The sequence below is a fragment of the Lynx canadensis genome, chromosome D4 (genome assembly GCF_007474595.2).
Source record: "Lynx canadensis isolate LIC74 chromosome D4, mLynCan4.pri.v2, whole genome shotgun sequence".
Taxonomy (NCBI): Eukaryota; Metazoa; Chordata; class Mammalia; order Carnivora; family Felidae; genus Lynx; species Lynx canadensis.
Window position 1 is genome coordinate 10,255,143 of NC_044315.2, and position 144,179 is coordinate 10,399,321.

The 144,179-nt window shown below is 46.8% G+C and overlaps 1 protein-coding gene across 3 annotated transcripts; it reads right to left on the reverse strand.

Moving 5' to 3' along the window:
* Nucleotides 1-16,814: 16,814 nt before the first annotated feature.
* KANK1 (KN motif and ankyrin repeat domains 1) lies at nt 16,815-83,798 on the reverse strand. Of its 3 annotated transcripts, none has more exons than XM_030293250.2 (11): nt 83,683-83,798; nt 45,651-48,317; nt 31,431-31,628; nt 30,670-30,778; nt 29,247-29,489; nt 27,775-27,862; nt 24,546-24,765; nt 21,793-21,935; nt 20,811-21,011; nt 18,425-18,523; nt 16,815-17,838 (listed from the first exon to the last, which is right to left on the reverse strand). In XM_030293250.2, exons 1-11 carry the CDS (start codon nt 83,717-83,719, stop codon nt 17,776-17,778), a joined length of 4,068 nt encoding a protein of 1,355 aa, XP_030149110.1. In that variant the 5' UTR covers nt 83,720-83,798; the 3' UTR covers nt 16,815-17,775. The 3 variants fall into 3 exon arrangements, with proteins under 3 accessions (XP_030149110.1, XP_030149113.1, XP_032451437.1); XM_030293253.1 differs by lacking the exon at nt 83,683-83,798 and adding an exon at nt 50,573-50,645; XM_032595546.1 differs by lacking the exon at nt 29,247-29,489.
* Between the last annotated feature and the right edge of the window lie 60,381 nt (nt 83,799-144,179).

The window sequence follows — 144,179 nt, forward strand, 5'->3', positions numbered from 1 at the left end:
ACCTGGTTCAGACTCTCTTGTGTGCAGTAAGCACCCTCCGGAATGTCAATCCAGTTGACACGGACCAACCCCTTCCTGGTCTTCCTTAACCCACAAGCAGACCCTTGGCCGGATGTCTGGACGAGGGACGGGCTGAAACCCAGCTAGGCCAATTGGTTTTGTATCTTTAGGAATTTGCAATGGGATTTCCTGCCCTTCATCTCACTGGGTCCCTCAGAAGAGGGACTTAAGTTGGACAGATGGACCCATCTTCTTCCCAGGTTTGTTCCGTCTGCCGTTCTACTCATTCTTTCATCTGTTCAGGAAGCATTCGTTGTTGTGTGATTTGCAGGCACTTTACCCCATTTCACTTAATCTGTGCAACAGCATCGCACCCATTTGGCATTCTAGAAGTTCAGTGGCCACGAGTCTGAAGGCAGGCGTTATTACCACCCGCATTCTACGGGTGCATAAGCGAAGTCTCACAAAGGTAAAATAACTTGCTCACAGTGCCAGGTGTAAAGGGGGAGACCGGGAGCCTAGGTGAGGTGTGGTTCCAGAGTTCCTGCACTTTCCCCCTGGAGCCTTGAAGGTACTTGCCAAGTCCCATGGAGCGGGCTCGGGCTGGGGTTGGGTGTCTGGTGACGGACAGGAGGGAGAACTCCACCCTTCTCAGACCACACTGGGGACAGTGCAGTATCCAGATGGAGACACAAGGTGGCAGAGAGCCATAGGACACGCAGCTCCCCAGGCCAGGGCTGGGACTGGTTCTTGCTTCTGCGTTCACGCATTCTTTTACATTAAGGAAAGGATATGTGCAACTATTCCATATATACCCAAACTATAAATGTTTCATAATTCACTACAAGAAATAGAGGGAGAATCATAGAAGGAAAAACAAACGTAGGGAGAAAAAAAAAAAAAACAACCACCAGTAGTGACAGGTATCAGCATTGTAACAGGCAAAGATTCACTTAAAATTGCTTTTTTTTTTAAAAAATATGGTTGTTTAGATGAAACCTAGTAAGAATTTATTATTAAATGGTATATTAATTCCTACCTAATTTTTGAGACAATAATAGACCTCTTTAAATTCTCTTTTCCTTAGTTTTACTGAAGGGAAGAATATCTTTCTTTCTTTTTTTTTTTTTTTTAAGAGAGTGAGCACGAATGCGAGAGCAGGGGAGAGACAGAGAGAGAGAGAGAGAGAGAGAGAGAATCCCAAGCAGAGAGAAAATCCCCACTGACAGAGTAGGGGCAGACGTGGAGTTCAATTTCACAACTGGGAGATCATGACCTGAGCCGAAATCAGAAGTCAGATGCTCAACTGACTGAGCCACCCAGGTGCCTCAAGAGTTTCTTTCCTCTAATTATGGAGCGGGAAGGGCATCTGATCTCATTTTCTAGGAAAGAAGTCTACTCAGATGGTGTTTTATTTTAGTCTTACAGGGTTTTGCAACGTTAGTACTGAGACTTGAAATCACGTTCTATTTCTACGACTGCAGGTGGAAATGGGCCCACAGAGCAGGTGAGGTAAAGGGGAGATCTGGTTTAGCTGGTCCAGGGAGCCCTCTTCGGGCCCTCACCTTACTTGATGTGAGGTACGGCACGTCCAGAGGCCTACAGGGGGAGAGAGTTTTGCCTTTTTCCAAAGTAGTGGAGGGCACGCTTTCAGAGATGAAGACTTTCCACTTTTTTTTTCTTTTCTTTTAATTTTTTAAAAATAATTTATATCCAAATTAGTTAGCAGATCATGCAACAATGATTTCAGGAGTAGATTCCTTAGTGCGCCTTACCCAGTTAGCCCATCCCCCCTCCCACAACCCCTCCCGTAACCCTCAGTTTGTCCTCCATATTTATGGGTCTCTTCTGTTATGTTCCCGTCCCTGTTTTTATATTATGTTTGTCTCCCTTCCCTTATGTTCATCTGTTTTGTCTCTTAAGGTCCTCCTATGAGGGAAGTCATAGGATATTTCTTTCTCTGGCTAATTTCACTCCAGTTCCATCCACGTAGTTGCAAATGGCAAGATGTCGTCTTTTTTGATTGCCGAAGGCTCTCCCACTTTTAGCCATAATGAGATCCGAAGCCTTCCTCCCTGCGTGCCGCCATGCCTGGTCACGAAGCTCCACCGGTGGACAGAAACACTCAGCATTGCAGGTGTTAAGCGTCTGGTGTGTGAGACATGAGGGACCACAGCTGTCAGCCTCAGAACGGAAGCAGGGAGGCCCTGGAACAGGACCAAAACTGGACTAGTGTCTACTGACCGCCTTCCCTCCAGATGAGTGGACATGAAAGGCGTGCACTGTTCCGGTCCATTCTGATTGTCTACTAATACGCCCAGGGGTACGGAGAGGGCCACGCCTCAGAACCTTGGCGGGGCCGTGCTTCTCCTCGTGGCACAGACACGTTTGCTTGGCAAACAGACCAGCGTTTGGGGCTCAGAAGCGCGAGAGAAGCCAAGGAACATCAGCTCTTTGTCGAACACGCTGGGGAAAGGTCATGAGTAACGTAACTTTGTTAAGGTGGGTGACATGTGTGCCTAAGTTTGAGGACCCTGTGGCAGCTTGGTCTGGCAGAGTTGGGGGCTCTGGGGATGGCTGAAACAGGGAATAATAGGACCGTCAAGAGGGGCAAGACTGGAGGTGGAGACACCAATTCAGACACTCTCCTTGCAATCCAGGCCGTCGGGGGCCCTGCGTCAGGGGCCAGCGGTGGGGGCAGGGGACGCACACATAAGCTGCTAGGTAGGTCGAACGGGTGAGCTTGCTGAGGACCTAGCTCAGGGGATTTGATGAGGTGATGCCCGGGAAGTGCTTAACACAGTGTCAGCCCCGAGGAAGGGGCCAGGGACCGGCAGACATCAGCTGCTGCCTTACGGGAGGAGGGGTGAGTGCGTCGTTACAGAGCGGGGACCTGAACACTGCAGTGCATCCGGGGAGGGGGGAGTGTGGAATCAGTTTGTCCGACATCGAGAGGAACACGGGAATGAGGGCCCCCCCTTCCTCCTCGTGCCCCACAGACGGGCTGCAGGTTCCACAGAGAAACCTTCTCACTGCCCAGTGTGGGCTTTTCTTTTTGTCCAAGACCAGCCTGCCTGGGGTCAGCGCTGCAGAGGGCTCTCCAGATGGAACATGGGCATCTATAGTTTATTCCTTTATTTTTTAAATTGGTTTAAATGTTTTTATTTATTTTTGAGAGAGAAAGACACACACACACACACACACACACACACACACAGAATCCAAAGCAGGTCACAGGCTCTGAGCTGTCAGCATAGAGCCCGACGCAGGGCTCGAACTCACGAACTGCAAGATCATGACCTGAGCCGAAGTCGGACGCTTAACCGACTGAGCCACCCAGGCGCCCCTGGACATCGATATTTTAAATGATTGCCCAGCTGCTGTCCATGCTCACGGGGTAACTGGGAAGACATTGTCTTTGGGTGAGTGCCTGGGTGCTCTGGGGAGGAATGCCAGTGACTGAAACTTGAAATGCAAAGCAACCCAACCTTGGGAAAAAAATGCCCTTCCCCTCAGTGAAATAGCTGACCAACTGCTGCAGCGCTCGGCCACGTCTACAAAACACCCTCACAAGCATGACCTCATGTGATTCTTTGTCCCTTGTTTTTCCAGGTGTAAGAGGCTTGGAGCAAAGCAGCTACAGAGTCTTTTTGGCTTTCCTTCCAGAAGTTTCTCTCCTCCTGGCCAAGTCACATGACCTGAACGTAACTAGGGGAGGCTGTCAGGTGCGCGCGTGGCTCTTCTGGGGTCTGCGCGTCACTGGCAGGGTGCTGTCGCTCATAGGCGTTTCCTACTTTCATGAATCCTTTCTTGCTCTAGCTCTGGACAGGGTCTTAGGCTCCATGAGGACTCACAGGGACCGGTCTGTGAAGGCCTCTGGGCAAGAGCGGGGCTGGAGTGGGGCTGGAAGGTGTTTGAGCTCCAGAGAGCGGTTCTGGAACTGCAGTGTCCAACCCGTGGCAGGAGACACAGTTCCCTCTCCTTGACCGTCTCACCCTGATTTCTGTGGCACCTTACCTCTGACGTAGGAGACGTTGGCTAACACTGTTGGGTGGGGAAGGTTGAAGGGAAAAATCTCAAAATGGCTAGACACATGAAGGAACAGGGCACGCGTGCCCTGTCTTGCTGTTTTCACAGTCTGTGCCGCAAAGGAAATGGCAGAGGCCAGCAGACTGGTTGCTTTCGAAGGGCACCTTGAAGGAGCCTTATCAAAGCTACAGCCTGATGCTGTGTGGCGGGTAAGGAAGTTCTGTTCTTGTTGACTGATCAGCTGAAGTCCTTAGACTACTGGTGGAAACCACCCACAACCTGGAGCGCTCAGACAGCCACACTGCAAGGGCACGGAGTCCCCTGGGGCTTGGACCTTCTAATGATACATTCTCTCAGCAGTGCCTGGAAATAAACGTCCTTGCTTATTTTGCTGGACACAGCAGGCCTCCCTCCTCTAGTCTCCCTCCTTGGGGTGGGAGCGCTTTCCCTCATCGCCTGCTTTTCCAAGTAGAACAGACTTGGAGAAAGCCGCCGTGCTTTCGCTCTTCGTCCTAGAAAGGTCTGTCTTCCTACTCGACAGGTCACGTGATCTAAAAAGAACTGGGACAGGGTTGTGGGTGCTTGTGGGACTTTTCTGGGGTCTGCAGATTACTGGCCCAGCCCTAATTATAGTGGCTAGGGTAGGCTGGAGCGTGAGACCCGGACACGTGGAAAACCAAGTAATTGTACTTACTAGGAGCAATCACATCCCCAGAATGAGACTTCTGTGTCTTTAAGTGAGCAAAGTCTAGAATTTTTTCAGGAACCAATTTTGGGCCCGAAGGATTTTCACTTGCCCTGTAGTTCCTCGGTCATTTGGTCAAGGGAGGAGACTATCCTCCGAGACCCATGCAGAGTTTGGGGCCACAGACATTTGCTGAAAAAAGTCAGGTGTAACTCAATTTGTAATCTTTTCCCTGGAATAAATTTGCCCTCCCCAGTTAATCTCAGAGGGCAGCTTGACTGATTTCCTCTCTGGAATTCAGGTCTCTAACACTAGAAATGTAATCCCACTGCATGTACTGTTTTGGTGAAGAATGCTTTTCTCTCTGTAACAGGGATAGGGATTCTGGAACTGGGTTCTGGGCCCAGCTTTGTCACTTAATAGCTATGTGATGTTGGGCAAGCTGCTCTCTGCTTGTTTCCTCATCTGTAGAAAAGGGGACGGTTTCCAGTAAGGAGAAAATGAGTCAATATGCCTAAAGCACTCAGAACAAAACCTAGTATGCATTGGTATATAAGAAATTGTTATTTTTCACCATATGAAACCAGAGCAGAATGTGAAATGAAGGGATGTCGTGTTGGTAACTTTAAGTAGTGACAGTCTCGGCCTAGGAGGCAAGAGGCCTGGAACTCTCTAATCAGGCTTCCCATTAAGAAATGGGGGAATTCTGAGCTACTCAGTTCCTTTTTTTTTTTCATTAAGAAAATATTTTTAACGTTTATTTATTTTTGAGAGAGTGAGCGAGAGAGGAGGGGAGGGGCAGAGAGAGGGAGGGAGGGAGAGAGAGAGAGAGAGGAGGGGAGGGGCAGAGAGAGAGGGAGACAGAGAATCTGAAGCAGGCTCCGAGCTGAGCTGTAAGCACAGAGCCTGATGCAGGGCTCGAACTCATGAGCTGTGAGATCAGGACTTGAACCAAAGTCAGACGCTTAACCGACTGAGCCACCCAGGCGCCCCCAGTTCCTGCATTTTAAAGGGAGGTGGTGGCAACAAGCCCATCAAGAGATAATGGATAAACATACAATGCACCATCACTCAGCCATAAAAATGTAGTGCTGACTCTCGCCACAACATGGATGAAATTTAGACCTTATGCTAAGTGAAATAAACCAGACACAAGCAGACAAATTGATTGCGCTTATGTGAGATATCTAGAAAGACAAATTCACAGAAATAGAAAGTAGAACCGGGGCTACCGGAGGCGAGCGGGAACGGGAGGTGGGTAGTTAATGCTCAACGGTTAGCTCCTGTTTTGGGTGATGAGGAAGGTTCTGGAGATGGGGGGTGCCAATGGTTATTCAACCGTGTGAATGTACTTAAATGCCGCTGAATTATACGCTTAAAAAGAATGAAAATGGCAAACTTTGTATGACGCGTTATTTTACCACCGTGGAAAAAAAAAAATCAAACAAAAGGAGCCAAAATAAGAGAGGGAGAGAGAAGCTTTGAAAGAGAAAGGCACTTGCTATCAACTTTGAACTTGTATAGTCCGTGAGGCCACAAATATGGGCTACCAGGGGAAAACATGAGGTGGTGACATTAGCCCCAAAGCCCTTTCCAGCCTGAGCCTGCTGTGGGCAAACTCCCTTCCTTTCGGGCACTTTCAGGCCCTTTGCTTCCTTCGGGACACAAGTCTGGACAAATCTTCCCAGCCCCCGTTCTCTGTCCCGGGAGCTCCCCCACCTACTCTGGGCTCCACCAACCTGCCATCCCTTCTCAGATGCCCGCTGCTCCATAACTTGCTTTTCTTTACTTGTGTGCGGCTGTTTGCCAACTATATTGTTAGCCCCTCCACGGGGAGGGGCTGGTCTTCCCCTACTCAGGGCTGTACCCCAACCCCAGTCCCCAGTCCCTGACTCAGAATGAGTCACAACGGGTGCTTGACAGGGTTCCTCCCTGCATTCCTTGCCGGGAGCAACTACAACTACGACGGCCTGGCTGCATCAGGTTCTGGACCTGGTTTTTGCAAATTCTTAGACTTCCGTTCTACCCTCTGTAACCAAGACCTCTTACCTTGTGACCCAGAACATACGTGTGTGTGCACACACACGTATGTATGTAGTTTCATGAACTATTACTAACCATTGCTCTATGTGGTACAAACTGAAATTCTGGATTTATTCGATTTTTTAAAGGGCTTATAGTAACAGGGATTTTGCCACCATGACTGCGTGTGTGGAAAACACGATCCGGGGAGACTGGCGAACGCTTGGGCGTGTCCACCACTGGCCGCTAGGGGGAGCTGACAGGCCAGGCAGTGCAGGGCACGAAGGGACAGCGTTGGTGGCTTAGACTGAGCAGTCTCAGTGCTGGTGGGACCTCAGGATGCCCACGCGAGCTCTCACACCCCTTCACGCCAGCGGAGCACATTCTGACTTCGGTTGACTTAGCTGAAAGAGCAGTGTCCTGTTTCACCCTCTCCTGGGGGGAGCCATTTAAATGTGTACCGTGCTGGGAGTAGGATTTTTGGCTTAGCGTTGGGACCGTCCTTCTCTGGGAGGACGGAACCCCTCTTACTCCCTTTTTGCCCAACTGCCCTTTAGATGTGTGACTGGCCGCCTTGGGCTCTCCACGAACACCCTGCAGAATCTGCCTCACGGGGCGGGTTCTGAACCATACTCGGGCACCCTCCTCCAGACTGCGGCCAACAAGGCCTCTCCTGATTGCCATTTTGGCTGTGGGGACACCTGGCCTGGTCTGGGCTCTCTCCCTGAAGCAGCCACGAGAAGTCCACCTTAGCCACAGGCCATGGGACGTTCCAGCCTTCCTCTGTGAGGGCCAGGAGGGTCAGGGCATCGTCATCAATGGGGTGCCCGGGGTGTGTGAGTTACACGGTTCTACTTGTCTACGAGGGTGTTTCTTGTGCTCGATCAAAGTTTTGATGCAGGCGGCTCGACCTTCCCAGTGGAACCCGGGAACACGTGCCTCCATGTTTTGAACAGATTCAGCAGACATTTTAGACACAGAGTAGCCAGAAGGGTTAGAAGGTGTGTAGGCAGTGAGGGATTCCTTTCACATCACTGGCAAGTGGTAAAGCTCTTCTCTCTGCCCACCGCCTCTCCCCCAGCCTCCACATGTACACCCCCTCAGTCGGCACAGCCAACGCCCCAGCAGCGTGGGGTACGTTAGGCTGGGAGCAGCCCCCAAAGAGCGAGGGTAATGCCCTTCAGGAGCTGCCCCGACCCTGAGCCAGACTTACCTGGTAAGGCCTCAGAACAATCCCACGGACAAGAATTCAGAAAGGATTGCGGAGCCCCTTCTGTTGGCCACAGGAGGTAGCCATGGCCTGGGGTAAAAATAATGCTTTCGGCTAGGACCTGAAAGCCATGACTCGTGCCAGTCCCCTCTTTGTTTGTGTCAGCAGGAAGCCAAAGGCTGTGGAGATCAGACTCCCCTACCGATTCCCCATGCAGGCGCCTGGATGAGGACGTCGGGGAGCTATTGAGTTCCTTCCTCAGTCATGTCTCACCTTGACTGATCCTTCTCAAAAACAGCATTTGAAACCGGCTCCCGAGACTCTTAGGACAAGTCCTCCCTTCCGGCTGCTGCTGGGTTGCCAGCCCCATCATGTCTGAGCTACCGCTTTCTGCCTACTGCTGGAAGTTCACAGTCACTGGACGCTTTCGGCAGGTAAGTCTAGTTAGGGGCTCCCCTAGGGCGATGCTCACGGTAGAGATGATGATATGGCTGAGAAGTGACAAAGGCATCCACCGTGGAAAGGACTCTACAAACATCAGTTAGCCTCAAGGAGGGACCAGATTTATGGTCTCCACCCTTTCTCACAGGTGTTTAAAGGGGACCAATAGGTCTCCAAATCCTGGCCAGAACCACTTAGGGGAAGGATCTCACTGTGAAAAATGTATTGCATTTGACGGTTCCAAGTCCTTCATTCCTTCTAACATTCTGACTGTAGCATCGAGTGCTACTCTCTAAAGAGGCAGGACCTGTTTCCCAATCTCTTTGAACCTGGGCTGCTCTTGTGACTTGTTTGGGCCAAGAGAATGTCATGGAAACGATGGGGAACCAGCAGTGAGCCTGAGCCTGAAGAAGCCTTATCTGCTTGTTCGTCTTGCTTCGTTGTCATGGCCCCCAGAACGTTCTTGGGCTATTCAGCCAGAAGATACGAGTCACAGGGCTGAAGTTACCTTCTGTCTTCTGACAGGTACAAGGCGAGACTGGCCAAGGTCAGCAGAGCTGATGGTCAGTGGACCACTCAGACACTCAAGCAAGAAATGCTCATGGTTGGGGCGCCTGGGTGGCTCAGTCGGTTAAGCGGCCGACTTCAGCTCAGGTCATGATCTCATGGTTTGTGAGTTCAAGCCCCGCATCGGGCTCTGTGCTGACAGCTCAGAGCCTGGAGCCTGCTTCTGATTCTGTGTCTCCCTCTCTCTGCGCCTCCCCTGCTCGTGCTCTGTTTCTCTCTCTCTCAAAAATAAACAAACACTAAGAAATTTTTTTTTTTTTTTATTAAAAAAAAATTTTTTTTTTCAATGTTTTTTTTATTTATTTTTGGGACAGAGAGAGACAGAGCATGAACGGGGGAGGGGCAGAGAGAGAGGGAGACACAGAATCGGAAACAGGCTCCAGGCTCTGAGCCATCAGCCCAGAGCCCGCCGCGGGGCTCGAACCCACGGACCGCGAGATCGTGACCTGGCTGAAGTCGGACGCTTAACCGACTGCGCCACCCAGGCGCCCCACTAAGAAATTTTTTAATAAAAAAATGCTCATGGTTTTATGCCATGGGGGCTTTGAGGGCTGTGTGTTACACAGCATTACTGTGGCCACAATAACTGACGTGCCCACTTATAAACCAGAGAAAGATGCACCCCTGGAAGAATTATTAGCAGCAACTTTCGCCTTTCGCTGGTCTTCAAGTCTATAGATGTGTTTAATATCTTCGTAGAGACCAGAGAACGAGCACAAGAAGCGAAAAATCATTCTTTATTAGGCATCAGATCGACAGAGGTAGGAGTAAAGCCAAGAAAAGTGACATCGCATTTCCGCTGCTTCTGGATAATACGGGATGTCCCTATCCAGACGGCGTGGTTGCTTGTAGCAGTTAGTATTCTTCATGTTGGCATCTGGATAACAACTCCTCTTCGTGTAGAGGTCGGTGTGTGCACAGATCATTGAAAGGTAGCCTTTATGAGACTTACTGGGAGGCAGTGGCAGTGTTTGGCTTCCTGAATTTCAACGTGGATCAGACGCACAGATAAGAATCTGGCCACACAAATTCATGAATCCAAGTCTGTTGTTCCAGCAATCGTAGGATTACTGGCTTCCTGAGCTGGAGTCCCCAAACTCTTAACACAGAAAGATAAATTGAAGTACTCTGTCCTACCTTTTGAAATATTATGCAGACCAGAAAACACCGCAGGGTTTTTAAGATCAACATCAAGCTTCTGGCTATTTGGTTATATATCTGATCATGTATCCTGACAGTGATTGAATGGGGCACATGGAGGAACTTCATTAACGTTCTCTGGTCATTCAAGGCCTGCCATCAGTCAGTGTCAGCAAATGCACTTTCCGAGAGTGAGTCTTGTCTCTCAGGGATTAATTTATAGATGGGGGAGGATAGAAACGAGTTGCCTCCAGTTTCCCTGGGAAACACTAATTTCTCCTCCCTCTTCTTACTCATCTCTACTCGATCTCCGACCCCAGAGCCGTGGACACGCAGGACACGTGCCTCTGGGTGGGGAGATGCCTCGAGTCGGCCCCAGGGGCCCCAGGGGCTTTCCCTCACAGATGTCCCTGTCTCTCAGACCTTGGCGTGAATGACCACAGCCCTGGCTCTGAGAAGGGAAACCATTGTGTGTCTCTGCCCACTGCAGACCAGCAACAGAGGGAGGAATTCAGGGACAGCAGCTGGAGGCACCAACACAGCACAGCCTGTCCCTGGTGCCTCGCTGGCGTTTCAGCGGGAGACGGTGGTTTTGAAATGAGCATTCACGAGGGAGCCGACACAGAGACTCAGGGGGATCAGCGCGAATAAAGATTTCTTTCTCTCTAAGTGTAATGTGTGCATCATTTTTCTCGCAAGACTGCAGTGATTCAAGTCAGGACCTCTGGCCGTATTCTAAAACCCAGTTCTGCAAGAACACCGGATTTATAAACCCTCACTATATCCCACAAGCTCTACAAAGAAAGATCTGCCATTAGGCAAATGCAACTTTGTAAAATTTGTGAGCAAAAGGTCCACGGTGAACAAGCTAAGTGCTATGTCTCAGTCACGGGAAATCACGAATATTACCGAGATTAAAGAATATGGACACTTCGGAAGCCTATCCAGCAAGTACTTGTGGTTGAGATAAGAGAGTCTACTTATAACACTCCCTGCCCCTGAGGAGTGGTTCTCAGGGTGTGGTCTCCAGACCAGCAAAATCAGCATCAGTGGGGAACCGGTTTAAAACGCTCATTCTCGGGCCTCTTCCCAGACCCACCGAATCAGCAGCTCTGGGCTGGGGCCCGACAATCTGAGTTGTCACAAGTCCTACCCGGGATTCTGATGTGTGCTCAAGTTTGAGAAGTACACGTTTATGAGATACCATCTGCCTCACGAGGTACACGGGATGATGGCTTTCCTTCCCAGACATCTAGTCCTTAGTGCCCTAAGGCATCTGTGTAACGGGTCACCTTCTCCCTGTGCATCTAGAAGCCTACTGGCACGTAGTAGCTTTGGGAAAGTAAGGAAAAGTGTCGAATACGTTGCTGTGTTCTTGACTGAGTCCACAATGCGAGTGTTCTTATTGTCCACAACTCATCTACCAAGCCATTCGGTTAGAGCAGCATCTACCTCCCTGAACCAATTTCTGTATCAACAAAGAAAACCTCAGTCATGCTGTGGTGACAAATCGCCTGCAAACTCCCCTCATGTAACGTCATAAATGTTCACTGATGGTCACAACACACCTGTAATCAGGTCGGCAAGGACACTGTACCCCACGCGACACTAGGGGACCCAGGTGACACTTATTGCCATGGACACCATGATGGGAGAAGGGGGCACAGTGAACCACGCACTGGCTTTTCGAGCTCCCACCTGGAACTGACACGTCACCTCCGCAAATGTGTCATTGCCAAAGCAATCACGTGACTGGGCCTAACTTCAGAAAGAGGCAGGGAGTACCCAGAAAAAGAAGGGGAACATCTGAGATCGGCCCAAGTGATGACAATCCAGGGTTATGAGTGGGCCACAACCCCCATGTTGTGCAAAGCTGTGTTTTAACGTTAAAGAAACGGTCGGGGGTGGGGGGTAGCACTTGGGTGGCTCAGTCAGTTAAGCGTTTGACTTCAGCTTAGGTCATGATCTCATGGGTTCGAGCCCTGCGTCAGGCTCTACGCTGACAGCTCAGAGCCTGGAGCCTGCTTTGGATTCTGTGTCTCCCCCTCTCATGTTCTGTCTTTCAATAATAAATAAACATTAAAAAAAAAAAGAAACAAACCATTCCTAGGGGCTCCCCAGCCCCTCACAGCCTCCCTCTAAGTAATCTCCCCCCCCCCTCCGAGTGGTAACTGTCCTGACTTTCAACGCCACACATCAACTATTTTTTTTTTTTTTTTTTACACTCATTCATTCAACTAGTGTTTGTGAGCCAGGCACCAGAACTTCTTAGTCTTGGCAGGTGGTGTTACAAACCCAAGTGTGACAGCTGAACTTCTGAGCTTCATTTTGGAAGACTTGTTTTTGTGTGTGTGTGTGGGGGGGGGGGTGTGTGCAGAGAAATGGTGACATATTTTATTTAAAGAAAAAAGGCTTAGGGGCGTCTGGGTGGCTCAGTCGGTTGGGCGTCTGACCGCGGCTCAGGTCATGATCTCGCGGTCTGTGAGTTCGAGCCCCGTGTCGGGCTCTGTGCTGACAGCTCGGAGCCTGGAGCCTGCTTCGGATTCTATGTCTCCCTCTCTCTCTGCCCCTGTCCTACTCACATTCTGTCTCTGTCCCTCTCAAAAATAAATAAACATTAAAGAATAAATAAATAAAGCATAGGTTAATTTCGTACTTAATAGTGAATACAGAGTAATTTTTAAAAATAGGATTTGTTTCTGGGGCGCCTGGGTGGCTCAGTCAGTTGAGCCTCCGACTTCGGCTTGGGTCATGATCTCATGGTCTGTGAGTTCAAGCCCCACATCGGGCTCTGTGCTGACAGCTCGGAGCCTGGAGCCTGTTTCAGATTTTGTGTCTCCCTCTCTCGCTGACCCTCCCCCGTTCATGCTCTGTCTCTGTCTCAAAAATAAATAAACATTAAAAAAAAAAAGAAAGAAAAAAGGTGTTTTTGAGAGTGCACACATGTGCACATGTGGGGGAGGGGCAGAGAGTAAAAGGGAGAGAGAGAGAATCCCTCTGTGGTATTAGCACTGGGCCCAATGTGGGGGGCTCAAGCTCACAAACCGTGGGATCGTGACCTGAGCCGAAATGAAGAGTGGGATGCTTTACCCACTGAGCCACCCAGGTGCCCCTGAAGGGTGACGTATTTTAGATAGGATTGAGGGACTGGAGTCCTCTGAAGTCACAGGGATCCCATCCAATTAGCGACTTGTCTTTATCACCTGTTTATTCAGGCACATGATTATACAGCGAGGCGGATGGATCACAGCCAGAGTCCCTCTGCTGCCTGACACGTGAGAAGCGAGTGGCCCGCCCGGGCGGCATTTGGTGTGGAGCCGCCTGACGACACTGGTGACAGAGCAGCACCTGACAGTCTGGGCTCAGGGGTCTCCTCTTGCTCTCCACCACACAGCCTCGTCCTTGCAGGTAGTTCTAAGGCGGGACGAGCTGGATCCTTCCGGATTGGGGAACGGGGAGCAAGTATAAAATTTATTTTGGCTCAAAAAAAAAAAAATTATTTTGGCTCAAATACAGGACTGGTTGTTTGCTCTTTGGAATACCTCCTATGCGACTTCTGTCATCGGAAAGTGAGGGATACGGTTCCCATCCCTATTCAATTGCTAAAGATCTGAGTCGGGAGAGGCAGCGGGCAGCTGGTTGCCTCAAACGCCAGCTCCTCCCCCGATGTCCAATCGGACGCCTCTGTACCAACACGTGGTATTTTGCGCTCTAGCTGCTCCACAGAATCCTTGCTGGAATTCAGGCCGCGGGTCCCAGGGACACGACTCTAAGTGCTAATTCCACCTTTCACACTTCCAGAGCTGACTGTGACTTCCCAATTCCCAGCCCCCCCCCCCCGCACCCCGGAGAACCACCGGTGACTTTGGCGGGGAGGGAGCGTGAGCACGTGCGGCCCTGGAACACTGTGGCCACCGGCTCGGCCACATCCTTTTGTGGTAATCGTCTTTGGCAAAACGGACTGTAAATATATTTTTATAATCAGCTGGCTTCTAAATTACAGCCGTGTGGCGTAATGGCAGAGTAAACATATGATTAGTAATTTCCTTATGGCAGAAAGTAGAACGGTCTCGGGCTGAGTCTCTGGCTAAGGCCCAGGGCTTAAAAAGAATTGTTCTTTCAGTACAAGAGAAAAGAGAAAACTCTCTTTCTTCCAAAGCCAAAGCAACGGGTCACGGCCTTCTTCCTGTGTGGAAACAGTTCTCCTTCCCGAGGAAGAGGGCAAGAGCAAGATGAACTTGGGAAAATACTCCAAGTGCTGTCTGCACGTTCAACCTCTGTCCCTGAAGTACTGCCTTCCCCATGGCAGCCATGGTTCCTGGCCTTCTAGAAACGACTGCTCCGGAGTTACAGAAATGCCATCCAACACGGACACACACAGACTACCATGGCTCCTTATACACCCAAGATAAAAGATGCAGCATAATGCTTCTTGTTTTGTTATTGTTGTCTCTGCCCCCTCCAACTTGTATACAAAAGAACTACGGTAGTTCTCCTAATTCGGGACGAAAACAATTCTCAGTGTGGACCAAAGGCTGTGTTGAGAAACTCTTGGGCTGCTGCTGCTTCGGGTGAAGCTCAGAATGGGAATTTTCCCCAGGTCCTGCAACCATTTCTGACGCGTGCCATGGACGCGGAAGTTCCCACCAAACAGGCAAAAAATTACTCATTAGGACCTGATCCCATCTGCGAGGGTTACCATACACCTGCACACCCGCGAATCTTCCCGCCACAGGACTGGCAAGTTACATGCCAGAGCCCCAGAGCCCAGCACTCCACTTATGGGGGGGGGGGGGCTGGTCTAGAACGCACACTCCCGGTAACTTTCTCCAGCAGCAAGGCTCCCCCAGCCCTCCCCACCCCCACACAGGGTTTAGTCCATTAAGCCACGGTGGAGCAGGACAAGTTGTATTCAACGTTTTTGTTGTGTGTTTTTTTTTTAATGTTTTAAATTTATTTTTGAGAGAAAGAGAGAGAAAGCATGCGTGTGAGTGGGGGAGGGGCAGAGAGAGAGGGAGACACAGAATCTGTCAGAATCAGGCTCCAGGATCTGAGCTGTCAGCACAGAGCCCGACTGGGGGCTTGAACCCACAAACCCTGACATCATGACCTTAGCCACAGTCAGACGCTCAACTGACTGAGCCACCCAGGCGTCTCTTTGTTTCCTAATGTTAAAGTCTCAAAGTTCCCACTGATCTACCCTTTTGTCTAGGGGTGTCTTCAGCTTCTAATTTTCCAGGGTAAGAAAACAGAGGCTGTCACTTACAGGTTTAGGCTTCTCGTCACATCTGCCAGAAAACAAGATCGGGAGTCTCCAGCCCTAGGCCGGCCTCCCGTGGGGGAACCTGCCCCAGTGTCCTGGCACACATTCCTTCATAGCCTTGTGGCTCAAGAAACTGCAGCTACACCAATGGGGGACAATCAGGCTGGTTTATATAATGTGCCAAGATCCCAAGATAAAAAGCCTTGTAAGTGCCCAGTGTTAGCAGAGCAAACAAGGCACAAAGCAGAGCTCCCGGCAGCTAGATTCTGTATTGAGTTAAGACCACACTCCATGATAAAACACTCACTCATTTTCTTTTGCAAAATTTAGCATAAGAAATCTGCAATGAAGCACAGACGTAGGAATTTGTTTTCTCATGCACTGACATTATTAATGACTTCTCTTGTCAAACAGAACAAAACTCCCAGGACCACAAACCAGCAGAGACGCAGCCCTCCCTGCTCAAAAGGCACGTCATGCCATTAAAGGGTACCGAACTCGCAGCACCACTTTTCTTCACACACACAACCTTCTGCTTTCATTTATTGTGCTCTTTCAGGTCTGAAGGAGCTTGAATAACTATGCGAACTGAAATTTAGGGCCAATCCCTGAGCTGGCAGATCTACCCCGGGATGGACAAAGATGTTCGCGTCCCCAGGCAGCTGTGACTTCACTTTCACGGTTCATGGAAGAGGACGGTCCTTCTGCCCTAGATGTCCCGGCATGGGACTTGGGGGCCATCACATACGGCCCCAACTTGGCCTCAATTCCCAGTGCTACTTTTCAGAGCTCCTCTGAGTTGTTCTCTAAACAACCACACCTCTAAGCCTGTGAAACAACAGGCTTTCTAGGACAGGCATCGTGGTGCATACCTGCTGGGAAAATCTGTTCTCTGGTCTCTTTCTCAAGCCCAGCAATGAATGAGCAGAAGAGAAGAAGGAAAGAGGAAGAAGGGAAAGAAACGTGCAAGAACCCATGATGATTCTCCGGTACACGTGACTCTCATAAGTGGCCTGGGTTAAAATTCACCGCTGGCAACAGGGCCCAAGTACCTCATTTGCATTTTGGCGGCCACACTTCTTCATTGAAACGAGACAGACTGCATCCCCTTCACTTTGCAGAAAAGGCTACAAGGCAGGTGCAGTCACCCAGCAGCTGTAGCCGAAACCAGGACCAGAGGCCTGACAAGAGCTAACTCGTCGCCTCCGCTCGGAAGTTACCTGTCTGATGAGCTGTGTGCCTACTAAGGCCTTAAATTTCCGACTCCCGACGTGCAACCTGAGTAACGGGCAGAGCCATGCAAACGCAGTGCTCTCAGAAGGTGTCTCGTCTCGTCCAAGTGCAAGACCAGCGGGCCAGCAGTCCCTGCCGGCACAATCCGTCACCTTTTGCTGCCACTGCTGTAAGTCAATAGGATCGGGCAGACAGCTGTCAGAGATGAAGCCGGGACAAGCAAGAGCACTTAATGAAATTTTATTTTGAAAATATGGCAAGAGTCTAAGGCACTTCAAACATTTAAATACATTTAAGACCAAAGTAAACGTGACATGGTATAAAGGAATCCATAAATACCTGGAGAACTACACTATGTTTCTCTAGAGGCAAATATATAGCCAATTCCTCTAACGTGATTCAACCCTTGACATTAGGTACAGATTTGTGCAATTATTAATTAAAAACATGGTAATGTTACACGTACTTCTTCATGTCTCAATGACGACGGAATATAAAAGGTGAAAATACTGTGTCAATTTTATATAGATGCCTTTTATATAAAAAGTCATATAATACACCCACCCAGATAAACCCAACCGAAAAGCTTTCTTTTCATTAAGTTTTGTACTTTCGGAGAGTTCTGTCTTCTATTTTTAAACCAGGAATCTACCAGGCCAGGCCCAAGGTGCTGACGATTGGTCATCTCCACTCCCTCACTTTCCAATGGTGAAGACAAAAGGAAAATCAACAAAACCCTCCCGGAATGGGATTTTCAGAGCTTTCCAATGGCTCCACAAGGGGTAAATATAAATACTTGCGGACAATTGTAAGACCGCCAAGCCAGTGAGAACCTGACGCTTCTTGGCAGTGGCGAGGGCGAGAGAAGGGAGTAGGGGCTGCCCGCTCAGGTCAGGTCACCGTATCCTACGACTGTACATAACGGAGCAGAGACTCGACAGCAACAGAGACGGGGGTGGGCGCGCCCCCGCGCACAGGGAAGGCGGCCAGGTGGGAGGCGGGGTGTGCCGGGCGGCCCCTGCTGGCTCCGCCCCCACCGTGCAGCTCCAGGCTTCCGCCCTGGCTTACCCGTTCTGTTTGCTGGTGAGCTCAGGCACAGCACGCATACATTCAGTATCTGTCACCCCAAGAGGAACAATTAGCAGCTTAGTGGTGGCATGTAAATGGACGGCTATTTGCATATAATCAGTCAAATGAACTCCGGTGGGTGGGGCCAGGAGATGTCTTCCTTCCAAGCCTGGGGGTGCCCTAGAGACCAGGAAAGGAAAAAAAAAGGAGGGGGGCAGTTAATGAGTGACCTCAAGCAGATGTGTCCTCTATAACAGGGGCTGTGCCCGCCACAGCTGACAACCACCTGTGAGCCAGCGTGAGGGCAGCTGGGACAGGGGACACAGACCCACCAGCAGGAGCTGCTCTGAGCAGCTGTCCGGCTGTCCTGGGAAGTCGCTGTCCCGCTAAGAGTGGGCTCTGGGAACAGAGGTTGCTGCTCACTGTCTGCTTTAGGAAAAATGCCAGGAACGTAGCAATATGTACTCACGGGCACACGATGTGCCACTTGGATAATTCTGTCCAGAAATAAACCCTTCACGTGAGGAGGGCATAAGCGAATGTTTGTTTCCCAAGGACAAGCAGGTGCCCAGCCTCTGTGCTGCTAACCATCAGCACTCCTGGCCTTGTGGGCGGGGCAAAAATCATGAACTCTCAAGTTTCAGACTAAAACTCCCATTTTCAGAATCCTCAGAAAACCCGCACTGCCTGCCAGCTCCCGAAGAGGGGGGCCGGCCAGCCTGCTGGATTTCGGCCTGTTCACAAATGTCAAATGCACAACACTGACCGGAGACTGGGCCTTCGCGAAGTTGACATGGGCGTACAGGAGAACGGCGATGTCCTTGTGTCCCGCCTCCAGGGCTATCGAGAGTGCCGTGCTGCCGTCCTTGAGGAAAGAACAAGCCAGGCTGGGTTTCTCACACTTACGGACAGCCAAATGGGAGCAAAACAAATACTTCCCAAGAATTGGTAAAGTTCCCCAAATTTGTTCAGTTCTTCAGGAGACTTTTCTGGACCTCTGTGTGCTAAGCCCTAAGGACGAATGGGGCACAGCGTCCACAATGGTGAAGTCCCAGTTGGAGAAGAATCACCTCATCCCCTCTGGCTCACGGTGGTTAGAGTGTAGATGTGTGCACAGTACGTGCTCAACAAATGCAGGCTGCCTGCGAAGAAATTTCTCAGCTATTCTTCCCACCAGCTGGGGGCTCTAGGGGAAGATGTGGGTGGAAACATAGTTTCTTTTTTCCTTATATTTCCAAGGGAGCAGGCAATACCACAGTGTGTTCTGACACCCTGCAATTTGTCAAAGATCTTTTAGCTTTCCTCTTCGGGAAGGAGTCCCTCCTCCAGCCCTGATCACCCCCAATCGAATGCTGTGAATCCTGCTGCCTTGCAGAAATACATCTTATGAAAACATGCGGGTGGGGTGCCTGGCCGGGGGGGGGGGGGGGGGGGGGGGGGGGGGGGGGCTCAGTTGGCTAAGCTTCCGACTTCCGCTCAGGTCACAGTCTCCCGGTTCCTGAGTTCGATGCCCGCATCTGGCTCTGGGCTCAGAGCCAGGCTCAGAGTCTGGAGCCTGCTTTGGATTCTATGCCTCCCTATCCCTCTGCCCCCCCGCCCACTTGCACTCTGTGTCTCTCAAAAATAAACATTAAAAGGAATTTAGAAGAAAAGTATGGGGGGAAACACTAAATATGGAAAAGTTAAAAAGTTTCCAGTTAAATGTTTGGTTCCCATTAAATTGCAGGGATATAGAGGATGTAAAGGAGCAATAAACCAAAAACCCAAAAGCAAAAAACCAAAAAACAAACCAAAAAAACCCAGCACAAATTATTTTCTGTCTGGTCTTGGAATAAGGATTCCCTTATGGTCCCTAGCAGCAGGAAACAATTCCCATGTGGCTGGCATCTATGGTCCTTCCCTCCCACCCAGAATACTCGGAGCGACTTGTCCAGGGGAGGCCAGCTGCACGCCCTCGTCTTCCATTAAGCATAAGGAAGCAGACAATTAGCTGAGGTGGCCAGCATTTCCGGAAGCCACTGCGGTTCTCTGGCCTCTTCTTACCACACTTACAGGCTGTTCTTTGCTAAGCGAAGAGTAAAGTAAAAGCAAACGAAAAACAAGACACATGAAACACAAACTGCTCTTGAGGAAAGGGGAGGTGGAAGCTGTCTCCCTGCTCCAGCGGAAGGCGTTCACTCCCAGGGAAGTGCGCGCATCTGCGGAAGCCCGTCAGCCCTTGGTACCAGTAAATACCTGCACGGGTTTGCTCTTCCTGCTGACTTGGGCCCACAGGAACCCGACATTAAGTGCAAAAAAGGATATTTTCCTTCTAATGTTTTAGTGTTTTGAGCTGAAGGAAGCTCTGGTCCAAACCTGTGCTCCACAGAGACAAACTTTCCAAAACAGAACCAATCCAGCCTGACCTCTGTGACCTTTGCACTTGGAACCACATCACCACCCAAATATTAGTTCCTGTGCCTTCACCTGTTGGTACTCCTCCCCTTTGATCCGGAGACATCCAGAAGCTGCAACTTTCCTTACGACGTGTCCTGGGCAAGGGGTTATCTCGAACAGGGACAGCTCAGGAACCGGGAGAATGGATCGGATGGGGAAGATGGAAAAGCAGAGCAGGAGTGGGGGAGATGTGCTCAAAGGAGCCGGGATGGTCTGGAGGGCCTATAGCTGAGGAGCTGCATGAATCAGCCACTCTGACGGGCCCCAGGGAAGGGCAGGCTTGCCTTCATTTCACGGGTGGGAAAGCGTTTCAGTGTGCTAACAAGTGGTTCAAGGCATGCAATAACCCAGCCCGGAACAACTCGCAGTCCAGATTTCCAGGACTGGGGACCTGGTCCTCTCTTCTTCGTGGGCCTGCAAGTTGCCCACGCTGGCTCTATTCTGTGTTGTAAATCTGTTTATGGCCCTTCGGCAAGCTGGTTCTCATCCATGCCCGTCACCCCTCCTCCTGTAACGAATGAGGGGGCCGAGGCCCGCTGACCTTCCTGCCTTCCGCTCTGGTTGAATCAAGTGTCAGTTTGCACACGGTAAACGGTGCCAAGCCAGACAGGGAAAGGAGGTGGCCCGGACCACAACAGAAATCCCCACAGAGCATCAGGGAGGATGTGCTCTTTCCCTTCCCCGTGGCCCCTGCAGGGCCCGTGGGAGCCACTTACGTTGTCTTCCAGGTGGCCATTGCAGCCCGGCTGGGCCAGCAGCAGCTTGACGATCTCCACATGCCCGTGCTCACTGGCACACATGAGGGCAGTGGAGCCCTCGTCGTCCTGGATGTTGACGTCGGCCCCGCAGGCCAGCAGGCCCTTCACCATGTCGATCCGCCCGTGACTGACCGCCAGCATGAGGGCTGTCTGTCCCGCCTGTGGGGAGGCACGGCGGGCGCTTCAGCAGCACATGCTGGCAGAGTGGGGGGGGGGGGGGGGCGGTGCCGGACTGGGGCGGGAGGTGAGGGGATGGTGGCATGACGACACAGGGAACGAAGCACATGTGGGATTAACGTGGGGCTGTGCGGTGGCAGGCACGGAGGGAGAGTTTCTCACTCTGAGCTACGAGCTAAGCAACGTCAAGTAATGGGTCAGTTTTCGCCTGTCGCTTGCAGGATCTATCTGGTTACAGCAAGAAGCTGGCAAGTTCAAAGGTGCTTCAAAGTCCAACTGTGAACACATCTGCACCACGCACGCTCTGCTTACGATATGGAGACAGTCGGGAAGCAACTGTCGCTGAGCAGACGGTGGAGACTCCCGGGCCCCCAGATGCAGGCTGACCTACGGTTTACATGCACATGCTCCCAACAGAGGCAGCGCCAAGGCCGGGGAGTGGGGAGCCTGCAAGGTGAAGCTGAAGCCAGTACCTCACAGCTCTGCCCAGTCGCTATGGACCGCCAGGCAGCCATGCGGACACGAGGCCAGGCCCCAAAGCGCGTGTTCAGTGACGGGAAGCACAGCCATGGCCTGCAGAGGTCAGAGCTGCGGAAGCGCATGCTCAGCAGCGGCAGCGCGGCACGGTCTGGGGCGCATGCTCAGTGTTGGGAAGCAGGGCCCCGGGCCGGCACGGGTCTAGAGCTGCGGAAGCGCATGCTCAGCGGTGGAAGGTGCGGGTCAGAGCTGCGCAAGCGCGGGCCCGGGACGCACGCGCGCTCACCTGGCTGGCTTTGGCATTGACGTCCCCGCAGCCGAAGAGCTCTTCCACAACACGCATGTCCTTCTCTGCTTCCACCGCGGCAAGGGCTGCCAGCATGATGGGGGTGTATCCCGCCTTGTTCTGGTGGTCCACGTTACACACGTCTGCAGAGACACGTGTCCCTTTAGGGAGAAGCCTTCCAACAGCGTCCCTTCTCCCCAGCACCTGAAGGAACGGGGTTTGGAGGAGGCCAGTGAAATGGCCTCAGGTGCTCCAAGTCCCAGAGTGACTCAGACGGAAATGCAAAATACGTTTTCACGTCAAACCAAGAAAAAAGGTCTCTTTGGTACTGTGTGAGGCCAGAAGCAGCAGAAGTGACAGTAAGCTTCCACGGCACCTCTTGTTCCCAACTACTGGCTGACCTTCAGAAGCTCTGAAGTCAGGGGGCTTGGTCTAGGAAATGGTTGCTTTGAAGGGTCAACAAAGATGTTGGGATGTGGATATTAATCTATGTTAAGGGGACCCCTGTTTTGCAATGAAGAAGGCAGTGAAAGCTACAAATACTTAGGAGGGACTTGTAAAGGCTTATGCAGAGAACACCATGGTGTTACCTGCTCAGCCATCAGTACCTGTTCTGACACCCTGATTTTGCTACCCTGACTTGTTGGGGCCCTTGGAAGCCGGACTCCAACCCCACGACACCTATCAAGCTGTTCTAGGAACTTGGTCTGAGAGCAAATGCAGTTAAGAAACCGTGAGGACTGACAGACACAATAAACCAGACCGTTTCCGTTCCTGTAATTCTTTTTTTTTTTTAATATATATTTTTTTAATGTTTATTTATTTTTGAGACAGAGAGAGACAGAGCATGAACAGGGGAGGGTCAGAGAGAGAGGGAGACACAGAATCTGAAGCAGGCTCCAGGCTCTGAGCTGTCAGCACAGAGCCCGACGCAGGGCTCGAACTCACGGACCACGAGATCATGACCTGAGCCGAAGTCGGACGCTTAACCGACTGGGCCACCCAGGCGCCCCAGCCATTCCTGTAATTCTTAAGGAGGCTTTGGGGGCTCAATTACCCTTAGTAAATTCCTTTAGCACTTTCTAATAAAATGAAAGGAATGGAGAATGCAGGAAAGCAGCTTTCACATGTGACCAAATATAGTTAAAATGTTCAGGATGTTTCATCGTTAAGGGGTGAAAAGAGAAGGTACTACCACAAAATGTCCCTTGAGTTCTAAAATAACTGCATACCAGGAACATGATGGTATTTACACAAGGGCATGTTTTTGTATGTAGAAAGGGAAAAAGAAAAGAAAATGCTGGGTGATGGAGAAGCACGTGGGCAAACATGCTCTCAGAGGCTCCTCATCTGTGATGTTCACTCCCTCACAGATGGTTGCCGGTCACCCACATTCACCAACACACCGTATGGAGCCCCAATCACAGCCCGTAATGGTGACCAGTACAAAGCTAAGTAAACCCAGAAGGGTGACTAACCAAAGCCATCCAACAATGGAGTTGAAATCATTTGATTTACCAAAATATCTCATCCACACAAATTTTCCAAGGGTAGATTAAACTGTTGCTTTCAAGAGCAAAAAATCTGTTTAGCTTTTCTGGATATTAACCACTTTTCTGTTGAGACAACAACGTGGCCTGACAGGACCAGCAGCTCTGTTTATCCTCTGGGAAGGAGGCTTGGAATTCCTTCTCATTAGATGGAAGCAGTTTTAGCCTCACATAGCCCCATTTGCTGGGAATAAGCAAACTTAGAAAAGATGATAAATCTGCCCAGTTACTTCTCTGCATTAATTCAATTTCCCCAAAACAGAGTAGAAGAAATTGGAGAGTTGAATCAAGAAACAGTACATGAAAACTGGACAATTTTATTGCATATTCTAAATCAAATGTTCACACTGTTCTCACTAATTAGACCAAGGTACTATAAGTTCTGTATCAGTCACATACTAAAAGTAAAAATACGTATTTCAAAAATAAATCAGAGTCACTTGGGGACTAGGTGAACCACTGGCTGCTCTATTTGAACAAAAAGTTGGAAGCTCCCAATTTTCCAAGGGGACCCCTTCTATCTAGCACACCCTCGCTTCATGTTTAATACACGTCAGAGGCTATATTCTGGGATGGGATATTCCAGTTATAAACAAGATTTGTCACTGTCCTCATTACTATGGCTCAGAGAGAAGAATAACAATTTCTTCACTCTATGCTGAGTTGTCAATAACAAGGTATATTTTGGTGGGAATACACCATTGGTGATGATTCTACTATAATCTGGTATAGTGGCTTTGCATGGTCCCCGTCTCGGCTAACTGTACATATCTGTGAGGCAGTTGGATGGGGTCGGGGAGCCAGGACAGGAAGAGCAGCCTGGGGACACCAAAGCTGTGACTCTGGCCCTGCGAGCAGTGATCTGTCTCCTGAGAGCGCACCCGCCCAGCCTGCACGACTCAGCTCAGGAGGGACCCTGAGTCATGTTCACCTCCAGGGATATACCTCGCCTGAACGCAGCGGAACTGCAGCAACACTATCCTTAAAACCTCCCCTCCAAACAGACCTGGAATCTGTGCCACCCTGCTTTGTTTCCATTTCACGCCTCCCCTCAGTGACTCAAGGATGACATTTTTGGCCACATCATGCGGAAAAGCAATGGAAAGGGTGTTAGGGTGGTCACAGAACTGAGGTGTGGCTCAACCAGCCTCTCTGAGTCACACCCCAAGTGCTGAGGGGAAGAGACCAGGACGGCCAACGCACCGGCGTCCAAGAGCAGCTTCACGATCTCGAAATTGGAATGTGACACGCTGTAATGGAGGGCCGTGTTGCCGTTGCCATCCGCCATGTTGATGATGTGGCGCAGGACGTCCGGGGAGACGGCCTCAAAAGCAGCTATGTAGTCCCCCACCATGGCCGGGCAGGCTGACTTCTGACTGGATACGCGGAACCACTCGTGCTGCAGGGTGTTCAGACAGGACCGCTGCCAAGACACCAGCAAGGGGCATTAGTTCTGCTATTTATAGACCTTTCCGAGACCCAGCTGCAAGCCCAAGAAATGAGGCCTTTTATAGTCAGGGTGCGTGCAGTGAGAATTTGCTCTCAAAGAATGACTAATGAAACGCAGAGCCCTAAGAGAAGCCTCAAACTCCAAACTGGAGTGTCCCTCCTGCTTTTCAACGACGGACACGTTCTAACTTCTAAAGAAGAGGTCAGACAGCAACACTCAGGAGCTCCACCAGCAAGGTTCAAAATCTGGCTCTGCTACTTGTGGGCCGTACAATCCTGGGAAAGACACTCATTCTGTGCCTAAGTTTACTCATCTGCAAAACGGGGATGGTAAGAATACCTTTGCCCCACAGCACTCGCCAGGAGGACAAACGAGGCAATACACATGAAAACGCTCAGGCCTGGCTCCATTGATTACCGAACTATTAATATTACGTAATTGTGCTGGCCCTGCACCTGATTTTCAGAGTAGTCAGGACAGAAGAAGTGACCTCACCCACACTTGATGCTGCTGCTTTCTTCCTATACAGACCAACCTCAACTCCTTCAACATCCCCACAGCACTGGGCTGGGAGACTGTAAGCGTGTAGTCAGTTCATTGTCACTCCAATCCCAGATACAAACGTTCAACCACGGAAAGGGCTTAAAAAGCAGGTCCCAAACAAATGACATTTCTCATTTAGGATCCTCTGCATCTGATCACGAGCCCCAGGCGCCCTCCCTTGGGCTGTGGACACATGAACATGGCGTTTGTTTCGTGGGCAATCGAGTCAATCCCAGACCGTATGAAGTTCAGTGCAGACTGTGGGTAGCCACTGCTGGTGATGGAAAGAGCTACAACACTTCTTCCATGAGCCCTCTTTTACATGAGTTTACCATCCATTCATTTGTGCTTTGCTTCTTCTTCTTCTTTTTTTTTTTTTTAAAGTGAGTTCTGTGCCCAATGTGGGGCTTGGACTTGGGACTCGTGATCTCACGATCCCAAGATCAAAAGTCACGTGCTGTACTGACTGAATCAGCCAGGTGCCCCTTGTTGCTCACTCTTTAGAGACTTCAAAATATATCAGAGAAAGATGGACCGCCTCTGTCAAAAGCACCAGAACCCAGGAAGTCCCCTTTCTACAGAGGCTGGAGCTGGAATTGTACAGCTTCCGTATCTTTATCATCCTGCTACTGATTATTCAGTTTTAGCCCATTCAGTCGTACTCTGGGCCACCGGGTAAAAAGGGTACTGGGCTGGAAAAAATGCATCACGTGTTTTCTTCTGCTCACTCTTTTACGTATTCAGATTTCCATTTCTCTGGAGTCCATCATCACGCAGAGGGAAGAGAACTGTGTCGTCTGGGTGGCGACGTCTGTTACGGATATGCACGCGCTGTCCTGTGATGGTTACCTGGCCCCGGCCATGTCATCATTCAGGTGTCTCCCACTTTTCACAGAACAATGCTTTAAACGCTTTTTCACCAAGTGAGTTCAACTTAACCAAAAAGGTACTGAGCACAGAGTGTGCATGTGACAACATGCTTGGCAACCTGGGGCCGCAGCACCAGTATTTTGGGAATGGTAGAAGAAAAAGTCTATTATGGCTATAAGACCTAGGGTCCAGAAGCACCAGTTTTTAAGTTTAGGTTAAACCTTGTGGGAAATATTAACACTGCAGTGACGTTTCCTGGTTTTGCTATTTGTAACTGAAGCACAGACAGGGATTTAGTTTATGCTGATGGAGTTCAACATGTGGTTCTGTGATCCCTCTAGGTCAGGGGTTTTATTTAGTATTTCCTTCTGTAAACATCACCGCCGTGCTCCTTCCTCAGCACACTAATTCAATGTCAAGACACAGCTGGCTCTGATAAATTTAAGTTTCTATAGCAATATAAACAAATGGGTGAAGAAAACATAATTTAACAAAAAGGATTCAGAGAGGAGAAATAAAACACGGACCAGGACTTGAGACAGGTAAAATCTAGCCCCAGTACTAACTAGTAGCTAGTTAACTAGCTCTAGATGAATCTCATAATCTTTAGGGCCTAAGTTAAGACAGGATAGACCAGAATACAGTGGCCTCACAGGTGTGCACGCCCAGGGACCTCTCATGCCTGTGATGGCTGTCACCAGGTCTTCTTCAGATTGTGTGTGTTGTACATGATGAAAACTGCGCCTTTCCAGGATTAGGCAGCCCCTGAAGTCCCTTCTTGTTCTAACATTTTGGTTTCATAACTTTATAATCCTCTGAAACTTAGAAATCAACTTTCTCACTGGCTGCTGACAGACGCAGCATAAAACTTCACATGAACAAGATGCAAATATTCAAATGCAAACTGTATCTAACGTAACTGAGAATTTACATTTTTCTCACTGTGCTGTGAGAAGTGTCCATCAGAGGGCCAGTCTGACTGCAAGAGGAGCTGCACCTCCAAACGTCACCAACACATGAGGGAGCGACGAGCTCGGCCGTGGTATCAGAGGCACCATCGCCACGGAAACGCTCACCTGTCCTGCGCTGGGCCATTCATGTGCCCAAAGCGACCCCCAGCTTCTCTGCCACGTGTTTCCAAGTCTCTCAAAGTGTGCGACAATGACAAGTACAGTCACTCCTAAGTTTAAAAATAGTGGCTGCCTGCATTCCGCATCAGAACTTAATACGCAGTTTCATAATTGAAAGGAATGCTGACCTCGGCCCAGAGAGGTTGCTTTGAAAAACACACGCCAACTTGAAAAAAAAAAAAAAAAAATTCTGGTGACTCTTCTCCCTGGATGACAAGGTTCTGTGAGCAGAAGCAGAACCTGTAGAAAGCTGACGCCTGACTGCAGTTCGCCTTCCGTTCCATGGGCGTGAGGCCCACTCTGCATACACGAGTGAGAAATAGTTCGGGGAAAGGCACACGAGTGACAACAGCTCAGGGCAGGCTAGAGGCACCCTCACAATGGGGTCCACTCGGGTCCTTTGTACGGACTGGGGACAGTGTCTGTAGGGAAGACTCACCATGTCCTTGCTGGTCAAAGCTTTGGGGTCATTTATGTTATTTTTCAGTAAGTTGCATGCAGATAACATCTTTTCACTTAATTCATACCTAAAAGGGGACAAGACAAAAGAGAGCTTATGTTTGGCCACAAAAGGAAAGGCATTTTTATTTCCAACTCTACAGTCCTTTAAAACACAAGAGGCCCCAAGTTGACCTGGAGCAGGTCGTGGTGGTATAAGGTGCTTGCCTGGAGGTCACACAGGCATCCCCAGGCATCCAAGCATCGAAGCCATTGCACAGAGCCAGTGTGTCTAGCCAGAGCTCAGCTCTGGCCATACAGGTAGCTTTCGGCTTCACCTGTTTGGCCTTTATGATAGTGTGGACTAACATCTGGAGATTTTTCCCTCCTTCTGTTCTAAGTTCTCAAAAATATTTTCAATCGTAAGAGGTTGATGCAGTCTGTGTTACCACATATCCGTTATGCTGACCAGTAAACCACGCCTGTGAACTCTGCAAGTGTGGAACCCTCCTGAAAATATCAACTTAAAAATTGCATGACACATGGTACACAAATTATATCTCAATAAAGCTGTTAAAAAAAAATCTAGATGATAAGATCCTGAGCCACATGAAAATACTTGGAAATATAAACTAGAAACACTTACCTCGTATTCATGTAGTTAAACTTCCATTTGCACAATTAAATAGAAGTTTAGTGAAATGTTCTATTTATACTTCACACAGTGGAAAAACCATCTTGAAATTTCCATCTGTTCTAGTCTCTCCTGTTTTATAAGCATTGATTCTCTATTTGCTAACAATCTATAAAATCTGCTGCATCGTTAGATACATTTCAATCAGAGTATTTATTTGATATTTTAGCTGCTGTTCAGGATATTCCCAAACCCATTCTTGTGGTGTTCCTTATCACTCACTGAGCAACAAAATATAGACATGTGACTGATTACATCATCTTTACGGTGAATGTGGTCCCTGAGGCTAAAACACTGTTCCTCTTATGCACAGAGATGTTACCATAACAATACTGACACCAGTATCCAGAAAAATGGCTAATGATATAATCTGAAACCTTGAAAGAAATGTGCTGGCCACACAAAATTCTGATATGCCTTTAAATATAAGGTGGGTTGTCCAAACAATGGAAACCTCAGTGGCACTTAATAGTTCTGTGGACAGTGGCTCCACATATAAAATTAGATCGCGAATAGGTTTAAAGGAAACAAAGGTGACAGGCTGAGGAGCCCTTCCCTTTGCCGCTCCTCTGAGAGACCTAGAACTTATCCCCCTCCACCTATATTTATGAGCAGCAGACGCGATGGTCGTACCTTTGAGGATGAAGTTTAGCTTTCCTTTGGGGGTCAGAAAGACCAAACCAATAGTTACAATTGCAAAATCTCCTAACTGGACAGCTCTTCTGCCCAAGCACATTGAACGTGGGAAAGGTTAGGGAGGGGAGGGGAGTGTACCACACCTCTCTCTGATTTCCACCTTCTCAGGTTCACATTCTGGAACCTGCATTTCATCTTCCACCCTGGTGGACTTGAAACCTTCCATATTAACTGCATGGTGCCCTTCCGCCATTCCCCGAGTGTCTTCGTCCTCCTCTTCCTCCTCCTCTTCCTCAGGAGGATACTCAATGACGTCACACTCGTCATCTGACTCGGAGGAAGAGCTTTCATCTGAGCTGGAATCATCACTTGAAGTTGTTTCATACCTAGGTGGCAATTGGGAGTTCAGGAGATGCAAGGCGTGCCCGGAAAGACCCCGTGACAGAAGTTTTTATGCAGGGAAAGCTAACTGACTCCGGACATTTCACCAGTGGTTTTAGACCCTGCATTTAGAAGTTCAAAGTAAGTTCTATTTAAAAATCTGGTGGTTTTGAATGGGCTCTGACTTAAAAGGGATAACTTGGGTTCCCAATCGGTATCATTATACACTTGTAGGAAAAAATATGTATGAATACAGCACCTCTGGCTTAGTAGAAATCAAAGGAAACTTAACTTCATGAAAGAAGTTAAGGTCTGCAGTGGTTCATTTTTTTCTGTGCCTTTTCTTCTCCCTTACATTCTTCCTGTTTTGCTTCATTAACTGTACCAGTGTTATGGTGAACCGATTATGTAAGTAACCCATAGTTTCTCTGGTCCATATGTCCTCCAAGACCTCCTGGGCCACATCACCCAATACGACTTCAAAGATTCAGAAAACAGGCCTCATTAAGTTAAATCTCTACGGTACACTTTGCTATAAATATTACCTCCAATAACTGCCCTACTGCTTTCTTGTCGAGGCCATATATGGATTCATAGATTAGCTGCTCTGATTCAACTGTAGGAAGACAAATTGGCTGCACTACTTATCTGGCTCAATGAGAAACAAAAGAATAAACAGCTAATAAACACTCTATTTAGAGAGTCAAGAAGTGACGCACGGCTGGATTACTCATCAAGTGAAAGGCCCTACAATTTTGTTTGTATGCACGGAGAGCTAACAGCCCATTCTCAACGAGTGGACGGCCATCACCGGCCCGTGGAGTGAGGCTCTCTCGCCTCTTTCTGTGTGTTTCTGAGTCTCATACAGGTAAGCACAAGTTGGCCAACACCGCGGGACACCTGCTGCCTGCTGCTTTTGTTGAAGACTACCGGTTTCAGATCAGAGGTGAGAAGATGTCAATAGCTCAGCTCCGTCAGGTGTCCTTTCAAGAGTGAGTGGCATATCCTTAAAGAGAGCGAGAAGAGGAGAGGACAGAAGCCCAACTGCACCTTTCTGAGGGGATCTTCCATCACCAAAATGTGGCAGCAGCCCAGACTAGCCACCTTTGAATGGGACTCGAGGAGGCAGGAGGCAAAGTAGACAGACAGACCATGGAGAGACGCTCGGACCGCCATCTTCCTTACCCTCCGTTAATGCCAACAAACTGCAGATTCTTCTTTGCTCCATTTGAATCTCTGTTGCCATCCTTCTTCTTCATGATCGACTTCAGCGTGCTTTCACTGTTGGTACATACTGTGAAAAAAGGAATCGAGGCGATCGAAATTAACATAACTCATATGCGCACAAGTTAAGTGAACGAGAAATCTCTCCTCACGTATGTTTGGTTTTTCACCACATTTATGTCAATCTAGATCTTGGCATGTACATATGAGAAACTTGCACAGAATCCAATGGAAAAAATGTATGCACACAAAGAAAATAATTTCAAGTTTTTTAAATGGAAAAAAAAACCCATTAGTACTTCCAGACATAACAAAAGCAATGACAACTAGCATTTGTATTAGGTTTCACTGTATAAAGTGACGCTGTATCTCATGTGGGCCTCAAAAATCACTTAGGCACTAAAATAGGGACTGTTATTATTCTTTTCCTTCAGCTGAGATGATCTGGGAAAAGTTGCTGCCTGCCAGACTGTGGAAGAATGAAATGGTGTTTAAAATATTTCATAATTCACAAAATTAGATGAGTTTTCTTTGGGGATAGCACACCTCTTTCTTTGGTAAGTCTTCGTAAAAGATATTCTAGGCCTACCTTCCTAACGTTTGGTTCTTAGGTCAGTGGTTATTCCAGGCCAATCTAGAAGGCACACTGACACCAGACTGGAACGCAGGCAATGCCGGTCCCAAAAGCCTACGGCTGAGAGGGACCAAGTGAGGGGAATTACCATAGAGGCCGGCGGCTATCTGGTCGTCGGTCAGGTTCACGGGAGACAGCGCGCTTTCCTGAGAGGGGAAGGCGTCCTGGCCGCCGAGGGGTCTCCCTTCCGTGGTCCCCGCTTCTTGCTCATGCCGGGATGTCTGGGTGTTGAACGGTCCTCCTGACTGAAGGCCTCCGCACTTACAGGGGTATTCCAGACTACTGCCTGTCAGGAAGGAGACGGGTGCACGAGTGTGTGATGTTAGGACCAAACGAAGTGGGTTCAATTTTTTTTTTTTTTTTGAAGATTTATGCAACTCCTCATCTTCTCAAGGGCTTTTCTCCCTGCATTTTCTTCCTGCATATATGGCAGTACCGTGCAAGCTGCCCAAACTCAAACCCCAAGGCCGCCTTCACCCTCAACCTTCCCTTTGTCACCACATCCGGGTCCGCCCGGGCCTGTCCTTCCACCTCCCTCCCTTCTTCCTGGCCTGGCTGCTACCACCCAGCCCGGGTAGAGCCAGCAGCGTAGGATCCTGACTGCCCTCTTGCTCCCTCACGCGCCTCGAGCACACTGCTACAGAGCAACAGCCCGGCCCCTGGAGTCCTGGTGGCATTCCGGCTCAAACGCACCTGAGCAAAGCTAAAACACTCCCCTCTGCTCAGGAAACGCGGCCCACCCTGTTTAGCCACATATTCTAGGCCACCCACAAGCTGGCACATCTTATTTCCTCTCCACCTTTGTTTCCCACCATGCCCGGGGTCCCTGTGGAGGTGAGGACTGCAGCCCAGTCACTGGGATGCTGAGAGTGGGCGTCTCTCATTCTCCTGACAGCACTTTGTACCTTAGGAACGCTCCTTCCTCCCCCCTCACAGGGTCAAGCCCTCCATCACCCCCTCTCCTGAGCCTTCCCTGACCTCTCTGAATAAAAATGACGTTCCTTTCTCCGTGACTCGCACAGCCCTCTTACCTCTCGGACTCTCTTACAGGATCTGTAGTAAGACAAGGTGCCAGATAATTCCTGGGACCGTCTAAGACTCCCTTCTAGTCTGTGAGTATTCTGAGGGCACGAAACCATTCAAATCAACTCTCTCTCCTCACATTTACTACACTGCTTTTGTGTAGTTGGAGTGCCTAATATTTGTTCACGGACTCAAGCGGAAGATGTGGTTAAATGACTGCACATAATTAACGTATACAGGCATAGCACAGTATTTTCAATGTGGCTGACATGGAAAAGATGTTTACAACATATGATTAAATAAGAAAAGCAGATAAAATTCTACATATGTGATTCTATTAAAATACATATAAATACACACATCTGGAAGCTATGCAGATGTTAACTTTTCCCTGTGCTTGCCATTTTTTAGAGTGACTATTAAGTGTGTTCAAAATCTTTCTTTTCTTTTCTTTTCTTTTCTTTTCTTTTCTTTTCTTTTCTTTCTCCCTCCCTCCCTCCCTTTCTTTCCTTCTTTCCTTACTTATTTATGAGACACACAGCATGAGTGGGCAGAGGAGTAGAGAGACAGAAAGACTGAACTCAAAGCAGGCTCCAGGCTACGAGCCGTCAGCACAAAGCCCGATGTGGGGCTCCAACTCAAGAAACATGAGATCGTGACTTGAGCTAAAGTCGGACACTCAAGTGACGGAGCCACCCAGGCGTCCCTGTTCAAAATCATTTTAAGAAAAGAGTAAGAAAATGCTTTGCCTAGCAATTTGTTTCTAGAAATTTTATCCTAAGGAGGTACAAAAAGATACAGAAGGATGTTTATTGTCTGCATGAGTAAAACAGTGAAGAGGCAGATACCGCAGTATGCCAATAAGAAACCAGTGAAATAAGCTGTGGTATGTTGACACGAAGGAATTCTAGGTAGCCATTAAAAATGTTGGTGCAGAGGGGCACCCGGGTGGCTCAGTAGGTTGAGCACCTGACTCTTGGTTTCGGCTCAGGTCATGATCTCATGGTTTGTAGGTTCGAGGCCCACATCGGGCTCTGTGCTGACAGTGCGCAGCCTGTTTGGGATTCTCTCTCCCTTCTCTCTCTGCCCCCCCCCCCCACCTCAAATAAACTTAAAACAATTTTTAAAAATGTTGATGTGGGTGGACATTTATTAGCACAGAAAGATAAGCATAATGTATTAGCGAAGTTTTTTTTTTTTTTTAACTTTATTTATTTTATTTTGAGAGAGAGCACAAGTGAGGAAGGGGCAAGGAGAGAAGCAGACAGAGAATCCCAAGCAGGTTCTACTCTGTCAGTGCTGAGCCCAATGCGGGGCTTGAGTCCACAAACTGAGATCATGACCTGAGCTGAAATCAAGAGTTGAACGTTTAACCAACTGAGCCACCCAGGTGCCCCAGTGTGTTAGTGAGTTTTAAAAATAAGTTATTAAATTGTTCAGAGAAAATAAACTTATTTTGGTGCATGATTATACATATACATATTAGAAGAAGTCTGGAAGGATCTAGAATAAACCTGCTTAACACTTATTTTCCAAGGCCAAAGAATTATAGGTTGTTATAATTTTTTCTTCCTTGTGTTTATTTCCTAAATTATGTGTTGTAAACCTAACTTACTAATACAAATAAAAAATTTAAATCTACCCACAATGTGCTATGGTAAGAATTTGATCACAACTTTCTCTCTTCAAGCTCTGAAATTCCTTAGATCCTTAGAAGAAAAGACATTTAAATACTGATTGTATTCTAAGTCAATTAGGAAAAAAAGAACCATGATAGATTCTACAACTGTTCTCTTCAAACTCCACTGTTGATACCAATCATCTGGGATATCTGTTAAAGTGCAGGTTCCCAAGCACCTGCTGCTGTGACATCATTCTGCAGAACTGGGATGGGGCCGAGTGGTGGCCATTTCTGACATCTCCACGGCGCTGTCCCAAGAGACTCTGGTGCAGGTGGCCCACTTTCAAAAGTACTGGTTTAAAGCAATGACCCCCTAATAAAAAAAAAGTGGAGGGAGGCAAAATAGTCACAGTGGGGCATTACCACCTCAATTTTAACTGTCATTTATCCAAGCTAAGAATTCTGAAAGCCAGGGACACTTGTTGACTTCGGAGCTGGACCAGAACCCACGTTTCCTAATTCTGTCCGTGAATCAACAGCACCAGTGCCCTCTGCTATAGCTCTGCGGGCATGGGGCCTCCCTCGGGGACTCCACAAACCCACCTTCCTCCCCTGCATACACAGGCAACATTGAATGCAGCCTTCCAAATCATAGTGCCCTTTTGACCTAATGTGCTCCCCCAACATCAAACAGGAAACGTCTAGAGCGCCTCTGACTTACTTTAAGTGAAGTAAACAACGCAGGGCCTTTGCCTCTGTCCCTCCTTCTCCAACCCCACTCATCACTGCTGCGAAATTACTACAGTCACCTCTCCCACATCTCAGCAGTTATAATCCCCGAGTTCCAGCACACTCTTCCTGGACAAACACTCACTAAGCACGCTCCTATTCAAGAACCAGTGAGGACTTTTAAAATGCAAACACACCAACAGTTTTTTATTATTACTGAAACCACAAGCACGTACAAAATTAGACGCCAGTAGAACAAATCCTTGCGTGCCCATTAAGGGCTTCAACAACCGTGGGAGCTACCTGGCCCCACCTAGACTCCTCCACCCACACTGAGGATTACTGGGATGCAAAAACTAGAGGGCTTACCACTCTCATCCATAACTATTTTAGTATACGTTCCTAAAATAAAGGGCTCTTAAAAATAATTACAGCATTAAAACTTTCAAATCTAAAATATTTTAAACAAAAGCTTATTGCAGGGGCACCTGGTTGGCTCAGTCAGTTAAGTGTCGGACTTCGGCTCAGGTCATGATCTCACCGTTCATGGGTTCAAGCCCTGCATCAGGCTCTGTGCTGACAGCTCAGAGCCTGGAGCCTGCTTCGGATTCTGTGTCTCCCTCTCTCTCTGCCCCTCCCTCACTCTCACTCTCTCTCTCAAAAATAAATAAACATTAAAAATTTTTTTTAAAAAGATTATTGCATATTTGCTCAGTATTCAAATTTCTCTGATTGTCTCTCAAAAAACTTTTGTAAGGTATTTGAATTCAAATCTTTGTCATAAATTTCCACTGGCTACTCTGGTTTTTAAGTTTTTGGATCCATAGATTTCTTTCTTCTTTTTTTTTTTTTTTTTTTTAATTTTTTTTTTTCTTTCCACGTTTTTATTTATTTTTGGGACAGAGAGAGACAGAGCATGAACGGGAGAGGGTCAGAGAGAGAGGGAGACACAGAATCGGAAACAGGCTCCAGGCTCTGAGCCATCAGCCCAGAGCCTGACGCGGGGCTCGAACTCACGGACCGCGAGATCGTGACCTGGCTGACGTCGGACGCTTAACCGAGTGCGCCACCCAGGCGCCCCTCTTTCTTCTTTTTAACCACATCTTTCAAAAAATATTTGTAACGTGAGGTATAATTTCAATAGAAGAAAATGCACCACCGTGTAGTCTGACGAGTTTCGGTACATGCATACACCTGCGTAACCACTTTCCTCCGGAAGATACGGGACATTCCTAACATGGAGAAAATCCACGCTGCCCATGCAGGCTTTTGTGGACAGTCCGCCCACCAGAGGCCATCGCTCCTTCTCACCAGAGCTCAGACGTGTAGACAAGGGCTTCGGAGAACTTCTCCCGTGCAGGGCCAAGCCCTCAGGTGGGCATGTGAGGGTCCTTTGTAATGAACGGGCGGCTTCATCTTGCCTGTGGGAGTTCTACTGCTCAACTATTCCTACCCTCTAGGTGTTCACAGTGCTCGTGTGATGTAATCACTCCCACCTCTGTGCCCTTCTTTACTAGACTATTCTACAGGCCTGGAATTTCAGCGACCTTCACCACCTGAACCCTGACCATACACCTTTCAAGGCTCGCCAGGATTCTATTTCTAGAGCCTCTTTCCTCTGGTGCTATCCCAGAGAGGTCTCTTTTCTCCCTCAATGTCCTACAGCGCTCGACCGTCCAGACCAAAGTATGCCCGTCCTCTGTTTTACACGTGTCTCGTCCACGAGCACGCCAGCTCCTGGCTCCATGCTATCCTCTTAGCTGCTGTCCCATTCAGGGCTGAGAACAATGCTGGGGAAAGGAAAGCCTCCAGCAAGTGCCTATATCATTTGATGGGAAGTCACGGGGGGTTCTGTTCAGACTAATCAGCAAGGCAAAGAACAACATTAAATGCTAAACTAGTTCTCATTTGCTGAAACCGGAAGGAAGGTGTCACTTCTATGGCCAGAAAATGCTTTTCAGAGAGGGCTGAAAACTCTGGCTGCTCTTGAATGACCCATAAACAACTGTCCGAACTTGATAAGGACCCATGGTAGTTAGAGGGCACACACAAGGACAGGCGCACCGGCACAAGGCTGACAAATGACTGCTGTGTTCAAGTACAACGCAGGAAAGATGCAGCCAAGAAAACCAAAATACAGAGAACAACAAAATGCAACGGCCTCCTACGCTTCAGAATCACCAAAGTTGTGGATGGGGCTTTAAAAAATACAGATATAATGAGGGGTGCCTGGGTGGCTCAGTCGGTGAAGCGTCTGACTTCGGCTCAGGTCATGATCTCACGGTTCATGGGTTCAAGCCCCATGTCAGGCTCTGCACTGACAGCTCGGACCCTGGAGCCTGCCTGAGATTCTGTCTCCCTCTCTCTCTCTCTGCCTCTCCCCCGCTTGTGTGCTGTCTCAAAAATACATATTTAAAAATAAATAAGTAAAAAATACACAATGAACTATCTGTAGGTGGGCCCAAGTATTTATTAGTACCTTTTAAAAGCTCCTCAAGTGATTCTAATGTGCGGCCAGGATTGAGAACCACTGAATTAAATTAATGGGTACAAAACCTGAATGCTGAGGGGCACCTGGCTGGCTCAACCCACACAGCATACAACTCATCTCAGGGTCACGAGTTCAAGCCCCACCTTGGGCATAGAGCTTAAACTTAATAAAAACAAACTTGACTGCTGAACACAAGAGTTTAGACTTTCCTCTGGTTAATTTAGTCCATCAAGTTGGACCATGTGAATTCTTAGGAATTAGTGGAGTTTACTTAATAGTTCTGGACCATTAATTGTAGAAGTCCATGACTACCAGTAAATGCTACCCCAACAACATGGGCAAAACGACAGGAGTAACCACAAAACACCTGCAGAATTCCAGCACTGGGGCCTAGATGCTCAAAACTCCCACCAGGTGGCAATGGTTCCTACAGGAGGCACCCCTGGAGAGTTAGGGACCAGGCAGGGAGGCAGCTGGGCTTCAGTCTTTAACTCATAATGACCATCAATGCCAATAATGCATGAACCTCATTTGATGATTTGACCAGAAGAGTGGTAACTAAAACACAGTGAGTCACAGAAGTCTCAAGGTTCTGAAAAACAAGATCACCTGGAAATATTAATTCTAATTCTAAAGTACATGTAGCATTTAATATATGGATAATTCCACTAGCTAAGGCAAACTATAATGAAAACTAAGTCACATTATTAAAGAGAAAACTTTCTGCATGTTCCTGACTTGAGAATGTTTATTAGAAAGTAACATTTAGAAATGCTGAAAGCAAACGATCTTAAAAGAGAAATCTTTTAATGAAAAACAGAGCTGGAGGAGTGTTGTTTTTTTTTTTAAACAAGATCACCCTCTCCAGTTTCCTCCGTGACATTTCTCCATCTAGAATTTATATTAGTTCTTGGCACATAGCAATGTGTATATTTGTTAGACAACTGATTTTAAAGAATAAAATTGATTTAAAAAATTGCTGTTAATGGGGCGCCTGGGTGGCGCAGTCGGTTAAGCGTCCGACTTCAGCCAGGTCACGATCTCGCGGTCCGGGAGTTCGAGCCCCGCGTCGGGCTCTGGGCTGATGGCTCAGAGCCTGGAGCCTGTTTCCGATTCTGTGTCTCCCTCTCTCTCTGCCCCTCCCCCGTTCATGCTCTGTCTCTCTCTGTCCCAAAAATAAATAAACGTTGAAAAAAAATTAAAAAAAAAATTGCTGTTAAAATATTCCAATTCTTCTGCATGCCAACCAACATTTTCATTTACAATGCCAAGAGCGTTCTGAAAATGCAACTGTGAACACTGTGGCCAGGTATTAAACATGTTATTTTGCTAAAATTTCAGCTAAACATTCTGATTTGAGCTTATTTGTCAGGAAGAAGGCCTGAAATGTCTGAATCATTATGGAGGCCATGCCATCATCTAGGTATTTTCCCCAAGTAAAACAAAGAATTCAAAGGGATCTGAATATGTCTAGCTTTTCCATAAAGAAAGAAGCTTGAACACAAATTTACCCTTTGCAGCCCACATACTGGTTTGGGGAAATTAGTAGAAATTATTCATGAAGGATCACCTGGGTTTTTGTTTGTTTTTTTTGTTTGTTTTTGTATATACTACTTTTGGGGGAAGGTATGTATCTTTGATAGAGGAAAAAGGGCAATCCCGTTCTGAATGAGGCTCAATATTCGGAACCCTGCCTACTAAAGACCAATGTATGTGGCTACCAACAAAGTCAACTTGAACTGGAGAGCTTCAAGGATCAGAGCTGCTTAAAAATTTCTAGGGCCATTTTAATATCTCCCTGGGAACATTCCAGACAGCTGTCATGAATGTATCTAAAAGTGGGTACTTAAAATGCTAGAGTGGAGGAAAAATCGGATTCTCCTTCACCACAAGCCCACCCACATTTAATTACACACCATCCCAAGACTTGACCCAGAAAACCCACACTGACAGGCTGCAGTGACTAAACTTGGGTTAAGCATGTGTGTGCTTCTAGATACAGCCAAGGACCTCATCTCCTCCCCCAGCCACAGACGACTTGACTGCAGCTGAACCCTTGGAGCATCTTTCTATTTGAACATTATTTGGTGGCTAACACACAGCGCCATAGGTGATCATTCATATTTCTGGAATACATATCTTGGCTTCCCAACTGGACTGCGAGTTCTTCAAGGCAAAGACCACTTTACACACTTTGCATAGAGCTGGCAATGAATGGATGGCTATCAACTGACCTGAACAGACAAGGGGGCAGGGCAGGCTGTAAGCATCTTTACTGAGATATTAATAACTAGCCGCTCGGAGGAAGTATGAACTAGTAGCTAGTAGCTACTAGTAGCTTGGAGGAAGAATGAACAGCTGTGACGACTGTCCAATATCAACAAATTCACTTCATCGTTTATGACTGAACATCCAAGAACTCACTTCAGGTCTCAAAAACTACCAATCTGCATGCTTGGGCCAGCAATGAACTGCGTATTTTAGGATTCAGAATATAGGCTAAAATAAACTTGTATCTGTTTCAGGAGTTCCCTGTCCATTCCACCAGCACCCGTTTAAAATAATAAAGCATCAGTTTAAGAGGGTAAGATTTTCAAACACGCGTCAGCTGAAGGGTTCACAAAGGTGGTGGACAGATTTTAAACCTTTATAAACGATTTTCCTTAGGGCTGGAGTACTTAAGCGCCAGGTTTGTAACAGATGTCCCAGACCTGCAGTTTCAATTTTTCTGAGCGTAAGCTACCTCTTTTGAGGATCTGAGAAAAATTACGCAGTTTCTTCACAAAAATTCCTAACACAAAACAGTTCATGAAGCAATGGCCCCCAGATTAAGAGGCCTTGCTCTAAGGCTGTTTATTCTAACATTTCCCTGAAACAGGGCCTGGGTGGCCACCACCAGGCGGTGGGTGGTGCTGGTGGGAGGCAGCAGGAAACCCATGAATTTTAGAAAAAAAGGTTCCCAGCTGAATCTGATGGGCAGCCTGGCGAAGAGGTACGTTAAGAGAATAATTCTGCTCAAAGGGCATCAAGCGAGAGAAACCGAATCCAAACTTCTCATGACACCGGAGGGTACGGCAGCCTCCTGGCTTCCTCTCTCAACCGATACTTCCAAGTTCGCGAGCAGCCACTTCCGGGTCAGCTCTTCAGACTTCCGGGTCAGCAGGACCTTCCCTCCATCATGCCATCAGACACCCCAGGGTTTCAGGAACATTTTGTCTGGATTACATGACGCTCTGGTAACGCTTATTTTAAAAAACTGCGTTTAAAAAAAACCCCAAGACCTAGGACAAGTAGATGGTGTATTAGTTGAGCTAAGATAAAACCAACTAGAAATAGTTGCTTCTGTGACGACTTTATTTCCCCGATTTTGCTTTGGCTCAGATCTCTTCTACAAAATTGCTTTCACAGTTATGGGAATGATTTCAAGTTCATACTTTTTTTTTTTTAACCCAAGATAACCAAGAGTTCAAATACAAAGCTGATTTCAAAAGCAGTTCTCCCCCTACCCAACTCGTGTGCATGTGCTGTCTCTCAAAAATGAATAAACATTAAAAAAATTTTTTTGAAGCAGTTCTTCTGAGTATAAGAGTTGAGTTTTCTGTGAATCGCGGCAGGCAGTTAAGTTCCACTGTTAGAGTTTTGTTTGTATTTGCTCAGAGACAAAATATGAAGTACATGAAACTCACACTACCAGCAATCAAAAAGGACTTTATAGATATACGCACCCTGATGTTCACTGTAGCACTATCAACAGCAGCTAAATTATGCAAACAGCCCAAGGGTCCATCAACTGATGACTGGATAAAGGAGATGTGGCTTATGTACAGCATGTAATATTATTCAGCCATAAAAAGAATGAGATCGTGCCATTTGCAGCAACGTGGATGGAGCTAGAGGGTATAATGCTACGTGAAGTAAGTCAGAGAAACACAAATACCATATGATTTCACTCACACATGGAATTTAGGGAACAAAACAAATGAACAAACAAACTAAGAGACAGACCAAAAAAACCCAGACTCTTAAATATAGAAAACAGATGGTTCCCAAAGGGGAGGTGGGTGGGAGGACGGTGAAATATGTGAAGCAAATGAAAAATACACTTATTGGGGCACCTGGGTAGCTCAGTCAGTTAAGCATCGGCTCTTGATTTCAGCATAGGTCATGATCTCACGGCTTGTGAGATTGAGCCCTGCACCAGGCTCTGTGCGGACAGCACGGATTCTGCTTGGGATTCTCTGTCTTCCTCTCTCTCTCTCTCTGGCCCCTCCCCTGCTCACTCTCTCTCTCTCAAAAATATAATAAAAGCACTGAATAATGTATTGAATTGTTGAATCACTATATTGTACAACTGAAATTACTTGAACACTATATGTTAAGTACACTGGAATTAAAATTTTCAAAAAGACACATTGAGGAAAAAAAGTGCTTTACAGAACATCTTGGGTCATCAACAAATGGCGGCTGTGTCAAAATTATGACAAGGTCTCTTGAATCCTAGAAGAATGTTGGTGACCTTCTATGTGAAAAATAGAGTATGTACAATTCAACTTTTGTTAAGAAATTACATCTCTAAAATACAGAGCCACACACATACACACCTGTATACACCAACCACACAAGGGGTCACCCCAAGAGAGCACGAGGAGACTTTCCCTTTTTATTTTGTGCTCTTCCTGAACTGTTAATTTGTTACGAGCACATATTTCAGTTATAACTTTAAAAAACTGAATCGGGGTGTTAGGCATTATGGGGCTACAAAAAAGAATGTTCTTTCACTGTGAAAAAGTGATGCCCTCCAATCTCCGACCTAGAAAAATGGAGAAGTCTCTGGACTGGGCACGAATACACAAAATTCAATTTAGGCTTTAGCTTTAGCTTTTACGCAGACTCTGAATGACTCAGAATTGAACACTTATTCTGTTTGTTTTGTGTTTTCCCATTGTTACCGGTATCTTTATCTTGGTAAAACTGTTCGTTGGGGAGGCATAATAATTGAGGGAAGAAGGTGACGGCCAGAATTATGAAGACAAAAACTTGGATTAGAAACAAAAGGCCATTTGTACAATTTGCATTTGGGCCACTTGTTCCGTATCTACATTTCCATTTCTGGAAGTACTAAAACAGCAATGACAGCCAGCATTTATTGATCATTTACACTCTGTGCTGCAGACTATTCCAAAAGCTTTCCTCCTATTGACTCATTAAATCTTCATTTCAACCCCACGAAGGAACAAAGACAAATTGTCCTAGTGGCCGAGAAAAGAATCTGAAGGCAGAATGTCCGGCTTCAGAGCCAAACTTAACTTCTTAAAGTACTAGGTTCATGTAAGGCATCATTTCTATGCTCTTTTGGTGATGTCAAACTCAAATTCCACATTGTTTTCATTGGGGGGAAAAATGCCTATGCTCTACATGAAATGTATTCTAGACTGGGCGTGAACAATATTCTGTATCCTACAGAGCCCGCGGTAAGTCCCAGTGATTCTGACACGTCTTCACTCTTCACAGCCTGCAAGTACTGAAAAGCTCTACTGTAACAAGCTACTTTAATTTTCAGTCTATATAACAATAACGAGTAACAGAAGCTTAATGCTCTGGGTGAGTCCCTAACCGGACTCCTTCTTCACTAGAACTTTAGAAGACAAATGTGATGTGAATTACAGAAATACTTTATTTTTAAATGTTTTTTTAACATTTAATTTATTTTTGAGAGACAGACAGAGACGGAGTGTAAGCAGGAGAGGGGCAGAGAGGGAGACACGGAATCCAAAGCAGGCTCCAGGACCTGAGCTGTCAGCACAGAGCCTAAAGCGGGGCTCGAACTCATGAAGTACGACATCACAACCTAAGCCCAAGTCGGATGCTCAACCAACTGAGCCACCAGGCGCCCCCAGAAGCACTTTAAATTTGCTCTTGTGTGCTGGGAGGGAGCTGCCACTATGACCAAATAAGTGCTATTAAAAATATTCATACTTTTGTTCAAATGCTGTAGGTCTCCTGTATTTTAGCTGATCAAATTGGTGTTCGTTTGCGGGGTCAGATCTAAACAGGGATGTCAAAACCTTCTCCCTGTTCCTGATGCTCACGGTGTCAGGCGGGTGACTGCAAGGGTACAACTAAATATTTTTGGCAGGAATGTGAAATAGAAACCCCAGTTTGGGGAGGAGGGAGGAAGCTGGCAGGAAAATGTTCTTATAATGGATGATGCATTGTACCATCTGTGTCTGGAGGTATTTAAGAGTTTTATTTTGACTTCACATCTGACATCATGATTTTTAAAAAGAAGTAGAAACAAACATATTATTAGTTACTTAAGACTGCTTCAGTCCACGTATCATTTTAATCCCATTTACTCTAAAATGACCCCTCTGTACATTTACTAGGCTTGATTCTAAAAGGCAAAAACCCCACACATCGGCTGTCATTGCCATGTTCATTTTTTTTCTTCTATGATAAGCTATCTCTTCCATAGAACGTTTACTAGAAACTAACATTAATTCAGGGTTGAGAGTGAAAACCTAGGAACACATAAAAGTAATCTATTTCAGCCTATTTTAATAATTACTCTTTTGACTGTAAAGGGAAACAAAGAATTAAAAATTTTTGTTAATGGTTTACTTACAATTCAGTCTATAATACATGTTTTCATATCAAATTAAATGCACACCATACAGTCCGTTTGAAGCATTAACATTCATTTTACCTGAAGCATTAGTCAGAGTAGAGAGTGTGGGGTTTTTTTTTTAATTTCTTTTTTAATGTTTTATTTCTTTTTGAGAGAGAGAGAAAGAGCATAAACAGGGAAGGGGCAGAGACAGACACACACAGAATCTGAAGCAGGCCCCAGGCTCCAAGCTGTCAGCACAGAGCCCGATGCGGGGCTCGAACCCACAAACTGCATGATCATGACCTAAGCTGAAGCTGGACGCTCTATCGACTGAGCTACCCAGGGGCCCCAAGAGTGTGTTTTTAGTAGCTTTCCAAACCTCAAATACAGTTCAGCATGTCAACAAAAGAAGCCACACAGGACACACACGATTAGCACCATCACCAATGACAATAAAGGCTTATCCCGGGCTCACCGTGTGCCCGAAGTGAATACAGAGGCAGCCTTACAGGATGGGTGTCTGTTCCCATTTTACAAATAAAGGGTAAAGAAGGGTGACTCTGTCTCCCCAGATCATGCTGGTTTGAGAAGGCTGGAGAACCAGGAACAGAACCCTGTCCTACGATGATAAGATGCACAATTAGAGACACATGGCAAAGGGAAGTCCTTCTAACAAGGCCTGCTGGGAAATACCGTATGTCCTAAAACCTTCTGGGGTAATTTCTCAATTAGTTTCAATTTAAAGAAAAGCTGGGGTGAGCAGGAATCCCCCTGAAGAGAGGAGGGGAAAGACAAAAATGTAAGCATCTATCAAAATGAACCACGGGAAAGGCTCTCTTCTCTGAGTTCGGGCTGTGGACGCCCTTATCAGAGCGGCCTTTCTGGACCACCCCATTTCAAGAGCCCCCCCCCCCCCCCCCCCCCCCCCGGCCCCAACCATCTCCACTTGCTATCCCTATAACTGGAGTTCTTTTCTTCATAGCATGGATCATCACCTGACATCCTTCAGGTCTACTGTTTATTGCCTGTGCCCTCAACAGGAAAGTAAGCATTGTGATGACAGAAGCCTCTAACTGTGCTTGGAATGGAGTAGGAATTCAATCATTACTTGCTGAATTAGCAAGTGAATTCATGGAATCGCTCTCCCTTGGTAGAAGTTTTTAAGCTTTTTTTTTTTTTTAATGTTTGTTTATTTGAGAGAGAGAACACGCATGCGCGTGATGGGGAGGTGGGGGTGCGGGAGACAGAGAGAGGGAGACCCAGAATCCCAAGCAGGCTCCAGACTCTGAGCTGTCAGCACAGAGCCCGATGTGCAGCTCAAACCCACAAACACGAGATCATGACCTGAGCCAAAGTGGGACACTTAACCGACAGCCACCTAGGCGCTCCATACCTTGGTAAAAGTTTTAATGAGAAACATTTTAAGCCAGTATGTGTCATTGATCACATACAGGTAACTATGATTACAAACTGTGGGACTTTTTCAGGTTGTCCTGTATAAAATGAGCAAGTAAGTAACTAGAAGATGTCGTAGCAAACCGGTGCGTCCCAGAAGACAGCCACTAGGCCAGCCAACGCTAGCTTGCTTTTCTGCTCCCGGCCACAGTCCTCAGCCAGAGGCCAGTGAAACCATCAGACAACGAGAAACAGCACAGCTGTTTCTGGGTTTTGATTCTTGCTGCTTATGGGTGTTCCTGCTACGCACTACCAATCTAAAGCTCTCTCCACGGTTCCAAAAAAAATGGTTCCAGCAATTAAAAAGACCCATACCTCCTGGAAGTACATTATTATTCCCACCCTCCCTCCTCCCTGGCCCCCTCAGAAACCCACCTACCTGTGACTTTACCCAGACTCATTCTTGGGAAGTCAGGGTTCCTCAGCTCCTCCGTACTTGCGGACTTCATGACTGAGTTGATCGAGGACAGGGTGCTAATGAGCTGCGAGTTCAGAGAGCCGATCTGCGAGTGCGGCTCCCCAAAAGCCTCTGCCAGCTCGCTGTAGTTCTCAGCCAGCAGTGTCTGCTGCTCAGCCAGCAACTTCTGGACCCGCTCAATGTAGTGATCCAAGCCGGTCACCATTCCAGCAGGAGCCTGGGGCAGGGGGCTCTCCGCGAACTCGCCAACAGGCCCATCTCCTACGCCGACGCTCCTCCTGCTGGCTGCCAGCCCCAGAGTCAACTGCGGAGGGCCACAGGCGATGGTCCTCATTTTGAGACCAACCAGATAATTGTCATTAATATTTATCTGCCCCACGCCTGACTCTCTGGTCTTCACGGCCGACGGCCTGTCAAACCCAGAAGTGCCAGAGAGCACGGTTCCAACTCCGATGGACCGTGTGTTGGTGGAGGAATTGATATCCTTCACGCGGCCTTCTCCTACGGCCACCGTCCGCATCTCCACGGTCTGAGTGCTGGTCTGCTTGTCCAAAGTGCTGAGGGAAGTGCTGGTGCAGGATTCCACAAGGGTAACCACCTCGGTGTTGGTGCACCGGTCCACCTGCTCCCAAACCGTGCTGGTGTGCCGGCTCGCGGTACGAGGCACCGCCATGACAGCAGCCTCCACCTGGCCAGCGGCCTCCGTGTTCACGCTCCGGGACGTGAGCTCCTTCGGGGGGCAGACAGTCACGTCAACGGAACAATCCCCGCAGCCGATGGATCGCACTTCTTTGAGATTCAGGTTGGTCTTGAGGAGCGACAGATCGTGCACGGACTCCTCCGTGTTGCTGCCCGTTTCGCAGACGCTGATTTCCACACCCACGCTCTTGTCGCACGTCTCCACGGACCTCCCAGTACCCTGCTCGTGCGTTTCCACCCTCTCCTTGACAATCCACCAATTCATGGGCAGCTCGGGCCCCACGAGCCTGCTCTCACAACGGGGCCGGCAGGAGACGCCCAGGCTGTGCATCTGCACGGCGCTCCCGACACAGGCATCCGCCAGGTCCACGTGATGGCCAGCCGTCTGGTCTCTGGTGGCCACCACCGCCTCCACCATCTTGCTGAGAACCAGCGGCTGGGCCGTCACGGCTTTGTCCGCCTTCTTCCTCGACCCCGCGGCCTGCAGCTCTTGCTTGAGTCTAGTCATCTCGCGGTCATGGGTGGTTTCTTTCAGTTGCACTTCCAGGCGGTAGATCTTCTCCTTCAAGGCCTCTATGGTCTGCTGCTGCAGCTCTATTTCCTTGTCCGCTTCCGTGGTCACGCCAAGCATGGCCTCTGTCACGCCGACCCCACAGTTCCTCGACTCGGTGGCCGTCCCGACGGCGGCGTCCTTCCGGGACGCGGAGCCCCTGCGGTACACGACCACGCGGTCCATGGTCTCGTCGGCACCCACAGCCACGGACCGGCTCTCCCCGTCCTCCCGGGGCCCCGAGGAGGCCTCGCAGCTGCTGTCCTGGATCTTCCGCTCCAGGGCCTGCATGTCTGCCGCGAGCTGCCGGAACTCCCTGATGCTCTGCGCGCTCTGTTCCACGCGTTCCATCTCGTCCTCCTCGTAGTCGATGTACAGTTCACCTCCGCCGCTACTGCGCCGGGCCCTGGAGAGCCGCTCCAGCTGCGACGCGTTCCCCGCACTGTAGGACCGCTTCCTCACACCGCACGCGTCGTTCTGGGCTGTCGCTCTCTGGTGTTTCAGCTGCGAGGCCAACTGTCTTTTCTCCTCTTGCAAGACGGAGATCTTCACCTGGAGCACGGGGATGGTTCGCACCTGCTCCTCGAGCTCCTTCAGGCGCTTCAGGGCAATGGCCATCTGCTCGCGGATGTGCTGCAGGTGCATGGGGCTCACGTTGGTCACTGGCGTGGAGATCCCTGAGCTCAGGGGGCTGTGGCGGATGGAGCTCCCCATGGACGACGTGGTGGCCACGGCTGGGGCATAGCCGCTGTACTCACCGTTGCCTTGGTATCCATTCTGAAGCTGGTGCGCGGCAGGATTGTGGTTTCCGGAACCCATGAAGGAGGAGAGCGAGCTCGTGGAGCCCATGCCTCCAAAACTGGCCAGCCTGGGCCTGCGGAACTCACCCGGGGCCACCTGCATGGTGACTCTCTCCTGTTCCAGTCTCCTCCGGGTCTCCATCAGCGTCTTGGTGACATGAAGGTTGTGCTTTGGGAGTTGAGGGGAGGGTGGTGGCAGCTGTCGACTTTCTGGGATGGTAAGGAAAGGGGGTGAGGTCTCCAGAGGGGCAGGGGCCCTTGGGATGGGAGTCGACGTAACGTGGCTTCTGGCTACCAGGAAGTGAGGACACTGCCTGTTGTCATCACTGTTGGAGGACGAGAGGGATTCCGTGGAAGTCCACACAGCCTGCTGACCGGGCACGGCCCTGCTTTCAGGGCATGGCACCGACGGCTTCCGCCTCTTCTGGATGTTGAGTTTCTTGATGGTGTTTCCTTTCTCTATGTCGTCCACGTACTTGAGGAAGTCTAAGTCCAGCTGATAACCATAGGGGGTCTCCACAAAGTAAGGATCTTTCTGTTCCTTGTCAGGATCTCCGTTCAGAACATCATCTGTTTTTCCTAGGAGAGTGAGAAGGGAGTATTATAATGCCATGTGATACACTCAGTGATAAAAACCAATATCTGTATATTCAGCAGTGTGGCAAACTAGTGTGATTTCAGAGTTGACGGACTTCTGTCTGTTCTGATCCTGGATCTACAACCTGACAGTTGGGTGAGTAAGCGAGTATACCCCTGGGAACTTCAGCTTCTCCCTGAGTAAAAATGGAAACAACAAGTATATTTACCTCAAAAGGTTGGTAAAGAATGTAATGAGACTGTGGTTTTAAGGATCCCAGGGTATATGAAGTCCTTACCAACTACTTTTAGTTTTGGAAAGAACATATTGAAAAGACTTGTGTTTTCAGGGAGATCATTTCTTTTGTTGTCTACAGGCCACTGAGGTATAGAGAACAGTCCTTAAGCCTCCTATTTTCGGGGTGCCTGCGTGGCCCAGTTGGTTAAGCGTCTGACTTCGGCTCAGGCCCTGATCTCACGGCTGGTGAGTTTGAGCCCTGCGTGGGGCTCTGTGCTGACAGCTTGGAGCCTGGACCTGCTTCGGGTTCTGTGTGTGTGTGTGTGTGTGTGTGTGTGTGTCTCACAAATAAAAACATTAAAAAACAATTTTTTTTTTTAAAGAGTCCTATTTTATAAAGTGAACTATGAGGCACTAAAGGTGAAAACGCTTAGAATAAAGGACCACATAGGTGCAGATCTAGGAAGCCCGGGACGTGAGTTCTCCCCACCACTGGTCTTTTGCAGACACTGCAGCCTTTCTAAATGGTGGCCGAAAGCACCCCAGTGCCTGACCACCACCACAAGATCACAATTTGCCTTGACCCTTTCCTTGCTGAGAAAGCAGGGGGCAATGAGTGATTAACTCTAGCAGCATGTATGTAAGAACACAGAAGGCAGACTTCAACTCTTCGTGCCTTCCCATTTAAAAACCACCACCACCACCACCACCCCTGTCCCAAACGGAGAACTTTTCTCTCTTGGATTTCTTTTGGACAAAACATTCGATCTCCCAAGAATACCTCCTTTTGTATTTGTAACACGTCCAAACAGATGCAGAAGAGAACGAAAATAAAAGCAAACCTATACTCTAAACACTGGATCATGTGGCATTCAGTAAATGCTACTTGGGGCTAAACCAAACATTTAGAAAAGGAAACACAAGAACTTTTCAAGGCACAGACCTTGCTGCTGACCTGAGCTGTGCATTTCAAATAGAAAAGCAAGGCCGTTTTTGTTTGTTTAAATTGCAGGATTAAGTAATGTGTTTTCCTAGAGTCATAATAACAAACTCTGCTTTTTTTTTTTTTTTCTTTTTTTGAGCAGTGGAAAGATCCCAAAACCAATGAGTGAAAATGCAAGCCATGTGTACCCCTGCTCCTATCCTGGGTGTAAAAACCCACCACATTGCCGGACAAGCATTTCCAGTTCACTTTATAAAATTTGGGTTGCCTGCCTGTCCTTCCTAGTCCAATCACTGCTGGGCATTTGCACCTGATAGGGTGAAGGCACTGAGTAAACCTTTTGCCTCCTCTCTCCTCTGAAAAGTTGGAAAGAAAAGTACAAAAAGACTGCCAAGCAGTGGAGTAGAAAGGTTGTGTATTCTTCGTGTCCTGATTTAAAACAATATTAAGCTGTTCTCCCTGTTCCTATTTAGACACTGGATTTCATTTCTAAAACGTGGAAATTCTATTGGAACCAGGTGCTCAGCTTTAATCCTTTTCTAACCTCGGGGTGAGCTGATGAGCCGGCACCCGAATACTTGGGCTCACGCTAGCAGAATGCTTCCTTCCTTCCCTCTTTCTTTCCTTTTTAACTCCACACGGGCAACACGCTCGCTCAAAATATGCAGCCCGACCTGTTTCCAGAAATGACTGCGATTCCACAAGCAGAGAGAAGCCGCCGGCTCGGGTGTCCAGAAAAAGCAGGCAGATCTGACCAACGGGATCCGGCGATTCTAAAACCGGGCCACCGCTCCTGCAGGCCACGGGGAGCGGGTGCCCAGGCCGGAGACTGAGCTCCGCGCGCGCATGCCCGCCGCGCTCCGCTCCCCGCCGGGCCCGCTCGCCTGCCCGCCGCCCCGCCACCAGGTGCCCGCGGCGCCGCGCTCCCCGCCGGCCTGAGGCTCGCCGCCCGCCGCCCACCCGCCGGGCGCCCGCTGAGCTCCGCTCCCCGCCGGCCGGCTCCCCTGTCCCCGCACACCCACAGGCCCGCTCTCCTCTCTCCCCGCCGGCCTGCCCCCCGCCGGCCGCCCCGCTCACCGGCTGGCTCCCAGCGCGCCCGGCCCTGCCTCGGGCGCCCTCGATCGGTCTTCACCCCGTAAGGAAAAGAGGTTCAACATTCGTGCACACTTCGCCCGGCCACGCGCAGACACCATAGGCCCGGTGCTCGCCAATGAAGTCTCCCTCCGGCTCCGGTGACACCGCCCCCCGCACACACTCAGCTGCTCGGCATTCCCTGCTTTCTTAATGAAAACAGGAAACCGGCAGCTTGTGCAAATGTGGGTTCTCCGTTCCAGTCGTTGCCAGGCATAAAAATAAAGCCGGCAATTTAAACCTCTCCACACAGAGGTTCTGTGTCCGCCGGACCAGCCACTTCGTCCCCGAAGAGTTTGTGCGCTGGTGTGGAAACTAAGCAGCCTGGGGCCTGGGTCACCTGAGGAAGTTCCAGGCACAATGGGCGCCACTGTCCCCTGCGGGAAATCTCAGCACTGGGCTCATAACCAGTGACAAGCAGTTATCCTTTGACAGTATTAATCTCAACCGCGCCTTTGCCACTGATGAAAAGCTCTTCAAAAACAAACACCACCCCCCACCTTTTCCCAGCTACAAAAGTAGTCCATGCTTATATTAAAAAAAAGTAATAATAAAAAATAAAAAAATCCCGTACAGGCCATTTAAAGAATGAAAAAAGTCACTCTTCTCTCACCACCTAGTGGTAATATCAATACTTTGGTTTAACTCCTAGATTTTTCTGTGTTATCTCTTAACATGGTTATTTTACCCATCTGCAGTAGAAAAAGGTAATTTTTGTGTTCTTTTCAAAAACGTTTTTCTAAAATGCACTGATTTAATGTCAAGATTTGGAACACAACCAAACACATCACATTTTTCAGCGAAATTTAACTGCCTGGCTCATTTTAGTTGTTTCTTAAATGCACACTGAATTATCCCCCAGATGAACTCTGGACTTCTAAATCTGGGAGTCAGGAAAGGTTAGAATTCAACCACGTTAAGGTTTGATCATTTCCTAATACTGCTTAAATCAGACTACCTTAAGTGACTTCTAATCCAAATTTTATCCTCCAGCAACTAAAAAAAACAACCCGTGTTTCTCAAGGTGTCATTTTTATAACCTACTGTCCACTGTGTATTTCTTCTACAGTTAAATAAAGATACCCAGGGTCATTTTTTGTCTCGTGCTTTCACATACAATACCACAGATATGGCACTTATAGGACCCTGAATGTTTTCCCAACTTTTCCACACGTGTATATCCTATCCCTCTGTGCTAGACTTTCATGTATCTTGAGCAACAAATTTAAAAAAATTTTTTTAATGTTTTTTTTTATTTTTATTTTTGAGAGAGACAGAATGTGAGCGGGGAGGGGTCAGAGACAGGGAGACACAGAATCCGAAGCAGGCTCCAGGCTCCGAACTGTCAGCACAGGGCCGGACGCGGGACTCAGGAACTGCGAGGTCATGACCTGAGTCGAAGTTGGATGCTTAACTGACTGAGCCACCCAAGTGCCCCAAGAGCAACAAATTTAATTTTAAAAATTTCCTTCACTGCTCCCCCTTGCCAATCATATATATCAATTAGTAAGATGTGGAGAACAACATGGATGTTTAAAAATGTTTACTGAAGGAATCCCTGAATATACAGTATTACTTAATGAATTTTTAAGAACATCTTAATACTCTGTAGACAGAAGTTGTTTGTTCTACATAGCATTCAAAACAACTCTTCCATGAAGCTGTTTTCGGTGTTTTTTGTTTTTTGTTTTTTTAAGTTTATTTATTTATTTAGAGAGAGAGCACAAATGGGGAAGGGGCACAGAGAGAGAGAGGCAGAGAGAAACCCAAGCAGGCTCCGCACCACCAGTGCTGAGCCTGATGGGGGGCTTGAACTCACGAACTGCAAGATCATGACCTGAGCCGAAGCCGGACGCTCAACCGACTGAGCCACCCAGGCGCCCATGAGTGGTTATTTTTACACTGTAGAATCATGAGTGGTTGTATGTTGTTCTTCATATTTTATAAATTTTTACAACACCTACATATTCATCTTTTTAAAAAGATTTATAAGTCACTGTTTGGAAAGCAGGAGAAATATATTGAAATCAACTCCGAGAAAATTCATTTGGGAGGGGGATGAATGGGCAACCATGGCAAAGACAGCTAGGTGTTCCCCAATATGTGTTATTCCATTCTTTGACACTAAAAGAACTCCTGGTTTAGCTAGGCATACATGAAGATTGTACTTCCCTGGCTTCTTTTACTGTTAGTATGTCCATATGCAGAAATGTTATGAAACAGCGCCCCCCCCCCCCCCCCGCTCCACCCAGAACCTCCCTTACAGGACACAGGAATAGCTCTTTGCCCTTTCTTGTTACTTCCTCCATCCTGCTGCCTGGAATGCAGATGTGATGACTGGAACACTAGCAGCTTCATTGGACCATGAGTTCACACATGTACAGATGGAAGAACAATGTGCTAGAAAGAACCTGGGTCTCTAAGAGCTTTGTGGATCAGAGCTATTATACCACCCCTGGAAAGCCACCTCTATACTTCTATGTGAAAGACAGATAAACTTCTCTCCTGTTTAGCTATTCGATGTGTTGGGTCTCTGTTACTTGGAGCTAAATGGAATTCTAATGGATACAGCAGTCTCTCTCCCACAAAAAAATTAAGACCAGGGCAGCTGGGTGGCTCAGTCAGTTAAGCATCCCACTTCAGCTCAGGTCATGATCTTATGGTTCCTGAGTTGAACCCCGTGTTCGGCTCTGTGCTAAGAGCTCAGAGCCTGGAGCCTGCTTCAGATTCTGTGTCTCCTTCTCTCTCTGTCCCTCCCCTGCTCACACTCTGTCTCTCTCTCTCTCTCCCAAGAATAAATAAACATTAAAAAAAAATAACTAAAGGCCAGATCTTGAAAAGAAGAAAAATGTTAAATGATTAACTGGGGAGATGTTATAATAAAACATTTTTATTATAAAAGTTTCGTTAATTCAAGAGTAATTAGGAAAGTATAAAAACAACAGTTTTAAAAAAATCTCTAAGTGGGTTATAAAGAGACTCTTAACTGCCTGAACACTCTTTAGGTGGGGGGTGGGGGGACTAACAGGGTTATGTCTGCTTATATATAGCCAAAAACCGCTGTCTATGTCTGCAAATGGAATCCTGAAAGTAACAGTTTCCAACTAAATATTCTGGAATCAGAGGTCTGTCCCTGGGGTTTACAAGAATTTTCTAAAAGTCTGGAAATCCAGTGGTGGAGACTGAACCAGGCACTACCTCTGCCTTCATTATATAGCATTTATTAAAAGCTTAATTGGGTGCAGAAAATGGTCCTATTCAGTGGAAAGAGTAGGAGGAAGGATTGTAAGAAATAAAAGGAGGTATAGCCTCGCTGGGAAATAAATGCCAAACATCCTAAACATAACGCTAATTGAGATCAGTTACGAAAGCATATTATGAACAAGAACAATATGATAGTATGTGAATCATTAATCAAAACAGAATGGAGTTAACCGAGGGCTGAGTTTTTCAGAAAAGGTAAGTGATGACAGAGTGTTAAACAGCAAGAGGTAGACGATAAAGAGCCAGGGCAGAGGCTGCTGGTGCAGCTGGAGGAAAGGGGTAGTCAGAAAAGAGGAGGATGGCTGGGCACCCAAGAGGCCACCAGACTCAGGCGCCGGACCGGGGCATCTTGTCTACTTATAGTCATCCTTAGTTTGCACACCCAGCCCCGTGCTAAAGGTTAAAAGGCATCAGTAAAGATTGTCTTGACGCTGTGTGTGGATTAGACCAAGGTAGGCGCAGAGTTTAAATTTAAGGGGGCCGAGCGGAATGATATAATCCCCAAGTGTGAAATGCAGGCCAACCAAATAAAAAGGTATTCCTACATTCGGCTTACAATATTGATAAATAAAAGCAATCTTAGTCCTATCTATCCATCCACCCGTCCATCCATCTATCTATTGTCACTTACTATTTACCAGGCACTGTTCTAAGAGCTGGGAACACACTGTGATGAAGGCTTACGGTCGGGGCGGAGGTGGGGGGGAGGTCCATGGGGAAAAAAACAAATAAAACGCAAGGCAGAAATGAAGAGGTAGAAACACCAGAATCTGTACTGTTGTGTCCAGGTAAGCAGATGGGCTGCTAAGAGCAGGTGCCCAGCTTCTTGGGTTCGCATCATCTCTGAGCTGACCTACTTGCTAAACATCAACGGTATCAGAGTCCCTCTTCCCCCTTCTCTCTCACGACCCAGTTTGTACAGTTTGCAATTTAGGGTAACCAAACACCAAATGTGACAGCACCAACTAGAGACAATGAGGCCAAATTCCCTTGTGTTCAGAGAGAAGCTGAAATCAACAAACTAAGGGTAATTCTACTCTTTATTTCTACATTTACCACCTATCAAACTTGGTGCTCCATGAGAGTGGCCCAATTTATGGCCTCTGGAATAATTTAAAATTTCTTTGCAGTTTTTCAGCATTAGTCAAGTGAAATGGAGATACGGATATCTCAAAAATAACTTTTTTTAAAGTAAGCTCTATGCCCAACTTGGGTTTGAACTCAAGACCCTGAGATCAAGAGTCGCATGCTCTACTGACTGAACCAGCCAGGCGCCTCCAAAATAATTTATTTTATTTTTTTATTAAAAACATTTTTTTTAAGTTTATTTATTTTTACGAGACAGAGAAAGACAGAGCGTGAGCAAGGGACGGGTAGGGAGAGAGGGAGACACAGGCTCTAGGCTCTGAGCTGTCAGCATAGAGCCCGACGCGGGGCTCGAACTCTGGAACCATGAGATCATGACCTGAGCTGCAGTCAGATGCTTCACCGACTGAGTCACCCAGGTGCCCCTGAAAATAATTTCTTTTAAATTAAGAAAGAATTATATGACCTTGATTTTTCTTTTCTTTTCTGGTGCAAAAAGGTGATTTTATTGAAGCACGGGGACAGGACCCGTGGGCAGGAAGAGCTGCCCGATCTTGATTTTTCTTTTTAAATTTTTTTTTTAACGTTTATTTATTTCTGAGACAGAGAGAGACAGAGCATGAACAGGGGAGGGGCAGAGAGAGAGAGAGACACAGAATCGGAAACAGGCTCCAGGCTCTGAGCTGTCAGCACAGAGCCCGACGCGGGGCTCGAACTCACGGACCGCGAGATCGCGACCTGAGCTGAAGTCGGCCGCCTAACCGACTGAGCCACCCAGGCGCCCCCGATCTTGATTTTTCAAGCGAATTAAACTACTTTCCAAACAATATTTGGTTTGGACAGACAAAAAAATTTAACACACTCCCTGGGAGGTGGGAGATCAGACAGGTGGCAGTAAACTAGTCACCGTATTAACCTGTTTGTGATGGTTCTCAACTAGGGGTCATTTTGCCCCCCCAGGAGACATCTGGCAATATCTGAAGACGGTTTTGGTTTTCACAACTGGAAGGGGTGCTACTGGCATCTCGCGGGTAGAGGCCAAGGTCGCCACTAAACATCTGAGAGCGCACAGGACAGTCCCACTCTCCCCGACAAAGGATCATTCAGCCCGGGATGTCAGTAGTACTGAGGCGGAGAAGGCCTGCGCTCAAGGCAGGGGGCAGAGTAACAACTTCTCATAGAGCATCTGAGTGTTTGGCCACGTAAGTCATGGTGTTCGAGTCCCTCACCTCCCGGGGCAGGGGTTGGGGGTTGGGGGGTGGGGGGTGGGGCGTGACATCATGCACCAGTGACAGGGTGAAAAAAACACCACTTCTGAGTAAGAAAACGTGACATATTTTCTACGCATTCTACCACACGGAGCCACTCTTTAATAGGAGCAAAACGCACCAAAGGTTTCTGAAATAATATGTCCTGGTAGACTTTTATTTTTTTTATTTATTTATTTATTTTAATTTTTTTTTTTTCAACGTTTATTTATTTTGAGACAGAGAGAGACAGAGCATGAACAGGGGAGGGGCAGAGAGAGAGGGAAACACAGAATCGGAAACAGGCTCCAGGCTCTGAGCCATCAGCCCAGAGCCCGACGCGGGGCTCGAACTCACGGACCGCGAGATCGTGACCTGGCTGAAGTCAGACGCTTAACCGACTGCGCCACCCAGGCGCCCCATGTCCTGGTAGACTTTTAAATGGCCAAAACTTTGGTATTATTAGTTTATCTATCAGTTAGGAGACGAGGACTTCTTTGTGCCAATGTCATTGCTGCACACGCTCAGCCCAATCACCGACTGACGAACCCCACCTTGAGAAATAATTACACCCATGTGCCACCCTTCCACACATTTTTATGGATTTTTCTTCACCAGATACTCTAACGTGACGGTTGAAAATGAAGAACTTTGCTAATTCTGGTAACTGTACCGTCTCTCCTCCCACAAAGCATGAAGGCTTTGTCCAAAGAGCTGAGTCAGTCCCCGAAAAGCACATAATTATCCTGGATTCCCGTGTTTAAAAGCAGCAGAGGGGCGCCTGGGTGGCTCAGTCGGTTAAGCGTCCGACTCTTGGTTTCAGCTCAGGTCAGGATCTCAAGGTTCGAGAGTTCAAGTTCCCCATCAGGCTCTGTGCTAACAGCATGGAGCCTACTTGGGATTCTCTCTCTCTCTCTCTCTCTCTCTCTCTCTCTCTCTCGGCCCCTCCCTTGCTCATGCTCTCTCTCTCAAAAACAAACTAAAAAAAAAAAAAAAGCAAGCAGAGTTGCAAGCATCTATTGTTAGAAGCAGTAAAAAGATTCCACGTCAGCCAAGGCTGAGAGGCAGGAAAGAAAACCAGTAGGACGAACTCAGGGAGGGGTGGTGGGCAGTGGGGGAAGTTCTAGCCAAGTTAATTACTCCTAGCATGAGAGCGACTGAGTTCCAAGTCAACTTTCCTAGGCTCGCATCAGCGGGACAGAGAAGAGAGCGAAGTGGAACAGATCCTTCTGGACGGGTTTAACCGGAAAGTTCTCCCGATGACATTGTTGGCATCAAAACTTTCAGACCCAAGGACCTTCCCTGTACCAAATCCACAAGAAACACTATTGGCAGAGAGAACACAATACAAAGGAGAACAACGTAAGTGTTCCTCATTCTGCTTTAAAATAACGTGTGACAGATGAGATTTCCTCTTGTTCTTTCATTCCCCCCGAAGAGTTACTTTGACACCAACGCTTTGTCCCTCCCAGTTAACAGACCTATCCGTCCTTCCATTCGCACGACGACGAGGACCTGCTAGGAGTCAGAACCTGTTTTGTCAAGCCCGAGTTCCTGTTCCGGGGACCTGCCTGCCTCCGCCCTGCCTTCTCCAGGTTGCAGCTGTTCTGAACAGCCACCCCAAGGCTTCGGGCACACGGGAAATGACAACGGTCAAGAAAGCGAAAGTGTTAAGCCACAAGTTCACAGGAAATCCCAGGCCAAAGTGAGCTGCTGTACAATGAACTGCAAGTGTACAAATTATACAGGCTTGGCTGGGTGAGAGGGCTAGGTTGTGAGATGGTGTGGTTTCTCGTGTCCGTAACTCTTTGCAACTCCTGTTGGCTTCTCCCTCTGAACGTTTAGACTTCCTCTCGCAGCCAATCTCATCTCTGCTTTTTAAAAAAAATTTTTTTTCAACGTTTATTTATTTTTGGGACAGAGAGAGACAGAGCATGAACGGGGGAGGGGCAGAGAGAGAGGGAGACACAGAATCGGAAACAGGCTCCAGGCTCTGAGCCATCCGCCCAGAGCCTGACGCGGGGCTCGAACTCACGGACCGCGAGATCGTGACCTGGCTGAAGTCGGACGCTTAACCGACTGCGCCACCCAGGCGCCCCTCATCTCTGCTTTTTTAACCTGTGCCCGTGGACACATCTTCCACGGTCTCCCATCACCACCGCTTTCCATCCCGGCTCCATAATCCCACACCCCATCAAGGGCAGGCTGATCGAGAGCAAATGCAACAACCAGACTGAAAGAAGGATTTTATGCTTCCGTTTGGCGAATATTTATCAAGTACCTACGATGGGCCAAACCCATGAGCTCAGCACGTTAGACACAGAGCCCGTTTGGGTCAACCTGGGAAGCACCGGCGGAGACGGAAGAGATCGGGGGAGGAGTGTGGCACGAGAACACCAAGGACAGAGCGGGGACCCCACCAGGAGGGAGTCTGGAGCGTTCCGCCCCAGCGCTGTGCTGAGGACCCCGTGCAGGGTGTGTGTCTGCAGGGTGGAGGGGAAGGGGGTGGGAGAAGCTCTAGATAAAGAAACCGCACACCCACAACCTGCCACTTTCAGGCACTGAACAGAGGGGCTCTGCCCCAAGCGAGGCAGAGAGGGGACTGCGCCCCAGCCGTGCAGGGCCCTGGGAGGCACTCTTTTCCCAAGTGCCCTGGGAAGCTATAGAAGGGTTCTCAACAAGGGAGCGAACTGCTCAGATCTGCATTTTAGTAAGACTGCTCCGGCCACATGCTGGAGTACGGATCGCAATTCCCTTCAGCATCCTGCATCAGGTTTCCGTGGGTGGCTCCCAAGGCCCCCCCCCCCCCCCCGTGAATTTTTCTCTCGGTATCACACGTTCCCTTGCACGGTGTGAGTTTTTTTTATTTTTATTTTTTTGCACGGTGTGAGTTTTAAAACAGCTCGATGTAAGTGCTCGCCACAGTGTTAAAACCACGAGAACCTACAACGTGCGTGTGGGGACCTGCGGCCTACACCTTCCCCAGAAATCCTGAGGAGGGAACGGAGAGGGTCTGGCAAATCTCAGCCACTCTGGGCTGGGCTGGGCTGGAGACCAGGGTCGGCTCTCGGGGACTCGTCGCCTGGAGCTCTATCCATGACCTCATTATGCTGCTCAAAAAGAAAATATTTTTCTTCAAAGCAGCGGATGACTCACTGTGGAGAAAAATGATAGGATTTCCTTTTCTGAAAGTCACTAAAACATGATAAATCTAACCTGGGGGGGACAGGGGTGGCACGGGGGAGGGTCCGACTTAACTGGCTCTGAGATGCAGGGTACAAACTTGGTGTGTCCTTGAAAATCTAGGACAGGAGCAGCAGGGACTTCAACGTGACTGTGAAGCGAAGACAGCACTGCCCCTGACACCAAGCAAGCGTCTCCGTGCAGGAGGGAGAGCGAGACAGGAGACAGGACAGCGTGTTATCACCTCCCCTTAGTGCTCCCGTCCCAGCCGATACTTTACCCACACCTGGCCAGGGGCCGGCTCACCTAACAGGGAAGGCTAACGACAGAGAGGACAGAGTCTGGGAGAACGTAAGCAATGCTCTCCAAAAATCCAAGACTTCCACTCACTAAGCTGGTCTCCGACCAGCTCAACTTCAGGTCCCTTGAATCACCTGTCATAGCCCGCCTGCCCGACAAGGATCTCGCTGCAGGTGGCCCCTCCCTGTGGCCTGAGGTGCGTATAACATCTAGAACTCAGAGAACACGTGCCACCTATCAGTTATTCTCAAATGTCGGTGCACCTCAGATCAGCTATTCATTTATTTATTTTTTATTAAAAAAAATTTTTTTAACGTTTATTTTTGAGAGAGACAGAGACAGAGTGCCAGCTGGGGAGGGGCAGAGAGAGGGAGGGAGACACACAATCAGAAGCAAGGTCCAGGCTCTGAGCTGTCAGCCCAGGGCCCGACGGGGGACTCGAACCCACGAACTGCAAGATCATGACCTGAGCCGAAGTCAGATGCTTAACTGACTGAGCCACCCAGGCGCCCCAGTTATTTATTTATTTTTTTTAATGGTTATTTATTCATTTGAGAGAGAGACAGAGAGAGGCTCAGAGGGAGAGGGAGACAGAGAATCTCAAGCAGGTTCTCTGCAGTCAGCACAGAGCCTGATACGGGGCTCAAACTCACCAACTACGAGATCACGACCTGAACTGATATCAAGAGTTGAATGACTGAGCCACCCAGGTGGCCCTCAGATCAGCAGTTTAGAGACAGCACCCACCTGGCTCAGAAGGTTTCTTCTGGCTTCTCACTGTCCCACTCAGGGAGAATTTCAGCATCAAAATACTGTGATTGATGATACAGCGGATTACACCCTGATGAATAAACCAGGCACCTCCGAGGCCATGATGTTCTAACAAATACACTTGAGTGCCAACTAACGAATAATGGAATTATGAAAACAAAATCATCACTTAACAGCCACTATAACAGTGGCTGATTTGGGAAGGAATCCTCACCACTGGACATAAAGCTTACGAGCAGAGACTCTGTGCTGAAGAACAGGGTATTGGAATGGCCTCTGACTACCTTCCCAGAAAACACTTATCAATCACAAAGGGAAACAATGGTCAGTCTGTGGTGCAGGAAGCTCACAGACAACCTCATGGACCAGGCGGTCGAGGCTGACGTCACGTGACCCTGAGGGCATGCTCTTTCTCCGGTGTTCCTGCCTAGAAGGCATGGCGTGAGTCTGGAAACGTGGATGGATCCTACTTGAAAGGCATCCTGCAGAACAGAAGGTCTTTCTTTAAAACCGTCAAGATGGGGCGCCTGGGTGGCGCAGTCGGTTAAGCGTCCGACTTCAGCCAGGTCACGATCTCGCGGTCCGGGAGTTCGAGCCCCGCGTCGGGCTCTGGGCTGATGGCTCGGAGCCTGGAGCCTGTTTCTGATGCTGTGTCTCCCTCTCTCTCTGCCCCTCCCCCGTTCATGCTCTGTCTCTCTCTGTCCCAAAAATAAATAAAAAACGTTGAAAAAAAAATTAAAAAAAAAAAAAAACCGTCAAGGTCATGCAAGAAAGGAAAAGGCCAAGAACTCTTCCAGGTTGAAGGAGACTTACAGAGACAAGGTATACGCATGACAGACATGGAAAGAGACGAAGCAAATGTGGTAAAAGGCTAACCACTGGGGAATCTGAATCTGGGTTGAAGGAGGAGTGAGAATTGCTTCGTAAATTTTCCATAAGCGTGAAGTCCTTTCAAAGTCAATCACACACATACGTGGCTGCATACGCGGAGTCTAGAGAGGACAGTAAACTCTCTTCGCTTGCATCTTTAGGGACATGAGTACAGACAGCCAGTCACCTGTCTGTCACCTGCCAAGACTCTGCTCATAGATGCGAATGAGGCAGGCTTGCTTTTTTTGTTATTGTTTGGTTTGCGTTTTTTGTTTTTTTGTTTTTTTTAAATCGGGGCCTGATGCCTCTGCTGTTCTGTATGACATATCCTTTGACCAATTTTACATCTGCTTGAGGTATCCCTGGCAACGCAGAGGGCTTCTCAATGATTAACCTTGCAGACTGATAGGTCAGGAGCCCCATTAGAGGGAAAAACGTCTAAAAGCTCCTTTCTGTGGCGCTGAAGAGTCTTCAACAGTTTGGCCCCAAACCACCACCTCCCAGGTTCCTTCCCACCCTGAACCACAACCCACGGAACAACCTTCGAGCCTAACCGCCTTCGCTCGTTCTGTTCCCTCCACCCGCCCCTGCCCTTCTCATCTGTCAGAATTAGCTGTGCTGTCCTGGCCCAACCCAAACAGCCCATCCTTTGTCGAAGCTTCGCTTATCCCCAACTGCTCTGCCCTGGGAGGAACTGGTCACTTTCTTCCTTCTGTTCTAAAACACTCGGCCTACACATGCGGATGAGCAGGCGGGTCTTCCCCAACCAGACGGTGTCTCGGGCCGTGGAGGGCGGGCGGTGGACAGGAACGCAGAATTTCTTTTTTTTTTTATCCCTGAGTGCTTGGCACACAGTGTGATCCATATATGTCGAAATGAAAAACTCCACATCTAGGCATCTACAGATTAATGAGGACCGGTGGAGGAAGAGACGTCATGATTAAGAGCAGGCACTCTGGGGCCAGACTGCCTGGGATTGAATCCTGGTCCTGCCACTCTCCAGCTGTTGGCAAGTTAGATCCTATTTCGGCCATATAATTGGGAAAATAACAGACCTGCTTCACAATGCTGTTGCAGACTGCTTAGATCGATGCCTGTGGTCTGTTATTATTTACTATGACTGATCACCCTCTGTGGCTGGGTGAAGCATCCCAGATGATCCAGAACGCCTCCCCTTCACCCTGCTTCTTCTCTCACACTCCATGAAGCTAGGGTTTGAGGTGTTTAGCCAATGAGTTTGCTAAAACTTTGAGGTCTATGTTGGATCTGGCTTCCGAGAGTGGATAGGGGAGATGTTGGCTGGGTCGTGCAGGGGATGTGCGTGTGGGAGCACAGGGACACGGGGGGCATGGAGAGCAGGCACCAGGTAAGGGGGAGAAGTCCTGGGCCAACACCAGTTATGCAGGAAGGAGGCAACATAAAACAGGAGCAAAAGTAGACGAACACCCCCAATCTTCAAAAATAAATTATGGCCAGGGGCACCCGGGGGGTTCAGCTGGATAAGCGTCCGACTTCGGCTCAGGTCCATGAGTTCGAGCCCCACATCGGGCTCTGAGCTGACAGCTGAGAGCCCGGATCCTGCTTCAGATTCTGTGTCTCCCTCTCTCTCTGCCCCTCCCCTGCTCACGCACGCTCTCTCCCTCTAAAATTAATGTTAAAAAATAAAAAAAACAAATAAATTATGGCCAAATTAAAACATTCCTTCCTCCTAAGAAGGGGACATGAGTAGGCACTAATTTTTTTGAACCATCTCGTGCTTCCAGCTCTACGGCAGCCCTAAGAGTAAAGCCCTCTTTAACATGCTGTGCGGAGACGTGTGCTTTCGGACCACGGGGCACATCTCTGTGACGGTCTAGGCTGGCTTGCCTAAATTGGGGAAGGTATACTTTTCAATAAAGAGGAACAGGAGCTATAAATATTTCCCAGGTCACTAACAAGCAATGGGCAGCAGGGGCCGGGGACCGCACAGGGCAGAGATAAGCGTTGTATGCGTGAAATGAGAGGGCTGGTAGGACTCTGAGACTCCATGGAAGTTTCTTCCAGACTATGACCCTGTGACCGTACTGCACTCACAATGTCACGACACCGCACGCAAGGTGCTCAAGCGAAGAAAGTGGTTAATGGTGGCAGGTGTCAGACCAGATGAGCCCAGACAGACAGTGCCCGTGGCCTCTTTCTTTGCCCCTTTCATCCCGTAGCCCCTTCCCTGATGTGTCACATCACCCGGCACGGCCCAACCGGCCCCGAACGCAGCCCCCCTTTGCTGCATCTTCAGGTCTGGCCCGGGCATGTCGCCAGAGTCCAGAAGCCAGGCTACAGGTGAGCGGCTGGGTGGGAAGAAAGCGGAAAGGGTTACGTTCCTGGGAACGGAATGGGCTGTGTCTTAATGAAAGGGACTTTGTGTGAAGGGGGCACGTGACACTGCAGGGGCCCTGAGGTTTACACAATGGCCCTCTTCTCCAGTGCTCCGTGCCAGCGCTCAGAGGCGACGACTCGACCCCAAACGGGTCTCGAAGTAGGGCCCTTCACCCACGGAGGCACTGCTCTCTAATGTTCACCACCTAACGTGATGAGACGTTGCTGAAATGCAGCCTGAAATATCTGTCACGCATGCACAGGAGAGAAGTAGCCTGGGGACTAAGGGCCGTTTCTTCAGAACTTTCTTCAGAAACAAGCATGTCGTGCTAAGTGTAAATATAGGAAATGTGGCAGTTCAAAGGGTAATTCTGTGGAAAGCAGAGGAGTCACACAAGCCCAAACACTGGGCTTTTCTAACAAAACAGCATGGGTTTGGAGCGTGGGGTGGCGGGGGGACAGAACTGAGGTAAACTATGAATCACAGCCCTTACTTTGTTTTATAGTGTTTATATAAGAACAAGAAGCCAGCTTTAAGGCACCCAGAACGGTTCCCCCTTCGAAACACAGAGCTGAAAACAAATGACCAAAAATGGATTTAGCAACAAAAAAGGAAATTCTGGAATTGAAATACACCATCAATGCAGAAACTCAAACCGTAGCATCTACGTACAACCTTTCACTCCCACGACAATGACATCTTTATGTCGAAGCCACAGCTAAAGCTGAAATGATCAATGAACCTAAAACCAAGTACCGAGTTTTCATTTCCAGCTTGTAATAAAAGCAAATATTTGTCATAACCTCTAGAGCCCCCCCCCCCCCCCAAACTTCACCCTCTCCTCTTTTTTTCTTCTTTTGGGCTTTCTTACTTACCTACCCAGGAACAAAATAACTATGATTTTCAGCAAGCAGGAAGCCAAGCCTCCAGCATACTTCCCTCGTCATTAAAGGAACTATACACATTAGCAGGCAGACAGCCCAGGAGCTGCTGGAGAGAATTTATTTATACCCATTTGGAATTTCCTGACCAACTAACAGCCTGCTGGCTGCGGGGTTTAATTCCAGCACTCCAGGCGTCAGTGAGACAGCAAAAACTACCACCCAACAAAATCGCCAGCGAGGATCTTAACAAATAAAGAGGTGGAGACAGACCTCTCCTGTGCCCCTTCCTATTTTTCAAACACGCTACCCTCATGTTCTTTAAACATGTGAAATGCTAACCTAGAAGTATAGCTGCAAATCAACTAATTCTAGGAAGAAGTCAGAGAAGCAGCAAATGTTTTCTGTGCACCACCCCCCACCACCCTAACTTATTCCCTCCCCAAAGCCTCGCTGCTAGAAGAACTTTGAGCTATGGCTCAGTAGCCGTCTGCTGAAGGAAATGATTCAGTCGAATGCTGAGCCCAGGCTGGGCTGGAGGCGAGTGGTTCCCCCGCTTGGTTTATTCTTCTGTAATGCAACATGTAATTTGAAGGCTAAAAACACTCCCGGTTGTAAACCACAGACCCAAGCCTTTTTTTCAAATCGCTTTAAACATTTTTATCCAAAACCAATCATGTGACTTTCAAAGACACAGACTTAGTTCCCAAACAAGTGCATTCTGTCTTAGGATGGTAACATCTCTCAGCAACCTTTTGTTTCTGTTTTAAAACCTAAGAATGATGTGCTCCTCTAATGGAACATTATTTCTGAGAGAGAGAGAGAGCGAGCGAGCAGGGGAGGGACAGAGAGAGAGGGAGACACAGAATCCAAAGCAGGCTCCAGGCTCTGAGCTGTCAGCACAGAGACCGATGCGGAACTTGAACCCACGAACTGTGAGATCATGACCTGAGCCCAAGTTGGATGTTTAACTGAATGAGCCACCCAGGCACCCCAAGAAAAGGTACTTTAAAACCTGCTCTTCATTTGTTCCTAACAGCACTGGATAAATTGACACTAGTGACACTAGTAGGGGGCGCCTGGACATCTCAGTCAGTTAAGTGTCTGATTCTTCGTTTCAGTCAGGTCATGATCTCATGGGTCGCAGGTTCGAGCCCCACGTCAGGCTCCACGCTGACAGAGCAGACCCTGCTTGGGATTCTCTCCCTCCCTTTCTTTGTGCCTCTCCTCTGTTCTCTCACTCTCTCACAATAAATAAATACGTTAAAAAAAATAGTGACTCTAGTAGAACAAGATTTACTGAACTCTGTCTATGGGGCAAACAAGCAAAACCCGTTCTAAACAAAAAAGAGAGATTAACAAAGATTAGGGTGACTCCAAATCACCTGCTTTGCAAAATTCCTAACAGCGGACAGCTATGCACAGAAAAGCCAAATTTTTTCAAGAATCCACTGAATTCGCCTCGTGTGACTGGTCCATCTGAGTGCCTGTACACGTCCTGAGTCTCACTCCATTTACCTTCTTGTTCCACCCTCCTGACACGCCGCTGGTGGCTGGATGCTTATCTTTGGGACATACATCTTTCTGTGTGAAGCTACAAGGACTCAACTTTTTTAAGAGGGTGTGGGACTCATTTGTTGGGCTTGTTTTACGACAAATGAAAAAACGGATTAAAAAAAATGAAGAACAAAGCTTCGAGTGCCAGACAGTCTGAAATAGAGGGTCCAGGGGCGCCTGGGTGGCGCAGTCGGTTAAGCGTCCGACTTCAGCTCAGGTCACGATCTCGCGGCCCGTGAGTTCGAGCCCCGCGTCGGGCTCTGGGCTGATGGCTCGGAGCCTGGAGCCTGTTTCCGATTCTGTGTCTCCCTCTCTCTCTGCCCCTCCCCCGTTCATGCTCTGTCTTGCTCTGTCCCCCCCAAAAAAAAAAATAACGTTGAAATATAGGGTCCAAATAATTCCAAATTATTTTATCCAAAAACAGCTACATTAGGTGAAAGATTTGAGTTACGGGGCATCGGGGTGGCTCTGACACGCTCTCTCAAAATAAACTTAAAAAACAATTCTTCCTCTTTGGTGAGCTTCAAAATGAGCTTATTGAGATATTTACATACCATAAAATTTACTGATTTTTAAAAGTGTATATATAGTTTGGTGAGTTTTAGGAAACGTACACAGTGTGGCATCCACACCCACAATCCAGTTTTAGGAAACGTCCATCATCCTAAAAATTCCCTTGGGCTTGTTTTAGGCTTTGCTTTTAACAGAGAGACATTTTTCTCCGGACTTAGGAGAAAATTCTGGTATTATTCAGTCACACTATTATATTCCAAACTAGGTATTATGATCAAAAGCCTTGTTCTTAAGAACTAAATGGATGAATCCGAACGTAGTGATTCTTAATCCTGTGAAAGAGGATTCTGCTCCATTTTTATTCCGTAAACGTGTTCTGGTTAAGAATATAGCTTATTCTAGAAGCAGCTGAGGAAGGGAGCCCGGGTGGCTCCGTTGGCTAAGCATTCGACTTCAGCTCAGGTCATGATCTCAGGGTTCTTGAGTTCAAGCCCCACACCCGCTTCAGATCCTCTGTCCCCCACTCTCTCTTTGCCCCTCCCCCGCTTGCGCTCTCTCAGAAGTCAATAGCTGAAAGCAATTATTTCCTATGTGTGCTTCCATTAAGCAGAAAAGTCATAGTATACAGATACATATCTAGTCCTTTATGACGGATGACAGAGGATGGAAACGGTGAACAATAAAAACAGGAATGCCTTCTGCCTGGAAAGTGCCAGTCACACAGGTTCCCTCTGCCGGGAGAGAAACACACCTGTTGGCCTTCACTCTCTTTTAACTTATGTACAAAAGAAGCATCCAAGCGAACCCTGGGAGAACGGGGATGTACTTTCCTCTGATAGGTGGAAAGCAGCCGGAAAGGCTGACGGCCAGCGTGAAGGGAAAGAGACTGCAGACAAAAGCCTTCTGTGACACCAGGCAGGCCGAGGGCACTGACGGTCTTTGTCCCCTGGGTGGCCGCTGCGGGGCACGGAGGCTGCAGTCAAGCATATCTGAACCCACAGTTCTAATGCTTACTTGGCAGGATTACTGCATCGAGACTTTTACCTCTGGGGGGGCCTGACCCCCAGTCTAGAGGTAAAACCCGAGTTAAATGAAGTAGAGAGTGGCAATGGGGAATTACACTTCGGACATTTTAAGATGCAGATTTCCTGACACACCCTGCGTGTACCTTCCTCCCCCAGTACGTTCCTCTTCTCCCGGTGACAGATTACTAACGCGCTCCCGGCCTCACAGACACGGCACTGCGCCCCCATCTATCCCGACTGTCCAGTGCACACGATTCTTCTGGACCACACTGTTCGAGGCAGTTCATACAAGTGCGAATGCATTTCAACGTCACCACCACCCTGTGAGCTAAGTATGGTTACTGGTATTTTACAGATGCAGCTTACGTCATCTATATTGCTCACTCCTCCACGGCTGTGTGAGTACTACCCAGTACTGAAAAGCCACTTACAAAGTATAGTCTTTTCTATACCCCAGAAGGCAGAGAAAGATGGGGGCGGGAGAAGGGAGCGGGAAACTCTGAAGGGTAGGGAGAAAGAACATGCTTTGGCTTGGACTGTTCCTTCCCCTTCTGTATTTACATTTAAAAACTATATCCCCCCCCCCTTTTTTTTAAATACTTTTAACGTTTATTTCTTTTTGAGAGACAGATGGACAGATAGACCAGACAGGGAAGGAACAGAGAGAGACGGGGAGACACAGAATCCCAAGCAGGCTCCAGGCTCCGAGATGTCGGCACAGAGCCAGAGTGGGGCTCGAACTCACAAACTGAGATCATGACCTGAGCCGAAGTCAGATGCTTAACTGACTCAGCCACCCAGGCGCCCCTGGATTGTTCCTTCCCCTTTGATGTGTTTTCCCAGCCTCTCAGACAAAGTTCTCCTAGGTTGCACAGACCAGCTGAAGTTATCAGTTCTGTCTGAAGCTGGCCCTTACCCTCCAGCCATGTCTTCTCTGCACGCTTGCAGAAGGCCTGTGCCTCCCTCTGCCCCTACTCCTGCACACACCTCACACCTCGACAAACTTAGGGGAGCCATGTCCTCTAAATCTCCATGAAGTGCGTGTGCCCAGAAGGGCAGGCGCCCAGAGCCCAGCAGGCTAATTTAAATCCTTCCAGAGGAGCCCAACTCCGCGTGTTACTCTTTCCTTTTAAACAGATGTACGCACCTGTCAGAGATTGAGCCCATGCCCTCATCTTACAGCTGAGTCAGGACTCTGGGCTGGAGTGGCCACGGCGCTAACATCACTTTTAGCTTTCGGGGCAGAAGTACCAACACTGGGACGTCCCAGACCAGCACCCTCCGTGCCAGAAGTTTTCAACCCCACTGCACAATTAAACTGCCTGGGGCTGTTTTCAAAAAAACGCTGAGCTGCCCGCCCCCCACCCCAGTGAATCAGAATCTCCTGGAGCAGAGCCAGAGGCATCAGCATTTTTAGAGGTTCCCCAGATGAGTCTATACTGAAGCCAGAAAAAAGGTCCTCCGCTTTAAGCCAAACAAGGTCTGCGTCTCAAAGTGTGTCTGGCTGAGGGCCAAATTGGGGGCAGCCCCTTAACCATACAATCACCCTCAGGGTCCAGGCCAGTCACTGAAAGGAGGGGTCCAGGGCAGCTGGGGTGTGTGGGGGGGGACCAGGAGCACCTGTTCCCTCCAGCTCACTCGGCCTGGGGAAGAACAACACCCAGCAGACATCTTCGACCTTTCAAGAGAAGCTGAAGAAATTAGTATTTTTATACGAAATCATCGAATTTTTAAAATCTTGGCAATTAAATTAAAACAAAACCCTGGGTTGGCCAAACAGAACTCACTCCCAGGCTTCAGTGTGACCCAGCACGGGCTTCATGGTATCCATCCGGGATCCAATTTCATCCCTGGTCCCATTCCTTTTCTTTTCCCATTTTCCAGGTGACCAACTATTTTTCTTTCCCATTTGATTATTTTTGAAAGATTTTATTTTTAAGCAACCTCTATAGCCAACGTGGGGCTCGAACTCACAACCCCGAGATCAAGAGTCGCACGCTCCACCAAATGAGGCAGCCAGGCGCCCCTTCTTCCCCTAAAAAAAATTTTTTTTTTTTACATTTATTTATTTTTGAGAAACAGAGTGAGACAAAGTGTGAGCGGGGAAGGGGCAGAGAGAGAAGGAGACACAGAATCCGAAGCAGGCTCCAGGCTCTGAGCTGTCAGCACGGAGACTGACGCGGGGCTCGAACCCACAAACTGTGAGATCACGACCTGAGCCGAAGTCAGACGCTCAACTGAACCACCCAGGCGCCCCCTTCTTCCCTTTTTAAATTAACAAGAGTCCTTATTGGAGCAAATCATAAAACAGATTAGAAAAACAATGTTAATTGTGCTGCATATTAATTTAATCACTTTATGTTTCACTTAGCTCTGTTAACTATTACGATGTTTCATTAAAAAAAAAAGATACAGGAGTATATGGGGGGCTCAGTGCATTGAGCATCTGACTTCAGCTCAGGTCATGATCTCACAGATCATGGGTTCGAGCCCCATGTCGGGCCCTGTGCTGACAGCTCAGAGCCTGGAGCCTACTTAAGATTCTGTGTCTCTGGCTCTCTCTGCCCCTCCCCTGCTCACATTGTGTCTCTCTCTCAAAAATAAACACACACACACACACACACACACACACACACACACACACAAAAGATGAAGACAACAGCCTGGGATCCTTACCACCATTCCTCATGAAGGTAAACTTAAGGTGCAGGAGTGCTACGTATAAGAATTCATCTTAAAAAGAGACACACTGAAATCAGGATGCTGTGCTATCACTCTTGAGGAAGGCCGGGGTTATTTCTGCGATACTGTAGATGTGCCTCCCTCCCAATCCCTACAGAATTCAAACTCCTTACCATGCTTCTTCACCCTTCCTGGGCTCTCAGAACGGAGATGGACTGACACACAAGCTGATGTCTAGGCGGACTCCAGGGAGGGAGAGCCGTGGGAGGAGCTCCCTTCCACATCCCTGCCAGCTCCTTCTCCACCCACCTCTGCTACAGCCCTTGAAGGGGATTACAGGACAGGTCCAGCGAGGGCTTCTAGCTCTTTCTAGCCCTGTTAGGTGTGTGCAGCGTTGGGGATTGCAGGAGGGTTCCTCCTTTACATGCCTGGATTTGAAGGATGTGCTCTTTCTAAAACTTACGTGTTTTAGAAAGGGGAGATTTTCCAAAGAGAGGCCACAGTCACCATGAGGAGGGTGTGCCCAGCAGAAGTGTGGCATTCTGGCCAGGAGAGTGATATTAGGACGAGGACACTGTGGGTGATGGGCCTATGCAAAAAGGCCCAAAACCAAAAAAAAAAAAAAAAAAAACCAAAAAAAACCAAAAAACCAATCTTCTGTCTTTGTTATACCTTACTCAACAAAGTGCATTTCCTCGAACACATGTAAGTCTTAACGCCAGAGTCAGAATGATTTTCTACACGACAGGCTTTCTTCACAGTCTGGGGTGCCCCATGATTATTACTTTCCTCAAACTTATACAAGAGACTGTCTCACGATATACTTTCACCTAGGTCTTGAAATCAGCTTTGAAAACAGCCCATGACAAAATGGATTGAGAGGCGTGAAAATAAATAAGGAGATTAAGACTTTAAAATAGATTACCACAAAGACCATAACCACCTCAAACAAGAACAGTCTATTTAATATTCATTTATAATTAAAATTTATAGTTGATAATGATGATAATTTATTAATTATAATTTATTTAATAATTATTTACTATAATTAAAGAACCGTTTATTTCCTGCCACCTAAAAGGGGTCAGAGATCTGTAGACACCTCCCCAAGAGCACCGTGGGAAGAAGGCGGGCCGAATGACCAGCCGTACTCCCAGCCCGAGAGGCCACCAACTCGGTTTCCCAACCATGGTTCCAACCAGCCTGCCAAACCAGACTAGGTAACAAGCCCGGGGCAAAAGGAAGTGACTGGAGCTTAACATCCTTTCTCTGGCTGGATCCTCTCTCTGGCTGGGTCGCTGACAAGAAAGAGGCCATGGAAGCTAGAAAGAACTTTCCAATGGCCTTTGACAATAATCTTCCCTGGACGACCACATTATATCTGCTCACCTTGCCCCGGAACCCAAGGCACTTAACAGACAATATCATTTCACACCGACCTTAGAGCACGTGATGGGGAGAAAGGAGATACGAGAACTTGCACTCAGTGGTGAGGTAAGAGGAGGAAGCCTGTAAGCGAGTGTATGCCACAGACTGAAAAACAGCCAGGGGCCCAGGCTGGGAGAAAACCGTAAAAGGCGTAACGATGTAAGACGGGCAAACGGCAGGGCTCAGTTCAATCGCACAGAGACGCAAGCAGGCCCTGTGCCCGTGTCTTGCTCTGCATTCGAGGCCCAGTGTCATGCCAGCACAAAACAGGTGCGCTGCTAACAGGTGCTGCTTGAACGTGGAGCCTGAGAAAGCCACAATGGGCACACCTAGCTGCAGATGACGTGGCTCTTGCCTCTGGAGGCCTCCAACCTGACAGACGGGTGAGGCCCACAGCCCTAACTCTTAATGAAAAGACAGGGCTCTCCAGGAATAAAGAAGAGGAAGGGGTGAGGTCCTCCTGGGAGCAACTGAGAACACCTGTTAGAAGAAATAAGTGAGGAAGGTCTTGAGGGAGGAGGAGTAGGGACGGGAAAGAAAGCCAGAGCAAGCCCCTAGGAAGCGAACAGAGCAGGTGGGCAGGAGAGCAGCAGCGGGGACGGTCAGAAGCCCCGGCCTGTTCCACAACTCTGCCCAGAACTGGTCTCTGGCTGCCTGGGGCCCCGGAGGGCTGGGAAGGCGCCCCATGATTTTCCCAGGCATCAGGACCGAAGAAACAGAAACAGATCATGATTTCTATCCAAGGAAGGCCAAAAACAAAAGCCCAGAGTGAAGAGGAGGGAAGAGAGATTAAAGTTCGTGAAAGCTAACATGTTTGGAGAGACAGAAAGAATAATAGAAGTATAGAAAATCCAATGATCCTTAATCTGGCCAACCATCCTTAACAAAACAGAATCACAAAGAAGGGAGAGTAAGGCAAAGAAAGACCAACTTTCACAGGACCTCAGGGCTGGTCCAGGTCACTAAAAAAGGGAAACAGCCGTCCCTCTGCCAAACGAATTTCTGTGTAGTCATTTAAAAGTGAGCTACTGGGGGTGCCTGGGTGGCTCAGTTGGTTAAGCCTCTAACTGCGGCTCAGGTCATGATCTCGAGGCTCGCAGGTTCACGCCCCGCATCAGGCTCTGGGCCGACAGCTCAGAGCCTGGAGCCTGCTTCGGATTCTGTGTCTCCCTCTCTCTCTGCCCCTACCTTGCTCATGCTCTCTTTCTCTCTCAAAAATAAACATTAAAAAAAAATTTTTTTTAAGTAAAATAAATAAAAGTTCGTTCGACTGAATGAACGAACTCATTGAAGTATTTTTACTGAGTTTTCTATCATTCCTTCTGGTTGTTCCAAAACTGCACCCTGATTTATATTCACCACTGTCTGCGAAGTATTTTTTTCATATGAAGGTGGCCAGAGGACAGAAGAGCAAAGAATAATGCCCCAGAGGGGAAACCCCAGCTTTGAGGCCCCTTTACCTTTAAGGAAGATTTCCTGTCCGGGGTTTCTTCATTGAAAATCAGTCGGCTGAGGGGCTGTAAGTTCGAGGAGCTATTTTCTAGCGCCCCAACAACGTCCAAGCAGCCCTGTTCAGGGAACCCACAGCTGCTGCATGTGTGAGTGATGCATGAGACTGTGGAAGAAGGTGCCCAGGAACTGGTGGGATTCCTTCCCACACGGGGTGACAGGGAGCCAACCACAGAAGCTTAGGATGTGAGGTGACTGCTTCCCCTTCACACTGCCAAGCTGCTGTCCCTGGGACAGACTTGGAACCCGTGTAAAGCGTGGTGCTAATGGAAAAAGTTGGCGGTACAGGGCATCGGTGTTTTGCAATTTTTTTCCTGTAAGCTACATTGTTGGAATGGTTTGACATGCAAACCTCTCCCTCCACCCCTACCGGCCCACAGACTTCCAGGTCTCCACCCTGGTACGCAACAACAATCAGCACATCATCGGGCTGACTCACCACCTACAGGGGCGGGGTCCCGGCTGGGGTCCCCGCGGCATAAAGCCCACAGGTATCGATGCCTCCTTGGCCAGCTCGTGGGAAGACAAATCAGTCTTTGTTCTCCCAGCTGGACGGGAACACGCCAGAATGTGCTGCCTCCAAAAACATCTCCGCGGCGTGTTCCTGAGATGTGTTAATACATCCCAGTCAATCAATTCGGAATGCTGGTGGAAAAGGAAATCAATCAGCCATACGGGGTGGGCGCACGGACGTAGCCGAGGAGGACACTGACAGCAGAGGAAGAAGGAACATTTTCGGCTTTAATCAGAAGAAAGTGAGAGGTGACACATGTAACTAAAGGTGTAAAGATATTATGCAGCTGGGCTAATCAATGGTTAGAAACATCATCTCTCTCTCTTATATTTCATGAGTCCGGGGACATCCTTTTCCTCTTCTTCTGGGAGACCTGGTGTGCCTGCCGAACAGCAACGCTTAAAATGCCTTCACTCTGTGGGCAGTTAATCTGAGAGAAAAAAGGCACTCAGAAGTGGGCAGGGATGGGAAAATCTGACAGCACAAGCTGAACCAATGTTTTCACAAAATGGTTTGCAAAGCTGATGGGATTTATTGACTGAACCAAATATTGTGAGACTAAATTCAGAAAAATCACATGATGACCTCTTGATTCTACCTAAAAGAGAGCATGTCCAAAATACAGAAGATCCCTCTGGGGAGGCAACTTGTTCACTTAGATAAGATCATGAAAAAAGACCTAAAATACACACAGTACTTGTGACTCTTCATAGAAAATTGCTTCCATAAACATCATGCTAAGTAGCACCTCCTTTATTTTTTTAATGTTTGTTCATATTGGGGGAGAGGGGCAGGGAGAGAGAGGGAGAGAGAGAATCCCAAGTCCCAACCCCAAACTGGGTCTCGAACTCACAAACCGTGAGATTATGATCTGAGCTGAAATCAACAGCCAGACACTTAACCCACTGAGCCACCCAGGTGCCCCTAAGCACCGCCTCTGTTAAATAAGGGCTCACAGGGGCACCGGTTAAGTGTCTGACTTCGGCTCAGGTCATGATCTCAGGGTTCGTGGGTTCGAGCCCCACCTTGGGCTCTGTGCTGACAGCTCAGAGCCTGGAGCCTCCTTCAGATCCTTTGTTCCCCTCTCTCTCGGCCCCTCCCCCACTCACGCTCTCTCTCCCTCCCTCTGTCTCAAAAATAAATAAACGTTCAAAAAATTAAAAATAAATGAATAAATAAGAACTCACAAGGTGAAACTTTACCATGTCTACAACCTCCAACCCAGCTGGGAGAAAAGTTATGGGTCCCTCAAACCTGGCCCGTCACAAACAAGACAGAGTAAGTGCACACAGATTCAACTTCTGGGATAAGAATGCTTCCTATCAATCCCATAATCTGTCCACTGACCCAGTTTTCATTCATGGTCATAATCTGCTTTTCTTATCTGTTGGTCAGAAAGGCCTTCTGAATATTACAGAATGTTATTTAACCTCATTCCAAGAGCTGCTAAGATTAGAAATCTGGTCAGTATTAAAAAAAGAACCCTCACGAGAGCGGAATACTTATTTTTAAGTAGTGAGATCACTTGTGCACTTAGAACTACCAGCTGAGATCATGAGGAGACACACATGGGCTGCATGTTTAAACATTTCTTGTTGCCAGGATTTACAGCGAACTGCAACCCAAACCAGAACCAGGCTTAGCCTCTAAAATTGCACACTGGGGCACCGTGGTGGCTCAGTCGGTTAGGCGTCCAACTTCAGTTCGGTGGTGATCTCGCGGTTTTTGAGTTCGAGCCCCACGTTGTGCTGTGTGCAGACAGAGCTTCAGATTCTGTATCTCCCTTTCTCTCTGCTCCTCCCCTACTTGTGCTCTCTCCCTCTCTCAAAAATAAACATTTATATATATAACATGAGCATACTTTTCCTAAAGCATATGGAAATGAGTAAATCAGCTGCAGCTCATTCCAAAAATATCCGGCAGAGAAGCCAAGAGAGGAAAAACAGAATCAACCAGCATTTTTTCCAAGTGAGAATTTCTACAAGGGTTTGAATGAATCCTATCAAATCTGATTTCCCGGTTGGGTCTCCTAGGAGGTTTTGATGAGAAAAGTCTACTCAATGTAATTTTTAGGTATGTTGCCAGGAAACAGCAAGAATTTATAACCTCTGTGAATTCGAGAACCATGCTGATATTCTTTGTGCCAGAGCAAATCAAACAGTCCTGTACATAGAAGGACCCCAAAGCAGCAACTGCGAGCGGAAGTCGCTCATTTTCCAAGCCCACACAAACCCTTCTCGGGAGCTGCACAAAGGAGATGAACTGGAATTATCTGGGGCACAGAAGGCAAACCTGTGGAAAAGAGGCTAATGAGCTAGACTCTGGATGGGGTGGGCTAGCCCACCCAAGCTCTTCAAGAAAGAGGGAAGTGCAGAATCAGAAATAAACGCCAATACTCACGATGGGAAGTCTGGGGGGTAAGCAAGGCACAGAATATTCAAATCCTGTAGGAAAGGCTGTTTTAATCCTTTGCCTCACTCTGCAGCTTTAGAAAAGAGCAGGAGCTCAAGTTTTTAATGTAGCGCATCTCCCTGCTGGGCTTTTATTTTGTGTGTGTGTGTGTGTGTGTGTGTGTGTGTGTGTGTGTGTGTGTGTTTCCTTTCTTCTTGGCACCCAGAGAGCATCTGGGCAGAAATCTCCAAATGGAGGGTGTATTTGTGCCTGATGCCGGGAAGAGCCGGGATCTACCCTTCCCACATCCACGTGGGCTGTCTCTCGCTGCAAGATAAGGCATCTTTCCTTGGCTTAACCAGAGTTTAATCGCCTGTCTGAAACCTGAATGATGCTTAACCCATTCTGACTCGCTTGAGGTCAACGACCATAAGGTGAAGCTGGCTGCGGGTTAAAACAGAAGTCTTACGAGGTGAAACAAGCTAGCCCTGAGGAGGGAGGGACCCTTCAGAAGCTCTCTGGGGGCCGGATGAATTCTGCGGTTCTGATTTAACCAGACAGGTGGAACTCTGAAAGGCAAGGCCTCCTATTTGTAGTGGTCTCAGCATTTTATTTGTTTATCTTTTCATGTTCATTTAATTATTCTGAGAGAGAGACAGAGCAGGAGCAGGGGAGGGGCGGAGAGAGAGGGAGACAGACAATCCCAAGCAGGCTCCGTGCTGCCACGCACACCCCGATGCAGGGCTCGAACTCACCAACCGTGAGATCTTGACCTGAGCCAAAACCAAAGGTCAGACCCTTAACCAACTGAGCCACCCAGGTGCCCCTCGGCATTTTAAAAATTAGGAAGTTCGAGGGTAACTACTACTTTCTTAAAAAAAAAAATCTTCTGAAACACCATCACTATGTAGGAAAATACATTATTTAATTTATAAACTCCAGGGTGAAATTAGCCTTTCATAAGCTAAAAACTAAGTTTCATTTAAAGTTGAAATGTATAGGGGCGCCTGGGTGGCGCAGTCGGTTAAGCGTCCGACTTCAGCCAGGTCACGATCTCGCGGTCCGGGAGTTCGAGCCCCGCGTCAGGCTCTGGGCTGATGGCTCAGAGCCTGGAGCCTGTTTCCGATTCTGTGTCTCCCTCTCTCTCTGCCCCTCCCCCGTTCATGCTCTGTCTCTCTCTGTCCCAAAAATAAATAAACATTGAAAAAAAAAAAATTTAAAAAAAAAAAAATAAAGTTGAAATGTATAAGTAAGATCCAATTATTAAACACACCAGAGGAATGGTGCTGCATGCTATACTAAATACGAATATGCCTGTTACTTTGACTCTTAATTCACACTAAGAAAAAATACCTTTTCACCATAACCTCTATCAGGGAGGACATTTTACTGGTGACTGGCCTACTTTTGGGTTTCACGTAGTTTTCTCAACTATATACCTTCCCCTTGATCTGTTTAATCAGAACATCACAGACTCTACGCTTCTGATTTTTTAATGCCAACAGAATGCGGGGAACAAGGAAAACCGCTCTCTGTGTTCAGCTTCTGGCTTAGCCATTAACTAACGGTGTGAGTTGGGCAACTTGTGTTCTGTGGTCTGAAAGTGGGGACAAGTGGAATCAAAAAGATCCCCGTTGGCCCTCACCTATGCTTTTATGTCAGACAACTTTGTTTCTTCCCTTTGTTCTTCTGATACACCACTCACAGGAGACCCCAAAGGACTTATCAGAACACGCATTTAATCCTTGTGCCGACTTTTCCAGGATACCCTGAAAGGTCATGGAGGGCAGCCCCAGCCTCTCATCAGCTTCCGTTCTGCCTTCGGAGAACAGGACTAAGACCCAACACCACAGACACACACAACGGGTCTCGCGCTTGACCATCAGCAGGCAATTTCGCTATCGGGTTCACCGCAGTGGGCTCAGAGTTCTGTTTGAGAAATGCTGCTGCCCAGGAAAAATATTTACACAATTGAGTGGGCTGCACGGCACGGCAGTGTTCGACCTGCTCAGCCAGGAGCCTGTCTTATCAGCGGCCTTTGTACCTCATTTAAGATCCACATGGCGACAAAACCTGGAGCCAGGTAACTGACCAGAAGATCAAGGTCTTATGAAACTGATTGTATGAATTTAAAATGACCACCAAATTTTTAACACAGTTCGGTAAGTATTGTAAATAAGCAAATATATAGCTATCTGGAAAAAATAAAAAAACTAACAAAGGCAAATATTAGCAAAAATAAGGCTGGGTGATGGGAGGCATAAAATGCTACTCTCTAATACTCATCTGTTGCTTTCATTTATTTAACTTTCATTAACGGTAATATAAGTCTAGCCTTAAAATCACCGTATCTATGCACCCCAATGTTTAGAGCAGCACTATCAACAATAGCCAAATTATGGAAAGAGCCCAAATGTCCATCAAGTGATGAATGGATAAAGAAGATGTGGTTTATATATACAATGGAATACTACTTGGTGATGAAAAACAATCTTGCCATTTGCAACAACGCGGATGGCACTGGAGGGTATTATGGTAAGTGAAGTCAGTCAGTCAGAAAAAGACAGGTATCGTCTATTTTCACTCATATGGGCAATTTGAGAAACTTAACAGATGACCATAGGGGAGGGGAAGGGAAGGAAAAAATGAGATAAAAACAGAGAAGGAGGCAAACCATAAGAGACTCTTAAATACAGAGAACAAACTGAGGGTTGATGGGATGGGGGGGTAGGGGAGAGTGGCTGATGGGCATTGAGGCGGGCACTTGTTGGGATGAGCACCGGGTGTTGTATGTGAGTGATGAATCACGGGAATCCACTCCTGAAGCCCAGACTACCCTGTATGTTAGCTGATGTGATAAATAACACACACACACAGAACAGGAGAATACCTCTGATTATAGGAAAGAAAAAAGGGAAAAAACATCACCGTATCTGATGGGACCTTGTACAGCGGCACCTGAACAGGTGCCTTTCGGACCAGGAACTCACAAGAGAGTCAGCAGATCAAGAAGGGCAGTGATTTCCCCTGACATCCAACCAGCATTTTATACCGTAAAAAAGTGTTTTTATGGCTATTATTTTATCTCTCCTTCACAACACACCTGTGAAGAAGGTAGGGCAGGTATTCTTATCTTCATCTGACAAATAAGCCACCTGTCATTTAGCTTCTGAAGAGATGCTAAGCTCTAATTAAAGTTTTACAACAGCAATTAGTGTTTACAGAGGTAAACAGTGCGTCCAGTTTACAGCATTGCGTCCAGTTTACAACATGATTTCAGAAACCTGAGAAAGAGCAGACTGTCCCCATCCCCAAAGCACAGAGACACAGCCATCCTCCTAACCAACGACCCTCACTTCCTTCGTAGCTGGCCCCAAGAAAAGGGGACAGTCACGAGCAATTTATAAAGCTTGTACCTTGTCACGCTGACAGGTGGCCTTAGGGTGTTCTCTGGAATACCATAATAAAGGGGTTTTCGTTAATGAAATCACAACTGGACCAGTCAACAGAAGTAGGACAGAGATCGTGTGGAAAAGAGGTCACACAGAAACAAATGACTGATACGGACAGGGTGGCCTGGAGGAAGATGAATCTGGAAGGGGTACCCAGGCGAGACTGTCCTGTGTAGCAAGTAAGAACAGAGGACACCCGGCTAAATTTGAATTTCAGATGCACAGTGCATACTTTTTTTAGCGTGAGTCAGTCCTCTACTTTATCCAGAGGCTCTGTCCACAGGAACCCTCAGCTTCCACTAGACGAAAGGTCTTCGAAAGCAGGAGGTGCATCGACCGAAGGCCTGTTTTGTTCCCTGCTGCATCCGAGTCCCCAGAACAGTGCCTGGCCCGCTGGACGCCCTCCATAATCTTTGCGATGAACTCGTCAAGTTTATTTCTGAAGCCAGGTGCTATGTATGCAGGTGCCTGTCATATCACCTTTATGCATTTTGTACGCCTGGAATTTATTATAATAAATTTACAAATTATAGCATCAGCTAACTGCTCTTATTTTAAAATCAATACCTTTTGGGGTGCTGGGCGGCTTAGTTGGTTAAGCGCCTCTTGATGTCGGCTCAGGTCACGATCGCATAGTGCGTGAGTTCAAGCCCCGTGTCGGGGTCCGTGCTGACAGCTCAGAGCCTGCTTGGGATTCTGTCTCTTCCTCTCTCTGCCCTCCCTGCTTGCACCCTCTCTCCCATTCTCTCTCCTCCCCTCTCTCTCAATATAAATAAACTTAAGAAACAAAATAAAATAAAATCAGCTTTTATTCTAGCTAACTGAAGGACTCAGTGGGGAAGTCCAAGTGTAAAAGGACTCTGAATAGTCCCTTACTCAGTTTCAAGTCTCAAACAGGGACACGATATGTGATGTCAGACCTCAGATGTGCTGGCAGCCAAGGGCACTGCTTGGCCAAGTGGTGTTTTTCTCAGCTGGCTTCTTCTGCTTCTGCTTTGTTCCTAAGACCACGAAAAGCATTTCTCGTGCCAATGCTCTGACTCCAACCTCATATGGGACTTTTCCTCAGGTTTTATGGAAGCCCAAAGCCTTGATTTTTCAGGGGAAGGGGTGGGCCAGACTCCTTTTGGGGCCATAAAGCCCTCTTTAACCCATCTTAATCTGCAGTCTGTAAATGTTTTTATGTTAATTACATTTCAAAACAGTATATTTATAAACAGCATATCCTTCTGCATGTTTGAGTTTGGCTTTTTTTTTTTTTAAACAATGGGCAGGCATTTCTTTTGCAATACAGAGCAGGAAAACAAAAGGTAAAAATAGTGATTTTTATAAGCATTATCTCAACTGCGTGAAATATTTAAAATTTAAAGACCATACCAAAGGGGCGCCTGGGTGGCTCAGTTAAGCGTCCAACTTTGGCTCAGGTCACGATCTCACAGTTCGTGGGTTCCAACCCCATGCTGGGCTCTGTACTAACAGCTCGGAGCCTGGAGCCTGCTTCAGATTCTGTGTCTCCCTCTCTCTCTGCCCCTCCCCTGCTTGTGCTCTCTCTCTCTCTCTCTCTCTCTCTCTCTCTCAAAATCATAAAGAACATTAAAATGAATTTTTTAAAAACTTTAAAAAATAAAAATAAAGACCATACAGAAAAGGAGCACAACATGTATTTCTGGGTGGGGGCATTACCAGTAATTCTTGCTCTATTTTTTAAGAAAACGTTAAACTTTTATATCTTAGAATTTTCTAAAATGGGCCTTATATGTATATATGCATGCATATACGTGTGTGTGTGTGTGTGTGTGTGTGTGTGTGTGTAACTATAGTAATTATGTATGGCTGAGCCTCTAATCAGATTGCTTACAGAGGTCATGGCGACTAGAAAAAACAAAACTGTCCCTTGCCTGGTGCAGACACCTGTCTGCAGTAACTAATCATACCCTGATACCCCAGAAGTCACAAATCATAAAGCTTCCCTTTGTTTCTGGACTCAGTGCCCAGACCTGCTAGGCAGGGGGAAAGGTTACAGCTGGGTCATCAGACTTTAAGAACCAAAGGAAAAGAGACACTCCAGAAGAGTCAGGCTGGAGAAGGAACTGAGGGCAAATGGGGTAGGTATCTAAACCCTTGAAGACAGGAATGTGCTAGACACGCCAGTGGGTCAAGGTCTAGAGGCACCACTAACTCCAGCCCCCCTTCCTCTGAACGTGTGGGAAGTGGGGGCAGGAGAGGGAAGGGAGGAGCATCACAGGAGATTGAAACTCACTCACAACACTCAAGACATTTCATGTTTCAATCTCCTCCCTCAGCAAGTATTTGACTCGACACGAGGAATGATCCTGACTTTTCTTACTTAGGTTAAGGGACTGGGGTTCTCTGCCATCACACAGGGCTGATAGCGATGGTGAAGGGGACAGTGTCATCTCACAGGATTACGTACGAACTAGGGATGGGAGTAGAGACAGAGCAGCTTTGGCATCATGGTACGCCGTGAGTGTTCATTTAAAGGCTAGATTTGTGTCGTTTGTATTTTATTTTTCAGCTTATTTATTTTGAGAGAGCAAGCAGGGGAGGGGCAGAGAGAGAGGGAGAGAGAGAGAATCACAAACAGGCCTCGCAGTGGCGGCACGGAGCCCGACGCGGGACTTGAACTCATCAACCGTGAGATCATGACCTGAGCCGAAGTTAAGAGTCAGACGCTTAACTGACTGAGCCACCCGGGCGCCCCCAGTTTTCCTTGCCGACAGCAGTCCTGAGCAGAATCTCTACAAGTCCCTGGCAGCTGGCAAGTAGAAGGGACCAACCGAAGAATAAACAGAGAAAGATCGGTCGTCCCAGAATAAACGGAGTTTGGCTGGGTTGGGCCTGGGGCAAGAAAGCTACCGCGTTCTTGTCAGAGGGGATGCTTGCAGCCAGGACTGCTAGAAGGAAAAGTCACACGGGTGGGCTGGGGACACCCCCCACAGAGGGCTCCTCCTGCTGCAGTCCTTACCAGAGCTTGCCGGCTTACCTGGCACTTGTAAGTCCGCTTCGGGTGCTCGCGTGGGTCTCAACCCTGCAGGCAGACACGTTTACTGATACCGCACACACAGAACAACAGTCCTGCCCCTATTTCATGGTTAGTGCTGGAGCTGGGACTCCAATTCAGGTGTCCTGATTCCAACTCCACATTCCTTCCATGATCCAGTGTTCAGAGCAGCAGAGCCCCGACCCCATTTCAGACACCGCGCGACAGTTCCTGCATACATACACGGTCACCGTTCTCGCACATTCTGCTCTTTGGCTGATCGCTCAAGAGAGGGACGGACGCTCGGCGTACCATTGGGGGCAGGTGGTTGTCTCTCAGGAGGACTTCCTCTGCATTTGTTCTATAAATTTCTCCCACATCTTATATAGGCAATACCGGACGAGCTATGCAACCTGTGTAGGTCTCTAACGTAACTAGAGTAACAGCGAGAACACAAATCTTCATGATTCGTGATATGGCTTGTTGATTATTCCTCTCTGGGAAAGTTGCTCTAGCAAGCAAGCTCTTCCCTAGCCACTCTGTCCCTTTGTGCAGCAACACGAAACAAACCCTGCTTGGGACCGGAAACTAGGAACTGGTTTTAGGCATCCAAACCTATCTCCTCTCGCATCGCTCAATCCCTCATAAAGAAGGGCAAGAGGAATGCCCATTATCTTTGGATCAGCACTCGGGATTTTACATTGATCTTTCAACACTTCAACAGTATTGACTTGGGTAATAATTTACCTAACTGATTTCTGCACATAAAGACTCTAAAGATAAAAGCAAATTCTCTAAGAGATTTTGGAAAAAACAAAAACAAAAACAAAAAAATTAAAAAAAACCAACCTAGCTTCGATGGATAGAAAATTGCTTTCAAAGTCCAGTTACCTAGGCAACCTGCTATTATCTACCCATTACTGAAAAAGACATAAGAAATCAGTTTGAGCAAAGGCATACACACACACACACACACACACACACACTCTCTCTCTCTCTCTCTCTCTCTTTCCAGAGTTGAGTTACCTGAGGCACAGCCGTTAACCTTTGTGGCGTGAGCCATGCTGGCTGGAGTCCAATGACAGATCCAGAAAGGAGTGAGGAATCATGCAAATTTTATGCATCAAGTTCCCAAACGCGATCAACCTGAAACAATGAAGACAGCCTCATCAAAATGGATCATTTAAAAATATGTACAACACTAAATCTTAGACGTCTGTTTACAAAGATGGCTGCTAATGGAGAGAGTAAATCGGGAGTCGGGGAGAGATGGCCTGTGGATGGGGGTGATGACGGCCTGGCCCCGCCACTCGGTGCTGAGATTCATGTACCCGCAGATGTGCCTGTGGACGGGCACCCAGAGCAGGGCTCTAGACACGATACTCTTATCAGAGATGGAAATGGTTCTCCAGAAACGTGACATTTTTAGGAAGGTGGCCTTCAAATACCAAGGGCCTCCTCAGGGGCATCATTCCCTAGCCTACCGCAAATCCACTACAAACCATTTTTGGTACTTTACAAAAAAATTTATTTATTTTTGAGAGAGAGACAGAGAGAGAGCGAGTGCACAAGCAGGGAAGGGGCAAAGAATCCAAAGCAGGCTCCAGGCTCTGAGCTATCAGTACAGAGCTTGATGCGGGGCTTGAACATGCAAACCTAGAGATCATGACGTGAGCTGATGTCGGATGCTTAACCGACTGAGCCACCCAGATGCCTTGACTATTTGTGGTTCTTAAACGTAACGTCTTTTCCAGATGCTGGCTCAACACCTTCAAGGTAGTTGCTGTTGTAGCAAGCCTTCACATTTTTAAAGGACTGATTCACGGGAACCCTTCTGAGGTATCTCAGTCTTTTGCCTACTCGGTCTTTTAAAACATAAATCTGAGCCGGTCAGCTCCCCTCTTACAAAAGTCTTCAATATCTCCCACTGTCCTGTCAGATAACCTTCAAATGACAGCATGGCACATGGTTTGGAAACATTAGGGGTCACGATGGGCACCATATTTCTTACTTTATATTGATCCTCTATTTAAAAGTTAACTGAGATTACTACTATAAGACATAGTAGAAACACAAAATTTAAAACAAAAAAGAAACAAGAATAGTAACAGGAAGGGAACACTGCTCTAACCTCTGCTTTTTCAAAACGCCTTTTGAAAAATGCTGGTAAGGAAAGCAAACAATGGTATAGAGGAAAATAGTCCATTTCCACTGTGCCCAGATCCTAACTCTAGACCCACAAAACCCGAAGAAACCGATCAAACAAATTCCAAGTTGGGAATTCAAGTGTCGGTTCAGAAACCCGCAGTGACCTCCCCAAAAGAACAAAATGCTGGGGTGTAGGGTGGCTCAGGGGGTTAAGCGTCCGACGTCGGCTCAGGTCACGATCTCACGGTTGGTGGGTCCGAGCCCCGCGTCGGGCTCTGTGCTGACAGCTCGGAGCCTGCTTTGGTTTCTGTCTCCTGCTCTCTCTGTCCCTCCCCACGTGTGCTCTGTTTCTCTGTCTCTCAAAAATAAATAAATGTAAAAAGAAAAAATAAAATAAAATAAAGAACAAAATGCTAATACATACGCATATACACATCTAATGCAGCCAGTGAAATCACTTAAGAGCTTTCAATAATGTAATAAAACACTCAAAGAACATCGATAAAAATTGTATTCTGTCATAAACCCAATTTTGTGAAAAATATGTACATATTTACACATTGATTTAAAACCCCAAGAAATAGGGGCACCTGGGTGGCGCAGTCGGTTAAGCGTCCGACTTCAGCCAGGTCATGATCTCGTGGTCTGTGAGTTCGAGCCCCGCGTCAGGCTCTGGGCTGATGGCTCGGAGCCTGGAGCCTGTTTCCGATTCTGTGTCTCCCTCTCTCTCTGCCCCTCCCCCGTTCATGCTGTGTCTCTCTCTGTCCCAAAAATAAATAAAAACGTTGAAAAAAAAATTTAAAACCCCAAGAAATAAATACACCAAAATGTTCCTTATGGTTGCCCCTGGCTGATGCAATTAGGGAGGAACTTAGCTCCTTTGTTAGATTTGTAATAGTAACTATTAAAAAAATAATAAAGATTGGAGACTTCCCGTCTCTGATTTTATTTGCTTTCAAGTGCACGGGAGAAAGAAGAAAGAATTTTCAAAACGCAACGTGAAAGGGAACTATGAGGCCACGGTCATGGAGAGTGTAAGAAGTGAGAAATCCAAGTACATAGAAGGCAGGCACAGGAAATGGCTGATCTCTGTGATCACACAGTGACAGTCACTAGCTGAAGAGCTAGTGAAATTGTCTTCGCTGCCTGAATGGGTTTTCGCTTGTAGTTCAAGGCGAACTATTTACTGTTCCCTTGCTTGGCTTTTCCAGCTTTGGGGACTGCCACTCCGCCGGCAGAGACCGGATTCTCAGCCTCCCCCGAGAAGCTCCCTGCTGGTCCCCACTTGGTGTGTGACAGCACACCAGGAGGAAAGGATGGCTCTAATCTCTCTGCAGTCACCTGACATTCTGTTGGAAACAGACACTGGTCCGGGTCCATGGCATTGAGCTTGGGAAGCAGTAACCTCCGTGCGGGCAGAGCTGGCTTTAGGGATACAATGAGCATTACCTTTAAGAATAGGAATGACTACACAGGTCTGGCAAATGTAGCTTGGTTAAAAAAAAAAAATGTGGGGACTGGGAGAGAAGAAGGAAGAGAGGGAACAGGGAGATAAGGGGACAGAGGACTTCCTGTCCAGCTTCTGAAATTCTTCCACTGATTACACTTTTGAAAGCCAACAAAAGCAAATCTAAGCTGATTCGTGACCCCTTTCTAGATCGGTGCGCTGGGCTGGTGCTCTTGCTTCAGAATGGCTTGTAAATACCACCCCTTAAACTCGTGAGGGCAAACAGAAGGCAAGAAGAAACAGGCTGCATGTGTTATGGGTGCATGAAGTAGGTGTCAAGGTATTTGGATGGAGATATGCCCAGAATCTCCTGAGTGAAGCTTCATAAACTTTGGTCCAAGGTCCCCTCCTGTTAGTGAACACCCTTCGCCTGGCAGAAAATCTTTATGTCCGACCCAAACTGGTCTCTCCCACCCTCCCCCAAACCGAACGATAAAATCAAAAGGAAGGAGAAACCTCAAAAAGGGAACAAGCATGCCACTGGTAATATAATAAGATATGTGTCACCGGGTGTGGATCCGGGTAGTGTCTATGCAAAAACAACAGTTTCATATGGTGTATTGATTCTTCCCAGTTATTGTTCATGCCTGACAGGTGGCCTCAAACTGTGAGGACTTAGTCTTCTTAATGATATGCAGATTCTTATGTCAGTGCATTATATAAACCAGAAAAGGGTTGGCCATGTTCCATTCTCTGTTACAGATCAATAAACTGCTTCTTTTCTTCCCCAGAGAAGGCTGCAAACCAGTAAATCTTAAGCGGTACAATGGTGGCTTAGTTGAGCTCACTAAGAAAAAGCACTCCTTTGAAAGCCTCTGGGGAAATACATCAATACAGAAAATAAAGAATTTGTCGTCTTCTCTATTTCAAGCGACAAATCTGAAGAACATTTTAGTAGCTCCCCGAGCGCAGCGCAGAGAATAATGTAGACGTTGCATGAATTTATCCCATAAACGCATGACATTAGTTCAATATGAAACCAACGGGAGGAACAGCCCACTGGGTCTTCTCTAAGAAAGCATTAGTGAAAACAGATAGATGAACTTGGGATTTGACATATGCCCTAGACTGGCTCTGGCAACCAACCAAATGCCACTGCCTTGGTTAGAGCCCAGATAATGACCACGAGGACACTGCTGATGACCAAGCAGATGACAGCTGGTATTCACAGAGCTCTTACTCTTATCAGTTATTGAGATACAAATGGTATCCATTCTATGGTGCACCATTACTTTAAGTAGCACTGATTAAAAACTAATGTTGCTAATTAAACAGTCTTAAAATGCTTATTAAGATTATATTAATTGTAGGATATATCCTCATCTCAGAAATGTTAGAATGTGAAAAATGTGCATCTTAGAATTTGTGAACTTATGTTACATTCAGGGCATTTAGGTTTTTTAAAAATTTATTTGGGGGGGGGCATGAGTGGGAGAGGGACAGAGAGAGAGAGAGAGAGAGAGAGAAAGGTGGGGAGGGGGCAGAGAGAGAGAGAGAGAAAGAGAGAGAGAGAGAGAGAGAGAGAGAGAGAGAGAGAGAGAAAGGTGGGGGAGGGGGGAGAGAGAGAGAGAGAGAGAGAGAGAGAGAGAGAGAGAGAGAATCCCAAGCAGGCTCTGCACTGTCACCACAGAATCCTATGTGGGGCTTGATCTCATGAACCACGAGACCATGACCTGAGTTGAAATCAAGAGTTGGATGCTTAACCAACTGAGCCACCCAGGCGCCCCACATTCAAGGCATTTTTTAAAGCACCTAACAGTTATCACCTCATTCAAACTTCACAATAACCCTGCGAGCTACTAAAAATTCTCTCTCCCCATTTTACAAACAGGAAGCTCAGGCACAGGGAGGTCAGAACACGCCTGGCTATGGGTGCCTGAGTGGCTCAGTCGGTTGAGCGTCTGACTTTGGCTCAGGTCATGATCTCGTGGTCCGTGAGTTCAAGCCCCGCATCGGGCTCTGTGCCGACAGCCTGGAGCCTGAAGCCTGTTTCGGATGCTGTGTCTCCCTCTCTGTCTGCCACTCCCCCGCTCATGCTTTGTTTCTCTCTGTCAAATAAACATTAAAAACAAACGAAAAAAACATGCCTGGCTCACAGAACTAGGAAGTGCCAGAGCCAAGTGCAGGGGTGAGCAATCCAGCCCTAGAGCCCGCACTCCAGCCCTCGTGGGTAAGGGCCCTGTTGCTTTAACAAGTAAAAATTTATGCACCTAAATAAGGGGAACCTTTCAAGGCCCTCTGAGGGATGTATACGCTTGCTGAAAGGATACTTAAATTCCTTTTAGAAAGAAAGCTATGTTTCAGAATTCTACGGCATTTGTTTTTGAAGCAACTGTATTTCCCGTCTTACTCCTTGAGATTACAGGTTTAAGAGCCTGAGGAGGGACTTACATGACACACAGGAAAGGCCATCGAATGTGCCCATCACACTTTGATCGGGACTCCCCAGGATACTCGTCCATGCGGCTATCTGCCTCGTTCCTTAGACTGTACTACGGATGTCATTTGACTCAATACGTTAAGTACTTTTTCACCTGACCAACATGCTCCCCCGCTCAGGGTTAGGTGGGAGGCTCCCAATGGAATCATAGTAATTCCAAAAATGGACAGAATCAGGGCAGTCAAATTGGAATAAGAACCTTCCTGTTCAAATGACAAGTGTTAAGAGGGGAAACCACCATTTTGATGCATATGTTCTGGAATCTCTTCTACAACATGTCATAGTATTGTTTCTTTTGCTTCACAAAATTAACAACATAGTTATACCTAAAATCTGGAAAAGACAGAAAAAATAGTCACTCACAATCTCTCAGTGCTGACGTGGCCATCATGACCAGCTGAGGCTCGCTTTTTTTTTTTTTTTTAAGGTTTATTTATTTTTCAGAGAGAGAGAGAGAGAGAGAGAGAGAGAGAGAATACGAGCAAGCAGGGGAGGGACAGAGAGAGAGAGGGAGACACAGAATCAGAAGCAGGCTCCAGGCTCTGAGCTGTCAGCACAGAGCCCGATGCGGGGCTCGAACTCACAAAGTGCAAGATGGTGACCCGAGCTGAAGTCAGACACTCAACCGACTGAGCCACTCAGGCGCCCCCCTGAGGTTCTTTCTCTTCAACATGTGAGGACTCTATGTGTATTTTTGTCACTTCAACACGTTTTAAAGACCCGCAACTCTTAGAATTGGTACCAGCCACTCTTCCTTTTCTACTTGGAGGCAGCAGATAAACGAAAGCTCCGCATCATTCTCAGAGGCTGACGCACTAGTGCCGGAGGCAGACAGACACACAGTCAAAGCACAAAGCACTCGAACTGCAGTGTACACGCAGTTAATTCTAATCCACAGCAAGATGGTCTTACCTTGCCCAAACAGGCTGTGAATGGCCAAAAATGTATTCATAAGAGACCACGTGGCCAAAGTCTTAAAGGATGAATGAATGTTTTCCAGGGTGACAAAGAAGGGCATTCTCGACAGAAGGAACAGAGTATGCAAAGTCAAGAGATAAGGAAGTGCATGGTGGGGTGCCTGCCTGGCTCAGTCGGTGGAACATGCAACTCTTAGTCTTGGGGTTGTGACTTTGAGCCCCACGGTGGGTGTAGAGATTACTTAAAAAATTTTGGGGCAATGGGGCGCCTGGGTGGCGCAGTCGGTTAAGCGTCCGACTTCAGCCAGGTCACGATCTCGCGGTCCGCGAGTTCGAGCCCCGCGTCGGGCTCTGGGCTGATGGCTCAGAGCCTGGAGCCTGTTTCCGATTCTGTGTCTCCCTCTCTCTCTGCCCCTCCCCCGTTCATGCTCTGTCTCTCTCTGTCCCCAAAAAAATAAATAAACGTTGAAAAAAAAAATTAAAAAAAAAAAATTGGGGGGCACCTGGGCGGCTCAGTCAGTTAAGTGTACAACTCTTGGCTTCAGCTCAGGTCATGATCTCACAACTTGTGAGTGTGAGCCCTGCTCGGGGCTCTGTGCTGACAGCTTCGAGCCTGCTTGGGATGTTCCGTCTCCCTCTTGCTCTGCCCCTCCCCTGCTCTCCCACGCTCTCAAAAATAAATAAATAAAATAAAATAAAACTTTGAAAAAAAAAAAAAAGAATAGAGTACATGACAAGTAGGGCTGTGGCTAGAGCAATGTCTGTTTCCATAGGGGCTCAGTTATGGTAAAACAAAGAGGACTAAGGCCTGTGCGCTCGAGAGAAAGCTAAAAACAATACAGTCTACAAGCCAAAGTCCACACACACACACACACCCCTTTACCCTAATAAAACATGCAAAGCTCATTTATTTCTTTAAATAAGGCAGTCTTTCAGACAACCATCCAAAAACCTGTCTAACATATTATACACCCTCCATGACTGCCCAGATATTTCTGTCCAGAGTTTAATTAAAAGTAACTTAATTAAAAGTACGTTTGAGTGCAAACTTTGGCCATCGTTCATTATCAGATTATCTTCTGGGGGTTTCTAGTATTGGCTCCTACCACAAGAATTGTGGCGGTAATGTTAACCAGCTCTTGGTCACTTTCCAACCAAATTACCTAATTATGACCCAACCCCATTTACCCTTCTCAAATACAGGGGATAATTTTCTTGGTATGGGGTTGGGGGTGGGGGGAGGGTTTGCCGGAAGGAAATCTCAATTATCAATCAAGATCTAAATCAGAGTCCTGGATGCTAGTTTCATTTATAACACAGAAAGGCAATTGTGTTCTCCCCATTATAAAAATTTTATGCTACCCTTGTTCAAACAGTTATATTTACAATCTTATTCTCTGGGGTGATATTTAAGAGGCCAGAAGAAGTGTTTCTGTCTCAGGAACAAGTTGAAATGCAGACATTAAAGAGAATGTATGGAGGAAGCAATAAGAAACACATTCATTTATTCATTTAACAAGTGCCCTGTCATGTGCCAGTCACTGTTGTTGGCACAAAGGATACAGCAAGGAGCAAACAAGACACCCACCTGCCCCCATGCCCCAAAGAGTCTAACTGGATCTGTGCTTTGGGTTGAAAGAGACTTTAGATTTCAGAGTATGTTTAACAGATGAGCTGTACGAACAGCCAATTCCTGACTCCTCTTTTCCGCGTTATTTGAAAAGAATTCCCGTGTTAAGACCTGCCTCCTTGTGCCCCAAAGTGGGTATAGGCGTGTCCAGCCCTCGCCCAGACCCCCCCCCCGCCATCCACATCCACTTTCTGCGAGTGTGTTTACAAACAATGCTCCTCCAACAGGTTAAAGGCACCTCAGAGCCTGCAGACGCTCAGAGCCCAACCTGCTCCAGCCGGGTTGCTGGAATCCACACAGCTTCCTGAACACTTGAAGAAAATGAAGGTAAATTTTCTTTCCAGGAAATTTTCAGTGATCAGAGTTTATCAGATCATAACCACCTAGGCTGAAAACTAGCTGTTTTTCTCTGCAAAACAACGGGGCAACGGACGGGCAGACAAATCAGAATCAGAAGTGTTGAAGATGTTTTGTTTTTTTTTTTTAATTTTTTTTTAACGTTTTATTTATTTTTGAGACAGAGCATGAACGGGGGAGGGGCAGAGAGAGAGGGAGACACAGAATCGGAAACAGGCTCCAGGCTCCGAGCCATCAGCCCAGAGCCCGACGCAGGGCTCGAACTCACGGACCGCGAGATCGTGACCCACCTGAAGTCGGCCGCTTAACCGACTGAGCCACCCAGGCGCCCCGAAGCTGTTTTTTTAAAGCTTATCACCTTTATGTTTTTTGTTGACTTCAGAGGAAACTGCTTTTATGACTCCGCATAGGCACACGAAATAGAACTTAACCGATTTGCTGTGGTTCATCTCTAAAGGGTGTAGGGAGGGGCGCCTGGGTGGCGCAGTCGGTTGGGCGTCCGACTTCGGCCAGGTCGCGGTCTCGCGGTCCGTGAGTTCGAGCCCCACGTCGGGCTCTGGGCTGATGGCTCAGGGCCTGGAGCCTGTTTCCGATTCTGTGTCTCCCTCTCTCTCTGCCCCTCCCCCGTTCATGCTCTGTCTCTCTCTGTCCCAAAAATAAATAAACGTTGAAAAAAAAAATAAATAAAAATAAAGGGTGTAGGGAAAACAGACCACAGCAGAGACCTAACCCTTTCATTTATAAATTTGTTCTCATCAGTGAAATCTTGCTCTTACTTAGCAAGCATCTCCACTGCTACTGGTTTTGAGTTAAAATGTCAGTGCTTTTGCCGATTCAAATATTAAAGGACCCACATGTGATGGCCACAGCTGTAAGAGAATTAGTTTACTGTCAATCAAAAGCATTTTGTTCATTTCCTATTTTAATTTTTTTTTAATGTGAAATTCTCATTTATTTACTGCTGTAGCAGGCATGTTGCCTCGAACTCCTCTGGGATTGGATTCTTACAGGACATTCTCTGTGATTACTCTGAAACTGATCAAAAGTAATTGAATGGTGAGTTTAAGGGTGCCTGGGACTGTCACTAGGCCAACGGGGATAACGCATCTTTAGTTGCTTCATCTTCAAGCAAAAGGCTCTCAAAGTGTGGTTCCTTGGCAGCAGGATTAGCTTGGATGTTCTGGGAACTTCTTGGAAATGCATCCCAGACCTACTGAATCACGATCTTTGGTGGGGTCTGCATGTTAACCAGTCCTCCAGGTGATTCTGTCTCAGGCCTAAGGTTCTCAAAAACACTGCCTTAAAAGGTGGGTTAACTGAGAAAAAATAAATCCTAAGGCTCCAAGAGCCAGGAACGTCCACTGATTTAATTTTTTAATTTTATTTATTTTGAGAGAGGGAGAGGGCAAGAGCAGGGGAGGGGCAAAGAGGGAGGACAGAGTGAATCCCAAGAGAGCTTCATGCTGTCAGTGCAGAGCCTGATGTGGGGCTCAAATACATGAACCGCAAGATCATGACCCGACCCGAGATCAAGAGTAAGACGCTCAACTGACTGAGCCACCCAGGCGCCCCAAGAATGCCCACTGATTTTAAGAAAATGGCACCCACTGATTTAGAAAACATCCCCCAAGGGGCACCTAGATGACTCAGTCAGTTAAGCATCCGACTTCGGCTCAGGTCGTGATCTCACGATTGCTGAGTTCAAGCACCACATCGGGCTCTCTGCCGTCAGCACAGAGCCTGCTTCGGATCCTCTGTCTCCCTCTCTCTGCCCCTCTCCCACTTGTGCCCTCTCAAAATAAACATTAATGAAAATAAAAATAAAACATCCCCAAGAGGCCTAACTTTTTGCCATTCATTTACCCCAAAAATAACGATTGGGCGCTCAGCATGGAAGAGGCACACTGCTGGAACTTGAGGGGTCAACAAAATAAACCCAGTTCCTGCCTTCTTGGGGCTTCGAGGCAGGAATTTCACACACAGTGACACACACACACACGAGGAAATTATTAACATTACGCTAAATACCACAAGGGAGGAAAAAAGTAGGTGTTGAGTGAGAATACGAAGGCCAACGTTTTTAGGGTTGAAGATGAGGACAATGGAGCCGGGTGGGATGGGCGGTCCTCAGAAGCATCTCTAGGGAAACGTCACTGAAGGTGAGGAGTGAACAACAGGTAAGGGCCAGCTGGAGGAGTATGGAAAATGAGGACGGGGCCCAGAAGCAGCCAGACACATCAGTGCTCCCACCAAGTCCCACGATGGCGTATCAAACAACTCCATAAAGGAAGGAAAATCTTTTCAAAGAACAGCAAATGGCCACTTAGAGGTAAAACAAAAAACCCTGACCTCAACGTTTCACCTCACACAAAAATCAATTTGATAGGACCCATAGTCTTGAATGTAAAACAAAAAACACCTTCTAAAACCTTTAGAAGAAAACGCCGAAGATCTTCAAGACCTAGGGCTTGGAGAGGAGTTTCCAGAGAACGATGAAAGGTCCATAAAAGTAAAAACTGATGAAGTGATCTTCATTAAAATTAAAATCCGCCCCCCCTTTTTTTCCGTGTAAAAGCATGGTCCAAAGGCACTTGGGGAAAGAAAAAGCTCTATAGATTTGAGCAACTGAGTTTATTTAAGAAAGGTAAAGAGCAGAGAGGTGAACAGAGGCTAAATGAGAGGACATTTGTTGGGCCTTGCTGGACATGGGAAGGAGAAGACGTTTTATTTTTTTCAAAGTTTATTTATTTTGAAAGAGAGTGCACACGCACGCGTGCATGCACACACACACACACACACACACACACGCACTCACACAGACATAAGTGGGGGAGGGGCAGAGAGGGAGAGAGAGAATCCCAAGCAGGCTCTGCACTGTCAGCCCAGAGTCTGATTCAAGGCTTCATCTTAAAAACCTTGAGACCTGAGCCAAAACCAAGACATGAACATTTAACTGACTGAGCCACCCAGGCGCCCCAAAGTCACTGAGCATTTTAATCCCAATGAGTAACACAAAATAAATTATCTTACTTTCAAGTATTTTGCTTAGGCTTCTTACCATTTTAAGGAATGGTAGGTTGGGTCTTCTATTATTCTTATTCTTATTCTTATTCTTATTCTTATTCTTATTCTTATTCTTATTCTTATTCCTACTACTATTGAGAGAAGACAAGAGATGTTCCAGGAATGGTTTTTTCAGCCTTCACAGAAAATTTCCTCTCTGAGTATACTTTGACTTTGAAAATTTTTACTTCAGACTCTTTCACAGAGAGGCACAGCCATGCCAAGCAGACATTTCCCAGAAGTTCTCGCGGTCTTCTCCAGAACATACAAGTTCCTACTTATTTTAGAGAAACTTAAAAGACGACAAGTACACAGCCCACAATGGTACATTGTGTTATCAATAGAGCATATGCACTTCAATTAAAAATGGTTACAGGAAAAGCTGGAACCAGAAACTAAACCTAGAGACTTGGGAAAAACCAGCTTCTGCTGTGCCCCCGGACACCCTCAAAGTTGCCCTTATATGTCCTACAAACTGTTCCGGCAGGTCTTAGATGTTGTTTTCTTTAGCTGAAACAAACCTCACTTAAGCTTTTCCCTTTTGAATGCAGGAGACTCAAAACATTCACTGCTCTTTTATCGTCTCAGGCTTTCATGCCGGGACAAGCACACTGCTTTCGTGACTCTGCAAAGGTCCTGCTCACGTTCATCTACCCATGGTAGGTGAGTAAACACCAGGGTGTAGGGTGGGGGCGCTGGCACCGGCCGAAGCAGAGAATGGAAACGCTTGGATCTAGCCAGCATCTCATTCCACTGAGGGATGCTTTGGATAGGAGCAACAGAGTGAAAGCCTGACCAATGACAGGCCACACCTGAGCCTTGTCTCCTGGTCATCAAGGGAAGGGCAGACCCCTGGCGTCATTCCCACCAATTTCAAATGGTCAGAGGGCACAGACACGTCCTCTGGGGGCGCGTTCGAATGCCATCACTCAACCTGTTCAGCTGGGAAAGGCAACAGGCCTGGGGAAGGCGACTCAGCAGCGGGACTTCAATCCCTGCCTCCTTGTGCACAGGTCCTGCCTCCTCCAGGCCCTGCCTCTCTGTTCCTTCTTCTAGAAGGCTCTGATAGCAACGGCTCAACTCTCCCACACCTGGAAAAGTGCGAGAGGAGGGAGCCTTAGGAGGGTTAGGAGAGCTTCACCACTAACCCAGGACAAAAACGCTGGGCTTGAGTCAGAAACACAGGCTGAACTCATGTCCCCAGAAGGGCAGCTTTGGAGGATGAGAGCGGCCATCTGCTCCCCTGGGGGCCTTACTGAACATTTGGCCTCCTGGGTATTAACACCTCGCGGGTAGGAGCGGAGACAGCCGGGAGGCGAGAAGGCAAGGTCCCAAACTCAGAAAGGCAGCGAACACTGAGATCCAGCTACAGGGGGGTAGAAAGGTCTGTTAGGGCATGTGTATCACACCGAAGCAAAATTAATTCACAAACATTTTCGTGAACCTACAGGAAGGGGGTAGGGAGAAGCCCAAACAAGAATTTCTAGCCATCAAGGGAAGATAAATGTTCATTAATGGCAAAGTATCTATTATTTCTAATTTAAGACGTCTAACATCTCAGGGACATGTTTTTATTAGGGTTACGCTGTTTAATAAAATAAATATAGGGGTATCTGGGTGGTTCGGATGGCTGAGCGTCCAATTTGGGCTCAGATCATGATCTCCCAGTTCATGATTTCGAGCCCCACATCGGGCTCTGTGCTGACAGTGTAGAGCCTGCTTGAGATTCTCGCCCTCTCCTCTCTTCTCTGCCTGTCTCCTGCTCATGATTTATCTCTCAAATAAATACACTTAGAAATAAATAAATATAAATTACAGGTTGATAGGCAGTTACAGGTGTTGGCTAACAGCTTCTAAGCCCCCGTGCTGTTCCAGCATGTTCCGGGTCTATATTGCTTGTAACACAGTAAACACAACACCAAAAACTACGCATCCGAAATCTCTCTGCACACAACTGATGTGTTTTCAGGAAGTTTGAAATTAACATGACAATTTTCACTGTTCACTAGGGGATTCTCTGCTTATTCTTCAATCTTGGCTCAAAGTAACTCAGGTTTTATAAACTCAGTTCCTACATAGGGTATTAATGTTGTCGCTGGGGGTAAATTTATCAAAAATGTTTAATTCTTTCATCCGGAAGTCCAGGAAAGAGAAATCCTTGATTGACTTACAGTGGCTCATTACCTACTACATTATAAGAGGCTTGATGTGTAACTGACTGGTCAGAACAGAGATGGGAGTAAATTCTAGATTCCTGTCCTAAGACTGAAGAAGTCGCTGTAGTCAAGTACATACACTTGGAACATGCGTACCTTCTGGAATAGGCTCTCAATTATCCTTTTAAGGAGGTATCTAATGCACATGTCCACACCCAGAATAAGCAGATGGTTCGAGAAAGTGCTGGTAAACCACAGAAGAAAATTTAGCTATTGCTGCCCTTGTGAGGTCAGAATCTTTAAGTTAGTCTCATGGAAGGTGAATTTAATACAGTCAACTATGAATTCCGTAAAATTTTTTTGAAGCTACGAAACAAAGATGTTTTGATGTGTTTTGTTTTTTCTTATTTTGGAAAGAGGGGCAGAGGAAGAGAGAGAAAAAGAAGGAGAGACTCCCAAGCAGGCTCCACACTTAGGGAGGAGCCCAACACGGGGCTCAATCCCACAACCCTGGGACAGTGGCCTGGGCTGAAATCAGGAGTCAAACACTCAATTAACTGAGTCACCCAGGTGCCCCCAAAGGTTTTTTCTTTTTTTTTAAAGAGAGCCGAGACTGTAGGCAAAAATAGAAAATATATATGTTGACACTCAAACATATTTTGGAGGTGCCCTTATAGAAATAAAACCACACACAGCAAGTGAAAACATGTGAATAGATTACATATATAATGCTGTGTGACCACGAAATTCTTGGTTGCTGTGGCTTAACAACCAAAAGGGCTCTGAAGATCACCTACATTAAGATCCTGTTTGCTTTTGTAGAGGAGAACGTTTTGTGAAGTAACAGAGGCGAAGAGACAGAATACAGTCGGAGAAAGCAGTGAACGGTGGCCCCGCGTCCTTACGGGTAAAGAGAGGAACAGCTTCTCTCCTAGAATGGAAGCAAGAGGGGATGGAACTTTCCTTTCTGAACTTCCTCTAGTTTCCTATTCATTTCCTCAGACTTCTGTCCTCCCAGCCCTCCACTGATGTAAAAGGAGCCCGTGTTTGGAATTCTAAGCCCACAAAATGTGCATGTCTGTATTTTATTGGCAGGAACACTGGGCCTCTGTACAGGACACGTTATTTAAGAGTTTCGAAGACACTGGGAACCAGAGGTAAGGTGCCACTGGACGGTTCTTCCTGCTCTAGCCTCTGCAAAGCACAGCAGCTCGTGACAGTCCAGGGTTCCCCCCCCACCCCTCACCCCCCCATGTCACTCTAACTTGCCTGCAGTGCAACAGCGACATCCAGAGTCAGAACCAGCTGAAGCACCCGTGTCCTGACTCCCCGCGGAGCCGGTCAGAAAGCAGTCTGGGGCTCCCCGTCCCAGCCCGAGGACATCGGAATCTGCATCTCCACAAGAGCTCACATTCAAGTGTGAGCAACACTGTTTTGTTTTTTTTTTTTTAATTTTTTTTTTTAACATTTATTTTTGAGACAGAGAGAGACAGAGCATGAACGGGGGAGGGTCAGAGAGAGAGAGGGAGACACAGAATCTGAAACAGGCTCCAGGCTCTGAGCGGTCAGCACAGAGCCCGACGTGGGGCTCGAACCCACAGACCGTGAGATCATGACCTGAGCCAAGGTCGGCCGCTCAACCGACTGAGCCACCCAGGCGCCCCAACACTGGTTTTAACAGAGATCTTTATACCACGTCTGACCTCTCTGAAGAGTGGGCTCTCTGGGGAGAGCACCACATTGACTGTCCCATCGGTTTTTCTTTCTTTTCTGACCTTGTGCTTTCACTTTTCAAGACTTAATTCATACATATTTCTTTAGGGCTCATGAGCAAAGAGGCCAAGCCCAAACTCCAGTACAGCTGTCAATGGAGAAGGGCGGTTATGCATTGCTTTTAACCAACCACAACGTGCGCTGAACTTTTCGGTCAAGTGCTCTGCTATGAAAATACTAGGATCACAGATACTAAGATAGTAGGGGAGCCTCTTGACCTTTTAACAAATTCCACATGATTGGTGGTTGGTAGGAAGGGACAATTTCACTCTGTTACAGTGAGGGTCGCAGGGGGGGGACGCAGAAAGTGGCACCCACCCCCTTGCACAATTTTCTCTTTAGGCTACTGCACCTTACGGTCCTACCTTCTCATTCGGAGAGAGGAGCAGGAGGATGTGGGGGACACGCTGCCTTGCAGGCCCACCCCTGGGAGCCGCCTCCCACTCACACCCACCCCCTGGAGTTATGCCACGAGAGCTGCAGGCACTAGACCTGCTTCCTAAACCCCCCCCCCACCCCGGCTGGCTGCCATGGGTGAACAATGGTCAAAACCAAGATGGAAACGGGGGCTCCCTCCTGGCTCAGGCGGTAGAACACGAGACTGCTGATCTCACTCATGGTCCTGAGTTCAAGCCCCACAGTGGGTGCAGATGTAACTTAAAAAATACCAAGATGAATACGATCTTAACGCAAATCCTCACATCAACGAACACCTGGGGAGGCCTTTAAGAAGGAATGTGAGCCTGGGGTGCCTGGGTGGCTTCACGGTTTGTGAGTTCAAGCCCCGTGTCAGGCTCTGTGCTGTCAGCTCAGAGCCTGGAGCCTGCTTTGCCTTCTGTGTGTGGGTCTCTCTCTCTCTCTCTGCCCCTCCTTCCCTCCCCCTCTCTCTCAAAAATAAACATTAAAAAATTTAAAAAAACAAGAAAAGAAGGAATGTGAGCCTTCAAGCTCCAACAAGCCAAGCTAGTATGGAAACTGACACGGAGGGTGTCAAGGCTAGCGTTCTGAGCCACGGGGCACAAACACACGTTCTTGTCTGAACAGCTCTCAGTAGGGAACCTGCTGTGGTGTGTGTGGAGGACCAGGCTCTCCGGACTTTCACCTGCAAACTGCATTCCAGGACGTTATGGGACCAAATCCACACTCCCGGTCAGTGCAGTGACTGAGGTCAGTTCTCACAGATCTTTACAATTCCACTAATTTCATTTTTTTAAATGCCTTGAACCAAGGCATTGAAATTTCCTCCAAATTTTGTATTTCTTTTCTCTTTTCCTCCCTCCCTTCCTCCCTTCCTCCCTTCCTTCCTTCCTTCCTTCCTTCCTTCCTTCCTTCCTTCCTTCCTTCCATGCCTTGAACCAAGGTGACCATATATAGCTTATGGCCCAACTCAGGGCACTTTTGAGAGTGCGAACACGTCGAGTAGATGGGGTGTTGGAACAGACATCAACTAGGATGGTCCCGGGCAAACTGAGACATGTAATCTCCAGGCCTTTAAAGAACTAAAAGAAGGAGAAGGAGGGGAATACCAATACGTAGAAACACTGAGAGACTGCTATAAAGACCCTAGAACTCAACCATAAAACAGGCACCTTGTTCAGATCCCAGGGCTGCGAGGCTCTGTACGTTCTTATTTGTGGGTAGAGTGAAAATACACCATGGGTGCCGAGAAAGGCCGACGGCAGCCAGTGATATCCAACAAAGCCGCACTGTTCTTGCCGTCCTCACCACTGGGCCTCACGTCGATAATATGATTTTCTAGAGTGAGCGGCTCTGAATAATACAACCTCTAATGTTCTCCGGGGAACTGCACTCGACACTGATGTGCATTGTTTCCCCTTAACTCACAATCTCAGAGCTGGATTATCTAAATGGTGTCAGGACAGAAAGTCTCCCACCTTCTATTTTAAACCACACCTGACAACAGATGGGGTCCACACCGTACAATTTTACAAGGTTTTCACACGCGTTATCTTAGCCGAGCTGCAAAACAGCTTCGTGAGATTTGTCCCCCTCCCACACTCCCCGTAATAGATAAGGAGACTGGGTTCAGAGAAGCAAGCTCCCCTTGGCGCCTGCCCCCGCAAGGGCACTTGCCAGCAGGGTGCTCACGGTCAGGGTCCCGCTGCTCCTCCCCACTGGGCTGTAAGCTTTCCAAGTGCCATGATTAAATCGTCCATGTTTTCTGAGTATCTAGCACTCAGAGCCTAGGACAGCCAATGTCCAAAATTATTCTTAGTTAGCTAATTAAAAATTATTTTTTGAGGTAATGAATCAATTGCATAGGAAAACGAATTGGTACATTTCGATTCTTGTGTCTGTGTTCTCATTTTATGACCTAAAGAAGGCAAATACTGTATACATACAATATATTTTTTAAGTTTATTGATTTGGGGGGGGGGGAGAGAGAGAGAGAGAGTGGGAAGGGGCAGAGAGAGAGAGGGGAAGGGAGAGAGAATCCCAAGCAGGGTCTGCACTATGAGCACAGAGCCTGACAAAGGGCTCAAACTCACGAACTGTGGGATTGTGACCTGAACTGAAATCAAGAGTTGTATGCTTAACTGACTGAGCCACCCAGGCGCCTCTATAGGTAGAATATTTTTAAAGAAATATGGAGATGATCCTGTTAAAGAGAAAAGAGGGGTACCTGGGTGGCTCAGTCAGTTAACTGTCTGACTTCAGCCGAGGTCATGATCTCACAGTTTGTGAGTTTGAGCCCCGCGTCGGGCTCTGTGCTGACAGCTCAAGAGCCTGGAGCCTGCTTCGGATTCTGTGTCTCCCTCTCTCTCTCTGCCAATCCCCCGCTGTCTCCCTCTCTCTCTCTCTCTCTGCCACTGCCCCGCTCACGCTCTCTCAAAAAAGAATAAACATTAAAAAAATTAAAGGAAAAGAAAGAAAAGAAACACAGGACTTACTACTATGTAGTTAACATGGTTTACAGGAGAAGGAGCGTCGGAAATGGCACCTGGAAGCAGAAGGCTGAAACGTCTTAGATCAATCAGATCCTTTAGCTCTGCCCTGATTTCCACGGACTTCAACAACAGTCCCATGTAAAACATTTTTCCCAAGCTGCCCACTGAAGGTTTTGGATCGGGGCTGCTGTTTCCAGTCTCTGCTATAATAAGTATGGGCCAGAAGAAAACCTGAGGTCATTCAGTGCCTTCTTTAGTGTTTGTTCTGAGTCAACAAGGAAAAAATAGTGTGGAACACTTTAGGAGATTATGGTGAGATCCTAACATGTCCCGTTTCAGTGCTTCTCCTTAGCTGACACCAGGGGTGCCCACGACTGTATTAAGAGCTTTTTCTGCAATACCACTCCCATAAAGCAAACTGGAATGATTTAAGAGAGGAAGGAAGGAAGGAAGGGAGGGAGGGAGGGAGGGAGGGAGGGAGGGAGGGAGGGAGGAAGGAAGGACAAACAACCCCCAAACAAGACATAGAGTGGGGATTAAACACACATTTAATGGAGAAAGCGTGTGGACGCTAAAAACCTACACTTGTTTTCTGTAGTTTTAGCTACTTTGAGACCTGACCAGTGCCAAAATCAATACGTACAATGGATTAAGTTTCATGGAATGTCAGAGGAAAACACACAGATGTCAAAGTGACAGTCCTCTTATATTTAAGCTTCTGTAAACTGCTCGTCATATTTCATCAATATAGTGAGAGTACATTACAACATCTGTATGTAGGACACCACGAAATATTGTAAAGCATCCTTATGTGATAATGACATACCTACCCAGAATTTAGGTGTCTGCTTGGAACCCTAATGAGAATAGAAAATAACCAAATAAACAATAAAAAATAAATCGATGAACTTTGCTTACACCGAAACCTTAAACCCATGGCCAATTTACTCTTTTTCACGGGGGATTCTATTAAATTTGGCTGTGTGCCCTCCTTCCCCCACAGCCCAGATCAGATTACAAATTCGGGGGATTGCTTCAGAAAGTCATAGTAACTCAAAGGCAAATCCCAACAGCAAGGGAAGAGATGGTAAAATGATGTTGAGAAAAAGCAGAGGAGCGCCTGGGTGGCTCAGCTGGTTAAGCATCGACTTTGGCTCAGGTCATGATTTCGTGGTTGGCGAGCTGGAGCCCCGTGTCAGACTCCGTGCTGACAGCTCCAAGCCTGGAGCCTGCTTCAGATTCTGTGTCTCCCTCTCTCTCTGTCTCAAAAATAAATGAACATTAAAAAATATGAAGAGAAAAAAAGAAAAAGCAGAAATTCTGGCACAAAGCCCTGTAAGCTGTAAGGTCCCCAGTGACATTGCTATTATTACAGCACAACATACTAATTATGACTTATGGCAACAGACCTAACTTACTAACAGAAGCTTAGATCACGCTCAACAGATTGCTAAAGAATGTGTCTAAACAGGTCATCAATTTCAGAAAGTTTTCAAACCATAACAGTCCGAGTGAGAGAAGACACCATCACAGGGACAAATTCTGAGCCATTTGGAAAAGCTCAGTGACATTCACATTTTCCCAAGGGACGTATGACTGGTAAAATAGCCATCCCAAGCGAATGGAGAAAACCATGAAAGTAAAACAAAGCATGAAGCGATGGCATTATTAGGCTACTGTCGTGCCCTGAATTGTTAGCCCCAGGGGATCTACCACGATGCTTCAGTCTTCTTCACTCCTGCAGTGGTAGCCTGGCTGGGGCTCAGCACCTGGTAAGGGTTCAGTAACTGGCTGTTGAAATCCCTATCGTAATTCTGTAGCCAAATCAGATCATTAAGGCCAAAAATGTAATCTGTGGTCAAATCATGAAATGCTCTCTTTAAAAACAACAACACAAAACCCTCTTAACCCTTTACCTTTTCTTTTTGTTGCCAAGACCAAGGTGCACGTATGAGTTTTTAAACATTAGAGATTCCATTTCTTAAAAATGTGACCTCTTTTATTTCTCTGATTAACTTAAGACCTAATTCTTAAGCTCCTAAAAATGCCAGAGGAGAACTCAATTCCTTTTTACCCAGGTTAATGGGTAACGATGCTTGTTCTCAAAACAGCAGCACACACACAAAACTCACAGGTACCTATCACCTTGAGTGAAACCACAGTGACCACGTAGATTTTAAAATAAAATCTGTGCTTCCTTGAACTGCTTTCCCAGAAGACGATACAACCCAGTCTCCAGACCCACCAGGCCAGGATCCTCTCTAGTACATTATCAAGGTTAAGAAAGCCTGGTTTTACCACAGACACTGCATGGACAGGCACAATACAATTGTGGTAAAGAACATTCCATGGTCTACAGAGCATGCATCACAGACTGCCCTTAAATACCCATTTTCCCACATGCAAAACACATCAAATCCAAGTCTCATCCGTTTCTATTAAAATCCCTTGCTTTAAAAAAACATACTCATGGGAGAAGCCCCCTAGAAGAATGCAGATTAAAATTTTAAGTGGACAGTAAATTAAACCAAACAAAAGATGAATATATTGCAAAAAAGGATTTTATTCTGCAAAGGAAGCATTTAAAGAGTTAACTAATATCGGAAGTCGTTTTTTTAATAGGGAAGAGCAGATCTCAAAACAAATATGTTAAAAACTTATCGTCAAAAAGGTATTTTAAAGCAGTGGCTTTGAAAAGCTTATGAAAATTACAGACCTTATCACCAGAAAGTGCAGATATGCGTACACACACCCACATACACACACACGCGCGTGCATGAGATTTCAAAGGAAGATGGAGACAAAACATGCAAGACTGTCACCCTCACCCTCAATGAATTCACGGTTCCAAACTTTGGTTCCGAAGTATGAGATCTTCCCAAATTGAGAGCTAAGCAGACACTTAAAAATGACCTTCCCTTCACTCTTTGTTTCTAGAAAGGCTCTCCTCTCCTCTTTTTCTGTTTTGTTTATAAAGAGGTTCTTAACATATTAAATATGGGACTGTAAAGTAGGACAAAGAAGATAAATTTACTCGGGCATAGACTGCATCAAAAAAACCTTCTACAACACCGGAACACTTACCCGCACCATCATTTCGACACTGGCTTACGGACAGGAAAGTCTGCCAATCGGAGGCACAAAAATAAAACTTTCAAAATACGACAAGGAAGCACTAACTTTCTTCCGTCTACAGAAACTTACCAGATGAAAGAGAAAAAAAAGAAAGGTAACGAGTACCTATTTACTTTGAAGGACGTACAAAGAAACAAATTTGTCTTCAGAAATTCAAATAAATTTCAAATAATAATTACCTGCCATAAAAGTTCTTGTCTAGCTTGAATTTTTCTCCCCCGCAAAGAAGGTGAACTCTATCAGTTGGCCCTTCATGGAAATACAAACCACTACTCAGTTCTGGTGGGTGAGTATGTCCATGATCCCAGAATTTGGGGTATGAAATGGACAAAAGCAAGTCTGTGCATTGCTGGGATTAGCAAAATCCCAGCAAAACCAGACCTGCCCCTCAACACCACTCTCCTCAGTTTTTGTTTGCCCAAATGTAAATTAATTCAGAGAAGTTGCTGGAAAAATAATGTCTGTTGTTTTAAGGGCAGAGAAGAGAAGCAAATGGGTCTTTACATGTTACCCTCCAAGAGAAACGCCATTCTCTCCCCCTACCTTTGTGAAACACAAACGGAGGGGCCCGAGGACGCCTCTGTTCCAAGTTCTTTCAGTGTGGCGCCATGGGCGTCAAAAATCTTTGTGATCCCAATGCTTGAATTCCATGAACACTGCTCCATTTACGCTTATGATGGTGGTGGTGATGATCTCATTAGTCATTTCATGGACTAAACCCATCGTTTGGTAAGCATACATAGGGTACCAAGGAAAAAGGATGACCAGGATGGATGTCCTCCTTTACTTCCAAAAACCAAAGCAAACATGTGACAAGGTGGATTCTAACACAGGAAATAATTTACTTAAGTAAAAGACTTTCATTTGTTTATCTGATAAAGACAGAGTAGATACATACATGCCCAGACCACCTCTGGACATACTGTGCACGTCTAATTGCATTAATTATCACTTCCGTGGGGAACCTGGTTTCTTACAGCTCAAGTCCTCACTCTGGCAGGGCTTTTCTCCACGCAGAGCTACATTTGCAGGCTTGAAGCATCACTGGTTGTAAATGGGAAATTGGTTTAGGCAATCAATACGGCTCTCGACAACATCTATGTAAAAAATGACATCAGAATTGAGCACACCCTTCTACAAAATATCATTATAGCCCAGGCAGACATTTTTAAATGCTGGTGCGTATCCCAAAAAGGAACTTCCATTCAAGCAGACTGCACCTGCCTGAGTAGTTAGGATGAAGGTGAGTGGCCGAGAGTCGTGCATTTCACAAAGCACAGGACTGGGGAGGAGAGTCTTTGGGTCCTTAACTCGGGTGTAGAATGAATTCTAAACTGGAGCTGTGTGCAATGAGATCTAGAGACCTTACTACAGCCTGAAACAGACACACACACACTCTCTCTCAAGAAAAGCAGAAGGGTGTGGCACTGTGTGGTAAAATCATCCAAGATCAAATCTCCAAATGGAAAGAAGGTGGGTTCTTGAGAAACTGGATACGGCCAAAGATATGAATGAGATAAAATTAAAAGGGAGGTATATATTCAACTAAAATGGAGAGAATGTAATCTTAAAGTACAATGACAGCTAGAAGAGAGCTGGTGGAGGCTGGTGAAGCCAAGTGTTTAACATCATGTCTGTGGGGGAAAAGTGCATCCTAAGAAGGCTTTTTTGAGGCTCCGTAAGGAAGGCAGAACTTCTAGCGAGATACGGTTTTGTTTTGTTTTGTTTTTAACATACCATGCACTTTTATGAAGCTTCTAAATCATTAACCTTGTTTAGATGAATGTTTTAAAACACACAAAAATAGGCACACCTGGGTGGCTCAGCCGGTTACGGGTCCGACTTCGGCTCAGGTCATGATCTCACCGTGCGTGAGTTCGAGCTGCTCCAAGATCTGTACCCTCTCTCCCTCTCTCTCTGCCCCTTCCTCACTCATGCTCTCTCTCAAAAATGAATGAATGAATGAATTACACAAAAATAAATGTAGTCAAAACTACTTGCTCAGCCTTGGGTTAAAAGAAGCAAGCTGTCTCTGAATTGCGGACATCATTATGCCCCCTTTTTTTTTTTAATTTTTTTTTTATTAATGTTTTTTATTTATTTTTGAGACAGAGAGAGACAGAGCATGAACGGGGGAGAGGCAGAGAGAGAGGGAGACACAGAATCGGAAGCAGGCTCCAGGCTCTGAGCTGTCAGACCAGAGCCCGATGCGGGGCCCGAACTCATGGACCGCGAGATCGTGACCTGAGCCGAAGTCGGACGCTCAACCGACTGAGCCACCCAGGCGCCCCTCATTATGCCCCTTTTTATACCTGTTCCTGCCAGCGGCACGAGGTGAATGGCAGTGGAGAAATCAGAAGAGGAAACGTCACGACTCTCGTCGGTTTGGGGAGCAGAGAAACCTACAGAGGAGAATTACAAGAAACCAAGGGCTCCCTCAATGACAGACGTCAAGTTCATCACGTTTACAGAGGCCAACAAAGTCAATCAAGTTTGAAAGGACAGACAGCTGCCAGTCTGCCCAGTGGCATAGACGGCCCCCCACTATGCTTGCCAAGTATTCTGCCTCTAGCTGACAAGACATCCTGGGGACGCTTTGCGGAGCTGGTGGCAACAAGGTAATCTGAGCCCCAACGGTTAGGAAATATTTATGTGAGGCTCTGTTTACCCGCACATCCTAAGTAAAACCAGCACAGCCCCGACACAGCAGAGGGGCCCCATCACAGCTACCTTCGTGAAGCGCCAGACTGTGGCCGAGGGAGGACAACCTCAGGAAAGGTGCAGGAGAGGAGAAAACAGAAGTGGCTTCTAGGGTACAAGATTTGAGCCGTGGGGGCTCTAGCGGCACCACAGGTAGGGAAGGCAGCAGAAGCAGGGGGCTTCTGAGCAAGGTTCCCATTTGGTCAAGTCCTGTTTGCAACTAGCCTCTGGCACAGAGGGCGGCTTTGTCTGCAGTTTCCTGCTGTCATTTTGGACAAGCCAGGGTTCCAGGCAGTGACAGAAGCCTGGCGTCTTTCTTCGTGATACTGGTCTTCCCAAAGAATCACTGGAACCGGAAAATTCTGCGATATACCTTGAAAGTACAGAGATGTTTAAGAAAAGCCTCAAATAATTACAGTGCGGGGGGAGAAAGAACCACAAGGGTATACTTCTTGAACGACCAATGTCTCCATCTGCCACTGATGATGGACAGCACAGAGCTAAATTAACGTGGCCCTCGGGATGCCTGGGTGGCTCAGTCGGTTGAGCGTCCGACTTCAGCTCAGGTCATGATCTCACAGTCTGTGAGTTTGAGCCCCGCGTCGGGCTCTGTGCAGACAGCTCGGAGCCTGGAGCCTGCTTCGGATTCTGCGTCTCCCTCTCTCTCTGACCCTCCCTCATTCATGCTCTGTCTCTCTCTGTCTCAAAAATAAACAAACATTAAAAAATTTAAAATAAATCAATTAATTAATTAACTCGGCCCTCAGTGACTGCTGTGCTCGTACCTTAATCACAATACTTGATAAGAACCCCTGGATCTTCCATTTAAGTTTCCCCAACAGTCACCACCGCTACATACATCAGCTAGGCTACAGAATAGTGTGTATCTGGGTATGATCTGGATGTGATGCTTGGCACTTCTGCAGCCGTTTTGCCACCATGCAGAGCAAGCCTGAGGACCAGGAGCATGTGGTAGAAAGCAGAGTGGAATGACAGTAAGAACCTGGGTCTTTGCTGGTATCACCGAATCCCACGTGAAAAGAGATGGTCCTCAACTTATGATGGTTCGGCTTGTGATTTTTCAACTTTACGCTGGTATGAAAATGATATGCATTCAGGAGAAGCCACACTTCGAACTTTTAGTTTTCATCTTTTTCTAGGCTAGCGACGTGTGGTACAATATTGTGGGGTTTTTTTTTTTTTAACGTTTATTTATTTCTGAGACAGAGAGAGACATAGCATGAACGGGGGAGGGTCAGAGAGAGAGGGAGACACAGAATCTGAAACAGGCTCCAGGCTCCGAGCTATCAGCCCAGAGCCCGACGCGGGGCTCGAACCCACGGACCGCGGGATCATGACCTGAGCTGAAGTCGGACGCTCAACCGACTGAGCCACCCAGGCGCCCCACAATATTCTTTTGACTCTGGGCAGCAGCAGCAAAAGCCACCCACCCAGGCAGCCACGTGATCGTGGGGGGAAACAGCTGATATACTGACACCCGTCTGTACCCTCCCACCTTTCTGCACATTATTCAATAAATTACAGGAGATACTTCACACTTCATTACAAAATGGCTTTGTGTGAGATGATTTTGCCCAACTGTAGGCTAATGTAAGTTTTCTGAGTACATCTAAGTGGGCTGGGCTAAGCGGTGATGTTTGGTAGATTAAATGTACTACATGCGTTTTTGAATTACGGTATCTTCAACTTACGATGGGTTTATCAGAACGTAACCCCATTTCAAGTCAAGGAAGACCTGCCCACTTATTCCTGGCTTATTTCTTGGTCCCAGAGGACAGTGATTCTCAAAGTACGGTCCCCAGATAAGTAAAAGAACCACCGCTGGGGAATCTGATACAAATGCCAATTTTCAAGCCTCACCCCAGACTTACTGATACACAAGCCGGAGGGGAGGGCCCACCAATCTGTGTGTCAATACGGACTCCTAGTGATTCGGATGCACTCTGACACTTAAGAACCACTGCCATAGGAAACACTACTTGTGATATCAGGTATTAGTCACTGTTAGATACAATCAAATGCATGTTGAACCATCCAAAGTGGGTTAAAGACGTACAGTTCTGGGGCACCTGGGTGACTCAGTCAGTTGAGCATCTGACTTTGGATTTCAGATCAGGTCAGGATCTCAGGGTCATGGGACTGAGCCCTGCATTGGCCTTCATGCTGGCCGTGGAACCTGCTTAAGATGGTCTCTTCCTCTCCCTTTCCTTCTCCTCCCCCCAGTCATGCTCTCTTTCTCGCTCGCTCTCTCTCTCTCAAAAAAAAAGTATCGTTTTACCCTCCGTTTTCTCAACAAAGAACATACTACAGGTGGCGAAGAAAGGTGAGAGACAAATGGACATTCAACAAATTCTCAAACGAAAGCTTTCACATCGTTATTGTAGAGAGGGAATAAGAATCTTTGCTGGCTTCTGAAGAAAGCAGAAGTCCCACGAAGAGCAGATTTGAGAAAGAATGGGGCTGGGAGGAACAGTTATTGTGATTAGCCAGGACAAGCCTTCTTCCCGATGAGAGAGAGACTCAAGAGTTGCTGGAGGAGGGGAATACAGAAGTTGTCAAAAAAAAAAAAAAAAAAGGGCATACAACTGGATTAAATAAACATAAATACTCGATAATCGGACACGAAGCACACCAAAAAAGTAAGCACATATGCCTTGTGTGATCAGACATGCTGGTGAAAAGAAACAATAAAATGTGGCAGCAATCTGGGCAAGAACTCTGAAAAGTTTGAAATTATTCTGATAATTCTCACCATGAAGGGTTTTGCCAGTGGACATGTAACTGTAGAGTTCTCAGCCCAGCTGCCCAGTACAACCTCTTGGGAAACTCTTAGATCCCATTTTATGAAGCTACATCAGCCCTATCCCGGAACTGGCAATGAATCTTTGAGGATGATGTTCAGATGTGCATATTTTAAAATTTTTTTAATGTTTATTTTTGAGAGAGAGAGAGGGAGACAGAGACAGAGCATGAGTGGGGAAGGGGTGGAGAGAGAGGGAGACACAGAATCCAAAGCAGACTCCAGGCTCCGAGCTGTCAGCACAGAGCCTGACGCGGGGCTTGAACCCACAAACCGTGAGATCATGACCTGAGCCAAGGTCAGACCCTTCACTGACTGAGCCACCCAAGTGCCCTTAGATATGCATTATTTTTAAAAACCTCCTCCAATAATGATGATGTATACTGAAGACTAAGAAGCACTGTCTGAGAACATCAGAAAAACAGTAAAATTTTTAAAATCTGAAGCCTGTTACACCATCGCAGAACTGGGTTACAACTGTCCCTTACAAAAGAGACAAAAATCAAAACGAGTGGAGGAAGAATATGAACATATTGTGAATGTTACTTTCACGTCTTCTTGTTCTACTAATATGGAATTCTTACTTATCTAATAATGGAAAGGGATGACTGTTCTATTTTAAGGACTGGCTCCAGTCTCAAAGAGGCTAAGATGTTAAGAACACTTCCTTCTGTGGGTTATGTTAGAATTAGTAACATTTTGGGGAGAGGGTTTGCACAAATAAAGTCAGGGTTTGTGGTTCTCTGAAAAGTACACTAGGGAATAGAGACAACCACAGACATGCCCCCAGGATCTCAGAATCCAGCTGGAGATGTGACCTTCACACAAGTGCAAAGTGAGCAGAAGAGAGGGAGGGCAAAGAACGGTTCACGGAGCAGAGGGAGCTTAGGTGAGGACCTGGGGGGTGCCTAGGATCTGGAGGTGCGGCGGTAGGCAGGCACAACTTTGTAAAGCCACCAAGGGGAGGCCAAAAGGGCAGGGGGTGGTTTTGGTGGGTTTGGGGAGGAGGGATATACACTAGGAAGGAGGAAAGCCCCTGAGTCCTCATGGTGGACTTTCCACCTCTGTTCTGGCCAGGATGGTTACCATAGTAACCTCCTTGTCCTTGCCCGTGATTGGTTTAGGAATGGACATGTGGCTCCACTCTGGTCAGTGAGATGCAGAGACATTCTCCAGGGCACTTCTGGGCAAAGATTCCTCCACTCCTTAAACACACCCACAATGCCCTATCTGGAGGTGAGGCTTCATGCTTCTGCAGCCATTTTGCCACCACCAGGGGACGCATCAACCGATGGCAGACAGTGCGGCAGAGGGCCACCAATCACCGGAGCCTTTGAATCAACCAACCTCAAGAGCTGCTCTGTAGACTTAGGTCATGAAAAAGACTAATCTTCCTTATCACACAAGGCACTATTGACTTGGAGTTTTCTTGGGTTTTTAGTTGTACCTAAAACTTACTCAAATAGTACTAGACTGGAAAGAGGAGTTAGGATGAACTCTTGAGGGCTCATAGGCTGGGTTCAGTACCCTGGATCTTGTGCCGTGGGCAGAGAGATTTTACTAATTTGGAGTCTCATAAGAGGGTCACTGTTGGTAGTGAACGGCATGAAAAAGAGCAGGGTTACTTATTAACAGTTCATAAAATATCTCATTCCCTCGTTTTCTTATGGGACGCTAAACGTGTATACAAATTCAAGGTTGGGCAGAAAATGGTATAGAAGCTGTAAAAAAAAAAAAAAATCCAGCTGCTTGATTTTGCCTGAAACCTCCATCTATATCGGTTACGATACACGTAATAAGCAATTATCTTCTCAATGTTCCCAATAATTATCTTCTCTAACCGGCTTTTAAAATATTTCCCATTCAACTTTTAAGAGGAACAACATAATTACCAAACCATTGATTCCCTTAACTTCTCTTAGACACCCAAGGCAAAAGTGCAATTATCTTGACAAATAGGGACATGCAATGGATAGGCGTCATCCCAGAGATCACAATCATGGAGCGTGGAATTTCAGGAATATTTTTGGTCATGAAAATCTAGAAAAGCTATCTGCTAATACCTGAAGTCAAAGGAAAATATGAAATCTGACTTAGAAGCTCACTGCTACCTTGTATTGCTTGGTCAAGTCTTGGTCATCCTTAAGTAGACCATCAAATGTCACCACCTTTTCATTCCCATCTTCCAGAGACTGTTAAGGGCCAGACACAGTGTTTGTCTTAGGGAGACGGGGATTAGTGGCACAGCCGTGGTCCTCATCGAGCATGGAGTAAGAGAAGGGAAGTTATTATGACATATTTCAATTTAACCTCATGATAAGTACTTACCCGAAAGGTGTGAGCGGAGGGCTACAGGAACACAGGGGCATAGTCGATAATCCAAACTGAGATGTGGGAATGGGTTATCAGAGGGCATCACCCTTGGAGGAAGTCTTCCAGATCAGTGAGTTGACCCTCAAGGGGAGGAAGTATAGTCTTCTAAGAAGGCGGGCACGCAGCAGACGTAGAGGCAAGGAGAGCCCACAGGACGGGGTGTGCATGACAGAGTTGTGGGAAACCAAAAACCCCCAGGCTGGATGACGAAAGGCTTGATGTGTCAAGCCAAGGAGTTTAGATTTTGTTTTGAAAGTAACGGGAGTCAGTGAATGTCACATGAGCTCAGAAGCCACAGGACTGGGTTCATTCTTAGGAACTACTGCTCTGGCTGAGCTCAAGAAAAAGGCCTGCCTAGGAAAGGAGCAAGGACACTCCTTCGGAGCTGTTCCATCGTGGAAGTATAGAGCAATGATGGCATCTACAGAAGTGATGGAGGCAGGAGCGAAGTCTGGGCTGGAGCCTGGTGGTATGGGGCAGTGGGGCCCAAGGGTATAGTTGATGGACCCCTGAGAGAAGGAAGTGGTCTTGGATCTTGGAGGGTAAATCCATGAAGCAGAACCCTGGTTAGGGTTACCCAGGGGAAGCCCCAGTGATCCTGGGATGTTAATGAGGCCATACAGCATTTCATTTGTGTGTGGACCACGTAACTTTCACAGATAATTCTGTTTGCTGGGCATGCACTGCGTAATTAATCTGTTTCCGGCTCAAATTCTCATTTCATGCCCTTTATCTCAAGGACAGAGGCATAAAAATCTTATGTGTGGGTGGGTGGGATTCAAAACATGGGATCAGAAACAACAACAAAGGGTCCATATCGCTCTCAGAACTGCGTACAAAGCTCCCATCAACCAGTCACGCCTTGACTTTGCCTTGACTGTGCCTTTCGGGCAGAAACCCTTCAACCACCAGATTCAGGACAAGCTCTCTGCAGCCTCTCTCACTTCCCGTTTCTCACCTTCACCTGAAATGTGTTCATGCTCCTGACTGCTACCTTTTCATTCCCTTTGTTTATTCCCTTTGTTCTTAAAATGAGCACTCCTAGTCCACTGACAGATGAGCTAATAATAATATACACCAAGAGCCTAGTGCAGGGCTTGACTTATAGAGAGAGGGCACTCGCCAAGTTGTCTGCTGGCTACAGCACTCTCCCTTCTCCAAACACAAGCCTTGAGTCCAAGTGCCCTCTTTGTCACCCGCCTCTCTCTCTAGACGGTACAGCATTGTATCGGAGACCGCAGCTATGAACCTGTCGCCGAGAGAGAATGGGGTATCTATTCGGCACCTTCACCAGGAGAAGGGAGAATCAGCTATTTGTTACTCATGTTTGCTCCAGAGACCAATGCATTTTCTCTCCAAACACATGTTTGGATATTTATAATTTGTTTGGCTCCTACCCACCCTAAGGGAGGCAGGAGAGCAGTTAAGTTACTGAATCAGAAAATGTCATCACTTTTCCTAGCAACGCATCCGAGCAGATGGCAAACGGCTATTTTTACAGCTTGTTTCTCTATTGCACGTAGAAATATTGGTTAACATTGTATTTCTGTCCTATGTGGGCAACAAGCAAGAACCTAAGTTAGGCGGCCGCCAGGAAGGCTGGGGGGAGGCTCAGTGAATGGTGGTGATACATTCCAGCTTCACCGTGGCAAATAAGCAAGCCTCAGCCTGTGCCAGACCGGGGAGCTGGGAGCGCCCACTTCTCCCGAAGCCAAGCAATGCCAAGCAAGGCAGCACCAACAGCCACCCAGAGTGACTCTCACCGCCTAACACCACACCACGTTCCATCAAATGTGCGATGTCACTATCACAAGATGGGCATTATTCTATGGACCACCGAGAAAAGAAAGGCACCCAAAGTGGAGAGTTTAGGAGGAGAGCCCCACGTGAAGCGAGGGTACCAAAAAGCCACAGAGAGGTAAGCCCACCATGCTGAAAGGGAACTGCAGAGAGACCTTGGAACCGAGCGTGGAGGAAGGGGGACTCTCCCCTGAGGATGTGAACTGCAACCAAGTACTCTGAGCGTTTGCCTTCTGAATTCCCATTACCAGCGTGGTCCAAACATCCTCAGGCAGGGATTGCAAACCTTGGCCTGAGTTTGGTCGCGCCCCCAGTGACCTGTAGACACAGACTCTCAGGAAGAGGACGTCAAGGGTGACCGGAAGGTGCACCTCATTTCAGATGCGTGAACGCCTAAGACCACGTGCACCTGGGAACAAAACTACAAGAACCTCCCCCCACGATGAGGATCATCTCAGGAGCTATTCAGAATCGGCAGCTGAGAACACCACAACCAGGAAGAGGGAAGGCTGAAACCGAAGTCCAAAAAGCAAGACCAAGGTTGAACAGGCGACCAAGGGCAGGGAAAGGCAGCACACGGGAGGCAGGACGGCCAGGTCGGCGGCTAGGAGCAGGTCCTCAAGAGCGGGCTGGGGTCTGGGGCTAAGCCCCCGTCCGCTGGCTGTTCTCCAGGCCTCAGGAGCCAGGAAAGAAGCTCTCCCAGCTTCAATTCACGGTCAGGAAAAGGCAGAAAATACCTTCTCTAGGATGAGTGAGGACATGAAACAAGTGACTGTATTTTAGAAGTGTTTTGTACACCATAAAAGCACTGTGCCCGTAAAAGTTTATGGTTTTCTCCTCCTCGGATGAGCGTTCTGAGGGGCTCCTTCAGTCACAACCCACATTTTCTAAAAAAATAAAAAATATTTTGTTGGAAACTTTCACTTAGCAGAGGGCTGTGCATAAAGCAGGGCCTTAACAAATCCTTATGAAGTGAATAAATAAGTACTGTTAACATCTGGCCCCAGCCCTATTCAGCCCCAGTTCCTGAGGGTCCGTTGCTGCGGTGGCTGCAAGCAGAAAAGAGAGGGAAAAAAATAAAACCCACTCGCCTGGGATATGAGGTCTTTGTGCCGAAACAAGGATCCCACACGCTCACCTCTGGCCTCCCTGAAACTCACAATGAAACCAAAACACTAGCCGGGAGGACAGCGGTGACTGAAGGCAGGTTCCAGGAGCCAGCTTTACAAGGGGGTCAATCAGGAGAGACGACAGGGAGCTTTCAGAATGGCAGGGTTGCTCACCGCTGGCAAAAAACACCCTCAGCATCATCAAAAAGCCCTTTTGGCGGGGGTTGGGGGGGGGGGCCTGGGTGGCTTAGTCTGTTGAGCATCTGATTCTTGATTTGGGCTCAGGTCATGATCTCATGATTGTGACAGCACTCAGCCCAGAGCCTGCCTGGGATTCTCTCTCTCCCTCTCTCTTTCTGCCCCTCCCTGGCCTCCTCTCGTTAAAAAAAAAAAAAAAGGCCCTTTAGGAGATGAGACCAATGACTAGGTGCCTTAGAACATGCTGGCATCAGCCTGTCAAGCTTATTAACAGGGACCAACAGAGAAAGGAGGTCCTTGCACAGCTGGAATTGGGGGGGGGGGGGAAGGTAGGCTGAGAGTGAGAAACCCAAGGTCAAAGGCATGGGTTTCGATTTCCACCGTGAGTGGTCCTGAGTGTTCCAAGGGCCTGTGCTTTAGGAAAGTAGGAGCACTCTAGAAATAGGGCCAAATTCTCAGTCTTCACATACAGAGCATTATGCTCAAGACAACATTCAGAAGACTGACCATTTTTTATTGATCTTATTTTTAAGTAATCTCCACACCCAACATGGGGCTTGAACACATGACCCTGAGACCAAGAGTTGTGTGCTCCACTGAGCTAGCCAGCCAAGCACCCGGGAAGACCAATCATCTTATTTATTTATTTATTCATTCATGTTTAAAAAAAATTTTTTTTTTACATTTTATTTTTGATAGAGACAGAGCACAAGTGGGGGAGGGGCAGAGAGAGTCAGAGACACAGAATCCGAAGCAGGCTCCAGGCTCTGAGCTGTCAGCACAGAGCCCAACATGGGGCTTGAACTCACAAACTGCGAGATCAGGACCTGAGCCGAAGTTGGAAGCTTACCTGACTGAGCCACCCAGGCGCCCCTCACTCATTCATTTTTAAATGTTTGTTTTTGAGAGAAAGACAGAGCGTGAGTGGGGGAGGGGCAGAAAGACAGACGGAGACACAGAATCCGAAGGAGGCTCCAGGCTCTGAACTGTCAGCACAGAGCCCGACGTGGGGCTCGAAATCATGAAAACGTGAGATCATGACCTGAGCCAAAACCAAGAGCTGGACGCTTAACTGACTGAGCCCCCAGATGCCCTTTTAAGTTTACTTATTTATTTGAGAGAGAGAGAACACGATCAGGGATCAGGGGAGGAGAAGAGAAAGAGAATCCCAAGCAGGCTCTGGGCCCTCAGTGCCAAGACAAACGCAGGGCTCAAACTCAGGAACCTGAGGCAAAACCAAGAGTCAGACGCTTAACCCATGGAACCACCCAGGCGCTCCAGGAGACTGATCATTTTAAACCATGGTCCGTGTTTGGTACAGGATGCCTGAAACTTCTTTGCATTCATTTTATTCTGAACACTTGTTTCAGCAATGATTTTAGAACATTTCTAAGGGGGCTATTTTATTTTTTATCTATTTTATTTATTTTTTTGGTGTTTATTATTTTTTTTTTTTGAGAGAGAGAGAGAGAGAGAGAGAGAGAGAGAGAGAGAGAGAGAGAGAGAGACCACGCACAAGCAGGAGAGGGGCAAACGAAATCCAAAGCAGGCTCCAGGCTTTGAGCTGTCAGCACAGAGTGGGGCTCAAAACCACAAACCACGAGATCATGACCTGAGCCAATGTCGGACGCTTAACTGACTGAACCACCCAGGTGACCCAAAGGGGGCTATTTTAGTTAATAAACCAGGAAAAAGGCACAGAGCTGTTCAAAACACTAATTTAAAAAAGGGACTAGACAGTCTCACATTCTGGCCTTTTCCAGACATTCCTTACAGAATCAGGTATACAGAAATACAGAACTTTTAACAATGGAAAACTATCACAAGACCCAACCTACAAGTTTCCTGTGGATTAAAAGAGGACACACACACACACACACACACACACACACACACGCAAGCACGCCTGCACAAAGGCCTGAGCTGAGCGCAGTAGAAAACAATTTTTCTGGGAAACTTGGGAACAAGGTTTATTTCACCTCAGGCTGTCAGCCAGCATTTTTGTTGGACTCAAGTTCTTACAGATTTAAATAGTTCCTGTTCTCAATCGCTGGCTTGGGGCTAAATACTTAAGGGTTCTTATCTAGGTGCCCTACTTGATAAGGACTTAGGAAAACATACTAAAAAAAAAAAGTTTTAGTCAACTTTTTCATGACAGTAGCTGTCTTTTCCTCCCTGAGGAAATCTGGCTCTTATCTACAGGAATTTGCTGCCAAAGAAGGGACGCCTCTGTGAGCTTAGGGGGTCTGTACAGACATTAACAATCCTAAATGCCATATACCCTTGGTGGGACACTTCTGATCCCTGAGCACCTTAGAGACGCCAATTTTATAGACTCTGATGATAGGTTCTGCTGCCATTTTATAATTTAGAAATTAAGGGAGAAAAAAATTAAGTAGTTTGCCCAAAAGCATAAAGTTAAGTCTGTGTCAAGATCGAAGCATCAGACTCAAGACTGTCTGGGTGCACACCTCTTTTTTTTTTAATTTTTATTTTTTTAACATTTATTCATTTTTGAGAGACTGAGAGAAACAGAGCACAAGCAGGGGTGGGGCAGAGAGAGAGGGAGACACAGACTTTGAAGCCGGCTCCAGGCTCTGAGCTGTCAGCACAGAGCCCAAGGCGGGGCTGGAACCCACAACCCCGTGAGATCATGACCTGAGCTGAAGCCAGATGCTTAACCGACTGAGCCACCTAGGCACCTCTGGATACACACCTCCTGACTCATACTTGAGAGGTAAGACAGGCTTGGTAAGAACATTTTCTGTATTTTTATTAAGTTATTTTTAAAAGGAGATTTGGTTTGTTGTTATTTTTTAATGCAAGTGTTCAGATGCTTCTGTGCAGCTCACCAGGTACACACGAGATCCATTTGAAATTAAGCGATTATTTACGCATTTATTGTTTGCTTCCGTTCGAGTGTAAGCTTCTTCCTGAGTAGGATTCATGCCTTACTTTTCCACGTGGCCATCTCTCCCTACACCTAGTGCACTGTGCCACCACACAGAGCCCGAGAGGGGCATGAAGTAATGAGATGCAAACGCGGCCGCCTTCGTTTTGCTGCAAGACAAGTCTTACCTAGACATTGACAACCCGAGTCATCAATATCAGATACATATAATCAGGCTTTAGGTATCCAGCTTGACTGGCCCAAATCACACTACTGCTCCCTTCTTCCCTTCTCATCTTCATCCCTGGTAAAGTCCCATGACCCAGCAGGGCAACGGAGGCTCTAAAAGCACACTGTATCTAGAAGCTTAAAGAAGGGTCGAAGACAATTGTAATGAAAAACAAACTTCATATTAAAAAAAGGAAAATGAGTACATTCCAATCTTTAAAGTCATGATTCAGCGTGTCTCTGAACATCATGTAAGATTTGTATGGTCTTTCTCTATCATAATACGGAGCTTATGTGTATAAGTTTATATGCGTAATATGAAGCCTTAATATGTAGTTTCTGCACAGCATGTAGAACAGTGAGTCATGAATCCAAAAACCCCAGTTATACGGTCTGAGCTCTGTCAGTAGTAATCTATGAATTACTCAGCGTCTCAACTTGTAGAAACCCCTTACCTCTTTTTTTTTTTTTTTGCTTTTCTATTTGAAAAGACACATTCCTTTTGTCTGTCACTTCACAGGACTAGTGAAAAAATACCTCAATCTACATTATGCTTCAAAACATGAAATTTTTACACAGATTCTTATACTAGTAAAATGAGCATGATTGGTAGACTAGGCTTTTACAGCTGAGATGTTACTACCCAGACGTAACCATCCAAGAATCCAATAGAAGTCCAGAATTGTTTTTTCAAATTCCCTTCTCTGTTGTTCTGTACCAGTGAAATCTGTTCACATGTACATGTATCATTCTTGCCAAACTGATAGGTCTATTTTTTAGATGCAGATTTTCCGGGAAAAGAAAAAATGGTGCAAAGAGGTTGGAGACAAATTAAGAATCTCAGGATACTGAAAAACGGGCTGACAGTATCCATGGGGACAGGGATTCAAACCAGGTGGGCTAGAAAGGGGGAGGGGCAGAGCCTTGCAGGACTCAGAGTCCCTGGGGCCGAAAGGAGCTTCAAGACATCCACGGGCTTGGAGGTTGGGCCGTCCAGTGTTTGCCCCTCAGCGCTGTCACTTGCTGCGTGCTTAAACTTCTCTGAGGTTTCCTTCTCCGCAAAACAGTGACTAAAAGCATACTCCGCACGGTGATGATAAAACACAAAGTCATATACACAGCACCACGTACCCGGGGAATGTTCTGTGAACGGCCGTGGCTTAAATACGAGCAGAAAGAAGCCGGGGCTTCCTAGAGCATTTATAATGCCAGGTGGTAACTGATGTCTACGCTGCTGCCTCCACCAGGCCGTGTAAGCTCCTGGAGGGCCGGCATCCATGCACCAGGTCGGCTGCAAATTCAGGACACTCTGATTCCATAGGTCTGGGGTGACGCCCCGGCAAGCAGATTTGAAATGAGCTCAGGGGTTCTGATGATACACGGCCGGGGTTTAGACACACTAACCAAATCCAATATGAAATCCCTGTCTGCTCGGGACTGAAGAGGCAAGGTGGTACCCAACAAATGGGTTTACAGTTCCACGGTGGGGAGAGAAATCAGTCAATAACTAGGCTAAGTTTACCAGCTATGGAATCACGCAAAGCCCTGTTATACGCTGAGTGGAAGCCGCAGAAGCTTCCCCATGCCTGGGGAAAGACAAACACACACCTAGAAAACCTCTCCCCAAAATCTTTCACCCCTTCCCTTACAGGCTCTCCCTCCAAACAGGTGAGGAGATTCACTATTAGCCTGACATGCTTTGAAATGGGTACAAAGCCAAAGAACCCAATAAGTAAGAATTTTTAGCTGGAACCTGCCTGTCCCAGTAGGGACAGCCTGTCAGTTATTCTTTTCTGAGGTTTCTGAAGGCAGTTTTGTGGGTGTGTTCTCTCTCTCTCTTCCCAGGAGGCTCAGGCAATACAAGAGGTCCCCAGCGCAAACCAAAGCTATCCGGCAGAGGATTTGGGTTCCTCATCCCCTGTGTCTGGACTGCATCCTCTCCGCCGGGAAGGTCACCAGCAAGATGCCACAATGGGCAGTGGAGGGACAATCAGGGGGAGCCCGCGTGGCTGGAACGTGGGATGGGAGCACCCACGGCAGGGTCCGCTTCGGAAAGAAGAGGGGACCCAGGCTCTCACTGAGAGAAGAAGGAAGAAACCCACTCCGGCTGCAGGAAGGTCTGGCAGCCATGGGAAAGGAAGGGATGAGTTACCGCGGGGCTTGGACATTTCATCTGCAGCTGCGTGGGAAACGCCGCTCCTTGAGGATTTGATGGCAGAGATTTACCAGATGAAATGAAGGAGGCCCGAGGCCTGGGAGTAATGGTTTCCGTGGTCTGCGACCCCTGTGTGGACTCAGATCCCTTTGTGTCATGATGACTTAAGAATTTCCACACCTGCTAAGTCAGTATTACGTGGAACTCAAACCTGACTCAAATGCACCTTGAAGCCTTTGCTGACACTTGTTTTACTGTATTGTCAGTAATGCTTCATAAAGCTCAAGTTTAATGACAGAAGTTTGGCAGAACTGATATATATAGTTCAAAATGATTAATTTATCTTTGATCGCAAGGACTATTCAGGCTGCTAATGCATTATCCCTAAAGTAAAATTCTTAGCCAAATACACTAGGTTCCCCAAAGGGTCTGGCGGATTTCAGGTAAGGAGAGAGAGAGAGACTGAATTAAATACCTTAGATTTCTGGTATTGAGCACTCTGGAAATATTCGTGCAGTTTAGCCCTTAAATGAGGACTGAGACAGAACAGATGAGAGACAGCAAATTACAGAATTTGACCCAAAAGGCTTACCTGGGGTAAATCAAATGATGACTCATTTCCAACATGGAATTAAATCAATTCAATTAGCAAACGGGTATCCTATCTTTAGATCCAGAGCAAAACTGTTAATAGGGCCGTGCTCACTGAAAAAAGACACGACACTTTTTCTTCCTTCAAACCTTATATTGCTAATTCTATGCCTCCCGGATCATTTTTTTTAACTATGTTTTCTCGCAAAGAATTGCTTGTTGCTCTCCCTGGCCTCTGAGATCAGGTTTCAGATGAAGGGTAGTCAAAGAGTTAAGGATCCATTCCAAGACAGGAGTGGGATGTGGTTAATGACCCTGAGTAATACGGAGGAAAAGCATTTCAGAAGACACCGGGGCCCGCAGAAAGTCCTCCGGCCTACCCAGACCTGACGTAGGTAAACAGGCGCACAGCAGGAGACATTAAACCAGCTAGATACACGCAGCGAAACGATCCCACCTGAGGGAGAGTCTCTTTAAACTATTTTCAAGTTATGGCAAATTGCTAATATTTTAACATGGGAATCTACTGTATCCAAAACCTTTGAAACTCCCAGCAAGGCTGGCTTGAAGCAATCTGTGATGTGTACTCTGTGTGCACCCTACAAACCAAAGGCAAACTTACTTGTGGATCCAGAAATGTCTTCCTCGACTCTGTCCCTAGCTGAAAGGTGGAAAGCTACTATGATTCCAGAGCGGTTCATGTGATTCTAAAAGAATGGCCCATTTAGCTATTCTAAACTCACATCACCTCTTCTGCGTGTAAATACTCATACATTTTCTTTCAAATAATTTTTTTAATCTTTATTTATTTTTGAGAGGGGCGGGGGGAGAGGGACAGAACAGGAGCTGGGAGGAACAGGGAGAGAGGGAGACACAGAATCTGAGGCAGGCTCCAGGTTCCGAGCTGTCAGCACAGAGCCCGACGCGGGGCTCGAACTCACAAACTGCGAGTTCATGACCTGAGTTGAAGTCAGACGCTTAACCGACTGAGCCACTCAGGCGCCCCAATACTCATAAAACTTCAAAGCATAAAGGCAACTGGGCTCACCCAAATTTGATGATATGCAAAGGACCAATTACACCTAGCATTAGAACCAAGGAAGAAGTTGCTATGACACCAGCCGGCTAATACTGTGGCTATGAAGCCTACCTCATTCTTTCCCCACTCCCAACCTTCCAGCCAACAAGTGAGATTAAGCATTGTGCCTCTAAGTACTGGATGGCTTGAAAAATAATTCATAGAAACTATTCTCAAGGCATAGATAAGACACCCTCCCACCCCCACCAAGCCCCCAAATTCAAAAGTACTCTAAGTCTCTCCTACTCCTTTGAGACAAGTATTGATTCTAAAGAAAGAACTGAGGAGTCAGCTCTGCAAGGGAACTTTTAATGGACAGGGTAAGCGTTTCTTTATAAACTTGCACTTAGTTACGGCCATTTTTTCTCCCAAGGGTGCTGTGGATTTTTATCAACAGCTGCTGGACATAGGTTCGGAAAAGGTGAAATTGCGTTTAAAAAGGCTCTAAGTCACAGGGAGAAAAGTTTGGCCATTAATTCCCTACTTCTTTTCTGGAACAAACTCACTCTCTGTTTCCAGGTGACACATTAAGTTTGTTCAAAGTACTAGAAGCAGCAGAAAGTACTTGGGATAATAGGCTGGAGCCAATTTTGCCTCAGGACAGACAAGAGCTGGGAGGAACCAGAAGAAAAAGTCTGCCTCCGACCCAGGGTGCACAAGCTTTCCTACAGAACCAAAGCAGCTCTTCCTGGAGGACAGATCTGGGTGTTGCGGTTGACAATTTTTTTTTTTTTTAAACTGAGCAAGCTTGGGGCGCCTGCGTGGCTCAGTCGGTTGAGCGCCCGACTTCAGCTCAGATTATGATCTCATAGTCTGTGGGTTCGAGCCCCGCATCAGGCTGTGTGCGGACAGCTCAGAGCCTGGAGCCTGCTTCCGATTCTATATCTCCCTCTTTCTCTGCTCCTCCCCTGCTTGCTCTCTCTCTCTCTCTCTCTCTCTCAAAAATAAATTAAAGCATTGAAAAAAATATGTGGCCTGGAACTGAGAACACTCTGCCTTTCTCAAAGAATGCCACATATTTACAGCACAGGAGGTCTAGAAATGCCCATTTCATTCCTGGGAATGTTCTTTACCCAGAGGAAGCTGAGCTCCGGGAGTAATGTTAGTAGAAACAGGCTTGAGGATGAGGTCTTCCGTGCAGGGTGGATAAAAGCAGGAGGCAGGCGGGCCAAACACATTTCTTTGATAACCGCCCACAGCCAGCTCAGCATCCGGAGGGTGGTTCCATAAACACCACTGACTGACAACAGCCAGGATTCACTTCTTCCTCCACTCTGCCCACACCCTCTTTCCGTAAGATATTCCACTATATAAATATGTGTTGTCATTTTGGCCAAAGTGATGTCTTTTTTTTTTTTTAATATGTATTTACTATTGAGAGAGAGACACAGAGCATGAGCAGGGGAGGGGTAGAGAGACGGGGAGACACAGAATCCGAAGCAGGCTCCAGGCTCCGAGCTGTCAGCACAGAGCCCGACGCGGGGCTCGAACTCATGAACCGTGAGATCATGATCCGAGCCGAAGTCGGACACTCAACCGATTGAGCCACCCAGGCGCCCTAACAAAAGTGGTAAGTCTTAAGCGGGACCTACTCTGAGGGAAACCCGAGCAGGAAAGTAAAAAACAGGGGAGCCTGGGTGGCTCAGTCAGTTAAGCCTCTAACTCCTGATTTAGGCTCAGGTCACAATCTTCCTATCGTGAGATTGGGCCCTGCGTCCGGCTTTGTGCGGATAGTGCCAAGACTGCTTGGGATTCCATCTCCCTCTATCTCTTAAAAATCAATAAATAAACATTAAGAAAAATAAAACATCTGCAAAAAAAAAAAAAAAAAAGGAAAGCAGAAAAGAGAACAAGCAATTCTCACTGCCTATAGGTACATGTCCAGAGCTGGCTTGTTTGGTTGAGGTTTCGACAGAGAACATAGGTACAGAACATCAGCCCATCTGCCCTAAGTTGGTGGTGGGAAAAATTCAGCCCAGGAAGCGATTTTGTTCTACCAGCCCATTTTGCTTGTGCCTCTCCCATGGCCAGATGGAAAAAGAATCACTATAAAGGTGACCTGGGGCCCCTCCTGCCAGGCTGGCTTCTGGCCCAGCGCAAAAGTAACTTCTCAGACTAAACAGATAGACCCACAGAAGCAAGGGCTGACATCTTTGGGAAAATTAATAAGGAAATAAAATCCAAGATATGAGACACCTGCCATCCCATCTCTTCTTCCTGATACCTCCCCTCAACTGACTCCATTTGCCTTGTGAAGACAGTAGACACGTTTTGTTTTTGAAAAATAAATGTTTAACAGAAAAGTCAACAAGTGACAGTTGTAGAATACAAACTGTTAAGCCACTGATAAAGAACTGGACAAAGTAAAATAACTTCGATGTTAGGGTCGCCTGGGTAGCTCAGTCGGTTGAACGTCCGACTTCGGCACAGGTCATGATCTCACGGTTTGTGAGTTCGAGTCCTGCATCAGGCTCTGTGCTGTCAGTACAGAGCCTGGAGCCCGCTTCAGATTCTGTGTCTTCCCCTCTCCCTGCTCCTCCCCCACTCATGCTCAGTCTCTGTCTCTCAAAAAATGAATAAACGTTAAAAAATTTTTTTTAAATAATAACCTTAATGTTAAAGATAGCTCAAACACATAACTTTTAAATTATACTTTATTAGATTTAACAGATTGTTTGCAGGACTGGAAAAAAAATCAACCTAAATGACCCACCATTCACTTATGAAAGTATATTTGAAACATGAAACAAAAACTACTCTCTTAGAATATTACAACCTTGTAGGGTAGGAATTGCATTTTTAGATATGTGGTGGTGGCCTTACTCTTCATCAAAATTTCCACCCCTTCCTAAGGAGGTCACATGATTTGCTCCTGGCAATGACCATGTATCACTTGCAGGAGAAAACATGAAAAACTGGTGTGAACCTTCCTTCACCTTGCTCTCTCTTCCTCCTGCTCTTAAGAGTGACAATGATGTAGACAGAGACTGTCCCATCAACAGACTGGGGTCAACATTGAGGACAGTTGCAGCTAACCCACAACGAACGTGGAACACGAATGAGAAATCAACACGAAAGCCACTGAGATTTGAGGTCATGCAGAATAATTACTGTCTTGATTGACTTTGAGTGCTACTTACACAGGGCTCTTCATAAAGCTTGGGTGGATGTCTGGAAGACAGGAAGCATTCGGAAACTCAATGGTGAAATTTGGTAGGTGTCAGGTGAACAGAAATCAAATATTTCTTTACAGGGTGTGGAGACAAGAAGCTTTAAGCGACAGCTACAGGAGGAGCAAAGATTTTGTGAACTGCGATTAAAACCTGGGTTATGCAGTGTGACAGCAATTTGAGCAGCACTATCTAGTCTAGCAATCAGCACAAGACCTGCCATTTTAATCCAGCGGCTCCAGACAGGAGCAGACCGAATATCAACCGGCTCCTGACAAGTCACCGAAGTAACCGCCAAAATAGCTTCACTTTAGTCCCCGTGGATATAAATTTCTAACATGGTCATTCCAGGGAATGGATCAAAGATTGCCTAAACCTTAAACACACTCAGTGCTGGAAGAGCCTCGTCGGGCCAAGATGATCAACTGGGGCACAGAACTTGGGTCATCAGTTGGCACAGCCTTCAGAACTTGGCATCCCATGGACCAGAAGCGGGCTCATAATCTTTCCTTGGGTTTGGCAGTTCTCTCCTCCTCGCTTTTATGACTCCCTTGGGATCCCCTCTACCCCTGTCTTCTGTCTTCAGACGTCAACCGCAAGATACAAAATTTGCTCCTGATGTCTCAGCCATACCCTATGGTGCCCTAACCGACATCCAGAATCTGGTATTGACTGGATCAATGCGAAGACCAAGCAGGGAACACAGCCACTAATCAAGCCTTTACCAAGAGGACTGGCCTGGTGGTAGGCACCATGAGAACATTTAGGAATCCTCAAGTCCAGGTCTTAAGCTCACAGGGGCAGTTTTTAATCTAGCTGAGGAGAAAAGAAAGAAAAAAGAAAGGAAACACACCCTTCTCAACTAGCCCAGTTTACAAATGAATACCCTGTGGGTAGCAAACCATCACTCAAGGGCAGATGAGATCAGAGAGAGGGAGAGAACACAGGCAAGCCTTCCTCTCACCCAATGAAACACTCAAAGGAGGGAAAAAGACTAGCAAAAATGGAAGAATCTAGGATGTCAGGACTAAAATAGCGAAGAATAGAATTTACCCTTACGTTATTTGTGTGTTAAAAGTTTCAATTGAAAATGCAAAAAGACACTTCCTAGTTCTTAAGAAAAGGATACTAAAATTCACCTGAGGGAAAAATAAATGCTTGGAACTTAATTTTTTTTAATGTTTATTTATTTTTAGAGAGTGATAGAACATGAGTGGGGGAGGGTTAGAAAGGGGGGGGGCGGGGAGGGAGACACAGAATACAAAGCAGTGCGGTCAGCACAGAGCCCGACATGGAGCTCAAACTCATGAACCATGAGATCATCACCCAAGCTGAAGTCAGACACTCAACCCATGGAGCCACCCAGGGGTCCCATGGTTGGAACTTTAAAAGTGGAGGTGGGGGAGGGGGGAAGCAGGGCAGAGGAGAATGAATTATCTGGATGTGATGCATGGGCTAAACAGAAAAACAAAGGGTCCAAGCAAAGTACACGCTGAGGTTATACGGAAAGCATACCAAAAAATGATACATGTACAATTTTATACTATATAAAAACTGTGCTCATGTACAATGGGCATGACAACCCATAAATAATGCAAACGAGTAGAAGTTAAGGTGACATGGTTGTTGGTTGTGGGTTTTTTTTTAATATAAAAGTTATTTATTTCGTTAAAAGAGCATGCCCAGTGAATTCCACAAACCCCACAACTTTCCCAGAACCCTCCAGTCTGCAGCTCCCCCCACTACCCCAGGCGATACCACCTCCCCGGCCTTGCCCCCTTAGGGAGGCACAGGGACGTGTATGTTACCAGGTGGTCACAGCGGCTACGGACGCTCCTGGCATTTCATGGACAACGGCCAGGGACACGGATCACCCTACAACACATGGGACGGTCCCACACAACGCACGACTGTCTTACTCAGGATACCAGCAGAGTTGCTATAAATAAAATACCCCAAGGAATAAGACAAAGACCAGTCTTTCTAACACTTGCTACGTGAGATACACTATAATAAAATCCCAAACATCAACCAAGGGCCTTTAACTTCCTATCATTATGATTTTTTTTTAATTTTTTTTTCAACGTTTATTTATTTTTGGGACAGAGAGAGACAGAGCATGAATGGGGTAGGGGCAGAGAGAGAGGGAGACACAGAATCGGAAACAGGCTCCAGGCTCTGAGCCATCAGCCCAGAGCCCGATGCGGGGCTCGAACTCACGGACCGTGAGATCGTGACCTGAAGTCGGACGCTTAACCGACTGAGCCACCCAGGCGCCCCTATCATTATGATTTTAAAACAATGCTACCTTTTTCATTAAAAAAACCCCATAAAAACCTGAGAATATAATCTCTCGTCAAGCAAATGGGCGACAGAGTTTTACATCATTAGAAAACAAAATTACATTTCCTGAGAGAGATTATATTGCAGTGATGCTAGATACGATGTAAGAGTAAGCACTGAGGGTCTAACAATTATCCCCGTGTGCTAAACACATTACTGCACCCTTTCGGGAACCATTAGCCCGCAGCTGGTCCAGAACTACTGGGACTACTGGCCTGTGACATGCGGGGGTCCAAGCCGGGACAATGGCTGGAAACCGGAGCTGACCGCACTGGTGGGCAATTTGCTTCTTGCCAAAGGTGCTCCTCTGGGCCGCCCGGATGTGCCTGCAGTAGTAAAGACGGCACCTTCTCTCTGGCCAAAAAGAAGAGAGGAGGAGGAAACAGAGAAATTCCTTCTCACCAAGGGTGTAGAAAGGAGATCCTGAATGTTCAATGAAAAGGCTTTCCTACCTTTATGATTTTCAGTCCTCGGGGAGACTCATGGGGAGAATCAACTTCCCAAAGGGCTGCTGACACTGCCATCTAGTGAGCACAGTCCTTTTTACACCAGAAAGTCGGAAAAATTTAAGAGCTCATGGACCCATGCTTTCTTAAGGTCAGGTACAGGAAGTAAATAGCCTGTTCCTAAAAACATTTAAAGTATCACTTATTTTATGGGGCCCCCGGGTGGCTCAGTCAGTTAAGCCTCCGACTTCGGCTCAGGTCACGATCTCGCGGTTCATGAGCTCGAGCCCCACATCAGGCTCTCTGCTGTCAGCACAGAGCCCACTTCGGATCCTCTGTCCACCCCTTCCCACCCCTCCTCAACTCCCTTCCTCCCTCCCTCTCTCTCTCAAAAATAAATATGAAAAAATAAATAAAAACAAGCACAGAGGCATAGAGGCAAATTACGTTTTCCCCATAAAGTATATGCAGGCTCTGCTCTCTGTCCAGCAGTGGCTGTCCAGGTCCGCATGTCAACAGCACGGCCACTGACCCCTGTGTGGGCGGCACCTGCACTCTTCCCAAGTAGTATGCTACGTATCTGCTCATCGGCTGTTAGGCACCCGGGAGCCCAGTCCGTTCCGAGCCTATTTACAAGACACAGAACATGCTGTCCCTACCTTCCTTCCTCAATCCCTCTTCTTGTTATTCCCCTCTGTCCCAAGATCCTCACCCACGGATTTCTAATTTTATTTTGCATGCCTTTTTAAGTCCCCATGAAGTGTTTTCTACAACAAGACTGGGGAGGTACATAAACGAAGTCCGCTAGTGTTGCCGTTCTGGGTACCACGCGCTGCTGGGTCCACGGGTCAGCAAAGGGAAGGGCAACTTCACAGGGCCCCCGGGGTTCCTGCCTTCTGGGACCCTTGGGGCTCCCTTCCCTCTTGTTCATTCATTAGCAGAACTGCTGACGGGCTAAGGCAGGTTCACACTAAGTGCCATCATTCAAGACGCTGCTCGCTTATAATTGCCATTCTCTTCACATTCCAGGATGGTCTTGTAAGGTGTCTTCACCTTGGGATTTCAGGCTAAATTCCCACAGTTTCTTCAACTGAAGGCACTGCCTTAATTCCCATCCCACAAATCGACCATGTCTCACCGTGTTTGCACCTTGCCCCTTCCCTAAGTAAATGGTCTATGTATTCCAACTTATAGGTTTATATGAAAGGGTTTTTGTTTTAGTTTTAAATGCAAAAGCTTGTTGGGAGGCAGAATAGAAACTGTTATGTGCATGAAGCAATGTGCATGAAGATAATCCCCAATCCCAAAGGCTTTCCCTCCTCTCTCAAGAACCACATTGGAGGGACTGGCTAGCTTATCACCGCCCAGGCTATACGGTGCTTATCTCCAACTCTGGCCTACGTGCTGCTGAACTGCATTCCAACGCTGTTGCCTCCACACTGATACCCCGTGAGCGTTCATCACTGGGACATCTCAGACCTGGTACTGAAATTCCCTTTCTTATTTCTAATAATTGGCTTGTAAAAAAAACCAAACAAACCAAACCAACAACAACAGAGACTGTAAAAATTACATTCTCCATCCTACACCCAAGAGTTACAACATCTGGCTGTGTATTTTCTCGAGAACTTCCCAAAGCACAACACAACGCCTGATATCCTGTTAGCAAAGCAGAGCGTAGGGGGTGGGGGGTGGGGGGTGGGGGGTGGGGGGTGGGGGAGGGAGGTAGTATAGGCAATATGTGTGTTTGTTAAACAAATAAAGGCAGGTGTTATTTTCCAACATCGTAGTTTTCGATGGACAGGTGCACACCAAGTTAGATGGTAAAGATGATGGGGATAAATGAAAAATTACTGGGAAGATAAACTATCAAAAATGCCTCAGAAAGGGAATCTGAAGGTCAGAGAATCAGTATCCAAGGTTCTGAATTTGAGACTTGACTCCTATCTGATGAGATAGACTCTCTCTTTCATTAAAAGCTGAAGGGAAGAACTTTTTCGTGGCTTCTGTTTGCAATTCAGCCTCTGTGCAGGCTGAGGACAGAGGACACAACATCTCATGGCTTTTATTCCAATTTTAGTCATCACCTGAAGCCCCCACCTCTTCCTCTCTGTCCTAGATAGAATCTGGAAGGTAAGTCCAGACACCCAGTTTTACGAGTTGGAAACTAAGGCAGGGGGGGTGAGGAAGCCGGCCCAGGAAGCAGGACTTGGTTCAGTAACAGCTGTCTTACTAAAAGATTCTCTAGTTTACCTACTGTTTTTACAGGTAGAAAGCTGTGGATTGGGCCCAGTGCTAGCAAATCAAACACTGGGGACTGACAGCCAACATCTCCAAAGGCCAAAAAACCACCACACATGTCAGGCCAACCTTCCCTTCAGGTGTGGGGATGGAGACAGGGCTGGGGGACAGAGTGGCAGTAACCTACTTATACTCAGGCCAGGGTAGCAAAGTAAGCGAACACATACGGGTCACAGAAGATACCTCGTTTCAAAGGCAAAAGATCCAAAACAATTCAAAAAAAGAAAAAGAAAGAAAAACAAATGGGAGAACACCACGGTACTATTTTCCTGTAAGCAGACAGAGGAAATGAACACAGTTGTAAAAAGCAGTCTTATATATTGGTTTCTTTCCCTTTGCTCAGCCACATTTCCTAGAAAGGTGGAAAAGACGTCAAACGTGATTTCTACCTATGGGTCCAGAAGATGCAATCAAATGTCAAAGACACCCGGGTCACGGACGTGTAGCCAGGAGCGTGTTTTTCCCTAAACACAACTGAACTGCTCCCCTCACGCCCACCCCCCAGCTTTCTGTCCGGTCAGTGCTCTTGGGCCTTGGGTATCCAATTCCTCTCTTATCTGAAGGGATTCTTCAATGGCCCTTACACCCAGGAGCGCTGGGGCCTGCTGCCTCCAGCCACCTCTTGAACACAGTCAAGTGGGCATCAACACCACTAATACAGGAAACTGCACTGTGTCCAACCAGCAGCTACAGAAAACCAACAATGGGTAATGTCTCCAAAGAGGGAACTGCCTGGATTCTGTTTCTGAAATCGGACAAACCGGTACTTTAGTTTTTAAATACCTCCTACGGTCACCACTTCTTGATCATTCCACTCATCAGGACCATCTTTTCTCGCCGCACATAACCTTTGCTTAAGGGCTCACCGTGGCTCCCTTTGGAAGCATCTTAACTTTATATACGTTTCTACCATTCTACCTTATTAGGGTGATCCTGTAACTGCTTTGATAATCTAGAAACCGTCTTTGGATAATTATAAATACCTTAACTAATTCAAATCACGTTCGTACTTTTGACCTAGTTATTTCTGTGAATTTATCCCAAGGAAATAAGGTTTTACTGTCATGGTGTCTAAAGTATCAAAGAATTAGACATAATTAACATTTTTAACATTAGGAAGATGGTTCACAAATTATAGCACATTAATGTGATTCAACATTATTTATTATTACCGTAGAGGCTTTGTCAAAGAGTCGGTAAACTGGGGCACCTTAAGTAAAAGGAGTATTCGAAATACGCCACATAAATAAAATGAAAACTAAAACACGTAAGATGAAAACACGTTTACGTGAGAGACAAAATCTGTAAGTAATTTGAAAATATCTTGTTGGTTTTAACAAATAAATACAAAATACTTGCTAACCAGGAGTGTGAGAAAAATCAATTTTGCCCCGATTCCAAACTAAGATATGGACCTACTTCTCCTTCATTTAGAGTTAACCCAAGTGGAATTTATAAGCTTTCCTAAATTTTACGGGAGTCTACTAAAAGAAATGAAAGTACCACCAATGGGTTAAAAGACAAAAATGGCAGCAGCATCAATATCAACTCAATCTCTTTAAAATGGACTTGAGGGGCGCCTGGGTGGCTCAGTCGGTTGAGCGTCCGACTTCAGCTCAGGTCATGATCTCACGGTTCATGAGTTCGAGCCCCACGTCAGGCTCCGTGCTGACGGCTCAGAGCCTGGAGCCTGCTTCAGATTCTGTGCCTCCCTGTCTCTCTGCCCCTCCCCTGTTCATGCTCTGTCTCTGTCTCTCTAAAAAAAGAAATAAAAACATTAAAAAAAGTTAAAAAAAAAAAAAAAAAGTAAAATGGACTTGAGATTGCAAGGATTCACAAACACACCCCTAAAATGCATAAGCCATAAACTTATCAAAGTACTTCCCAAATTAAAACACTGCAGTGGCATCATAACATCACCCTAATTATCAGTTTAATAACATGGTGAATTTCCTCTGGTCAAGACCAAATGCTGTATGTGTGGACAGTCCATTTTTTAAATTTTAATTCACTGCTGCGGCCAACTTTCTGAAGGGGTAGGAGTCAAGTTTTCTTCCCTTTGGGTTTTCAGAACATAAGCATTTTCAACCATCTTAAAAAGGCTCAGGTCATGAAAGGTAGCTGGGCAAGGACAGCCGTGACCCAGAAAGCTAACAAGAAGCGTGAGTGTGTGCTCATGTGTTCTTTCCCATGGTTCCATCCAAGAAAACGCTGAACTGAAGGGAAGGGTATGAATGCATCCATTATCCCACTGAACATCTTAACACCAGTGCAGTTCACTCCCTTGGAGACAATCTGGGCCATCAACTGGGGTGGAGGCCCTTGAGTAACTTGACGAGTTGGCTTCATCTAGGGAGCTTCTCAGGTGTGGTTCAACAGCCACACCCTAAAGACTGATAACCTTTTGTGAATTATTTATCATGTCTGTTTACCCCTTTGGCTTGAACCAAGACAGAGGACCCAGTCGGCCAGGGTGATGTCCTAGTCCTGAAGGAGACACTTGCAGACAGAGCCCGCCTCATTCACGTCAACCGTCTTGATGGTGCCCTCATGCACACGCTCTCAGGCTGACCTTCCTGATCTCTTGTGCTCGGAAACAATGACATTTTTCTACATGTAACATGGGTCAACAAAGGTATTTCTTTTACGTCTTGAAGAGAATACATACATATTAATAAAGGAAAATTGTTCTACGGTCACAAGATAACCATCAAATAAAGTCACTCACGTGACAATCCTGAAAGTTTATGCTCTCTCCTTCAAAGGTTCCATGGTAGTGAATAAGTTACGAGCACACATACCCAGACGCAAACACAGGTTTCCAGAAGGAAAACAAATGTGGCATACACACAAGCCGGAGAGGGTGGCAAGAACATGAAAGAGGGTTTTCCTGGTGTTTTCTAGAGATCAGCCTCATTTCAACCCTACGCCCATTTCAGTGCTGCTTCTTGGCCTAAAGATCCTTGAAACCCCTACCGTGACATTCTGTTCCTGCCCTCTAAGTTGGGAGAACAAGGAGAGCAAGAAGTTTATGGAGGTTCTTACAGCACTATTTTTCTAGAACTCTGCTTCTGGGCTCGGTGAAGACAACAAGGCTGGCCTCCTGGACGGGGGTGAGGCAGGTATGTGCAGCTGGCCTTGGAACTGGGTGGAAGCAGGAATCTGTACAAGAACCAACAAGCCCAGGAGAGAGGTACCCAATCGAGCCTGTGTTGAGTGCTTAGCCATCTGTCTTCACATGGATTATGAAATGCCAGATATAACCCTCAGTGCCATTCCGAATGACCCAACAGCATGCAGAGGAATTAAGGAAGGCGAAAGAGGGTGTCATTCATTCATGAATGACCAGTCCAAGAGCCAGTTTTAGAGGATGACCCAGGAAAACTCATAAAATTGGAATGTATGTGGTAGCCCCCAAGTGTTCCGTGGGCATAAAACGTTCCAAAACGAAAATAGGAGCAAACCACCGCATTTCACTAGTTTCTTCTGAAGTTTCTAAAACCACGCAAAAGCAGGTTGTAGGTCGTCCAAATCCACCAGAACATCAACACCGCGAGAGCAGGTGCTCGACATACATGTGCTGAGTTCAACGAACACACATTAAGCCCTGACTAATTCTGGTTCTCCTTTCCAGCTGCTGTGGTCACATGAAAGCAATAACTTACTTTTGCCTCTGACATTTTTAGTTTTCAAACTTTTTAGACAACGTGTTTAAATCCATTCAAACATATTTCAATTAAACATTCCTCATAGGAGATTCAATATGACATATGTGGGGGGTGGGGGGAAGCAACGAGGTTTTTTTTTTCCCTTCCATTCTGGTCTTTTCAAGAGGAAAACACGCTCGTGCTAGTTTGATAAAATTGGCTGAGTGGTAAAAGCCAGAGCTGGAATCCAGCATACGGCAAAGCTGGTTTAACGAGCACCCGCTTTACAGGAAGGGTGCGAGGACACAGGGCCATGTAACACAGACAGACCTGGTGCTGCCCCAAGTGTCATCAGGGGCATGGAGACAAGTTGATCTCCTTACCACTTCTCTCTCATCCTAGTCACTGCCTACCCCTTAATAAAATCACTCCCACCAGGAATTCACCCACTCACCAAACCGTTCTGGGCACAGCGGCTCTCTTGAGTAAGAGAGCTCATTTCCCCATATTTCAAAGCACTAAGGGAGAGGTGGCCACCAGCGAGACTCCTTTCCCACCCCTTCCTTTCCCCTGTCACTATGCTCACCATCACTAGACCGCACCATCCCATTCACTTCCTTGGTAAATCTGATCCCTTTTTTTTTTTTTAACTCCAGAGTTTTCCTATGGCCTGGCATTCCCAGGTATGCATTATCTGGTCTCTCCCCCCACCTCCAGCTTTTGTTCCATTAATGGCCCATCTAGCACTTAACATCTTTGGCCAAGATGCTTGGTCTAAGCATGAATAAATCAACGAGCTGCAGTTCGCTTGTACATCTGTTGATGACTTCCTGTATTTTGTGGGGAAGAGCACACTTCAGTGCCTCCCTTTCCTCACCTGGAAATCAGATATTAAGACGCCCTCCTATGACTGGTCTACAGAATCGCCATTAGGGAAGATCAAAAAGTGATCGGCAAATAGGAGTTAAGCCTCTAGCGACCTACTTTCCTATAAAAATAAAAAAATAGTAATATATACTTTTTTCCAAAACATATTAGGACACATACGTGTAACTGAGTATTTTCTAGTGAAATGTATTTTGGACTCTAGCAGATGGATCCAACACACTTCTGCCCTAACACTCTGAAATTGCTCTCCCTGCTACTTGGGAGTTCAATTTCCCTAGATCGACCATTCTCACTACTGCCTGTTGTTCAAGACCCAGGATCAAATGTCCTTCCTTCCATGCAGCCTTCCTTGATCACACTGGACAGAAAGCATCCCTCACGCCTCTCATCTCCTACGGCTCCCTGTGCCCCACTGGTCTTTGTTTCACTTGCCAAAGTGTCTGATGTCATGTTGGGCACAGACTGGGGCAGACACGCCACGATTACCATAGCAAGAACGGCCCTTTCTATACGTCCCTTCGTATTTATAAGAGAGAAAACTAGAAACAGACTGAACACCCAATATCAGGGGACAGCTTCGCAAGAACCACAGTGCATCAACACAATGGGGTATTATGTTCCTCATAAAGACGACCGCTAGATGACTTCTGCCCGTTTGTGGAAATGTTCAGATCGTACAATACTTTATAGAAAAAAAAAATACACAAACAGAATATGAACCATGCCTCCAATGACATCTTAAATTCTCCAGCATTAAATATATCGCCAAAAGAGCCTTACTATGTTAGACATCATCAAATAGCACTCCCAATGCCTGGGAACCTTCTTCACTCTAATGTAACATTGTTGTTTTAGTGCCAATTCTTGAAAACAGACTTAGAGAAGCTTTGCTAGCTGTTCGTACCTGGTGAAACACACCCTTTCTGAAACCAAGTCAAACCATCCAGAAAGCCTTACCCTCAAAGCTGACCTCTGTGACCCTGGATTTGTGAAAAGGAGTGGATTTAGTAAATAGGAATGAGAGGTCAAGTCAAGGAGCACCAACAAGTCAAAGGAACAGGGAGGAGAGCCACAAGAGGGTGGAGGGAAAGTGGTCTCTGTCATTCCACAAGTGCCCATTCTCTGGGCCCCCTCCCTCCGTCCCTGCATGGGGAAAGGAGCACAATCTAGTCTCCTTCCACCAACACGGGGATGTCTCACTGCACCGGGGTCAGGGCACCCAAATGTGCTCAAACAACGAAATTCTGGGACACCTGGGTGGCTCAGTTGGCTGAGGGTCCAGATCTTGGTTTTGACTCAGATCGTGATCTCGTGGTTTGCGGGTTTGAGCCCCACATTGCGTTCTGTGCTAATAGTGTGGAGCCTGCTTCTTGGGCTTCCCTTTCCCCCCTCTCTGTCCCTCCCCAGCTCGCACTGTCTCTGTCTCTCTCAAAATAAATACACTGTGAGTGAGTGAATGAATGAATGAAAGAAGGAAGGAAAGAAGGAAGGAAAAAAGGAAGGAAGGAAGGGAGGCAGGGAGGAAGGAAATACTAGTGACAAGAGGTCTCCCATGTCAGAATGCCTCTGACTTCAGGAAAGCTGACTCCAGTGTTTTTCCCCACCCCCCCAAATTTTAAGAGTCTGCACATGGCGAATATATCATTATAACCATCTTTCTCCCGCAATTTCTAGTCACTTCCTGAAGCGTGATTTAAGAGACAAGGTGGTAACAAAATAACTTCCCATCAGCAACAAAAGAGACCAGGACCTTACTGCTTCTTACCATCACAGCCTTTTCTTCAGTGGTTAGAATAACAGAGTAACAAAACATCAGTTGTGAGTGGCCCTGTGACCCACTTCGGAGGCATGCACATTAAATTTAGAGAACGCTGACAGTTTTCTGTCACGTTGTCTAAGCCATCACTCACACGAAAGCCACATGGTTACTTTATACTCAAACCCAATAGCCAAATGGTGTCTTTTAGTGCTCAAGTTATCTGTGGTTGCTGTGTTAATAATTTCCACCGTGTCTCTTTTTAGCCTAAGAAGGGAACTTCCAGACTACAGAAGCTGGATAGCTCCTTGAAGCCCCAAATCATCCATTCGTTACCCAGCAAAACCCTAATACATCTTAAGCCCAACACCTATGACCCCAACTTTTCCTGAACTTGTAAAGCAGGTTTTTAAATTACCTGCTGGATGAAAATCCACCCTCCTCCTTTCTCAGGACTTGCTTCTTCCAAGGATGATCTCATCATGAGCCCAGTATAATCACAAGCTCACATCTTAGGGACGTAGGAAGGGTAGATACAAGGGAGGTTCAAGTTAGGGCTTTTTATTTCTTCCAGCTAAGATCCCACTTGCACTATCTGCCAGGCTTCCTGAATCCAAACTCCACACACTGTTGCCGGGTGCGGGTGAAGTGGGAGCACCGGCACGAAAGGTCAAGGCAGCTTCCAGTGACTCACCCCCAAGGTCTATACACTGTGAAGTTTAGTGTTTAAGTGCTTATCTTTTCTGCTGTTAAATATACTCCACCAGCCCAAAGCCTCAAGCTTCTACTCACAGTAAAGCAAGAAAGCCTAAGAGAGAAGTTGTATTCAGCTTCAAGAAAAGGCATGATGGCACCATCTGGGAGCAATTTCCTCTCCTCCTACCTCGAATTTTATGTCCAGAAACCAAAGGTGTGACAATAGCTGAACCCCCAAAAAAACTAACCTTAAAAGTCATTTTTTTCAAAATCATCTGAAATGTTTTTCAAAATTTAAAGAGACTTTGAGGGGCACGTGGGTAGCTCAGTCTGATGAGCGTCGGACTTGGGCTCACGTCATGATCTCATACTTTGTGGGTTCGAGCCCCGCATCGGGCTCTGTGCTGACAGCTCAGAGCCTGGAGCCTGCTTCGGATTCTGTGTCTCCCTCTCTCTCTCTGCCCCTCCCCTGCTCGTTCGCACGTGCTTGCTCTCTCTCTCTCTCTCTCTCTCGAAAATAAACAAACATTAAAAAAATTAACAATGCTTTGAGCAAATGGCAACCCTGAAGGCATTCTCCTCTTTAGCGACATGAGGACAGTCACAGAATGCTGTGTGGGATGAGCAGTGACCTGAGACAATAATCCAAACCGTTCTCAGGTCTACTTACTATGTAATCCTGGATGAGTCATTTCATGTTTCAAGCACTGGGTTCTGTTTCTGAAATATTGGGAGGTTTCTAGTAAGAGCAAATGAGATGCTATTTGAAAACTACCCCCCCCCCACTGCCTGGCACACAGTGCCGGTTCAATAAATGGTTATGAATGACTGACATCACTATTAATATTCCCCATGTCTCCAGGGAAGAGAGGGAATCAAGAACCAGAGAACATGTTTCGTGCTTTGAATGTTAGCTCTGTTACTCTAGGCACTAGAGCATCCATGAATTGGTACCTGAAAGTCAAGATCCTATAGGAGAAAGCTTTTTGCGAAACTCAAAGGGCCAGTGACATGCTGCTCACCTCAACCATGACTTAATGAATAAAAAAAAAAAAAAGAAAGAAAAATTAAGCATAATAAGGTGGAATTTTTAAAAAAAAAATTTTTTTTTTCAACGTTTTTTATTTATTTTTGGGACAGAGAGAGACAGAGCATGAACGGGGGAGGGGCAGAGAGAGAGGGAGACACAGAATCGGAAACAGGCTCCAGGCTCTGAGCCATCAGCCCAGAGCCCGATGTGGGGCTCAAACCCACGGACCGTGAGATCGTGACCTGGCTGAAGTCAGACGCCCAACTGACTGCGCCACCCAGGCGCCCCAAGGTGGAATTTTTAAAAGAGAAAGTTTAGTCCACTTTTTATTTTAATTAATAGTAGGACACAGAAAAATTATTAATATGGTAGGTAAAATATTCCTGTTCTAGAATGAGGGAAAGGTAAAGACGATTAATGCAGCAACTATAAAGAGTAAATGTGAATGTGGCGTCTCTCCACACAACTAGGGCTACAGTTACAATCTTACGCTCCTAACCTTTCAACTGGATGCAAAACAAGGGCGCCCGGGTGGCTCGGTCCGTTAAGCATCTGACTTCTGCTCAGGTCATGATCTCACAGTTTGTGAGTTCGAGCCCCATGTCGGGCTCTGTGCTGACAGCTCAAAGCCTGGAGCCTCTGCTTCTGATTCTATGTCTCCTTCTCTCTCTGCCCCTCCCCCGCTTGTGCTCTGTCTCTGTCTCTCTCTCTCTCAAAAATAAACATTAAAAAATATTTTTAATAAATAAATAAATAAACAAACAAACAAACAAACTGGATGCAAGGCACACGAGCTATTCTTAGCAAAATGTTCTGGCTGAAGAATGTAATGATTCGTTATCAAAACTACTTGAAGCTCTTCAAGATATCTTATTGCTGCAAAGATAATCTGCACATTTAGAGATCAGAGTCAGCCAGGCATATTTTCAAAACATTACCACACTGGGCTTTAACTGGCCAGCTGGGGTTTGTACCAAATCGCACCTAACCCCGCTCCCAAATTCAAGGGTGTCAGGGGTGAGAAGAATACGGAAATTTCTTACAAAAGGTCCAAGTCGAAAGGCAAAAGCCCTTGAAAAAGAATGACCTTCTTAAATTCTGGTAGACAGCCACTCTTCTTCCATCTCTATTTCGGAAGAGGAACATACATACAAGAAACAGGTGGTAAGACCCAAGAATGAGCTTTGAACTAGAGCAAAATGCTCAGGCAGATCCTTATCGCTGGAGATGGATACACTTTGTAACTATTATAATCCCACCAATCACCTGTGGAATGTGCTTTGACTTCATGCGTTGTTTTCACAGACACTGCTGGCCACAAGAGCTGGGATGTGGTCACAGAAATATGAAAAATTACAGAGGAAAACAGGAGTCACTCTGGAATCTCATCTAGGCGAGCTCTATTTTGAAAGAATTAAAAGCAGCCGAGAAAGTATACTGGCTCTCCAAGGAAAAGAGGCCCTCAAAGCTCGTGAGTAATAAAGATATTTTATCAATGGCTTCTGACTATAAGATTCATAAATAACATTATAAGGACATAACTAACTTATCAAAAGTTTTGTGCCACATAACGTGTATGCAAAAATAACTTCTTATAGGATGATCAATCTGCACTTAGACATTGAGGAAAACACTCATTAATAAGAATACATTAAGTAGCATTTACTCTCTATAATTAACAGAAGGACCAAAAGTTATTCTTATTAACCTTAAAATATGGCATGGGCTAAAAGTGAGAGTCCAAAATCCTTGAGAGATTATTTGAGGAATGTTAGGAATGTTAGGACACTAACACCGGCCTTTCAATGTTAGAATGTTTTTCCACAAAAAAAGTTAACCTGTTCCATTTACAGGCAAAATCCCTACTTGTCTACAGGTCTCTATGTGCAGTGATTTTAATGACCCACCATTAAATGATCCGGTCAAAATGATTTGACACCGAAATGACTAACTGCCCCTCGGAGTCAAGATCAGGTTTCAGGCCTGCCACAACCACAACGGTGCTCACGAGGGAAGAGCTCATTTTAAAACAGATGAAAGAGGGGTGCCTGGGTGGCTCAGTCAGTTAAGGTCCGACTCAGGATCTACGACGGATGCTAAAATCAGTGACAGGAAGCTTGAGGAGAAGCAAGGCCTTTGCACAGTCTCAAAGGAGCTGACCCCCAAGGTATTTATTACTTACAAAAAGACTAATTTACCAATTATAACAGCAACTTTAGAATGGAGAAACCCAGGAGACACCTGAATCAAGTGGTCAAGATTATCATCACCACCAATAAGGAAAAGGGACATCAAGTAACCACTCACTGGAAAGGAAGCATCATCACTTGTGTGGTCTTCTTCCCCAAAATGCATAGCCTTACAAGCAAATATTAGAAGACATCAGAAAACCCCCAAATTTAGGAAATTTCGTTCAACAAAACAAGTGACCGGGGGCTCTTGAGTGGCTCAGTCAGTCAAGCGTCTGACTTCGGCTCAGGTCATGATGTCACGGTTCGTGAGTTCGAGCCCTGTGTCAGGCTCTGTGCTGACAGCTTTGAGACTGGAACCTGCTTTGAATTCTGTGTCTCCCTCTCTCTCTCTCTCTCTCTCTCTCTCTCTGCCTCTCCCCTGCTTGCTCTCTGTTCCTCTCTCCTCCCAAAATAAACATTAAAATAATAATAATAATGACCAGTACTGTTCAAAAATACCAAGATCATGAAAAACAGGGTAAGACTGGCGAACTGTAGAAATCTAAGGAGGCAGAACAACTAAATCCAATGTGGATCCTGGACTGAATCCTAGAAAAGAAACAGGATAGGAGTAGAAAACTGGGTGGGAAGCTGACAAAGCCTATAGCATAGCTGCAAGTAGGGTAACAACTTACAAGTCCTGATTGTCATCATACATTCTAGTCATACATTCAAAGAAGCTGGCTGAAAGGCACACGTGAACTCTGTACTAACTTTGCAACTTTTCTCCAAGTCTAAAATTATTTCAAAATAAAACCTGTTTGAAAAACAGATGGAAAAGGAAAGCAACTGAGGTTACTCTTATTCCTCACTTCCATTTGAGTTCCTTTGTCTAAAAAAATTTTTAATGTTTATTTTATTTTTGAGAGAGAGAGAGAGAGAGACAGAGCACGAGTAGGGGAGGGGCACAGAGAGAGCGGGAGACACAGAACCCGAAGCAGGCTCCAGGCTCTGAGCTGTCAGCACAGAGCCCGACGTGGGGCTCGAACCCTCAAACCGCGAGATCACGACCTGAGCCAAGTCAGATGCTGAACCGACTGGACCACCCAGGTGCCCCTATTTGACTTCTTTTTCTTTGGGGCTTTTACAGAAGCATCTTTCTCTGCTTTTCTTAGTCAACCACAGCAAAGCACAGGAAGGTGTAAGATGGGAGACTGAGACACCGAAGAACAGGTAACCCTACCCCAAAATGGATGTGGTCTGCGTTCTGGGGTTTAGCTAAACTTTCCAGTTACACTTGAACAAAACAAAGTCTCTACCTTCGGAACATGTGAGCAAATTCTCAAGCTGGTCTTTCTTGGACAGTGCCAGAAAAGAGAACATTGGGTGTTCATAGTATCTGTTACCAAGCAAAAGAACTTTTGGAGTGATTGCCAGCAATTAGGGGGAGGGGTGTGGATAATGAAAGAAAGATTAGGAGGGGGGTGAGGTGTACAGCAGGCAGGAGAGAGAAAAGCCCAGAAGGCACGTATGTGCTATCAGTTGCTTTCTTCCCTAACAACATTAAGCTGGGCTAACAACGCATTTAAAAACACCTTGTTTACATAGCTCATACCCAAAAGGATTTTATTATTTACATTTTATTTAGATGATAGGTTACCAGGTAGCGCTAGAAAGAAGACCGGTTAGACGCACCCTCATTTTTACATTTTTCTCCAAGCATTTATTCACTGTGATGTTCTTAGATAAGAGTAGGTAGCATCTATGCCCATAATAAACACTATAGAAACAAAATCTCTCCCTGTCCACCAAAAGATACTATGTGCCTATTTTTTGCTTCAGCAATTCTACTTATGGGAAACTACCTTCAAGACATACTCACATAAGTATGTATGGATACAGGCACAAGACTTAATTGCTACATTGTTTATAATAGAAAACATCACACCATCTGCTGACGTCACACTGACATCCCACCAAATGTTCATTAAAAGAACCTTCTTGGGGTACCTGGGTGGCTCGGCAGGTTAAACGTCTGACTTTGGCTCAGGTCATGATCTCACGGTTTGTGGGTTAGAGCCCCACGTCAGGCTCTGCGCTGACAGCTCGGAGCCTGGAACCTGCTTCAGATTCTCTATCTCCCTCGCTCTCTCTGCCCCTCCCCTGCTCGTGCTATGTCTCTCTCAAAAATGAACAAACATTAAAAAAAATTACAAGAACACTCTTAAAGTACAGATCATCTGTACAACAGGATACTCTGCGGCATTTGAAAGGAAAACTGTAAATCTAGATGTAGTGACGTAGAAAGATATTCATCATCTATATGTAAGTTCAAATGGAGGCAAAGTATATTATGAGTCTACTCAAAGGAACAAAGTTTATTTGCATGTATATGTACAGAAAATATATGGAAGGATGTCCATCAAACTAAACAGGAATATATAGGGGGATACTGGGGTTCTTACTTCATTTTTAAAAGAACCAGAAAAGATTTTTATTATTATTTTTTTATTTAAAACCTTTTTTAAAAATTTAATGTTTATTTATTTTTGAGACAGAGAGAGACAGAGCATGAACGGGGGAGGGACAGAGAGAGAGGGAGACACAGAATTGGAAGCAGGCTCCAGGCTCGGAGCCGTCAGCCCAGAGCCCGATGCGGGGCTCGAACTCACGGACCACGAGATCGTGACCTGAGCTGAAGTCGGACGCTTAACCGACTGAGCCACCCAGGCGCCCCCAGAAGAGATTTTTTTAATGTTAAATATTTTCTAAATAAAAATAACATATAGGCAGCTGTGTTTCTATATACCAGGAAGAGACAATCTGAAAAGGAAATCAAAGAGACAATTTCATTTGCAGCTGCACCCAAAGAATAAAATACCTAAGAATAAATTTAATGGAGGCAAAACACTTATACCCTGAAACTATATACCAATGCTGAAATAAGTTAGGACAGATATAACTAAATGGCAAGACATCATGTGTTCACAAATTGGAAAACTTAATATTGTCAAGATGACAATACTATGAAAAATCATCTACAGATTCTGTGCAATCTCTATCAAAATTCCAATAGCCTATTTCTTCTTCTTCTTCT

What these genes read in the sequence shown, in the direction of transcription:
- KANK1 (XM_030293250.2), bottom strand. Translation starts at nt 83,719, where the DNA reads ATGGCTCACGCCACAAAGGTTAACGGCTGTGCCTCAG. An exon ending in CTTTGACCAGCAAGGACATG is followed by an intron (nt 24,766 to 27,774) that starts GTGAGTCTTCCC and finishes GTGTCTTGGCAG; the next exon opens with CGGTCCTGTCTGAACACCCT. An exon ending in TCGCGAAGGCCCAGTCTCCG is followed by an intron (nt 17,839 to 18,424) that starts GTCAGTGTTGTG and finishes CCTGGTCTCTAG; the next exon opens with GGCACCCCCAGGCTTGGAAG.